The sequence below is a fragment of the Canis aureus genome, chromosome 29 (genome assembly GCF_053574225.1).
Source record: "Canis aureus isolate CA01 chromosome 29, VMU_Caureus_v.1.0, whole genome shotgun sequence".
In the NCBI taxonomy this organism is placed as follows: domain Eukaryota; kingdom Metazoa; phylum Chordata; class Mammalia; order Carnivora; family Canidae; genus Canis; species Canis aureus.
The window spans coordinates 10,962,824-11,107,002 of record NC_135639.1 but is presented as its reverse complement, the minus strand read 5'-3'; the positions used below and the strand labels follow the sequence as shown (position 1 = coordinate 11,107,002).

Genomic DNA, 144,179 nt, shown 5'->3' with positions numbered 1-144,179 from the left:
GGCTGCCGTAGCTGACCTTGGGTTACTCCAGGGCCCTGAGCCGATGCGGAGGAGAAGCTCTTCATTATGCCTCCTTCAGTGTGGTCCTTGCATCCGAGACCGGGGATGGTAAGAGTGGCTCTGAGAACTTACCATTCGAGGTCACTCCAAGACACTGGCAGCACAAGGGATACTCCAGTGGTGACAAAGCTATGAGCCTGTGAGTATAGGAAGGGTGCTGGGGCCTTAGTTGCAAATGCCCAAGGGTATAGACGTGGCCTGTTTTCCATGTGTCTCCACCTGGCTGCTTCTCTGGGTTGGCACACCACAGGGCAGGGGGCCTGTGCCTGCCCTCTGGCTAGCTGAAGTGCATCAGGCTGAGTGGCCGCAGAAATAATAACCCTTGTCTCAGGCTCGGGTTCCAGCACATCCGCTCGCTGTCGCCAGGCGGGCTGGACAGCTCCTCCAGCTCAGGGGCAATGTTGCAAAACGGGCTCCAGGTCAGAAGTTAGACCATTATGGGGATGCTCTCTCTCCATGGAGGGGCTGGAGCATGCAGCTGGGGCTTCATGCTGGCACTTGTCTGTTTTGGAAAGGGAGGAGACACATTTTTTGCCCACATAAATTATACATTAGGTTAACGACAAAGTACTTGTTTCCAGGCTTGATGGAGCGCCATGGTTCCTGCCTTTGGCGGCCCCCCCGAGACTCGAGGTGCTGTTTAAGCATTCTTAATTAGTGCTGTGCTGGGATGCAGGTCTTTATGAGCTATTCCCCCTTCCCTGGGGCAAGTCCATGTTCCATAACACTCATGATTCTCTACAGTTTTATTTTTGTGAGTTGAGGAGTGGTTCGGCGGGGTGTGGGGAAATCTCAAGGAGAAAATGTTAAGTGAACCGGGGAGCAAAGCAGTAAATAGGAGGTGGCATTTCACACAGCGGGCTCGGGGTGTGTGAGAAGACACAGCAGTGCAGGACATTGCTGGGGTCAGGCCATAGATCACTGCATCTTAGAACCATCCGAATGGGGACAGAGGGTGAGAGGTTTGCCGGTTTCTTGTCCCTTGTCCTTGCTGGTCAAAGTCAGTTCTGCAGGGCCTTAACATCTCCTGGGCTATGTTTTCTGGACCTCCAGGGGGGTTTTGGGGGACACAGAGCTTCTGTGGGTCAGATCTGGCCAGTGTGCGGGCTGGGGCAGACTTTGGGACTCCTGACGGAAGGCAGCCAAGGTGGTGGTGGCAGTAGCTGTGGCTGACAATTGTATAGGCCTGTGGAAGATGGCTCTGGGAAAGCAGGAGGTGAGGGGCTGGTGGGAGAGGGAGATGGGAAAGTCTGGAGGGGTGCATAAACACATCTTGTACTTGGAATCAGTTCTGGTACCCATCCTCTTGTCAAGCTCAAGAAAGGGATTGTGTGCTTGCTAGAATTAAAACCATGTGAATTTTGGGCACAGGGTAATGGTTGCGGTGTTTGGTGGCATTGGGATGGGGCAGGCCTTGGTGAGTCTGGGTCTAGGACATGAAAAACCCTCTTTAACTTGACCTTTTTAGTATCCCATGCCCCAGGGAGAAGGAAGCTCTTGCTAGATGGAGCTTTTTATAAAGAGCGTTCAACTCAGGGAGCAGTTGGATTAGCCAAGTAGGGATTGGTTCCTTTCTCTGGGACAAAATCCATAGAAATGGAAGCTAGAGGAAGAAGAGGGTTGATTTATTTTCCCAGTGAGCAGTGGGTCGCATTGTATTCATCAGCAATGAGTGATATACATAGCAATGTAAAATGTAGTCTTTTTTTCTTTTAAAGACTTTTTTTAGAGCAGTTTTTGATTCACAGCAAAATGAGCAGAAAGTAAAGAGATTTTCCATATACCCACCACCCCCAAATATACCCAGCCCTTCCCATTATTAACATCCTCCACTGAGTGTAAGTGTGTTGCGATGTACAGACACATCATCATCACACAAACTGACATTAAGTTTCACTCTTGGTGTTGTACACCCTATGGGTTTAGCAAATGTATAATGACATGGCTCCATCACTATAGTATCATACAGAGTATGTACCCTGCCCTAAAAATCCTCTGTGCTGTGCCTATTCAACCCTCCCCCTCCACTCACCCCTGCAACCACTGATCTTTTTACTGTCTCCTTAGTTTTGGGTTTTCCAGAATGTCACAGAGTTGGAATCATACAGCATGTAGCTCCCTCGGACTGGCTTTTTTTTTTTCCACTTAGTTATATGCACTTAACTTTCCTCTGTGTCTTTTCTTGGCTTGATTGCTCACGTCTTTTTAGTGCTGACATTCCATCATCTGGATGCACCACAGGGAGTTGGTTTATCCATCGCCCACTAAAGGGCACCATGGTTGGTTCCAAGTGAGGTTGTTTCTTCTCTTCATGCTCACAGTTTCCTTGATGTTAAATGTGGCTTTGAACAGACCATCTTTATGTTTATTTCCAGCTCCCATATGTCTTTCTCTGCAATGCCCAAGCCAAAGATGGGACCCGGGCTGACCTTGCATTGACTCCATGCCAATGGACAAATGTTGACAATGGGACAAACAACAACATGAGCATTTTCAGTGCAATCTGAACCACTTGGATGATTGTTGCCACTTTCTAAATGTAATAAGGGAGCCCCAATGCCTAGGGAGCTTCATTTCTCTAGTGGGAAGTTGTTTGTTAAAAATAAAAGTCAAACAAAAAAACAAGTGAAGGGATAAAATAACCCCAAACCAATGTATTTTGCTAGATGACACATAATCCAGAAACAATTTGAATGGATTTAAAGACTCTATGGAGATGGTTTATAGTATTTGTGATCCCTGTCACCAGCACTTGTAAAATTATAAAATTTAGCAAGGAATGGAATAGGTTTGCCTGTTTAGCAAATAATAAATCAAATAACTCCCAAACTGAGCCAACAGCCAAGAAAGAGAGGGAGCAAGGGAAACAAGGGATAATGAAATAGACTCCAGGCAAGTGCACGGCAGGGAAGTCAATAGTTTCTTGCAGGAGCCTTTGTTCTTCAATAAGAGGTAGGGGTTGGGGGCCAGCGAGCAGCAGCCACCCCATTACCCCTTGCAGGGGCTGACAATGATAAGAAAAATGGCTAGCATTCCTTACACACATGTCCTGGGCCGGGTGCTGGTTGAGCACCCAATGGGTTAACCTCCCTGAAGTTTCCAGATGATCTCCTCCCAAAGTTTCAACCTCCAGCAGCCTTGCTGTGTGCCATGCAGTGTAGCACTCCTGGGGTGTTCTCTTGCTGTGTCACCTGTCAGGTGTGTTTTCTTGGTGAAATTGTGAATGACTTGAGGGAAGAATGTGTCTTTCTCATCTGTGGTGTCCTTGGCTCCCCGCACAGGGTCAGGTCCCAAACACGTGCTCAGAATGGACTTGGTGGAGTAGCTTGCCAACTCCAATTATCTAATAACCTGACATTTATGAAGGGACATGTGCTGGGTATACTTTATAAGGCTGACCCCATCTTGGCCCCACAATAGTCCCAGGAGGTGGGCAATTTTGTCTCCACTTTCCCCATAAGGGGCTGTGGTTAGGGGGTGTGCTGCCTGCCTAAGGTCAGCCAGAAATAGGTCAAGGTGGGTGTTGGACTCCGGTGGTCCTGACTCCTCAGTTTATGCTCTTCACTGTGAGGATCCATGCTTTTGCTTGGGGAAGCCACTGAAAGGAGAGCAGAGATCTTTTTTTGCAGTTAATGAAAGACTGGTGTGTCTATGCAGGGACTGTTCCCAGGCCCCAAAATGTAACCCTACACACTCTTCCACTTTTGCTGAAAATCTATTACCTAAGATGGTTAGGAATGATCTGGAGTGGAGGTGACATCAAGGCAGAAGGACAACACCATGGCAAACAGAACTAAAAGAAAGTCACAGAGGTGCTCTGTCCTTTTGCTTTAACACAAGTGGGGCAAGAGCATCCTAAAGTGTGTGTACACGTATGTGTTTCTATACAGTGCATAGAACAGAAGTCTGTGGATTCTAGAAATAACCCAAATGATAAATGGTCTCTGTCGACACATATTGTAAGCAATGATGCCAAATTATTTGGACAAGTTTGCTAACAGATGTGATCTGTTTAGCTAAACAGATATTAATTTTCCAGCTCTTTGACCTGCTGATAAATTATATCCTGTTGGAGATACACCACAAGTTACAGTAAAAACCGATGTTGCATGTGATTGTCAAAACATAAATTCGAATGAGATGAAGATGATGTACTTTGGTTAGAAAATATCCACAATGCTTTTTGATATTACAGGTTTCAAAAACCCTAAATTTAAACGTATAATATATACTATATTATATACTATGTTATAATAAAACTATATTTTATTACACACAGTAATAAAGACATTTATTATACTTAAAAAATTACATCTTAATCCCAATGAGTTTTTCAGTATTTTTGAGCCACTTATCATTTCTGGGACAGGTTTTGGAATTTGTGACCTGCCTTTTGGAATGGTACTTTTCTCTAGTACTTCTGCAGAATCTCTTGACACCGTGTACCTGGCTTGAGATGTTATTAGTCTACAAAATAAAGTTCCCTGGGGTGGTCTAAAATGCGTGGTACTTTTGTGTGATGTCTGGTCATGATTTGAAGTTCCTAGCAATTGGAACATTGCTGCCAATCTCAGCTGACGCTTTTTTCTATGAAAAGCAGATTTGTCCACCTCAACACTGTTGACACATCAGACCAGACCATTTTGTGCTGTGTGTGACCGTCCTGTGCACTGTAGGATATTTAGCGTCATCGTTGGCCTGTACCCACTAGATGCCAGTAGCAGTCCCCCATGAGACAAATGGAGTATCTCTAAATATTGCCAGATGTCCTTGGGAGCAAAATGCATCCCTGCTAATTGAGAACCACTGAGACAATGCTTCAGAAAATCAGATGTCTGCACACCTGTACGTGTTGCTCTGGCTTTATAGACAGGGGCAGACTATTTTACATGCATTTTCTTCTTGCAGCAGCTATTAACATAAATATTCTTATTTGTAATTCTGGCAACAGCCTGGCAGGGAAGATTAATGGGGGGAAAACAGCAAAAAAAATCCTCCTGTGATATGGCGGTGCACTGAATTACATGCAATTTAGGTGCCAATGAAGGGGGCGATGATAAACAGAATAACCTTCAGTTACATGATGTGTACTTTGAGGATGCTTACTTCCTGTTTTATAGTGTCCCTCACCGTAGCTTATCCTTCTGGATCAGTTAATTGCATGTTTCTTTTTATCCTTCACTGATATCACCCAGTGTTGACTCCCTAGCATTTCATTTTTTTATTCTTGCAATCAATAAAGCTTTGCTACCCATTTGTCATTAAAAGTGTCAGTTTGTTTTTCATTCTGTATAACTGGCTGACTTCCTGCTTGGATGGTTAGAAAAATCTATTTAACTTTGATGGAGCTAAGATGATATTGCTATTGATCAGTATCTTTTGCATGGCAACTCTTGTTCAAGAAAAATAGAATTTTAACTTGTGTATGTGAGCAGTAATGTTAAGGACAGATACACTATATATTTTATTATCTGGCTGAGAATAATCTCTTCAACTAGACCCAGAACATACTTTTTGGTTTACATGATAATATGCATTCTGTGAATGTAAGATTTTTATAGTTTGAAAGAACTACTCCAACCCCTTCACTTTGTAAATGAAAAAAATATTAAGGTCAAATAAGCAAAAAAAAAAAAAAAAAAGTGATGTGCAGACCATACAGACAGTTCTGAACTGGGACTAGAACTCCTTGTGGAAGATTGCAATAAGGCCTCTAATTTGGGAGTTGGCAAACTATGACCCTCAGGGCAAATCTGGGCCACTGTCTGGTTTTATTTTATTTTATTTTATTATTTATTTTTACCGTCTGGTTTTATATTTAAAGTTTTGTTGTAGGGGTAGTGGAAAGGGAGGTGGGCGGCGGGATGGGGTGACTGGGTGACGGGCACTGACAGGGACACTTGACAGGATGAGCACTAGGTGTTATGCTATATGTTGTCAAATCGAACTCTAATAAAAAATAAAGTTTTATTGTAACACAGTCACACTTATCAGTTTTCTTATTATCTGTGGTGGCTTTCATTCTATAGTCACAGAGTTGTGGCAGAAACTGTGTGGACCAAGAGGTAAAATATATTTACCCTGTGGTTTTCACAGAAAAAATTTGCATATACCTAAACGAATTCTTCAGTCCTTTGATGTGCAATATTACAGTGCTCCCCTCGCCACCCCCCACCCCATTCCTAACTCTGGGTTCGGCCACATGACTTGTTTTGGGCCTACTTGTTCTTATGACTCCACTGTTGCAATGAAAAATGCCTGAACCTGCATGCTCAGCAAGTGGAGTAGAGTCAAGTCATCTAAGTTTTCCCAACCAAGGCCAAGCTTGATCAGCTGTCAGTGAGGCAGACCCCAGACGAGTGAGCAAGGTCAGCCAAGATCAGTAGAGCTGCCACCCAATAAGCAAAATGTCCCTATTATTCATGCAGAATAACTTGGCATATAAAATGGATACTACTCATTGAGAATTAATTAGTTAAGGACTTGGATTTTAGAGATAAGTAAACCTAGGTTTAGGTTCTGACTTGGCCACTTGTTAGCTGCAGGACCACTGCCTCTCACATCATGTTGCCTCTCACATCTCTATTTTTGCACTGGTTGTAGTAAGGGCTGGCTTTCTTGACATCCAGTGTTCTTTGCTTCTGGACAAGCAGGAAGATTGTATTTCTCTTTTTCAAGATGGGTATAGTTGTGTGTCTTGCTGTGGCCAACAGACCATGGGGGAAAATACTGTGTGTCACTCTGGGTAGAAGGATTAATTGCTGATGCCTGCTCTCCACCTGATTCTTCCCCTAATGTGGCATCTGTGCAAGATTGGGTTGATGTGGAGGTCAATGCTGAGGTACCACCTGGTGGGAAGTTTCCTTGGGGAGTCATCTGGGCTCGCAGTGGACTTTGCATGAGTGAGAACTTTTGTTGAGTTAAGTCATTGGAGTTTGGGGGTGCTTGTTATCACAGCTGAGCAAATAACTTTTTGAGAATTTTAATTATTTTCTGATTTAGAAATTACTATAAATGGAAACAGTTGTGGTGGAGAGAATGGCATCACTCTGAGTTAATCAATAGTTGTTTATTGGAGACTGACTGTGTACCAAGGAGTAATGGGGAAAACTGTGCAACTCCTGGGGTCAAATCCAGGAATTGCCACTAAATAAGCCGCATGACCTGTGGGAGTCACTTCATGCTTTTGATTCTCAATTTCTAGTAAGAGAGGGATAAACCTGTGCCCTTTTCAGTGGGGTAATATTATGATGAAGTATCTAGAGTCTGGGATGAACTACTGGGACTGTTCTCTTCTAGGCAGACAAGATGAAACACTCTGGAACTTGGGTGGTGAGACTGGGACATATACTAGCCTACTTGTGCCATGAAATCTGAATTGTGGTTGGAGAGAACCTAAGTTACTTCCACGAAAGGCTAAGAAGGTGTACAAAGACTCTAGGCAGATGTGAAGGCAATGAGGCCAGGGAAGGGGCAGTAGGGACAGTCACTGTCCCTACTACCCCTGAGGTGATACCAGTGGGCACCTCAGGAACCATGAGAGGCAGGGTAGAAGCCAAGTGCTGGTCTTGGAGTCAAAGAGGCTTGGGTTTGAATCCTGGTTCTGCTCTGACATACTTGCTATATGACCATGGGCAACTTATTTAACTTCTCTGAACTTCAGTGTTCTCATTTGTGAAACAGGGATAATAATTTTTTTAGTTGTTTTTTTTTTTAAAGATTTTATTTATTTATTCATGAGAGACACACAGAGAGAGGCAGAGACACAGGCAGAGGGAGAAGCAGGCTCCATGCAGGGAGCCCGATGTGGGACTCGATCCCGGGTCTCCAGGATCAGGCCCTAGACTGAAGGCGGCGCTAAACTGCTGAGCCACCCAATTTTCTCACTTGTGAAACAGGATTGGTGCGAAGAGAAAATGAGAGAATAGTTGTAAAGTACACATGGTAAGTAATTATTGGGTGCTGTTCTTACTTTATTGTTGGTGTTCCTCTACAAATTTGGGGGATATACAGGCATGCCCAATTCAAGTGGTATCCAGCCAGTACATACCTATCCAGTAAACACAGCTCAGGTTTCTTAAAATGGTGAGGAGGTGGGGTGCAGTGTGCCACTAGGCTGTTGCTTGGCAGATGTGATGGTGGGGCTGCTTGGCCAGTATTTAGACCTTAGGGGATAATATTTTGGAAATAGCCAAGTTATAATAAGTTCCTAACCTGATGATGCTGAACAGAACTGAGCCCTGTGGGGGCCATGAAAACCAAACAACCTAATTCAATCCTGTCTGCCTATCTCTGTAAAGGATATGTGAATGCCTAGTCATGATCTCCTGTATCCCCTCGCCCAGAGGAATTCAGTGTGCACTTGAAATCTCTCAGTGGCTGAAAAATTTTAACTTCTTTGAGAAGAGGAACAAAAAAGAATAAAAACTTCTTAATTATTCTCTCCTAGTTGCATAAAGATAAGAATCCTGCAGATTAAGTTATGTGGCAGTTTCCATTTCTAGTTGGGCAATGTTAGCAATATGGAGACCATGAAAAAGAATAATTATATTTTAGACACGATGTACATGTTCCAAGCGAATGCCTCTGGTCCCTTCTTTTAATTGTTGAGTGCCTCTGGGGTTTTAGCTTATTGGAAGGATCAGGAAGCAATATTCTAAGCGGGCCGACTTCCAGAAAGAGAGGATGAAAGTTTTTTTCCCCTTGCATTTCCCTGGCAAGTACCATGTGGGATGCACATAGATAAAACGGCGGACAGATCTGAACAAGGAGGAGCAGATGAACTGTTGAGAGCCTGCTGGCAGGCAGAACAGAGCTAAAGGCTCTGAAAATGATTCTCTACCCAAGAGCTACCAGTGGGCATTTATTTGAGGGCCCCTTTTGAGTTAACAACTACATTCTGGGCAGCAACATTATCTATCACTTGGTTAAAGATGTTGTAATTAGATTGGCTTGAAACCAACAGTTAGTATGTCCTGTTATCAGGAGGAAAAAAAGAACTGTCCATAACAAGAGAAAGACAACCCCATGAATTGAGTTTCTCAGCAGTCTTCCTTGCTATGGTTCTTGTCCATGCCCGAGAGCCTAGGTGTTAAGACTCAAAGCCTCTTAGTGATTATTAAGCTAATATGATGGGATTGTAATCACTTTGGAAATCTTTGAGTCCAGAAGTATTCCTCTCCATTGCAAAGCTGGTAATGCATTCAGAGTAGATACTAAAATACTTGCATGCTTAAAACATAAAAGCAGATGTGGCTCTGGTTGCATACTGGATTCATAAGCAGAACTCCTACTGTCGGCCTCAAAAGGACTCGTTTTCAAATCTAGGAATTCAGATAACTATCTTAAAGAATATTCCAAAAAAGTAAGTGATATTATCAAACATGCCTCACGTTTCGAAATATGACTTCCAAGGGCAACTTTTATTTTTGTCCTTTAATTTTGCGTCTCTCCTTTGTCTGCCTTTTCAGTTGTTCTGGGGCATGTGATCCATTTGACATATTTTCCTTAGTTTAATTTTTAGATGTAAGCGTTTTGCTTAGGGGACCCCAAGAATGGTCTTGGGCTATAACTTTCTTCTGTTCTGGCTTCAGAAAATTCAGAAAGTATTGAGCACTGCTGTGAAGCCTAATAATGTAATTAAATTGCTTTTAAACTTCAAGACTAAAGCAGCTAGATAAGCATGAAATCACCAGCCAGCTTCTTGCCCCTTGTAACTCAGCGGAAATGTGTGCACACAGAGTCACTGGGAATGAAAAGTAGTTGACTTTCATACTGCCCGGTTTTTACCCACCTGTGGCTGAGTATGTGTGTGTGCATGCATGTGTATGTGTGCCCACATGGCCGTGTGTGTCTGCATGTTTTCAAGCAAAGTTTTGTTCCATTAAGACAGATGTTCTCTGAATCTCTTTGTTTCCAAGTAAAACAGTTATGATTTTTACAGAAATTATCCTTGGCTTCCACATTCTATCATTCTCTACATAAGATCACAGAAAATGAATTGAAAGTAGGAAAAACCAAAGTAATTTGCAATTCTGTGCTTGATTAATTGGCTTTTGGAATTGGAGTGCGGTCCTATGGGCAGGGAAATGAGGTTTGTATTCTGAGGAGCCTCGAGACCCAAACTCGAAGCCAGTTTTTCGGAAAGACATTCAGGCACAGTCCTTGGGAGATGGGAAAGGCCATTGCTCTTATCATTCTGGCTCAGGATGGCCTCCCGGTGGTTTCCAGACCCAGGGGGCCCAGGCGCCATGTGGCATTTGGAAGAAAATCAATGCACACATTGCAGAACTATGAATGTTGGTTTAAAGTCTGTGATTAATACTTTACCTAAGAGGCTTCTAGGTGTAAGACTAAACCTAAGAAGCGAATGTGCCAGAGATATTTGCATTTCTGAAATGTGTGTGAGAAGTGGCAGGTTCTGAGTGATTGCTTTCCTAAACACCATAGATGCTTCTGTCTCAATATACTTAATCAGGTTCCAGCTCTTCCTTTGGAAGCTGTAACACTTCCTATCATGATCCCAAAGTAACCCTTGGTGAAGGGTTTCTTTCCCAAGCTTGGCTTTTGGTGGCCTTAGGAAAGCTGCCCGCTGGCCTGGTGGAAGAGACCATTTGTCATCAAACGGAAGCAGATTTCTGGGATTTCAGAGCTGGCATCATTGTCGTTGGTTCAATTTTGTGACTGTGTCTGGCTCTTCCATCTTCTGAGCCTCCTCAAAAAAAGTGCCTTATGCCATTGACCCCTTTTAAACCTTCAGATTAACCGAAGTTACGTGGGGGTTGCTAGCTTGTAACTAGGTCTCCCTTTGACGTGATTTTGAACACTCTAGAGTATCATAAACCCAGGAGTAGAATTGTTGAATTGCAGAGGAGAATTTTATTTATTTGTCCTTGTGATAATTTAGGTTTTCCCCAAGAGTTTGTATTGTAAGTTCTTTCTTTTTAAAAAGTTGTACTTTTGAGTCTTCTTTATTTGAATGTTGTTATGGTGTTCATTATTCTACCCAAATTAGTCTTTAACCTTCTTGAAGGCAGAGATAGTGCCTTTAATTTTTTTAAGTGAGTTAGGCCGCATGTGTTCTGTGGTGGGGGATTGTGTGTGTGTGGGTGGGTTGGAGGGGTGGGAAACAGCATTTATTTCTCCTTCAGGCACGATAGCACCTCTTGTACCCTGGCGCTCTTGTCCCGATATGGGGAAAATGAGGCTCCTGGCAGTTGCGTGAGGCCAAGGGCAGATGCCCAGGCCCTTCAGGTACCAGTGGCAGGCAGGGACACCAGCCATACACTGCACCATAGGAGGCCAGGTCGTAGGAAGGGCAGGTGACATGTGCCTCTAGCCCTGGTGTCCTGCTGTTCAGCCTACATGCCCCCCAACCCCCACCAGCCCCCTGCAAGGGGTAGGGGCACCCAAGTAGCTATGATGTTGGACAGACCAGTGTTCAAATAGCTTCAACAGGGACTGGCTGGCTCAACCAGAGTACACAGTCATGGTCTTCCTCAGGCTCCTCTCTAAATGATGCTGTGTATTCTTCCTTGTCAACATGCTGCGGGCTCTGGCTGGATCAGGGCTGAAGAAGGTACTTTCCAGGGGTGAGAGAATGAGGTAGATGAACAGGGGACTTGGGGACACTCCCATGTGGCCTGGGCAGCACCCAATGGGATGGGGTCGGGCCTGGAGGCCACACAGCACGGTTGCTTCTCCCTTGTTGCTGGGGAAGCCTGGCTGCATCAGCAGTGGGGAGGACAGAGGGGGGCCAGGGCGGGTCTGGCCTCTTGGCCTAGGGAAGCCTCAACGTCCACCCAACATCCATCGTACTTCATAGAGTTCTAGGTTTGTGACAGATATTCAAGAGGTAATTTTTATTTTTATTTATTTATTTATATATTTTTTAAATAATAAATTTATTTTTTAATGGTGTTCAACTGTAATTTTTAACACTGTATACATGACTTTATATGTTTGTTTAGTTTGCTTGGAGAACTGAAATCAGATGAATTTTCAATCCACTAGTTTACATAGACTGGGGGTTCTTAATGCTGACCACACATAAGGACAAATCTCCGAGTGCTTCTAGAAGAAACTGCTGGTCCTCCTGCACCTGCAGATTCTGCTTTTGTTGGTCAGGGCAGGATTCTACAGCGATTCAACAGTCCATCCTTGGATCCTGTGTGTGGTCAGGGTGAAGGCCACCCACCCGGACCATGGAGATCATTTCTGGTCCATTTTTGGAATAAGCTGGGCCAGCGGTTTTATAACGCGCTAACAATTTTTCTTCTGGAAACATTGCTGAGCATCTTGAGAGACAAGTATTTTGTTAACTGGAGTTCTTTTATAGTGATATTCTGGGTGTTACCTGAAATAGATGCTTGCCCAGGAAGTGATTTTTCAACATGTACTTTAAAAAAGCCATTTTTGGCTGACATTCTGAGCTCAGCACCAACATTTGGAAGAATAGCAGCAAGATCCTGTTGGAAAACTGTGTCTTCTGCGGTTGGGACTAAGGAGCAGGTTTGCACAAGGCTGTTACTTCAGGGCCATGAGGGTTACTGAGGAAAGACCAGTGGAGGGTAGAGTCCATATCTGCCATGTGATAGCTCTTTCTGGGCTTTTCCATTTTCTCACCTTATTGACTTAGCTTCTCCTGTCAGCTGATGCTTGTTATTTTAATGGAATTGCATCTAGAAAGTTTAGTTTTGCTTGAGGTGGTTTTTTTTTTTTTTCTGGAAAACTGGCATATTTTCTTTACATCTGTGCCCAAGGCTAGCTGTTAGGATGCCAGTCTTATCAGGTAGGTGTGTAGTGGTGGGACATGTATTAATTAGGCCACGAGTTAGGAGACTTGGCTGTGTGACTTGGGTGTTTTCCTCAACCCTCTGAGCCTTACTTTCTCTTCTGTAAAAGGGAGCCATCACCTGCCCTCCCGATGTTATGGGGCCCTCTGTAGGAGCATAAAAAATAACATGAGAATAATAATAAATGGAAGAGCAGCCCCAAGCTCTCATCTGCTATTACCTGAGAGGAAACACAGACAGAGGTTCCTGCTTCTGAGAATCATGGAAAAATATACTCTCCCCTGCCACCCACAGCACTGATTCATAAAGTCCAGGGCTGCTTCCAGAAAATCAATGGAGTCTCCAGAGATAGGAAAATAATCATATTCTTTGCTGACTAGTTGTTCACGCCTTCTGATTTGGGGACCTGGGTGCCTGCTGGAGCTCAAGCAGGAAAAACCAGCAAAGCCACCGAAAGAGGTGGTCCAGACAGAGGTGGCATGTGGATGGCTGTAGGAGGTTGGTTGATGTGTAGGTAGAGAAGATGTGTGTTTTTAAAGGTGATAATGGGTCTGGGAGGGATTGCCTCCATAGCTCCAGATGCCCCCTCACCTACTGTTCTTCCCGTGGTGGTATCTCAGTGAAAAACAAAACATGAGTTCTCCCTTTTGGCTCCTAACTCCAGCAGCTCAGGCCGTTTTCTCTGGAGTAGCCTCAGCCCAGACTGAGGCTCTGCCCAAACCTGGCTCCTGTGCCTTGGTTTCCCAAGATGCTGCCTCTGGGAGAAGGGAAATGTCTGCACCTCTAGAACCCCCTACAGCCTCGCTTGCGAATCTAGGTCCCCAACTTTCCATGAACTTGGGATAATCACAATGTTGGGGCTGGGGACATTATGATGGGGAGTGAGTGCTCAGGACTTTGACTCATGGTTCATAGGTCCACAGGATTTGAGAGTTGGAAACACTGTAGAGGTTTTCCAGCCAGTCCTTTGACTTTTAGGTGAATTCCAGATAGAAAGTGTCCAATTAGAATGAGAACAGAAGAGTTTGGGGTTCCTGGGGGTGGTCCCAAAGGTCTGAGAAGTCAGGGAAGGCTTCAGGGACTGTCATATTTGAGCTGGGTCTTAAAGGCTGAGGAGGATTCATTACAAATAAAAGAGAGTTGAGTATTTAAGGTAGGTGTAGGGAATCCTGCAGAAAGAATCAGGCTCCATGAATGTCCTCTTTCCTCCTTCTCTCTCTCCTTCCCTTGATTCATTCATTCATTCCTTCTCTCTCTCTCTCCCTTCTTCACCCTCTCTCCTTCTTTCCTTATTTCTCTCCACCCCTATCATGTCCTATTTTCCTTCCTTTGTTTTTGGGAAAGGAGTTTGGAATCATGGGGCTGCTGGAATCTGAGTGCCCTTGAGGTAGCTTTGGCTTTGGGGCATGGCCAGGGGTCATGATCAAATCACCCAATTCTCCCGAAGCTTGGGGGATCTCAGACAGGCTTGCTGAGGGGTACAGCAATCTGGCCAGAGGGTAGGGGAGGCCAAGGAGTAGAGATAGGGAGCCAGGATTTTGCTGGCTAAGAGCCACAGTGATTTTCCCTCCGATTTATTGAGGTATGATTGGTAAGACAAAATTGTATGTATTTAAGGGGTACAATATGCTGTTTTGATATACTTATACATTGTGGAATGATCATCACAATCAAGCCAGTTAATGTATCCATCCCTTCATCTAGTTACCTTTTATATTTTGGTGTGTATCATGAGAACACTTGAAATCTAGTCTCACAGCAAATTTCAAATATATAATACTTTCTTATTAACTATAGTCACCATGCTGTATATTAGGTCTCCAGAGCTCATAGTGATTTTTTTTGCAAGCTCATTTCAGAAGGAGGTAATTCTACTGTGACAACAGACTGTTTTAGATTCTGTTTCAGTTGTGTGGTTCTGAGGAAGGCTGTTACCCTGATTTCATCAGAAAGTGGGGAGCAAATTAACAGATGCTACCGATGTGTTTCTTTCTGTGACTTTTAGGATTCTGGGCACTTGGAGAGCTGAGTCCTAGCAGAGCTGGGGGAATGCATATGCACACAATGTGCTGTAGGGGATGGGGTGGTCGATCGTGGCAGGATGGTTGGGGCAAGGCTGGCATCTGCATGAGTCCTGCAGGTGCTGCCTCAACCCGGGCATACTTCTTTCCTTTACGCTGCTTGCCACCTGGGCTTCCCTATGGCATGTCACCCAGGGGCTTGAGGCGCAGGTCACTTAGTATCCTTTTGATGTGGGAACAGAGTACTGCTGCCTTGGGCTGAGTTAAAAGACTCTCGCTGAAGGTTTAAGGGATGAGGGGATTATAGCACAAGACAGAATAAAAAATAACTACAGAGGAAAAGTGGGGACACCTGTGCTCAGCCTGCCAACCCTGTATTTCTCCCTGACTCCTTATCACAGGTTCTAGGGTCTGCTAGACCTGTCACCAGGAAAAACCAAGTTAGCTCTTTCTTGGGTTCCCCTCTCCACATTTAGCAGAGGTGCTGCTGTTGACGAAGACCCACCAATGAGCTTTTCTAAACCATATGTCTCAAAATGAGTGTTGTCTCTGTCCTGGGATATGAGAATGGTCGCAGTGGTGTGTGTGCTTTTGCACATGTCTACCTTCTGATGAAACTGGGGTATTATGCTTGCACCACTGTTCAATCCTCTGGGTATGACCAATATTGAAGAGGAGCATTAGGTCTACCAGCACTCTGGGAGGTATTTTTGGAGTACTGGATAGTACCCTCAGTGTAGACATTATTAAGATTGTGACGGGATTTCCCAAGGTGTGTGTGTAAAGCACTGGCCCCTCAGATGCTCTTGGAGGTGAATGTGATGAGTCTGAGAACATGGTGCTCATGCTTTCCACCCCCTGGCGATTCACAATGCACATTGGCATTTCAAAAGCTCTGAGAATGAGTGGCTCCACTGTCTGGGAGGACTTGTCAACACTGGGCCTTAACAGATAAAAAGCCAGAGGTTTTAGGGGCTTAACATAAATAGAACAGTTCTCTGTGATCTAAGTCTGTTTTTGAGCTTACGAATGTGACTAGGAGGGTAGGAGAGGTGAATGAAGAGATGTAACCATGACTGAAATTGATCAAAATTCAGATGAAGTCTTTGTTCTTCTTCTTTTATTCTTAGGGTAAGTTTCTCATCAACATTCTTTCCTCTATCTGTAAAACTAGGTGCTTCTTGAGAAGGAAACTTATGTCATAACTTCTAAAAATCTGTAACTTTTGGAAGGGTTACTATGCATTCTTTTCTTTCAGATTTTTCTCTTTCTTACTCTCTTTTGCACACATACATTATATATTCATAAAGTAACAAAGAACATCATAAATGTAGGGAAAAGGGAAGGAAATGGTGGCTTATAAATGAGAAATTCTGCTCAAAACAAAACAAAACAAAAAAACCCCCAAAACCCAAAAAATGCAAAAGAACCAAATGCCTGACTAACATGGTCAAGTACTTTAAAAAACTGTTAAGAAGAGAGCCCAACTCTCAGAATTAAGAGGTAGAGATTACCACCCTTTACACTGACAAAGAGCAGAATGTATCATGAATTTCTGGAGGGAACAAATCAAACAACTGAATAAATTAGATGTTACTTTCACTCCACATTTGACCATGGCTTGCAGAGTCTTCAACAAACTGGTTTCCATCTTGGATACTTTTTAGTGAACTTTTTGTCCAATAGTAAACATTAACTGGGATGACTCTAGAGAATCCCCCTTCAAATGAGCTCTATGTCAATGGAACAATGCTTACCAGATATAAACCTGAGAAAAACACTGCAGGGGGCAAGGCAGATATGCTTCCTCTCCTCAAAGAGGTTACTGCCCAGGAGGGGCTGAAACAAGGGAATAAAGCACTTCAGTCCAAAGAAAATGATGGCATATGAGGCTTAAGGGAAGTAGCACTCACATTGTGATAGAGGATCAGGGTTGGCTTCCTGCATGAGGGCACTTGGAGATGAGCTTTGAAGGATGTGGAGTTTCAAGAAGTGGTGGTGATGACAGTGGTACCAGCCCAGATGGAGGACAGCATGTGCATGGGAAAGCCCAGGAAGGCATGTTAAAGGAAATGTAAACAGAGACTGACCTGTCCACTGCATAATATATTCTAGTACAAATTTTCTAAGTGGAGAAACCATGCGACATAGGATTGGGAAGGTAGATTGTATCTTTATTTTGAAGGTTCTTAAATCCTGGAAATAGAGGGAGAGTTTATACAGTAGGCAATGGACACTCGAGGAAGGCATTGAAAGGGAGTTTTGCAGCCCTGAATAACCTGGTACACCACTGATGGTTGTTCTGGCTTAACCCTTGGTTGGCCTTCTAGTCATAAGTATAACCATTCAGGGATGGCTTAGAGAGAATGGCAAGAAGACCAGTTAAGAAAAGTAGACCAGGCATCACAAAAGACTGAAACAGGGCAAGGGCAGTGGGAATAGAACAGCTATAAAAGCATGCTGGGGGAGGAGTGTCAAGGGGAAGGCTAAGCCCAGTGGCCCTTGGGTTTTGTGTCTGAGTATCTGGGAGGAGATAGGGCAGAGATCAGGAAGCTTAGACGTGCTGTTTGAAGGGAAGGCAACGAGCTGGGCTTGCATAGATCAAGTTTAAGGGCTGAGGAAACATTGGGAACAACTGTCACTGGGTTTCTAGGGAAGATCTAAGGCAGTGGGAGTGAACTAGGAGTGAACTGGGAGAGTCCAGTGAGAATGATTAGGTCCATGGTCAGACCTAAGGTAGAAACGCCTTCCTGTAAAAAGCAGGGCAGGGAGATTGAATAATAATGTGAAGGAGAGAAATGGTGCAAAGAGGTAGGAAACCAGCTAGCAGAAGAGGAGAAAATTTCCAGAAGCATGCACACGTGTGTGCACGCATATGTGTAAATTCTTCCAAATGCCGCTGAAAGACTCAGGAGGGTAATGGTGGAAAGTGGGTTTTTGAATTGAAGTTTGGGAGATCTCGGGGGCTGTCTTTGGGGAGCTCAGTTGCAGAGGGTGAGATAGGGAGAAGCCAGATTAAAAGCATTGAGGGAGAGTTGTAAGTCTCCTTTGGAAAAGTATTTTTTTCTTATCTTTCCCTTTAAAAATGTCTTCCATTTTACGATATCATTAAAAAAAAATCTGAGTAGCATATTGCAATGACAAAACCAGGCAATATAATATCCTAAATGTGAATAAGTGCACTTTAGTAGATTTGGGAGACTGTTTAATGTACTGGAGAATTATTTTTCAGGCATTCCATGCGGTCCAAATTGGGTTAATGTGCTCCTGAAAAGTAAATCAGTTACTCCTCGTTGACTAGTCAGGTTAGACCAACTGTTCCTGAAACCTTAGGACACATTAGCTGCCTAGATACTGTTTTTCATAATGTGTGTTTATTGGATCAGCACTCTATAAATCCTGAATTTTCAGGCCAAATAGCTCTTCACAGCAGCAAAAATATACCATAACTTATAAGTGGTCATTAGTTTGATAAAAGATATTGAGTGCCCTGTCTTGTGAAAGCAATTTTTGATGTAAGAGTAGCATCAGTGAACAGCCTTCAATGTCCCATGGCTCACACACCAGAAGACATTTGTGTCTTTTTTTTTTTTAAATGCAATTTATTTTTTTTTTTATTTATGTATGATACTCACAGAGAGAGAGAGAGAGAGAGGGGCAGAGACATAGGCAGAGGGAGAAGCAGGCTCCATGCACCGGGAGCCCGACGTGGGATTCGATCCCGGGTCTCCAGGATCACACCCTGGGCCAAAGGCAGGCGCTAAACCGCTGCGCCACCCAGGGATCCCGACATTTGTGTCTTGTAATTGTCGGCCTGTCAATTAGCAGCAATGCCTTCTTCAAGGAGGCATATTTTGTGGTTAACAGAGTGTACCTTTCTTTCCAGGCCATAGGAAAAAAAATCTAATTATGGGATTCTTGAGCCTCTGGTAAAAAAAAAAATGAGAGAGAGACGTATTTTTTCCCCTTCTAATTTTGTTCTGATCTCTATATAAGTGAGATCTTTGAGGTTTTATGAACGTATTTGGTATAGTGATAATATTAGGTAACCTTCATTCCTGATCCTCCTCCATTCCAGTCCTCAAGTTTATAAAGCAGCTGCAGTTTTAACTCAGAAATGCAGGGGAAAAAGTTCAAAGAGGCAGGGGAAGGTGTGAAGAAATAGGATTGAAATGGTCCCTACATTCTAGCCATTGGACCTGGCAAGGCTGGCAGTGCAGGTGAAGGATGGAAGTTTAGTCTCTAGTTCTTCACACCTCTTCCAAGTGAACCCTCTTCCCCCACCAAGAACTTGGTTCCATATGGTTTCCTCCCCTGGAGTGGATTATCTGGCATAAACTGTTGAATGCCCTCACAGCAGAAGTCCAATCATTGAATGTGTGGTCCTGTATTTATGCTTTTGAAAAAAGAAGGTGTTGTCCTCCAAAGACTGAACTCAGATAAGGGGATTTTAGTCTGTAAAGAAACCCTTTCTTGGGGGTGGGGTACAATTTAGAGGACTCTTCTCTAATGAGAATATGTCAAATCCATCTATGAATATGAGTCCTTTCCTACTTTCTAGCACTTGCTTACATTGGATGTTGGAAGGAGAGAAGAAGGATGTGTGTTTCAGAGAGAAGTTTGTCTTATTAAATGGGGTAGAGTAGAATTAAAGCCATAAAAGAAGACCCACAGTTATAATTTGCTTTCTTTGTCCTGATTTCAACAATGTTGTACAAGTTTGATTAGACTCTTCCTTGAATTCCCATTTAGTTCTTAGGAGAGAATGTCTTAGTGAGATATGTCTAGTGGTTTGCTGGTAAATGTTCAGCAACCACCTCCCCTTCCCCCCCAAAAAAGTGCTTCTGTCAATTTCTATTATGTAAATACTTCCTCTATGACTGATTTCAACCTACCACTGAGATATCACTGAATGAAGAGATGGGAAAAGCACACATTCATCTCTTAAGAGCCAGTGCAAACTGGTTCTAGTCCACTACTGGGTATATGGCTTCTATTGCAGGTCTCAATGATGGAAGGAATGTTTGCAAATATCCTAGAGAGGAATCTCATGGTCCTAGATATTCTCAAAAGATAGAAATGTAGCTTTTTTTGATAAACATGATCTAAATTGCTAAGGGTTGTTGAAAATAAAGCATAAAACATAAGGTTATCAGCATAGCTCAGATATTTTCAATTTTATGATGACCATAAAATACCAAAGAATGATATTTAATCATTAATTTAATTGGTTTAATTTTTCACAGGGTTTCACCATCTCCTTAGTCACACCTAACCATTCATATTGCCCGACCATATCTTCCTTCTGCCTTCCATGCCTTTGTACTCAATTTCCCTTTTGCTTGGAATGCCTCTCCTTTCCCTTTCCCCTTGCCACCTAGAAGCCTGTACTCATCCTTCAAGACCAGCTCAGGTGTTAACCTCTTCCTGTAATTCTAGCCTCAGTGGGCCAACTTATTCTTTTTTTCTTGGTATTCCCATCACACCTTCATCTTATTGCATTGTAATAGTTAATCTTTGTCTTTCCCACTGGCCTGTGAACTTCTTGGGGCTGGAGGTTGGGCCCTTCAAGGACCCATGATAAGTAAGGCCTGGCATGATGTCGGCTTTGTCTGCTTCTCCAGCTCGTGCCCTGATCTCCCACACTCTCATCATTCTGGGCATTTTGGACTTTTCTTATCTTATACATGCCATGCTTTCTTCAACTCTGGGCCTTGCTCCATATTGCCACCTGCACCTGGGATCAGCTTCTCCCTTGCTTTTATTCAGCTCACAGCTGCTTATCTCTAGGTCTCTGTTTTCAGGAAGGCCTTCCTACTTTCTCAGACTAAATGAGGTCTCCTGGATAGATGTTCTTGTAGCAATCTGTTCTTCTCATCACTGCATCCAACACACTGGCGGGCATTTAACGTTGGTCTTTCCTGCTAGACTTGCAACAGAGTGAGGACAAGAATCTGTCTCTTTCATCTTTTTTCTTTTTTTTTTTTTTTTCAAGCCTAACGTATCTTAGGAGCCCTGGTACTTGCTGAATGATTGATTGCTGGAAAAATATCCAGTTTGGCTACCTGAGAATAAGAAGCTAAGAAGTAACTTGAACATCCAAGGAAGATCCAAAAGTAAAAGTTAAATTAGGAAGGCAACTTTGTCAGTGGAGAATTGGTGAATCATGTCTATGAGACAAATTTATTTAATTACCTGGTGTGACTGCTTCATTTGCAATGATTATTCATTCACCGAGCTGGCTAAATTATGCTTTTATCATTCACCACCTCGTTCTATTACCCTAGAGATCAACGATGTAGATCTCTTGTGTGTTCATAAGAATGAATTAAACCGCCCTTCTAATATAACACAAGCCTTTGTGCATGGAACGTTTGTTCAGTTACTCTCTCCACCCTGGAGGCCGTTCTGGAAAAAGGAGAGCGGGCAGTTACCTTGCTTTCTTACGTATTTTCTTTGTGAGTTGAAGATTGATGTCTGGACTCCCCTCCTTTGGTTGTTCCATTTAAGTAGTAAGGAAAAGATTCAAGGCACTGAATGTAAATTCAAATATAAAATTTTGACATTCTTTCCTCTGAGAGCAGGGCTGCTCTTAGATGTTAGGAGCCCATGGGCTTTGCACATAAGGGGTGGCATTTTCTGAAGTTATGCCCTTTGCATTCTGTACCCGCCTTTGCAAGCACCTGTCTCTGCACAGATAGTGATGGTTGTGCATCTTGAACCTGGCCCCTCCAGGTCCGTAGTAGTACCACGGCTTGATTTGGAAAAGGTAGAAAGTGTCACATTATACAAACTTGGAATTAGAGGAAAGCTTAACTGTTTCTCAGCCCCAGCGCCAATCTGTGGGATGAGTCTCCTGCATTTCTGGCTCTTGACTCTCACCCATTGGAAGCTAGGCCAAACCGTCAACAGACTTTGCACCACTGAAATGCTCTAACACTTTTGTGTCTTAGCTGCCTCCAGTAGCTTATTAATTCCAGTAGTTCTTCAGAATAATACACATCTTTTCTTGGCTGTTCTCTCTGAATCAGTGAGAAGTTTTATTGATCCCCATTTGTCCTTGGGGGCCTCTGAATAAGGTCACAGGGGAGTACATTGCTTTCCCCCGTTCTTAAATTTAACTAACTACTCTGAACCCTTCCAGAACTTTACATGTACCCTTATTATAGTTCTAATGCAATGTGATTTGGCTCCCTAGGGGACATTGTCAATTTTGGGAGACATTTTTGGTTGTCACAGCTGGGGAGGCACTAATGGCACACAGTGCATAGGAGCCAGGGATGCCGCTAAATATCCTACAATACACAGGGCAGCCCCTACAACAAGAATGATCTGACCCAGAGCATCAGCAATGCTGAGGCTGAGAAAGCCAGCTCTAATGTTAGGTCATGGATGTGTCAAACCATAGTTTAGCAAGCACATGAATATGAACATAGCAGCAGAGCTGCTTCTAAGCATGTGGAGTGTCCAGTGCCTAGCACAGAGCTGAGTGCCCATGGCATCCTTGGGGATGTTTTCAGTGAGACACAATCACTGCCTTCTGGGATTCCAGAGTCACAGGTGTGACTTGATCTGTTCTTCTGATCCTACCAAGACAGCAATGTGAATCTTTTGGAACTGATGTTTTCCCAAATTTTTCAATGTTAGTTACTTCTCATGCCTATGGAAAAGGAAATAAGCTATTTTTTTTCGTGCAAAAATGAGGAAAACAAGGCAAAATAGCTTTTTTTTTCTTTTGTTAGTAAAGATGTTGAGTTTTGGGGTACCTGAGTGGTTTGGTTGGTTAAGCAGCTGACTCTTGATTTTGGCTCAGGTCATGATCTCAGGGTCCTAGGACTGAGCCCCATGTGATGTGGGGCTCTGTGCTCAGTGGGGAGTCTGCTCAGAGATTCTTTCCCTCTGTCCTTCTCTCTACTTGTGCTCTCGCTTTTAAATAAATAAATCTTTAAAAAAAATGACTGAGTTTTTACAAGTCAGTAAAACTGAATAATCTTGTTACAGAAATCTATATTTCCACTGTGCAAGCACTTTCTTTCTTTCTATTTCCAAGACTTCCAGAAGCTTTTGTTTGATAAGACACAAACACACTGTTGTTGGAGTGTTTGGGTTTCTTGTAGGGCCTTGTCTTGTCCTCTCAGAGAGATGGGGGTGGCCCATGTCTGTAGATCATGCTAGAAGAGTAAAGAGAAGAGTGTGATGCTAAGCTGTTATTCTGCTCGGGTCGATGTTAAAAAATGTTACAGAGGGACTGCAGAGTGCAGAGAATAGGAAGGTCTTACAGGGGTTTAGGTTTAAGAGTTACTCTGCATTCAAAAAAATAATTAATGTGGTGGTGTTATTTTATTGCTTTTGGAAACTTAGCTGGCAATGTGATGGTTGACAACATTTCATCACTTGCTCACCAATTGGATTAGAGATCAAATTAAATTTTCCATGTGCTAAAATGATAATGCTTCCCTGGCCAGGAAATTCTAGGTTTCCAAGAGTATCAAGTCTTATGTTCTGCATTTCCTTTGTGACAGTCAGGTATAAACATATTACTCTTATGTTGGAGATGTTGGGCTAGCTCCTATCTTTCAGGTGAGGGAAGGGGAAGGTGAGGATACGGTGACTCACCTGAGGCAATGATCCCTGGCTGGAGCCATCTCATGCTTTGTGGGATTGATGAGAAGAAATGAGAGAGTGGTTGAAGAAATATACTGTCATGAGCACTTCTATTAGTATGGTTTTCCCAGAAAAGGTAATCTGATGGGAGGTGGGGTACAAAGGAAGTCAGGGGTTTTGTGGGTTTTGTGTGATGATTAGGTCAGATTTATTATTTTTATAACAGCTTTATTGAGATATAACTCACATATTATATAATTTGACCCTTTAAAATGTACAATTCAGGGGTGCCTGAGGTGTCTCAGTTCGTTAAAATGTACAATTCAGGGGTGCCTGAGGTGTCTCAGTTCGTTAAGCATCCAACTCTCGATCTTGGCTCAGGTCGTGATCTCAGGGATCATGTGTTGAATAAATGGCTTCATCTTTGCATCCAGGGAGCACTCATCAGGCCCCTGGGGATTTTGGCCCATCAGGGTCATGAGACTGAGTCCCACTTTGGGTGCTGTAGGGAGTCTGCTTGAGGATTCTCTCTTTCCTTCTCCCTCTGCCCCTCCCCCTTGCTTGTGCTCTCTCTCTCTCTCTCTCTCTCAATAAATAAATAAATCTTAAAAAAATAAAATATACAATCCAGTGGGTTTTAGTCTGTACACAGAAGTACGCAACCATCATCATTGTCAATTTTAGAACGTTTTCATCAACCTAAAAAGAAACCCTGTATCCTTAAGTCAATATCCTGTATCCACTCAACCCCTCAACCTCTCAGCACCTGGAAACCACTCATCTAATCTACTTTCTGTCTTTATTTTGCTTATTGAGGGCAACTCATTTAAATGGAATCATATAATATGTGGCCTTTTGAGTCTGGCTTTTTTCACTTTACGCGATGTTTTCGATGTTGATCCGTATTGTGGCATGGATCAGTACTTTGCCCTTTTTTTTATAACCCCCAAATATTCTATTGTATGGATATACCATATTCTGTTTATCATTCATCACTTGTATGTGAATCACTTAGCAAAATCCCCAGGGGCCTGATGAGTGCTCCCTGGATGCAAGGATGAAGCCATTTATTCAACACATATGTATGGATGATCCAGGTGGTAGCAGTTGGGGATTTTGAAGTAAACAAAGCAAAGCTTTTACTTTTCTGGGAATGAACAGGGCGCTGTGAGATAGACAGGAGACAAATAAACATGTGATATGGCAAGTGCTATGAAGAACATAAGGCAGGGAAGGAGGACCAAACTTGACAGGGTCACGATTTTACGCATGAAAGTAGGTTCCTTTTCTGTACATTGCCCCAGCACCCCCCAGGGAAGTGGTGGCACAGCTGGGAGAGAAGCCAGGTCTCCTGTTTCCTGAGTGGTAACTCTGACACCATAAGATTTTTTTAAAAAGATTTTATTTATTTATTCATGAGAGACACAAAGAGAAAGGCAGAGACACAGGCAGAGGGAGAAGCAGGCTCCTTGTAGGGAGCCCAATGCAGGACTCGATCTCAGGACCTTGGGATCATGACCTGAGCCAGAGACAGATGCTCAACCATTGAGCCACTCAGGCATCCTCAGAATTTATTTTTTAATTTCATAGTTTTTTATTGATGGCATTTATCCCATGGTTTAACATGTTAATTATACTATAACAAACATGGGTTTATTTATTTATTTTTTTTTTTTCAAACATGGGTTTAATATTAAACTTTTCCTTATTATCCAAATTTATCACAGTCCACTTCAGTAAATATAAAAATATATGCTTAATACTTTGTGCAATACAGGTTTTTGGTCCAAACAAACTGGATCAGAAAAGGCAATAAATTCACTTTAAGAATTCTCTCTTGGGGATCCCTGGGTGGCGCAGCGGTTTAGCGCCTGCCTTTGGCCCAGGGCGCGATCCTGGAGACCCGGGATCGAATCCCACATCGGGTTCCCAGTGCATGGAGCCTGCTTCTCCCTCTGCCTGTGTCTCTGCCTCTCTCTCTCTGTGTGACTATCGTAAAAAAAAAAAAAAAAAAAAAAAGAATTCTCTCTCTCTCTTTTTTAAGATTTTCAAATGGATTTAGGCAACTTTGAATAATGGGATTTACATAATAAAATCTGAGACAAGACTAAACAAAGAACAGACAAATTTTCTAACACAAGATTAAAATTTCAAGTTCACAGATTTTTGTTATACCAAAAAAGCACAGAAACAAAATTGTATTTACACAAGTTTCATAATAAAATAATGAAAAAGGCAAGACAGGTGATCGGCAGGAGATGAAAATATAGAAATAGCATATAATTATTAAATGGAGAACGCACTAGATCTAATAAGTCCTTAGCATGGTTCATTCCATCAGGCTTCCTCTATCAGAAAATTTTAGTGCACAATACACCCAACTCACTCACTTCACACATACACCAGCACAAACTCGGAGAGCAGTCTGGGCCGTATTTCTATGCTTTAAATACAATTTCAGCTGTCCCGGAGAAGGTGCTTTCTTCTCTCATTCTCTTCTCCACATATTCTATATTCTTTTTTTGCTTTGTTTCATTTTAAAAGAGTTTTTGTTTGAGAGAGAGAGAGAGAGAGCATGAGACGCAGGGGGAGAAGCAGACTCCCTGTTGAGCAGGACCCAGAAATCATGACCTGAGCCAAAGGCAGTCGCTCAGCCGACTGAACCCCTAGACGCTCCCCCCCCTCAGCTCTATATTCTGAACTATAAATATTATACACAAAATACTCCCTGTAATTTTGCCATTTGGTGTTTTTGTAGTCATTGAATATTTCCTTTTTGTAATCAATGGGGTTTAATTTTTATCCACGGACTGTGAAGGAAGCTTGCTTATGGGGCTTCCTATGGGACTGGCCTTCCTAAGGGCCTGGGGGGTGCCTGGTGCTGCAGGAGCCCGCCTCACACCTGCGTGCACAGGAACCTAGCTGCCTACTGCCTGCACTGAGCGTGCTTACATGGCACAGACTTGCCAAGCAACACTCACCCACATGCCTCAACGGATGCTCCTTTCCCTTTAGCTCTCTTACCTTTCAAGGCCAGCAGTCTGGTTTTTAAGAATGAGAATGGGACTTCACAAAAACTATGAGGATTGATTGGCTGCAAGCAGGGAGTTTTCAAAAAAGTGATGATTTCTTCTCTATTTTAGAAACATGTGTCTGAGCTAACTATCACTAAGGGGTTGAAGCCCACTTAGGAGGAAGCCACTTTGTCACCATAGCATCCCTTTTCATGAAATTATCTCTACCTCCTGGCTGTCTAGGGCAGAGTCCCTGGGTCTTCATCTTGTACCACAGCCTTTAGGACTGGGGGGATGTGGTAGCTGACATTTGGAACCACCGACAAGACCTCCCTCCTTTTTTTTTTTTTTTTCCTAAGACCTCCCTCCTGTCAGTGGAGTCAAACTGAGGGCTCTGCTTGGTGGGTATAAAATGCAGTGGAGAGACTTTCTGCTCTTGCCTTGGAGGCCGCACACTTTCTAGAAAACAACACTCCATGGGGTAAGTTTCTGTCCAAGTAAGACCTGCTTTCTGCCTTGGGAGTAAGAGTGGAGCTCACAGAAAATGTGACTTCTTAGTCTCCGTGGGCATTTTCTTCTTATCTAACTAGTTAGGGTCCTCGAATGGGAAAGTAAGACTGTCTATTAGCAGTCTATAACTGAAGATCATGCTCTGGAAAGGGATATACCCCTAACAAAAAGAAATAAAATCAGCATACTTATAATAATTGGCATTGCCACTATTAGGCTAAAGCACTCAGGTTGATAAAAGTCTATTTACTAAAATTGTGTATTGCAACAATCTTTATTTTTAGTTTAGTTTTATTTAAATGAAAAATATGTAGGTTACCCATGAACATTGTTTTTTTTTTTTAAGATTTTATTTATTTATTCATGACAGACACAGAGAGAGAGGCAGAAGCACAGGCAGAGGGAGAAGCAGGCTCCCTGCGGGGAGCCCCGTGTGGGACTCGATCCCAGGACCTGGGATCATGACATGAGCTGAAGGCAGATGCTCAACTGCTAAGCCACCCAGGTGCCCCCCATGTACATTGTTTTTAAGAAAAATCCAAACAGTACAGATGAAAAATAAGCAATGAAAAGTAATTCTTCCTGTCGCCTCTGATTGTCAGTTCCCCTCTAAACACAAATGGAGTTCTGTGTGTATTGTTCAAAAGGTATTTGATGCATTTTCAATATTATAGCAGTTTCTGAATGAGAGCTTGTAAATAGTATGCAACCAGCCAGTCCTGGACCATCCCTGTTCTTTAGCTCAGCACTCTATCTCTGGAAGCTTCTGTCTTTTCCTCCCTACTAAGACTGTTAGCATCAAATGAGATAATTCTTACAAATTCTAGGCAGTGCTCAGTAAGTGGTGGCTATAGTAAAGATTTCTTATCATCTATCCATTAAATTAGGATATCCAGATAAAATACAGGACTCTCAGTTAAATAATGATTTCTTAAAGTATGAGTATATCCCAAATATTACATGGGACATACTTATACTAAAAATTTTTTGTCATTTATCTGCAAGTCTAACTTAATTGATTTTTCTGTATTTTTATTTGTTAACTCTGGAAACCATATACTAAATGCCAAAATCTGAGCCAGGGTATGTGGAGAAAAGCATTCTAGAATGTTGGAGTATTAGCACGAGAGGAGCACTCTGGTCCGATGCCCCCAGTTTACATGCTAGAAGGCCCATCCTCAGCACTCTGAGTTCTAAGCACCCTACCCAGATTCTTAACTACAAAAGCAGTATGAAAGTAGAAGATTCTGTTCCAGATTCTAATCTCAAGCCCAATCTATTGCCACCTACGTTCGTGCATTCTCTGCTTTTCTCTGTCCTTCCCCACCCCACATCCTTCCTTTGAAAGTCAGAAGCAAGAAAGAGTCTTCAGTCATGGCAGTGGCATTACTATGGTGAGGGAAGGGCAGTGAAGTGTGAGGAAGTCCATTAGCATGACCTGGGCGACTTGATGGGTGTTATGATGAGTTGGGTGGGCATGGGAGGATAGGAGGCAAAATATTTACCCATTGACAAATGTCTGGACACAAAGGGACATTCTTGGTCAGTCTTCCAGGGTTTATTGAACTCAGGACTGTCTCTGACAGTTAATATTTGGATCCACCTCAGTGGCATTCTCCCCTTCTTTATCTCAGATAGAATAAAATATGAATTGTTAAAGAATGTTACCCGTTGAGAGGAGGAAGAGGAAGTATTTGACAGCAGTAGATAACTCAGCTTATCCCTCTCTTAAAAGCGTATTGTGATTATGGTTTCAGGAATAATATGGACATAGGTAAACATCTTGAAATGGGAAAAATGTAAGTAAATTTCCCTTTTCTAAGAATACACTAACCTATAATTTAGATTTTGAAGTGTTCCAGGGGTCCGATTTTAATGAGAAGGCCATTCTCTTTCTTGTGCTGTCTGCCTCTATCTCACTCTTGATCTCCATTCCCTCTGCAAGGCCTTCCTTTCCTCTCCCTCACTCCACCTGAGTCATTTCTGGAGCACCTCTGGGATTTCCAAGCTTCAGTTTTCATACAGCCCAAGAGAAATTCATGTCATTGCATTGAATGTGGGATATTCTTACCAAGTGGCAGCCCAGGGAGACAGACAGTAGTAGGGAAAAATGATTTGGAGACTGTTGTCTTCCTCATTCTCTCCTGTAGAGAGGACACCAATGGTCGCCCAATGGAAGCTGTCATAATGAATATATCTATGACCAGAGGGAAAATGTTTTCTCAGCAAGTGGCTGCCCCAGTTGCCTGGGAGGTACATTGATGAAGTGGAATAAGAAGAGAGGTCTGATTTAGAGCATGAAACAGAAAGTAACGCTAAAAGACATTTCATGACACTAAGAAGTCTGAGAATGTTCAGCAAAATTAGTTTGATTTTGTAAATCATTTTGAAAGCTAACTTGTTTTTTGAGACATTTGAGGTTTTTCTTCCTACTTTCTTTAAATTATAATGATCAAATTGATCATTATAATGATAAATTATAATGATAAATTATAATGATAAATTATAATGATCTTGGAGAAATTCTTTCTATACAATGATTAATGAAATACCAAGGTCAGTTTGGGCTTTTAAAACAGCTTTGAAATTTTGGGGGTGGGTTTATTTCACTCTTTACATCAGACTTTTTTAAGAATGAATAAGAAGGAAAGAATTCCTTTTAGGAATGGTAGATGCAAAGATGATGCAAAGTGAAAAATGCAGTGAAATATAACCTGTCTTTGTGAATTCTGGAAGAAAAATATGACTGATCAGCATGGGATTGATATGTAATAAAGCTTCTAAAGGCCTTTAGGTGAGGAAGACATAAGAATCATTGGCCTGGAATATTATCATCAGTAAGTTCGGAGTTTAATGAAGTGAAACATGGTCTTCACTTGAAGTGAAACATGGCCAGTTAATTAATCTTTGTTATACTCAGTAAATTTAACTATTGCCAAGTTGTGATTTCCTTCTGCAAAAAAGCAGAACAAAGTTTGATGATCTTGCTCTCTAATTTATTCTTTTTCTTAAATATTTATTTATTTATTATTTGAGAGAGAGAGAGAGAGAAAGAGAGAGAGCGAGAGCAGGGGTCAGGGCAGAAGGAGAGGGAGGGAGAGAATCTCCAACAGGCTCCTCTGATGTGGGGCTTGATCCCGCAACCCTGAGATCATGATCTGAGCTGAGATCAAAAGACAGCTGTTTAACAAACTCAGCCACCCAGGTGCCCCCTAATTTATTTTAGATTAAAAAATAAAATCAAGTGGAGAGCATTTTTTTTGCATATTAGTTATTAGCAAAGCAGAGAAAGTGTATGCATATTAATAACAAACTTATTTATTTGTTTCCAAGTGATAACTACTAGTTATGTGGCTGCCAATATATCATTGAAAGAATAAACAAGAGTTATGTAAAGGAGTTATGAGCTACTTTTTTTTTCTTTTTAGTTATGAGCTACTTTATATGATAAGACATGAGCTACCAATTCCTTGTAAATGTGGGATACAGAGATTATGGGTTGGGCATATTTCTGTTTCATTACAGTAATTTAGGTATAGTTGCATTAGGTCCAAATGTTTTTACTTTAAAACTTGTAAAAATATCTAACTTGTATACCAACATGATTTAAATCCAGCATACATAATTTTCCTTGACTTCTTAGAAATGTTTGCTTTTTAAAATTAATCTTCAAAATACATAAAATAAAGAAGCTGATTTAAGTTAAAGAGAAGAAAAACTATTAGTGAGAGATGATGAAAAGCTGAAGAATATTTGTATGTTGTCTACCTGGATCCTTTGGCATTTGTAACAATTATTTTAAAGTTTATGTCTGACAATTTCACTTGCTAGCTTATTTCTCTATGTCTAGTGACTATTTGTCTTTTGTTCATGGATCACATTTTCTTGCTTCTTTGTGTGTATTGCATTTTAAAAAAATGTATTCTAGATATTTTGTGTAAAAAGAACAGTAGAGACCAAAGTAAATACAATTTACCCCCAGAAAAGGGCCTCCTTTGTTGTTTTGGGTTTCTAGAATGGGATGGTTGAGTCAATTTCACCTGTACTTGAGCCAAGTCTGGGCTTTTTTGCAACTTTGATTTAGTTCACCACTTGTTTTAAATATTTTGAGAGCAGGACTAGGGCATTCTCTTTTCTAGGTCTTGGGACCGTACCACTGTTGAGATTCGGAGATCTCTATGTTTACTATATAGCTGACCTGCTCACTTTCCTAGTTGTAGGAGCATTCTCTCTGTTTTATAATTCAGTCCAAGTGCTTCTAGATAGCTCACTTTCTTCTCCAGCACTACCCTAGGCATTTTGCACCTAGGGAGATTTCTTTCTGCTTTAGGGAGATTTCTCCCAGTTTCTCTTTCCTGCCCCCAGCTCTTTCTAATGGAAAACAATTTAGGTCTTGGACTGCCTTTTCTATGCTACTCTGTTCTTATTCCCACCTTTCAGGGATTGGCCCTCTTGCCTTGTGTGCCTTGAGGGAAATATATCTCAGTACTCTTCTGCCCCCAGCTTTTAGTGTACTGCCCTGAGTATACCACTCACTAAAGACCTGTGTAAAAGAATGGGTAGGTTGATGCAGACCTGCTTTGGGGCTAGGGCTCCTGGAATTCTAATCTGTCATTCTGGTTTACACATGCCTGTTAGAAGTTCATTCAAAGTTTGGCCGGTTCCCCCTTTTCCTATCCTTGTAGGATTCATTTTTCTCTTGCTGCTCAGCCAGAGAGGAGAGCAGACATGGGTTTCTTTCTTATCTGAAAGGCTGGTCATTATCTAGAGTCAAAGTTTAGTTCACTATGGGTTGATAGCTTATCCATCTAGTTTGGTTGTTAGACAAAGAGTAATGGTTTCTTACAACTTTCTACATAGCATCTAGAAGCAGAACAGCTCAATATTATCTTCAAATATACCAAATAAATTCCCACCTTGACCTCTTAGAATGTTTTGGTATCTGTGTTTAATGTTTCTTCTTTTTTTCCTATTAACATACTAGGGGATTTTGTGGAACCAGGTTAAGTCCCATCTCTTCGGTGAAGCTTCACCTAATTACTTAGGGCAGTGTCACTCTCCACTCTGAACTCCTTTAGTATCTAATGTCTGTAGAACTCCCTTGGCATTGAAAACATGTAACTGTGCATTGCAAGTTATTTTGCCAGAATATGTCCTGTTTCTCACCCAGCAAGTCCCCATTTTGAAAAGTTGGGCATATTCACAGCAGCAGAATTATTTGACTTACAGTCTCATTGATTTAGCCCTCAAATGCAAATGCACTAGCCACTACTTAGTAGAAGCCAAGAAGAGCAGTAGAAATCGAAGAGGACTGATAAAAAAAACTTGTCCTTTGAAAAAGGAAAGGAAAGCGTGAATCTGGAGAACAAAAAACTATATATTTTATCATCAGTTGTTCCTAAGAGCATGGTAAAAATTGGAACAAAGTTATTAATTTAACATGCAATCAACGGAGATTGCAGGAAACAACAAAGCAAGCGATGTGGTTCTGTGGAAAGCAAGCCAGCCTGGTCTATTTCATTTCCTTTGGAAATAATGGCCAGTCACAGAGACAAAGAGAAGAGATGAGTATAATGTATTCGGAGTTAGTAATATTCTCTCCCTTTAATTCTTTGTGAATCTAATGAAGAGGTTGTGACAGAGGTTGAGAATGAAAAGTCCCCATACTCTTAAAAAAAAAAAAGACTGACAGTTTTATAGCCATGGTAACCAGTAAACACCAGAACTGACTTTAAATCAATCAACAACTCGCTTCAGTGAGCATATCTCTAAAAGCCAACCAATCAGTGACAACCTTATGCTATGAAAGTCAGTCAATTGACAATGGGCTCACCTCAGTGAGCATACTTCTTGGACTGATGTCAATCCACTCCAGCATCTGCAACCAGCTCACATTTCTAAGGCTGACATCTTCTTACTCTTACATCTTCCCCAAACTATGGAAGATCAATAGTTAGCTTTACTCAATGAAGTCTCATGTGATTAGCATTAGTCTCCCTTACATAAGTAGGTAATAAATTCAGCATTCTAGATTCAGATTTTAAATGATGGGTCTCATCCTTTGACGTCCTTTCTCAGGTTCTACTAAAATAATGTTGAAGATCTTCACTTGGCAGCCATTCCATGGGTTCCTTGGGCCTAAGACATATTTATTGGGCCATGTGTGCTCAAATTTTGTTTGTCCTTTGCATTTGCTGCCAGGTAAGTCTGTCTTCACAATAATTTGGTTTCTAACACATTTCAGTGTTCTTTTGCTCAATTAATTTTATCCTACGATTTGTAACCAATCTCTGACTTATTTCAGTTAACTTTGGTTACTGATTTTATTTTGATATTCTATGATTTGTATCTTAGGATTTATTTAAAAAATTAATTTAAGAAAATGAGACCTTTGGTTTGTAGGCACATAATTTGTTTTAAAAAGTCAGACTTAATGGTACTGGCACAAAAATAGACACATAGGTCAATGGAAACAAATTGAGCCCAGAAATAAACCCATGAATATATGGTCAATTAATCTATGACAAAAGAATCAATAATATAGAATGGGAAAAAGACAGTTTCATCAACAAATAGTATTGGGAAAACTGGACAGCTATATGCAAAAGAAAATCGGACCACTTTCTTATACTATACACAAAAATAAACTCAAAGTGAATTACAGACCTAAATACAAGCCCTGAAACCATAAATTCCTAGAAGAAAACATAGGCAGTAATCTCTGACATTACCAATAGCAACATTTTTCTAGATATGTCTCCTTTGGTAAGGAAACAAAAGCAAAATTAAATTATTGGGACTACACAGAATACAAAGCTTTTGTACAATGAAGGAAATAAAACAAAAAGATAATCCACCAAATGGGAAAAGATATTTGAAAATGATATATCCAAAAAGGGGTTAATATAAAAAATATATAAGAAACTCATATAACTTAACACCAAAAAGACAAATAACCAAATAGAAAAATAGGCAGAAGACATGAATAGATATTTTTCTAAGGAAGACATACAGATGACCAACTGTTACATGAAAAGATGCCTAATCATCAGGGACATGCAAATCAAAACAACAATGAGTATCACCTCACATCTGTCAGAGTGACTAAAATTGAAAATAAGAAATAATGAGTGTTGGCAAGGATGTGGAGAAAAATAACCCCCATATACCACTGATTGGAATGCAAGCTGGTATAGCCACTGTAGAAAACAATATGGAGATTGCTCAAAAAATTAAAAATAGAATTATTATATGACATAGTAATTCCACTACAGACTTTTTAACCAAAGAAAATGAAAACACTAATTTGAAAAGATATATATGCCCCTATTGTTGTGTGTGTGTGCATACACACACACACACACACACACACGCACAGTAGAACATTACTCAGCCATAAAAAATAATGAAAGCTTTTCATTTGCAAGAACATAGATGGATCTAGAGGGTATAATGCTAAGTTGAAATAAGTCAGTGGGGGAAAGACAAATACCATATGATTTCACTCATATGTACAATTTAAGAAACAAAACAAACAAAGAAAAAAAGAGACACAAATAAAAAATGAGACTCTTAACTATAGAAAACAAGCTGGTAGGAGTGGGTGGGTGAAGTAGGGAAAGGGGATTAAGAGTATGCTTATTATGATGAGCAGTGAGTACTGGATAGAATTGTTGAATCATTGTACACCTGAAACTAATACAACACTGTTGTTAATTATACTGGAATAAAAAAACACTTCAGATTTAAGTATATGTATGAAATCATAGGCAGTCTTAGGTTGTATTTGCACTATTTCATAAATATTTTTGTCATTGATATGCTTCTTCCATTGATTGTGTTACTTTTGCAATTGTTTGACTATTTTTACAGTAATGTCTAATGTGTTTTTGTTACTTCCTGGATTGTCTTGTGTCCATTGAATACATAAAGATGTGCTCCACAGAGAATGGGCATGAGTCCAGGCCCAATAAGTTTCCTATCCAATCCAAGCCAACCTTGAAAACAAATGTTAGAGGTCTCTTTGATCCGTGGGCCAGTTTGTGCAATGGTGATTAAACTTTGCCTTGGAAATCCTTAAGCATCTTCATAAAGATGCTATCAATTGGTGATCACTTAGTTTATATTCCGGCATCAATAATGATAAGGTAGTTATTGTATGAGCTCTTCCTAGGCCTCTTCCTCACTAATCTATGTTGAAGTTTCACACCTCTTTTTTTTTCACACACCTCAGAGAAATGTTTTATTATTTATATTTTATTTATTTATTTTTATTTTTTTATATTTTATTTAAATTCAATTCACCAACATATAGTATAATACCCAGTGCTCATCTCTCATGTGCCCTCCATAATGCCCATCACCCAGTTACCCTAAAAGTTTCCCTCTTTTTGAGAAGAGCTGGTTTCCTACATGAAACTGCTCTGTAATCATAACTTTTGCACGTACCATGGTAAATGGCAAACATATTTCTGATTTAGAATAACAATGGTCATTTGGGGAAACTTTTGACATGTCAGTATTAATACATAAGAACTCTAGAAAAATGAAGAAATAATAATAACATTCAAAGTTTTAAGGGTCAGCTTCTTTAAAATCAATAAAGCCAAGGAGCCCACACAACAGAATGCTGAGATTATTCTCTCTCAAAGAAGCTCTAGATCGCTCTCCTATTCAGGACAGGTGGGACCCATCCTCCTGACACGTCCTGATCTCTGTGTTATCTTCAGCATTGACCTTACAGTCTTTTTCTTCCTTCTGTTCTTTCCCCTGGCCCCCTAAATGAGTTATCCTTTCCTTTAGGCTTTCTTAGGAAAAGAACATTCACATTTTATCACATTATGAAATTCCTAAACCAAAAGATTAATGTATAGAAGCTGAATTTAAACCATGGTATAGAGCTGAATTAAGGACTATAATTAAACAGTTTTTTTAAAAAAAGATTTTTATCTGTTCATGAGAGACACAGAGAGAAAGAGAGGCAGAGACATAGGCAGAGGGAGAAGCAGGCTCCCTGCAGGGAGCCTGATGCAGGACTCTATCCCAGGACCCCGGGATCATGCCCTGAGCCAAAGGCAGATGCTCAACCACTGACCCACCCAAGTGCCCCTATAATTAAACAGTTTCAAACCTTAGTGCAACAGATAGAAATTTACTACAGAATTTGAGATTTTATTAGGTACTTGCTGTTCTGGACAATCAGATCTGTATCAACCAGTTCAGTTGATTGTTAGCCTCCTCAGATGGGGAAAATGTGAAAACACGGGCCAGGAAAGACAAGGAGAGAATTTAAATAACCTGGGGGTGTTTATGTATATATGTATGTATGTAACCTTTACACTCAAAGTGGGGCTCAAATTCACAACCCTGAGATTGAGTCGCCTGTTCTTCCAGCTGAGCCAGCCCCTTGGGGTAGATAATTTAATAGCGGCTTTGGGAGGGCAAGAAAAGTAGGCAGCATATTCCATTAGGTCATGGCAAATGCCTCCAAAAGGAGATTTGACAAAAATTCAAAATTGCAAACCAAATGAGGGTGAATTAATAGGAAACTTAAAATATAGATTCCAGGACATCTTCAGGCACAGTTCTGGCTGGACCCAGTGACCCAAGTAAAGAGAGCCTTGTCCTCCCTCTTTGTAAATGGATTTAGACCCAAAATAAAGGATTTAGTCATAAATAAATTGGAATGGATAACTGCCAGTTTAAAAGATCTCCTACATATGGCTGAACATCTTAGAGAATAAACAAGCTAAAATTGAAAACAAATTTCTGGATCTCCAGGTACAATAATTGAAATAAGGACAAAAAACAGGACTGAGAGTTGATGAATAAAGATACCCGTAGGGATTTGCCAGCAGAAGGGCAATTAGAAGAACCAATGTTCCATATTAGCCAAGGAACAAAAGCTCAAACATGGTGCCACCCGAGGGAAACATTAGCGCCCACATTTCTTCTCCTTCCTCTAAACCTCCACGGGGAATTATCTAAGGATTTCAAGATCAAAATCAGCTTTCTTGTTAATACAGTTACCACTAACTGTATCTACCATTGATTCTACTGCTGTAGAACATCAAATGCCCCAGAGTGCAATGTTAAAGTCTGAAAAGCACTCATGGTGCAGAGGAGATGGTGGGTGACACTGCTGGGGCTTTAGCTGGAGCCAACGTGGTGGCACCAAACTGTTTAGCAGTCGTATTCTTCGCTGTCACGCATGCTGCTAGAAAAAAGGTCATTTTCCCTTGAGTCTGTACTTAAGTGGAAGTAAGAATGATAAATTTTATCAGATCTCAGCCCTGACTACACATCTTTTTAATATTCAGTGTGACAAAATGAGAAGCATGCATTTTTGCAGTTCTGCTGAAGTAGAATGGTTGTTTCAGGAAATGCCTGCGCATGACTGTCTGAGCTGTGAGTTAACTTAGCTGCTTTTTGGGGGGAACATCATATGTAATTAAAAGAAATAACTGGTAGAGAAGCTGTAGTATTTTGACTTGGGCATTTGGTATATATTTGCTCAAAAACAAACTAAAGGAGTTTGTTTCTTAAGGGAAAATGAACAGAATTTTCTATCAGTGACAAAATTTCAGTTTTCAAGCAAAAATTAGAATTTGGGAAAAGATGTATCTGTCACCTTGAGCTTGCCAGCTTCCCGAAACTTACAGACTTTTCTGATGGGATTGGTGGAGATATTAGTGAATGTGATTTTTTTTTTTGGTATTGTATGATTAAATGTGCTAACATTTGTAATATCTGTATTACTCAGTGAACCAATGTTTTCCAAATTACCAATACATGAAATGACAAGATCATGTATAAGTAAAATATTCATTCAACATTTAAATAGATCAATGAGTTTTAATGCAGGAGAGTATGAAAAGTTTATTGATATGGTGTCAGATTACACTGCAATTAACCTTTAAGAAACTACCACTTTTTAAGTTTGGTATATCAAAAAAGAAAGCCCACAATTATATGAAATTTTTCTTCATATACTTTAAGTTTTTTTGTATACTTTAACGTCATATACTTTAAGTTTCATATACTTTAACCTCATATACTTTGAGTTTAAGTAAGAAAAACCAGATTTTCTTCATATACGTTAACTAAAACAACATATTGCAGCAAATTGAATGAAGATGCAGATGTGAGAATACAATGGTCTTCTAACCTGCGAGTCATTAAAGAGTTTGCAAAAGTGACAACTAATACCACCTTCCTTTTTTTTAAATAAAGACTTTATTTATTTATTTATTTATTTATTTATTTATTTATTTATTTATTGAGCAGTGGGAGGGGCACAGAGTGAGGGAGAGAGAAAATCCCAAGTAGGCTCCATGCCTAGCGAGGAGCTAGATGTGGGGCTCAATCTCATGACGCTGAGCTGAAAATCAGGAGTCAGACGCTTAAGCAACTGAGCAGCCCAGGAGCCTCCTAATGCCACTCTTCTTAAATGTTTTTGTCTTGTAAAATAGTTATTTTTTTCTTGAAAGTAAATTATTTCTATTAATATGTAATGAATTCATTACTGCTATTTTAAATCAACACGTAAATATTTATAAAATTGCTCAGTTTTAATTTGTAATGCAATAAATACCAATGGATATAATTCACATAAGCATAAGGTCTTTGGGGTCCTTGATATTCCTTAAGAATTTAAAAGTTTTGAGAACCAAAAGTTTGAGACAAATTCAAAGACAAAACCAGAATGAAGTGGTATTAATCAAAGACTAAAAATCAGACTTCACAAACAAACTTAGTCTTAGGAGGCCTCAGCAACAGTGTTGAGGGTCTGGACAACCCATGGTGGTCTCTCATGCAGCTTTGGCTCAAGAAGGACCCAAATGGAGAATCTGCAAACTTTCTACTGCCAGGAAAAGATTTAGAGTTTTATATTGTTGCTGGGAAGAGGACACTACATCTAGTTTTAAATCTGTTTAATCGGTTGGTTTCAGTCATAAAGCTATGATCAACTGAATACCAAACTGAATCTAAACCAGTCTGGTCAATGATACCTTGCTCTGGTGACTACACCTCAAAGAGTCAATTAGCGACAGTCTTATACTTTAAAAGTCAGCCAAGTGGTGGTGGATTCACTGCAGTAGACACAACTCCAAGGCTGACACGAATCTTCCTCTATGGCTTTAATCAACACAAAACATTTCTGTGGCCCACAGCGACCCACTTGTGCCTTGGTAAAACCAACACCAAAAACACTGCTGCAAACCATTCTGGCACATGCTGCTAAGGCTGATGTCATCTCACAGGTTTTCAAAGTAGGCTGGGAACAGATTGATGTCCCCATTTTGCAGAGAAGACAAAAATTAAAGCTAAAGAATATAATTATTTCTATGGACTCTCTTGGCACTTGGGGTATATCAACTTAAAAAACAAAATACAATTAAACTTAAATGGCCAATTGACACAAACGGTTCTGAGACTGTTCTTCCCCCAATGATTAAGACTAGGGTGGCAGGTATTGGGGATAATGTTCATTTAGCCTTCTGAACTTTCTGGGCAGACTTGGTAACCTTGCCAGATCCAGCTTCCTTCTTGTCCGCTGCTTCGATTACACCCACAGTTAACTGTCTCATGTCACGAAGAAGGAAATGGCTCTGAGGAGGACAGTCCTTGAGAAAAGCTCTCGCCATACATAGATTTGCCAGGAATCATATTAACAATGGCAGCGTTGCCAGATCTCATTGTAAAAGCTTCAGAAGGAAAGGAGAATGTTTTGTGGACCATTTGGGTTTTTTGCGTGTGGCAGTTTTAAGTTATAAGTTTTTAAAATCAGTGCTTTTTGATGGAAATAACTTGACCAAAAATCTGTCACAGAATTTAAGACCGATTAAAAACAAGTTTAATGAGAAAAATAGCAATAAAAATCCTGAAATACACCAGTTTGGTTGTTTTTTTTTTTTTTTTTTTGATAGTTGCAATTGACTTTTTCACTGAGAAATTTCTTTTTTTTTAAAAAAGGTTTTATTTATTTGAAGGAGGGTAGAGAGAGAGCAAGCATGAGTGGGGGGAGGAGGGTCATATGGAGAGGAAGAAGCAGGCTTCTTGCTGAGCAGGGAGTCTGATACAGGGCTCCATCCCAGGACTCTAGGATCATGATCTGAGCCGAAGGCAGATGCTTAACTGACTGAGTCACCCAGGCCCCTAGAAATTTCTGATCCATTCTATTATTTCCCTTAAATTTCTGGTTTCATCATCTTTTCCCCTTGAATATCTTTCATTTCTTGCTTGCACAAATATTTCCGGCAATTAACTTTGGAATGCAGCCTCTTTATACACAGAAATTCAATATTATTTTATTTTTATTTTTCTAGTTTTTTGGATTTCATTTACCAACTTTGCTCTATAACTCTTGTCATTGTCTCTTCCCAATAGCAATAGCATGCTTATCTAAGAAAGACATTAATTACTAAAATACTTATGATCAATTCGTTATAATCTCAGGATGTTCTTTAGAAAGTAAATCAAACTCTATAAAAGAAGCAAGGAAAGGATTCTTTGTACTAACAAAAGCCATAATTCATTGTCTTCAGATTGCCTTATGAGTGTATCATTATACAAGTAGGAAGCAGAAAAATACCAAGGGTAGCCACCTGTGTTTGAGATCTGATCCTGTTCAGAGCATCCAATACAATCCTATTAAGGCTTAAAGATCATGAACTTTTACTGTCTGATAGAACTAGATGAAAAATTATGGAAAAAATTATTGCAATATTAAAAGCTACTTATTTGGTTCCATACTTTGGATAGATAGAATTCTGTTGTGATTGATTTTGGAAACAGGATGGAGGATAATACAAAATGCCTGAACATTTCATAAAACCTAGTAACTTTTAAACCCTGGAAGCATATGGTCTTTTTAAAAAAAGATTTTATTTATTTGAGAGAGAGAGCGAGCACTCATGTGCTTAAGAGAACAAGTGGGGGGGATGAGAGGCAGAGGGAGGGGGAGAAGCAGACTCCCCACTGAGCGGGAAGCCTAATGCTGGGCTCCATTCCAGACCTCTGAGATCATGACCTGAGCTGACGAACTGACTGAGCCACCAGGCGCCCTAGAAGATACGGTCTTGAACTTGTATTACAAAAACTAGTAACTGTGCATCTCAGGCAGGACTATTCAGTGGTTTCCATATGTTATAACCCTCTTTTCCTGGTTGAGAGCCTGAAGATCATATTATTGCTTGTGTTTGTGACTCAATTAAGTGTCCATCATTGGCTTCTTAATTCAACATCTTCCATATTCTTGGAGGAAGATGCCGATTCATTCTCCTGAGTGAAAAATATATAAAAAGTATAAATAATTCCACATTCTCCAGTGGAAACTGGCACTTCCTCCTTCTATGTTGATTTAATGCCAGGACAATAGAGACATTTGGGCCATAATCTGTTCTCAGGTATTCCTAATAGCTGTGGTCTTTCAATGGCCATTAAGCATTTATGGTTGTTTATTAGACTGCTGTGCCCGTTCCATTCTCTATACACATGATATATTTCCAGTTGAGGACTTAAGTCTCTAAAGTATGGGATCAATCTGGTTCCTACTGACGAAGGCTCTGATTCCTAGATCTCAGAATACAGCATTAAGTCACGTGGCCAGGGTCCAGGACTCTTGTCTTCCTCCATGTGATCCCTGCTGGCATATTCCAGTCTGGTAACTTGGTTCCGTCTTGTCCCATATGTCCATGTCTCTGATAGCTGTTTTCTTCTGGTGGTTCTATATAACGGTATTATATGCAGAAAGGTACAAGGTGCTTTTCTATGCATTGTCTAATTTTGTTAACTTGCTATGTGCCTAATTTTGAGTTTCGAGTAGGGTATTAAGAAGGAGGGATAAAAAGATGAGGACAACAGTCTCTGCTCTTAAAGAGCTGAGTTTAGGAGATACACATATAAATGGCACCCCATTCAAAGAGAACAGAACACTAATAGTAGATATAAAAACCAACGCAGGGGAGATCCCTGGGTGGCTCAGCGGTTTGGCGCCTGCCTTTGGCCTGGGGCGTGATCCTGGAGTCCCGGGATCGAGTCCCACATTGGGCTCCCTGCATGGAGCCTGCTTCTCCTTCTGCCTCTCTGTCTTTTCCTCTCTGTGTCTCTCATTAATAAACAAATATAAAAAAATCTTTAAAAAAAACCAATGCAGGTTTTTTATATATTAATTGTAATTATTATAATCAACACCCCCAGTTTCTGGGCAAGAGATGGGCTGCTTTTCTAAGATCATGGAGCTTATACAGGTCAGAGTTGGAACTTGAACCAAAGCCCCTGACTTCAGTATCCCCTTTGCTCTAACAGTGAAGTCCTCAGGTTTTCTGATCTTCTCTGTCAGGGAGAGCAACTTTCAACTCCAGATCCTGGGTGTGCCTGGTTTTCTGCTTCCAAACTGATGCTAACTGGGGGCTTCCACTTACTGCCAGAGTCTTTTGTCACCGGGCTCCGCCTTACTAGAAAGACACACCTAGATGCTGCAGGAACTTGCCAATGAATTGGCCTGGTTCTTTATTTTCCTGAAACTACAGAGCCATTTGGTTGGTTTCTACCTGGGGATTCCAGTTGCTGCTCCCATAGTGGCCTTCCCTTTCTTATTCAGGAGCTTAGATGCAGGCTATGCAATGTTTTTTTTCTTCAATACCAGGTCCAGAGTATAGCTCCAAGTAGCTCTGCATTGGGAACTCTTTAGGATCACCTTGGTGTTGATCACAAATTTGACAGAGGACAGATCTTCAAGGGCTTCCTGAATTGCCTGGAAACCCCACTCAGTGTTTCATCTGAAACAGCTCCTTCAGGGTCCAGTCTATGGTACAAGGGTCAATTTTATATTTTGGGTTGTAAGTAAAGAAAACCAAACTCAAATTGCTTAAGCATACAAGACATACATTAGCTCTCATAACCTGCAAGTCCAGGAGTGCATCTACCTTCAGGTCTGGTTGGGTCCAGAGGCTTAAATAGTTACTAGGAATTGTTCTCCCACCCCTTAGACTAGCTCTTCCACATGATGGGTGAGATGGCCATCCACAGGCTGGAGACGCACATCCTGTTGGCTTAGTGATCCCTAAAGACACAATCTTCCCCTACAGCACCAGCAGCAACATTCCAGGGAAAACCAATTGCCCCAACTTGAGTTCATGTCACCAATTGTGGTGAGGTGGGTTGGGAGGGGCTGTATCACAGTGGGTTCCACCCAGAAAGGGGCGGTGGGGCGTTAGTACTAGAAGGAGGAGGCAGTGGGGCTAGAGAGACAAAGATACAGGGGTTATCTCTGTAGCTGGCATCCACAGGGGAGCGCTCAAACACAAATCTGAGGGCCCCCGTGTGGGAGAATCATCATTCTCCTTGGTAGGGCCTGAACTCAGTTTTTGAAAAGAGCACAAGTCCCAGATTTTAGTTCACCTATTTTCTTGCCTGATCCTCCTTCCCAACGGATAGGTCTCAGGGACACGTATGGGGTAGCATATAAGATTCAGGAATAGTCTGGGGTGCCTGAAAATCCCCCAAGATTGATATGCAAACAAAATCCTAGCACCGACTGCAGATTACATTTGTAACTTTATCTCTACTATGCCTCTACCACAGCCTATTCTAGAATGACTTCACAGAATGTGAAGTAAATGAAATTTTTTTAAGGAAATAACCCAAGTGTGGTAAAACAGGCACTTCCCTTATTTTGCAAAGAAATAAGATCCTGTCATTCACTTGATCTATCCATGAGGAATTCCTTTGTATTTCATTGTGCAAGATACTGGTTTCACTTGGATTTTAAAATTTATATGCTTTCCAACATTCATTTTGTAGCGGGATGAGTACGGGGCTCACGGTTGCAATCTGCCAGCAATTTCTTCCCTCCATTGTTTGTTATTAACTTGATGCTTTTAAATAAGGAAGATCCTGCAGAAGCTGCCCCTCTGTGGTTTAATTCAACACTGACAAATAATACGGACATCATTGAGAGGGCCTGATGGCTCTCACCTGGTCAAGACCAGCATTGGAAAACACAGGTGCTGGCAGGAGATGTTTCTCTAGATTGGTTAACCTCACTGCCTAGGAGTGCAAAGTGAGATCCTGGTGCCAGTAGGATCTGGCGTTGAGTTCTATGAAACGAACAAATGCAGAAGGGTTTTGTGATGGGAAAGTCTCTGTGGTCTCCAGTGTCCTCTCTGCTGTTTCCACCTTCCCATCTGGGCGTGTCAGGATCTAATTGCATAATCCTGCCTCCAACTTCCTAATTAGGGGGTGGGAAGCCAAACTGTGGAAGGAGCCTCGGTGTCCAACGAAAGATGAATGGATAAAGAAGATGTGGTTTATGTATACAATGGAATATTACTCAGCCATTAGAAATGACAAATACCCACCATTTGCTTCAACGTGGATGGAACTGGAGGGTATTATGCTGAGTGAAGTAAGTCAGTCGGAGAAGGACAAACATTATATGTTCTCATTCATTTGGGGAATATAAATAATAGTGAAAGGGAATATAAGGGAAGGGAGAAGAAATGTGTGGGAAATATCAGAAAGGGAGACAGAACGTAAAGACTGCTAACTCTGGGAAACGAACTAGGGGTGGTAGAAGGGGAGGAGGGCGGGGGGTGGGAGTGAATGGGTGACGGGCACTGGGTGTTATTCTGTATGTTAGTAAATTGAACACCAATAAAAAATAAATTAAAAAAAAAAAAAAAGAATTCTTGGAAGTGAGGGAAATGGGAAGTAAATGCTAACTTTCAGGGGGCCAGCAGCGTAATTGGGAGTGGTGTATTCCCATGAAGAAAGTTCTGCTTAGGTCTTCAGTGTAGGCTTCCTGGTTAAATTTAAGATGTTTTCAGGGTAAGAAAGAGCTCACTGTGGTCTGAAGACTTGCTTCCACGTTAGCCCTTCAGCGCCAGCACCAACGGCAATGATAAACAAACACACCACTGTTTGCTGGAGTTCACTCTGCACCTGGCACTCTGCCGGGCATGAAGAGTTCATTATTTTTCAACCTTGCTTTGCATAGCTAATGCCAGGGGGTCTCTTCACCTTCACCCGCCTCAAAATGTCTGAAGAAAGAGGGAAAGGACAAGTTAACGTAACCAAAGAGGAATCACCTTTTACTGAGCAGCTATGCTGTCCTGGGCACTGTGCCAGTTCATGGGTCCTCCAGTCCACACAGCGACACTGAGAACTGATGTTATTATTCTCTTTTAATAGAAGAAGAAACCAAAGCTCAGCCAGCTGGAGTCACCTTGTCCAAGGTCAAACAGCTGTCCAGCTCCACGTGCAAACTCAAGCTTGTCCAGCTGCGCAGCCCTCCTTCCTTCCGTTGTTGCGCATCTCCAAGGGGTCCACGGGGCTTAGCACCACTGCGTCTATGACTAATCACAGTATTGCTGTCAGGACTATTCTTGATCAGCTGTGCAGATGCACATTCCTTTGTGCTAACAAGTAAAGGGCCAATGGCTTGTTGGTACAGTTACTCTAGCCATCATTTGGGGGGAATGTTTTTGGTGGCTAAGGAATAGCGGTGATGTGGGGCATCTCTGGACTTCCCTCTGCAGTGATTTCTCCCCCTGTTGTGACCTCCATTAAAAGGATCTCAAACATGCTGAAGGGACTCTGGAGCTTCAAAATTGAGAGGTTACGATTCAAGGCACTTGGATCAGGCACTGTCCCCATCAGGTTGTCATTGGAAGGGAGAAAAAGGATATGTGGAATGGCTTGCTGGGGAGAGGTGGCTTCCTTCCAAAGCGCTCTCTACCTTTGGACCCAGTCTGAGTAACTGGGTCAGTTTTTCCTTCCCTCATCTGTGTTTCTGCCTCAGTGCAGAGCTATCTCTGATCGCCGATTAAACACAGGGCTGTTTTCACTGTCACTGTCTTTCTCCCCGAGAAGACAGTGACTCTCCTGTCTTCTCCCAGCCCTTCCCTAAGACCTCCCTACTCCCCTCTGCTCAGGCTTGAGATGACCTCATCTTCTCACTGTTACTAGATCTGCTCCTTTTACCTATTTTCAAGTTCAAAGCACCTCTGCACAATCTTTCATGAAATCCCAAGTGAAGGAGTTGGTAGGATCCTCTGCTTGGAAACTTCTTCAGGCTGCCCACCTCACTTTGAATAGTCTCAGCTCCTTACCATAGTCCATACCTCTCCTGACCTGGCTGCTACCCCTGCAGAGCTCATCTTATTTTCCTTCCATCCTAGCCATCCTGCCCTTCTTACAAACCCTCCCATCTTGACCTTGCTCTTTCTTCTTGTGGCTTCTGCCTTCAAGATGTTTACTTCTCACATTTCACTTCTTAGCCTTAAGATAACCACCTCGAGGAGGCCGGCTTTTAATCCAAAGGAGCCCCACAATCATCTGCTGCCCTATCATATCCCCCTATTTAATTTATTAATAATACTTACGAATATTGAAACTTATTCCATTCCTGTATCTGCCTTACACCCGTGAGCAGCACACTGTAGCCAGGGCCAAGTACAATGCCTGGCCATGTGCTAAAGCTCCAATAAATATTTTCTTGAAGCAATAGTCAAAGAGGTGCCTGGAAGACAGTAGGTTTTCAGTGTATGTTGTTGGATAAATGATTACATCTCTTTCTAAAATCATAGCCCTGGATACCCAGAGGCCAGAGATTCCCTAACAAAGCGGACATAGATCAAAAGAATCTTGAGAACCACACATTTAGGACCTCTTTCTCCTTCAAGTCAGAGAGGTTCTGTGATACCAGAATCTCCTGAGTTTACTGGACCCAGCTTCTAAGTTTTGAATTATCCTGAGAGCAAGTGTGATGAGCCCAAACACTTCCAGTGAGAGGGAATTAAGAGGGGGCCCCCTTAATTTTTAGGCAACCTGACTGTCAGAGAGCTGACCTCAACAATCCATTTGCTGTCCTGGGTCAAGGGATGATGCCAGCTGATCGCTGGGACTCTGAGTCGGTAAATTTGTGTTTCCTCATCCACACTTTGGTCATTGACATATATTACTTGAGTTTCACTCTGTATCTCCATTTACTTAATTTTGCCTAAAGTGAGGTAGACATGAGTGAGTTCACTTTGAAGGCGTGGAAGCCATCTGTTAAACACAGAAGGCTTGGATTCATAAATCTTTCTGATTGCTTGACTAGAACAGGATTTCCTTTGAAAATTCGTTCCCCCCTTAAAGTCTTTTTCCCAAGTCAATGCGTTTTGAAGCCACTGTCATGCTATTATGCTGGTTAGTTGTTTCTGATCAGTTGTCCACATGGGAATTATTTAGAACATATGTTCTTATTACTGGCATAAGTGAAGGACGTTTTTAAAAAGAACCCAAGGGAATGCAAATACAAAATCTTGCATTTGGTATAAAACTTTTATTCTTGTTAAATTCATGCCAACAGGGAATAGCTCACAAGTCGATCAATGCCAGACTGAAATCTTCCCTTTAGGATTTTGTGGTCTTGGTCTTTAAAACATTTTTTTATTGATAGACCAGCACATGTCAAAAGCACCTGTTATCATCAGCACTCACACATAGCACTGGATAATTCATCAGCGCTCAGATGCTCAGTCTACTTCATTGCCCCTCCGGAGCTGATTTGGGAATTCTGGCACAAAGGAAAGAACAGAACATGAGGTGATAGAGACTCTTGGCTTCAGTTTATTTTCATTTGTGAAATTGGAGTGGCCCCATATCCACCCTTGCAACACAAGGCCAGGCTGAGATAACATACTTAAGTGCACGTTGATATAAATGGAATATGCTAACACATTGTTAATAACTTTTTTTTGAATGGGAAAACCTGGGCATTTAAAAAATATTTATTCAGGGACGCCTGGGTGGCTCAGCTGTTGAGTTTCTGCCATTGGCTCAGGGCATGATCCTGGGGTCCTGGAATAGGGTGCAACATCAGACTCCCTGGGGGAGCCTGCTTCTGTCTTTCTCTCTCTGCCTATGTGTCTGGCTCTCTCTCTGTGTCTCTCATGAATAAATAAATAAAATCTTAAAAAACAAAAAAGAAAAAGGCTTGCCAACACTAAGTGGGGCAAATTGGATTCCGGCTAGAATGGCATTAGCCAATTGCAAGGACTAAACTTTGCTTCTGGGGGGAAGGACTAGCAAGGGTTAGGATCAATATAGAGACGGCGGCACTAGAAGGGGAGCCCTTGAGAGTACTCTCACAAGTTTGCATGGATTACTGGGGACTTTGGGTAAGTGGCTTGGCCATTCTGTAAAATGTTATAAACATGTTAGTCGGTGGTCTTGGTCTCTACCCCTGAAACCAAAGACAATGCTGGTGAGAACCCACGGAATCCGTGTGCCCTTGCAAAGATCCTAGAGAGTGCGTGTTGAGCCTTAAATGACACCCAGCTCCATAGTGTCACTCCACATGCAGACCTCTCTTTTTATTGCCAAGATGTACCTTGACTCTATTTCTGTGTTTCTAGCTCTCTCCTGGGTATTCCCACCCAGAGGTAATGCTATGACCCTGCACATAGCACAATCAAACCCAGAATAACTATCTGTCATCTACCCTCCACAAAGAGCTTTTTCTCCTAAATCCTTATTTCCATCCATGGCATCACCCAGTTCAGCCAGCATCTGACTCGAAGCCCCCTGTCTGACTGTTGTTTTCCTTGCTTTTTTTCTTTTCATTTGACCATTCTCTGATTCTTCCGTCCCAGAGAGCCCTCCTATGTCACCCTAGATCTCTTTTCTTAGACTTGGACAAATAAACTGCCATCCAAATTTCTTTTCTCAGGGTAACATCACCCTCCCTAGTTTGGCATTCAAGATCCTACCTAATTGGGCTCTCTCATCGATTCAGTCTGACCTCCCACTGCTCCCTTAGTTAAAGTTCTTAACTCTAACCAGCCGAACTGGCCTCCTCCCCACTCACCGAACACACAGTGATTTCTTCTTTCTCCTCCAAGATTTCTCGCCTGCTGTCCTTTCCCCTGCAATAATTCCCACTTCTCCAGCCCTGGCCCTGCAGCTCCAAAGCCCGTCCACTCTTCAAAGTCCAGCTCAAACAGAACCAGCCAGGGAGGCTTCCTCGATGTCTTGTACTGGAAGCTTGGTCTCCCTTGCGTGGTGCCAGGGAAGCAGATGCTCTGGAGGCAGGCAGACCAGGGCTTGAACTCTGCCTCTGCTATGACAAGCTTGGGCCTATGAGCCTCAGTTTCCACCTCTCTACAACGAAGATGATAATACCTATGTAGGATTCTTATGAGATGGTGTTCACCGTTTCTAGAACAGGGCCTAGTACGTCTGTGTAGCCTGATGAGCGAGCACTTCATCCTCTCCATCCTCTGGGTATTCTTGTTTGGCAGCCTCTGCACTGGCACGTATACACCAGGCTTGAGTTTACGGTTATTCTGGAGAGGCGTCATTAAGGGGAATTCAAATTCTGGCTCTGTTGCTTGTGAGCTGTGTGGTTTGAGGTAAGTTACTTTCCCTCTCTGTGCTTTAGGTTTTTGATCTGTAAAATGGGGATCATAATAAGAGTACTGACATCACAGGGTTATGTAATGTAATGTCATATAATCACCTAATACATAGGTTTGTCAAACATTTTTTTTTTTTTGGTAAAGAGCCAGCTAGTGAATATTTTAGGCTTCATATGGATCATATGGTTTCTGTCACTACCACTCAATACTCAACACTGCCGTTGCATTGAGAAGGCAGCCAGAGACAATACATAGATGAGTGGGTGTGGCTGTGTCCCATAAAACTTTATTTACAAAAACAGGTGGTGGGCTGTGGTGTGCCAACCCCTTTGTTAATATATATGCTGCTCAGAATGGAGCCAGTACTCAATAACTGTTAGTGGTCATTATTATTGTGGAGTGTGTTACATTTGCTTTATTTGCTTGAAAGTCTTAAGAGCAAGTTTTATGGCTCATTCAACATAATCCGTGTGGTCAGCAGAATAACAGCTCCCCCCAAAGATGCCCATGTCCTAATGCCTAGTACCTGTGATTATGTTAGGTTATATATTATCCTAGTGAGTTTGAACTGCAAAAAACAAAAAGATCATGGGCTGGGTGGCTTGAACAACAAACATTTACTTCTCACAGTTCTGGAGGCCGGGAGCCCAAGATAAGGGTGCCAACGTGATCAGGTCCCACTAAGGATCTGCTTCTGGGTTGCAGACTACTGATTGCTCATTGTATCCTCACATGGTAGAGGCGTCAAGAGAGCTCTCTGGCCGCTTCATATAAGGGCACTCATCTCATTTATCAGGGCTCCACTCTATGACCCAATCAGCCCCCGAAGTCCCCACGTCCAAATGTCATCACATTGGGGGTTAGGACTTCAACACATGAATTTTGCAGGATGGGTATGGGAGGGCACATTCAGTCCATAACACAAGACAAAGGGAATTAATGTTGCAGATGGAATTAGTTTGTTGATCAGCTGACCTTAAAATTGGAGGATTTTCTTGGATTGTTTATAATCACATGGGTCCTTAGAAGAAAAAGGAAGAGGCAAAAGAGAATCAGAGAGACAGGGTCTGTTTCGTGTTTCTGGCTTTGTGGATGGAGGAGTGGGGCCATGAGCCAGGGCATGTGGGAAACTTCTATTAGCTGGAGAAGTCAAGGCAATGGATTCTCCCCAGAATCTCCAGGTAGGAGTGCACTCTGCTGACAATTTGACCTTAGCCATGGGAGACCTATGTGGGATTTCTGATAAGCAGAACCTTAAGATAATGAATCTGTGTTGTTCTAAGTCCTGCAATTGTTATAATTTGTTATAGGGGGAGTAGAAAATTGATATAATCTCCAGTGCTCCTGGTGCAGAGAGCACACCCTAACCATTTGTTGAAGGGATATACTTACTCCTGTCTCGTGTCTGGGCTAAGAAGTGCTTTGACAACAAGTACTCCTGTCATAAACACTGATAGGCTTATCAGGCATTTATCGTCAGCTGTCTATCACCGTGTCATTGCGGAACAGTAAATAATTATTGACTCCTCACAGCACTCCAGACAGAGTCTGCTCTGGGACATTCATTTTCCTTTTTTTCCCCCTCTGTTCAATTTCCATTTCATAAATTATTTTTACTAACCTCTTCCCAGGACACCATTTGAAATGTTGTTATGTAATACTTCATCTCTCCCCAGACTTAGTGATTTACCAGAAAATTACTTTTCCCTCTCCTCTCCATTTCTATGCTGCGTTTTAATTGTGCAAAAATGGAATTTGTTGATTTTTGAAGTTGCCTTGTCTATTCTGAATCCGTTTGTCTCTGCTCTTCCCTGTTGCCAAATGTGAGCACTTTTCTACCCTTCTGGAAGTTTTTCCCAACCTCTTTTCCCTGATGCCCAGAAGAGGATCACTGGTACCATCCCCTGTGTTCTTGGAGAGCAGGTGTAACGATGTTTCTTAATTTTGCTTTGGCTTAACAAAGACTAGAGTTCCCCAGGAGACAGAATCTGGTCTTACTTGGAGCTGTTTGGATATTAATGGTTCCTCCTGATTCTCACTAAATTGGCTCTTATAACAGCAAAAGGTTGGAACACCTCTTCTCTGCTATTGACTGAAATGTAGGTATCCTGAAAGGGCACTTACTCCTGGGGCTGTTGTATCAGCTGCACGACGCATGCATCTTTAGCTACAGTGAGGCACCTGCGAGTGGTTACCAAAAGGAAAAGGCTGCTCCCCGCTCCTCAAAATGTGCAGACACTAGTGAGGAATAGATTTCTACATGCAAAAGGGTTGCTCCTCTTCTCTTCCCAGATTGTAGCTATATCACATTCTTCAGCCTCTGCTGGAAGGTAAGGGCGACCACACAGCTGAAGTCTAGCCAAGGAATTAGAGTGGATATGATATGGGGGGTCTCCTTCCGGCCTGGACATGACAACCCCAGTATGCTCCCCCACGTCCTTCTCCCTTGCAGGCTGGCTGGACTGGACATGACCCCCAGGGTGACCTCAGCAGCCAGGTGCTGCAGAGGGCACAGCAGGGCTGTGTGGAGGAAGATGGTCCCGCCGTCCACTTCCCCTGCCCAGGACTTCCCCTGCCCAGGACTGTCACTCGAACAAGCCATAAAGCCCACTGCGTTGCTTTAGTATGTTAGTTGGCATTACCCTAAGGAATGTATTAGGTAAGGCATTTTGAGATGGTAAAAGTGACATGTTAAATTTTTAATAGTTTTATGTTAGTTTCCATGTTTAAGAGGAAGATAAATCTGGCACGCCAAAATCATGATTTCATGCATGTTATTTTAGGGCCTGGCTAAAGTAGGTATTTAAGTTCAGAAAGGGAGAACTTGGGGGAAAAAAAAGGTAAGACGGGTATTGTGTAGCAGAGTGTCTGGCCAACGGTGGCTGACGGAGCGGTGCCTGGGGAGACAGGGGGCTGTTGTCGCACCTGTGTCTACAGTTCCGGGGACTTGTGCCAAATTGTTTCTTCAGTTTGGGCCTTAGGTTAGTTAATACATTTGGACACTTCCAGGGGTTCAGGTGTTTATTGCTTTTTTCTTGATACTTGGTCCCTTTGCAGTGATTTTCACTTATAAATAAAAAAATGATCATAAAAGAGCAAATACCTTCTTATATTTTCCTCCTGCGGAGCTGCGGGGGTGGGATTCTGAGTTGTCAATGTCCCCTCCTCTCTTTTGGGCCTCAGGTACAGCTCTGAGTTGTGTTCTTCACTGTGACTGTTGTAGACACTGCCACTGTCCGTGTTGGAAGGGCCTGCATGCTCCCACGCCTGCCTCCCCCCTCCCCCCCCCCCATTCCTTCCCATCTAGGCACTGGCTCTCACAGATTTATATATGTGATAGATTTAGATGTATCCTTGGAAATATTTAATATTATTTTGTATATGTTTTGGTTTACCTAAATGCTACTATGTCATAAATTCTGTGCTGTTGCTCACCTTTTTTCTTCAATGCTATTTGTTTGCGATCTATTTTGGTGCCGAATGGGCATCTTATTCACTGCTGGTTTCTTCAGCATAGCGTTCCATATCACGTCTTTCTATATTTCTCTTAACCATCTCCCCAAATCGTAGGTGTTGCAGAGCTGCATGTCCTTTAGTTACATGATCTAGGGCAAGAAAGAGCCTGGGCTCTGCCTTACAGAGAAGACCAGCCTTTCTTTCAGCCAGGATAAAGTGGGGCTGGCTGTGTGCTGCCTTCACCCCTAGGTTTTCATCTCTGCCTTTTGTTTGTTTCTTGTCTCCTCTGTGTTCTCAGGGATGACCCTGGGTTGTCCAGAGTGTTCTTGTGGAGGTCTGCAATCATTTCGATGGGCTTCTGGGGGACATTAGAAGTACTCTGATTCGTTGGCCAAGACTAGTGGAGGATTTGCAGTATTCTCTAAAGGCCCGTCTATAGAGGAACATCAATACTGGCACATGCTTGATACATGCAGCTACAATACCCACCATTTAGCCCTTTAAGTATTACCTTAACTTCCCTGGCATGAAGCGGTTCCTAATTCTACTGAAGCAATAGAGGTTGAATTAGTTGGGCTGAAAGGGTTGCTTGCAGGAATACAGTTTAGAAGGTGAGACATCTTGGCCAACTGCATCATTAGATATTTAACACATGATTCCATTTATTCTTCCAATAGCTCTGTGGGCAGGTATTCTCTCCTTTTTATCAATGAATACATTACATATCTGAACGGTAGCAAAAACAAACGAGTGTGGGCATTTCAGAAGAGTTCAGGATACGTCACCTGGGATTGTCAGAGTTTGTTCCTTAAGACAAATGGATTGAATCTTAGAATGTGGTTTCTGATCGGTTGGTGGTAGTTGCATGGAAAGTTGTGTTGAATGGATTTGGAAATTGTAAACAGTTGGGTTTGGAACATCTGCTATCGGCATGTGGGAGAGACAAAGCAATGACTGTGCCACCTTTCTGCTCTGCAGTTGTAATTTTTATTTATAATCACAGCAGTGTAAGTTGGTGCTGAAAGCCCTGGACAGTGGTTAACATGATCTGAAAATGAAAATATTTCACATGAAATACTGAAAGCCTGAAAAATCATCTAGGCCCTAAAGTCTATAATTTGAAATCAAACTGTTCCATATCAAATTTCTTTAATTAAAAAATTTCTATTTGCCCAGTCTGCTTCTCTGAGCTCAGAAATAGGAAGGGCATTATTTTTGTGAGCTAGTAATTATAGGCTCTGGGTTGAAGCCCTCTGTAAATTCAGAGTCTACTTGACTGTATTTCATTTAGCCATGCCCTGGATCTGACAACAGATGCTTCTCAGCAAAATGGCAGAAATGGGGTTTTGTAGAAATGAACATAAAAGAGATAGAACAGAATTTCCAGTATTAAAATAGTAGAAGGAGTTAGAAAAGTAGAAAGCATAAAGACAAATGTTTTATTTATAATTTTATCAGCTGCCTTTATAAATATAAATTTAAATTTATAAATATAAAACATTTATGTTTATAAACATAAAACATAAATAATAGAAACCGAAAAGTAGAGAAGCAGAAACAGGAGAACTTTTGGCTTGTATTTGTGATCCTTTCCCAGGAAATCCTTATTTTCTAGATCTCGCAGAATGAGCCTCTTGCTTCAATAGTGGGCTTAAGTCAATGGGAGGTTGAAAGCCGAGGCCAATTGTTTAGAAAAGCCAAGAGTGCTGATTTTATACCGCAGGCTGGAGAAGTCAGCTCTGTGCTCTGGCTGGAGAGGAAGGTAAATCTCTGCATGCAAGATTTCACACTGATGCAGTAATTTCTGGAGCAGAAGTGTCCAGGATTGGGACTGTGGTCTTTCAGGTACCAATGATGAAGTCTCTGGGTTGATGGATAGGGTCCACTAGAGGGGGGCTGCCCACAGGCTCTGAGTGACATGCAGGGCTCTTGCCAAGAGAGAACACATTGGTAAGGACAACTATTTTATATTAATTGAATGGTTCATTTATTTAGCATTCAACAGTGAGTTATTGAGTCCTTAGGGAATGTCAGGCACTGAGCTATGTGTTGGGATTCATTAGGGAGTAAGATAGATGCATTCCTGCCCTCCTGGAGGTTACCCTTTGAATAGGGAAAAGACAAAACAAACCAAGAAAGAAATGACTGGGCCATTTTCAGTTGCAGTGGAAATGACCACAAGGGTGGGGGTGTGTGCAAAGCCGGAATGGACAGAAGCACACCTTCTGTGTGGGAGACAATGCTAGAGGAGACCATTTGAAGCTGGCAGTGGGAAGAGCAGGGAGCCAGATGAAAAACACATGGAAAATTTGCAAACCAGTTATAAGAAAAACTCGTGCATTTGGATAACTCTAGGGAATATTATGGAGGCAGCAGCAGTCTTTGGAGGCAGCAGACTGAGCTTCTAACCCATGTTGGCCATTTATTCTCTCTGTGGTCTTGGAAACATGACAGTCTCTCAGAGCCTCATTTTGTAGGGAGTCAAGAGATTAGAGGTAATGATGTAGGTTCTTAACCTAGTCCCTGGAGGTGCAGCTCTCAGCTCTGGATGCTCATTAGAACACCCAAGAAGCCTTTCAACATCCCAATGCCAGGGCTGCTATCAGGCCAATTATAGCAAAATGTTTACAGGCAGGGCCGAGGCACCGGGGATTGTAAAAGCTCTCTCCAGGTGATTCCAACATGCAGCTGGGGCTGAGAGCAGCTGGTTGAGCACTCGGCGCTCACTCTACAGCACCGAAGCACCTATACCTAGGATTTGAAAATCTGGAAGTGCTCGAATCTTCCCAAATCCTGAATTCTGCTTTATCTCTCAGTCCCTCCTGGCTTATGGTCAGTTGATCCACTGGTCAGTTGATGTACAGTGTTCACACTGAGAATTCCCAAAGAAACTTTTTAATGAAGTATAATATGCACACATACCCTTAAGTGTAGCTTGAACAAATGTCATGATGTCATGGAGTGAACACACCTGTGGAACCAGCACCCAGGCCAAGAATCAGGGCATTATTGTTCCCCTAGGAGGACTTGGCAGTAATTACCTCTACCACACCCTATCCTCAAGGCACCTCCATGTTGTAGGGTATATCAGAATTCTCCTCCCTCTTAAGGCTGAATAATATTCTGTTGAATGTACATACCACATTTTGTTTGCCCATTTATTTGTTGAGAGGCATTTTGGATACTTCCAGTTCTTGGCTATTATGAATAATGATGCTGTGAATATGGGCATGCAAATATCTTTTTTAAGATGTGGATTTCAATTCTTTTGGATATATACCCAGAAGTAGGATTGCTGGATCATAGGGTAGTTCTATTTTTAATTTTTTAAAAAATATTTTATTTATGTATTTGACACAGAGAAAGCACAAACCGGAGAAGCAGCAGGCAGAGGGAGAGGGAGAAGCAGGCTCCCTGCTCAGCAGGGAGCCCAATGTGGGGACTCTATCCCAAGACCCTGAGATCATGACCTGAGCTGACAGCAGACGCTTAACCGACTGAGCCACCCAGGTGTCCCTATTTTTAATTTTTTGAGGAACCTCCATACTGTTTTCCACAGGGGATGCAACAATTTATCTCCCCACCAACAGTGCACAAGGGCTTCTAATTTCTCCACATCTTTGTCAGCACTTATTATTTTCTGGTTCTTGATAGTAGCCATCCTAATGGGTGTGATGTATTGATTTCTTTTGAAAAGCACACATTTCTGCCTGGCTTCAGTGCCCTCAGGCTTCACCTAGATGCCTCCTGTGTTGGATGGAAGAGGAGGGCAACTGATGACCAATGCGGCGATGTCCAGAGTGGCCACCCGAATGGGTGATGGCAGAGCTGACATTCAGCCAATGGCGGGTTTTAAAAGATGAGAGAATGCACAGAAAACTCTGTTGAGTGGGTTGGAATTGACTGCGTTACATGTTTGTGCTCAAGTTTTAAAAAATCTGCCACAGGGGAGCATCGTCAGGCAGAAACAAAAATTATCAAGCTGAGAGGCTGTTAATTCTGTATTGATGGTACATTTCAAGGTTTAATGATATTTTTCAAATATTTATTGGGATCACATTTTTGTAGAATACAAGACAAGAAAGAGCTGCAGATTGGTTGGTATTGAGTGTGTCTGCCTGAGCCCCCAAAATGAGGAGTATTTAGTGAACGTATTTTTTCCCCCACTTACAAAAATGTATTAGCTTAGGCTGTCTTAACAAAATACCATAGACTAGGTGGCTTCAACAGAAGACAATTGTTTTCTCACAATTTTGGAAGCTGGGAAGTCCAAAATCAAGATGCCAGCTAATCTGGGTCCTGGTGAGAGCTCTGTTCCTGGCTTGCGGACGGCTGCCTTCTTGCTGTGCACTCACAGGGCGGAGAGTGAGCTCTGGTGTCTCTTCTTCTTCTGATGAGGCTGGTGCCCAATTGGATTAGGGCCTCACCCTTATCACCCCAGTTACCTTTTATTCCCTCCTCATGGTCCCTATCTCCAAATAGAGTTACACTAGGGGTTAGGACTTCAACATATGAATATTTTTTTTCGAGGGGAACATAATTCAGTTCATAGCAAAAGGGAATAAAGGCTTTTCATAAAGAACCTAAACATTACAGAAATAAATAATGTAGAAAGTGAAAACCCCTTGTACTTATATCCTCCATATGAAACCACTGGCTAATAGTTGGTGTATGTTCTTCCAAATATCATTTATGTGTGTGTACTAACAGTTTTTGAAAACACGCACTTAAATGCTGAACATCAATGTGGTTTTTAATGACTCTGCTTTTTACTGTGACTTCCCGGAGAGAGAACTCTGCAGTCTGCTTTTCCTGTAAGAATCAAAGACTAATGCCACAACCAGGGTCACAGGAGGCTCAGCCAGAAGAAAGCCCTGAGTGAACCCAAACATGAAAGACAGTCTGAGGAAGAGAGACTAATGCACACATCAGCTGAGATTCTGCTCTCTTGAAATTCCTAGGCTTGCTCCTCTGCTTTCAGAAATAATTGTTGAGCTGATAATACATTTTCTCATGCTGGCCTCTCTCCTGCTCAGGAGCAGGCATGTGATAGACTTGCACAACGCCCACTTGAGGGACCTGGTTCTACCCAACAAGCACTTATAAACCAAGAGCCACTCACAAAGGAGAGTTCCCATAAACACTCTGCCTCATTTTGCAGATGCACCTGCCCATGACCTGGATGTGATCCTCCCACCTGCCCTGCCTTGTTTTAATACTTTTGTCCTCTGGTTCTCCTGTCCGTGTTGATGTCCTATTCATGTATACAGGCGATTCTTGTTATTAATGGAATTCATGGTTTATAAAGTTGCTGTGAATTAGCAAATACTGAACCGTGGTTCCTAGAAGAAATATAGGGTTAGGTTCCTGTGAGCCTCAGGTCACAAGACTTTTGTCAACCAATTGATATATAACTTTGTTTTATGTGTGTTTCTTTTTAAAGACAACTATGTAATATATACTGTTGATTAAGTAACACTCAACTCACTTTACCTCATGCCTGAAGGCAGCTTTTATCTGCCACCTGTATTTTCTCTGTAAGGCACACCACCACTTTCTTGCCCTTAGAAATGCTAGATGGTGCTTCAGCACTATAATGTATGACATTTTAAACAGTGAAATCACAATAAAAAGCACAAAAATGTAAAAAAAAAAAGTGCATTAAATGGGCCGTAGTGAGAACTGCAGCAAGGGGACAGAGGGGAGCCTCATGCTAGGAGCATGCATGTCAGGTGACTCAATTTTTTTGCTGCTTTGTACATGCCTGGAATAATCACAAAAGTGATTAGAATAATCACAACAGTGCTGCAATGATTTGGGGGTTACAAGTAAATTTTAGCAAGTAGGTGAATTCACATATGGGAATCTGCAAATGAATCTTGCAATGTATGGCCAGCTTAGGAATGGGGAGACCTTTGAAGAGTAGCATGTGGAAACAAGGAATCCTAGCCTCAGAGGTGGATTCCCGGTGGTGACCTGGGAATCAGGCTGGCTCTGCCCCCAGTTAGCTGTGTGATGATGGGCAAACCCAATGTCTACTATGAGCCTTTGTCTCCTCCTTTATAAGCAGGGGTTTGACTTAAGTCTAAGATACCTTTTGCCTCTAAAGTTTGGTACTTCTGAGTTCTACTCTCAGGTAGAAGCCAAATGGGTATAATGTGGATCACTGTGTTCACCTGCTGCTTTGAGTTAAAGAAATAATCACCTTTCTGTCCATGTCAACCCTGTGGCATTGTGTTTTCTCACATCAAGATCTTGGGCTTCAAAATAAAGTGCAGAAAAGGCTTTTCATACCTTGATGTGTAAAAAAATATCCCAGCTTGCAATTGCATCAAGAGCAAAGTGACAAACAAGACTTTGTCATATGGAAAGAACATACAATTCTAGAGCCCAGGGTGCCTTTTCCAAGAGGAGGAGCAATTGAAGGTGTTTTTAGCATGAATTCAGGTTAACATAATCAATAGAGATGAGTAGCATGGTTAACTCTTCACAGTGGAATAGATGTAATTTTGCTCAGCAGGTGAAATGGTAAGAAAACCTGACAATGCTTTCAGAGGGAAGATATCCAAGAGTAGAACCACAATGCCATGTTTATTGTGAAGTGAAATGATTTTTTAGAGGAATTAATGAATACCCAGCATGTGAATATTCAGCCAATAATTTTTAATTAGAGTGGGACATGTTGTCATAACACAAGTTTATTAAATTATTAGTTGACTAAAATATTATGCAGTTGAAATTTCCACTTTTCCTTTTTATAGCTATGAGGAAAGGTGTCAGAGGGTTGGGATGGAAGGGAAGGTGACCCTTCCAGGTAGGCAGGTGAGAAAGCCACCAAGGAATATCCTGAAACTCATGCTTTCTACCATGTTTTTAATTAAGTTGGCCCAGTTCCCATTGAAAGGTGAAGAAAATCCATTAATGTGTTAAGGTGCTTTATTTTTCTTCTCAAATCAGAACCCCATTTGTCACTGCCAGATAAGAAGTGAAAAGGTCATCTTCTCACTTTGAAATTTCTGAATCATTTAATAGCTAATTTGTACTGCTAATTACTACCTTTCACTTCTGTAATTATTTTGAATTATTGTCCTCCTGCTATTATTAATGGGTAGAGCAGGGGACAATAAAATTTGGCTTCAAGTTCCAATTGGTTAGCCTGGCAACTGAGCCACTTCAAAGTGACTGGCAGAGAAAAATTTGCCATCGAACTCAGCTTTGCTGGGTTGGTGACAAAAAATCAACAGCTGAAACGTTATTTGCATTTCCCCAATCTGGAACTACTTTTCATTAATATTTTGTGTGGAGACTCTTTTTTTTTTGGCTGAGCACCAGCAATAATGAAGTTAAGCACACTTCCCCTGCTATTCTAATTGCTTTTGTAGTCCCTAGATATATCTGGGGCTTAATCAACTATCCACAGACCTTCCGGAATCAGCTCACCAGCCACGTGGCCAGAGTGCTTAGGAGAAATCCTGGTCAAAAGCTGAGAACTAATTAGATGACATCTTGGGAAGAATTTCAATGTTATGTTTCTGGAATGAAATTTCTGTGAACATAGCTCTCTTGGCCTGGATTTTAAGGCATTTTGGTGAAATTTTCTGGATTGACCTTAGACAGACAATCACGTTGGTAGGATAAAAAAGGTACCAGAAAGGTTTTCCTGTCTCAGATTTCTCCCAAGCAATAGCTAGAGAGTCTAGATTCATTCTTTAAAATCCAAGGCTCTTTTGGTTCTTTTTTTTTTTTTTAAGATTTTATTTTATTTATTCATGAGAGGGACAGAGAGAGAGAGAGAGAGAGAGAGAGAGAGAGAGAGAGAGGCAGAGGGAAAAGCAGGCTCCATGCAGGGAGCCTGATGTGGGACTCAATCCTAGGTCTCCAGGATCAGGCCTGGGCTGAAGGCGGCACTAAACCACTGGGCCACCAGGGCCGCCCGGCTCTTTTGGTTCTTAAAATGCCCTGTTTATGAGAAGATATCACCAGGAAGCCCAGCATCATAAACATTTATCAACTCCCACCTCATCAAGGCTTCCAGTTTGGATAGGGATGGGGAGGCCCCTGATGGGGAAACAGTTGGGAAACAAACTTATCTTGCTCTGTAATTTTGCCAGGGTAAACCCTTCTCATAACATTAATTTTTTTAAATTGGTGCACTTTCTACATTATATAGATTCATTGATTTTATTCAAATAGATTGAGGTGGCTACTGCTAGATGTAAGTGGAAGAAATGGTGTAGATCTGCCAGGTGGAGGTTTGAAAGTGTAGAATTTGAGAAGTACAGCTTGGACTGCCTTAGAAATGATGGCTGAAGGGTTAACATGGTACCAGGTTCGTTTGCTATGGAATAGAAGTGACAGCAGCAGAGAGCATAATATCTTCGTTTTCCAGCATTAATGATTACCATCTGTCAGCTGTGGAGAGACCTCACAGCATTGTGGAATAAGTATAGGGTTTGAGATAATAAATATAATAGCTACCATTTATTATGCTATTGCTTCTGAGTTCTTGCTGTGCTCAGTTTTGTTGTTGTTGTTTTTTTTTTACATGCATCATCTCATTCCCCTGTCTGATGGAGGTACCATGATGATTCGATCCTACAGATGAGGTACTCAACCAAATTCTACATCGTCATGTGGCTAGGAAATGGCAGGGTTCCTGGACTCAAATTTCAGACTCAAGTTTGTCTCCAGAGCCTACGTTCCTTAACATTATGCTGCTATTTTGAAGGACCCAGAAAGTTCTTTCTCTGGGTAACAGGAAAAGGAATAGTTATATTGTAAGTAATAAAAAGAAGGCTTGTGCAGATCAAAAAAAACCAACAAATGTTGAGGAATGAAGGGCCTGAATTTGTTGCTGCTGTGACTACAGGTCCAAGTATCTGACCTTGGTCTCCTCCTGCCCCCCACCCCCTGCTGGGTGCCTCTAGTGCCCCCATCGGTGACTGTTCTCCATCCCATTCTTCATCTGGCTAATCCATGGGGTTCAGTCCCACCTGCTGCCAGAGAGACCCCCACCACAAGGGCTTAGTTATAGAAGTAAGAGAAAGATAACCCCTTCCACCTGGTCTTCTAGTGTGTTATTCCCACAACATGATCTGATCCCAGGTGTGTGCATGGTGTGCTGGGAAGTCAGGTTTCGTGAGTGAAGGCCTTCAAAAACTGAACTGCTGTGTCCTATTTCTTTTAAAATATTAATCAACAGACTATTTTTTAGAGAAATGTTAGACTTCTAGAAAGTACAGAGCTGAAAGTACAGAGTTTCCATATCACCTCCCCCAACTCGGCCCTAGTCTTCCCTACTGGTAACATCTTGTGATAGCCTGGTACGTATATCAATATATTACCAATATCGACATATTATTAACTAAAGTCAGTAGTTGACATTAGGGCTCACTCTATCTTGTAGTTCTAGGGGTTTCGACAAATGTAAAATGATCCCTATAAAAATGGCTATTCCCAAATAGTACAGTCTCACTGCCTTCAAAATCCCCTGTGCTCCCCTAATTTTTCCTTCCTCCTCCCAAACCCCTGGGAACCACTGATGTTTTTACTGTCTATAGTTTTGCCTTTTCCAGAATGTCATATAGTTGGAATCATACAGTATGTCGCCTTTTCAGACTGATTTCTTAAACTTAGCAATATACATTTTGAGGTTCCTTCAGAACTTTTTGTGGCTTGACAGCTCATTTTTATCATGAAATAATATTCCATCGCATGGATATATCTCAGTTTGATTGTCCATCCACCCGTTAAAGGACGTCTTTGTTGCTTGGCATTTATGAATTAGGCTGCTACAAACATTTGAGTGCAGGTTCTTGTGTGGACCTCAGTTGCAACTCTTTTGGGTAAATACCAATGAGCAAGACAGCTGGATTGTATGGCAAGAGTATGTATAGCTTTGTAAAAACTGCCAAATTGTTTTCCAAACTGTCTGTACCACTTCGCATTCCCACCCACAATGAATGAGAGTTCCTGTTGCTCTGCATTCTTGCCAGCCTCTGTTGTGCCCAGTGTGTTGGATTTTGGTTGTTCTAATTATAATTAGCATGTAGCTGTATCTTATTACAGTTTTAATTTGCAACTCCCTGATGACACAGGATGTGGAGCATCTTTTCATATCTTTATTTGCCATCTGTATATCTTTCTTGGAGAGATGTCCAGATCTTTTGCCCATCTTTTAACTGTTTATTTTCATTTTCTTATTTTTGAATTTTAAGAGTTCTTTGCGTATCTTGGAAGCTGGCCTTTTTTAAGGTGTGTGTTTTGCAAATATCCTCCCTCTGTCTCTGGTTTGTATTTTCATTCTTTCAATGGTCCTACTTTTTCCAAGATGTCTCTCTGGGTGCAATATCTAGTAACTGCTTTCAAGAAAGCACTGGCTTTCTTTTTTCTGTCTTTTATTTATTCTTTATAGCTGTGTATCACTTTTTAATTTTTTCTTCCAAATTTTCATTTAAATTCTAGTTGGCTAACATATAGTGTAATATTGGTTTCAGGAGTAGAATTTAATGATTCATCACTTACATAACATGTGCTCATCATAACAGGTGCCTTCCTTAATGCTCACCCCCCACCCACCTCCCCTCCATCAACCCTCAGTTTGTTCTCTATTGTTAATGGTCTCTTATGGTTTGTTTCCCTTTCTCAAAAAAGCACTAACTTTAACATTCTTTTTCTCTACATCCTCCTTGGCAGAGCTGCATCTGTTTTGAGATTTCTAGTAGGTGTTGTATTTCATAAGCAATATTGTGGTCAGTTTCTTGTATGCAGAAGGAGAGTTTAGGAGTCCAAATTAACTGATCCAACACCAACTGGTTGAATGTCTGCAGTGTGTGCTGCTCCCAGGAGGGCACTGGGCGATGGTGGTGAGCAAGGCACACACAGACTCGTCATCTTGGGGAACTTAGAGTCAAGTGGGAGACAAAGTGAAGCAATTGCAGCCTGGCGTGGAGAGGAAAATGGAAAGGGAAGGTGTTCTAGGGGTGCACAGAGCATGGACTCCTGACCAAGCCCAGGGTTTCAGAAAAGGCTTTGCACAAAAGTTTCAGGCTACAGAGGTCACTAGGTTTTTGAAAACTAGGGAAGGTAATGGAATTTGCCTTAAATTTCCCTTAAATTTCTTTAAAAATTCTACTTTAGGATTCTTTAGGGCTGATCCTAAATCAGTGGTTCTCAAACATCCTACGTTTGGGAATCCTCTGGGAAGCTCTTAACAATTATCCATGCCAAAAAAAAAAAATACCCTTGCCAGGCCCCATGCCAGCCTGCTTAAATCAGTCTCTGGGGGTGGTGCCTGGGTCCCCGGCATTTGTTCAAAGCTCCTAAGACAGTCTGATGCATAGTCAGGGTTGGAAATCATTGCCCTGAAGGGAGGGGATCTTTGCCAGACACTCCACCTCTATTTTTGTGATAACCTTGTGTTTTTAAGTTCAGGCAGGCTCTGTATATGTATGTATATATACATATGCATGTAGACATATGTTTCTGGGTATACAAACCAATTGTGCTAAACAGGGTGTATTTGCATGCTAGATGAGAGTGTATCCTGCAGATGAGAATGCACCACACTTCCTTGTTTTCTTTGCTAGAGCTCATAACCAAATCTGCATTTAGAATTAGATTCACTGCAGGGCTCATGGCTGCAGCACACCTGTGTTTTGATGGCTTGCCTACCCTGGCATGGGTCTTCTGTTCTCATTTATATTTTCTCTGGTTCTGGCTTTTGTTGGTGTTATACTTTATTTTAAAATTTTTACCAAAAATTTCATTTGGTATTATATTGTGTTGTAAATCTGTTTCATATCATTTATGGAAAATGAGGTTTGATTTGAGTAAAGAAATAGAGTAAGTTTCATAGCATCATGCCAGGCTTCTGGTAATGACTTAATAAATGTTTATGATTGAGTCGATGTGAAAACATTTTTGTCGAGTTTCCAAAGTTAGGAAGGTATGAGATAGCGTGAAGCCCAGCCACCTGTCATTACACCCCCTTTGCACATGTCTTAAGGAAGCCCTGGCCCTGCCTTTGACCTATAATGACCAAAACCCACAGGTGCTGAGGAGAGGGCTAATGAGAAATCTCTTCTAACTGATGCTCCATGCCCACCATCCAGGTAGAGAGACCAGCTAGACAGTGAAATGCATATAACTGGGAGACTAAAGCTCAACTTGGCCTTTATGAGAATTTCTAATGGGAACTTTCTGCTGATGCCAGGTTCCAATGGCTGCCTCCACCAGCCTGGAGCTCTGCGGTTCCTGTAGAGGCTGACACTTTTGAATTGATTAGTGGTTTGGAATTTTGGCTTGTTCAAAGACCAGGGTGCACTGCTGTGACTGGAGTCTGGGTGGGACAGGATCACAAGGAGTAACACATGGGTCATGGGCCAGGTAACCAGAGTCTGTGCTCAGGACAGGTGGGCATATGAGGTACTTTTGAACATAAAAGAAGGGGGATTATTATCAGTGGTGCCTGGAAAACAGGCTTAAATCATGTGACCATACTGTATAGGTCATGAATGCCTCTGGAAGATACTTTTGGCTTGATGAGCCATTGTCTATATAAACCTGCCACTTTTTGGCAGGACCTCACCTACACTGCACATGTGTTTAGGGACTTTGCCTTGATGGCTGGTTTTGGAGGGGTACCTAGGTGTGTCTAGGTAAGCAAGATGTGCTCCTGCTCTTGAGGGGACAAATTGTGTATTCAGGACTTTGCAGTGGGACATGTTTCAGGATAGCACAATGACAGAGTGAAGGTATGCACAGAGGAAGATAATCAAGTTTTTTTTTTTTTTTTTTTTTTTAGTGCAATGGAATAAAATACATGTTCCAAAATTTTATTTTATTTTTATTTTTAAAGATTTTATTTATTTATTCATGAGAGAGAGAGAGAGAGAGAGAGGCAGAGACACAGGCAGAGGGAGAAGCAGGCTCCATGCAGGGAGCCCGATGTGGGACTCAATCCCGGGACTCTAAGATCATGCCTTGGGCTGAAAGCAGGTGCTAAGCCACTGAGCCACCCAGGGAACCCTGTTTCAAAATTTTAATATTTTAAAATTACACAAGTCACAAAAATACATTTTTATTGCCAAAACTTATAAAATAGTATTGAGAATGCAAATCGAAAATCTTGACTTTGCTATCCCTCTCCTTCTCCTATCTCAGACCCCTCCTGAGGGGATTGGTGCGAGGACTGCCAGTCCTTTTCTCCTGTTTTTTTTTCTTAAGGATTTTATTTATTTATTCATGAGAGACACAGAAAGAGAGAATGGCAGAGACATAGGCAGAGGGAGAAGCAGTCTCCCTATAGGGAGCCCAATGCAGGACTCAATCCCAGAACCCTGGGATCACACCCTGAGCCAAAAGCAGATAGATGCTCAACTGCTGAGCCACCCAGGTGTCCCCTTTTCTCTGGGTTTAAAGGTGGGGGACAGTGTCAGTGGTTGAGTGTGTAGACTCTAGAGTCAGGCCAACCAGGTTCAAATTCTGCCTCTGCCAGTTGCCAGTGATGGGACCTGAACTTAGAAATGTCTCAGATTTTTCCAACTGTTAAATAAATGCGGAACTAATATACTTTTCTCATAAGATTGCTGCAACTGTCTAATGAGAGAGACGAGGTAAAACTTACGAAGAGCTCAATACAATGGTGGCCGTGGCTATTGTTACAGAAAATTTCCAGACGAGTTTGTGGGACCATGAATTGGGGTGGGTTTTTTTTTTTTTTCTGTTAAACTCATCCAATGTTTATTGAACAGTGAACCGTTGCCAATACTGCTGGATCCTACAACTCACTCACGACTCATTCACTCAGATCCCTCTCCCGACCACCCGAGATGGAAGCCAGAAGCAGGACCACCCCGAAGGCCTAATGCCGGGGAGTAGCCAGGGGGCTGGGGGATGCGGGGAGGTGGGGAAGGGTGGGGAGGGGAAGGAGCAAGGCAGGTGGGGTGCAGAGCTACACTCCTGGAGGCTGCATGCGCGCACACACACAAACACACACACACACACACACACACACACAGAAGCAAAGACCAGGGGCATCAGTCGCTGCCCCTACGTGGCAGTCGCGGGGACATCAGGGAAAGAGGAGAAGAGGGCAGGATTTGAGACATGCCAAATCTGTGGAATTGAGTGATGTAGCTACCATCCAGGTGTGTGGGTGTGGGTGTGATCTGATGGCCACACTGTTGTCTTTTTTTTTTTTGAGAAAAGGAACTCAGAAGCAGGTGGGGAGTCAGCAGAAGGGAAAGGGATGGAGTCAGGGAATCTGATTTCAGACATTATAAGCTGGATATACCTGAGATGGTCAGGTGGAAAGTTCTAGAAGGCAGTTAAATATTCGGCTTTGAAGGCCAAGAGAGGGTCAGGTCTGGAAATGGGATTTTTAGCACTTTTCTAAGTAATTTACATGTAAATAGAAAATGGCATGGAAGAGTGAGATATTTCAATTTCTGTCAAAGTCATGGATTCAACAGTATTATGAAAACTCATCTTTAGGTGGAAGGCAATACACAGATGGCTTTATATGAAGCTAATCCGGGCAAACTCTCAAACGTACTCTAACAATATATGGGCAGCTAGTGACTGTGGCGCCACACGTAAGATGATGTCAAAGTGCTGTTGACTCACCTTGATCAAAGAGTGTGAATATTGATAAGTCATGTGGCTTACAGTTTTCAAGTAAGTCTATATGTTTTTGTGTTATCTTACGTTGATATTTGACTAATAAGTGGGAAGCCACTTATTATTGGAAACTGACCAGTGTAAGAATTAACACAGAATATGTGCTATTGGTTCTTATATCCAAAATATTTATATTTGAGGTTTGAGTCTCCAATTTGGGTTGGTGAAATGGACAAAATTATGATATTTTTTGCCTTACGTGTTGCTGATGGGAGTAATACCAGGCAACACCATGGTTTTAATGTTACTGCTCAATTGAGGAGTATGATTAGAGCAAGACTATATCTGTATGTATACATGCCCCTATCTCTGTTATAATGGAATATGTATTATAGATAATATTATATTATGATGTTGTAATTATAGAACTATAAGTTATAAGTTATAGTTAAATATTATATAATTATATATAATCATTACAATGTATTATATCACATATAATAATTATATAATAGATAACACAGAATAACATATGCAATATATTATATAAAAAATACATATGCCAGTTACAGCATCCTCTCTTTGGACCTTCAGATTAGGGGTTGTAACAACTCAACTGCTATGACACTATTCCTTTGGTTGTCTTAGCCACACCTCTGCAAGTAGTACCTTTGTAAATAAACCCACCTCAAATTATCCTATTTTAAGAATGCTCTTTCCTTGTGGGACATTCTCCTCCTGGCGTGATTTTGGAGCCAATTTCCTCTCTGTGGAGTTTTGCCAAGGAAAGAGAAGAGGACGGTGTCTTTGGATGAACTCAGGACCCCCACGAGGTGCTCGTCTTTTCTGGACCTTGTGATGAGTCAGATACCAGGGTTGCTTTACCAGGTTTTCACACTGCGGGGGTCTGTCTCTGGAGGGCAGGACTTTGTGGGACCAAGGATGCAGCAGTGGGCAGAAAAGCCAAGCCTGGGAGAAGCCCTGATCACCAGCTGCAGACTGGAGCCACTCCAGGCAAAGGAAGAGCCACAGGGTGTGAATTAGGGTTTGGTCATGGCAGCTGCCCAGGCATTTACTGAGTCGTTTTTTGGGTTGCGTCCTGCAGTCCCTCCCGGTGACACAGATTTGGGCCGCCTTTGTTTCTGTGTTTGATGCTGGGTAGAAAGTCTTTTTTTTGTTCTCTCATCTTCTCTCAAGAGGATTGTCTTTAATCTGGGTCGCAGTGACAGTTTTTTCCCCCCAGGACTTTTTGGACAGTAACTTCAAAGTCAAATGTAAGTCCAGCTCCTGCTCCTGGAGCTGGGAGGAGCCCCGTAGTTGTCAGTCTTTGCCTACTGGCAGAACTGCTGGGGAGCTTCTAGAAACTCCCATCTGGGTTGATCCAGTGCAGAAGTTCCAAGGCACCTAAGAACGTGATCCCCTTAGTTCCCACCACTCTGGAAATCTGCAGAAATCTTAGGTGTAGCTTTGGACTTGACATGATTTGCAAGTAGAAAAACCCCAGCTTGCATGTGGGTCCAATCCCCCCATTTTACAGATGGGGAGACTGAGAGCCAACTGATGTGAATGAGATCACATGCTTGGACTCATGTCACAGCTTGGACCGGGGACCAGGACTTCCAGCTCCAATCCGGCCTCCTGGAGGTGTCTCAGAATTGGTGACACTAGAGGTGAGACCTGGTGAGGAGGACATCAGGCACTTTCGGAGCTCAACTTAGTTCTCCTTGGCCCAATGGATGGAATCTGCTCTCGGGGTTGCACAAAGGAAGAGGGGAACGGAATTCTTCTACTCCTAGTGCAGGTGCCCTGTGCAGATGGGGTCACCTCCCTCGTAGCCACACACACCATGGAAAGCAGCAAAAGGCCGCAAAATGGGTGGAAATGGTTCTGAAACCACCTCCATTGCATTCCTCTCACCTCTTAAAATGTATGTCATTGCTGTCTGAGAATTCTCCTTTCTAGCAACTTCTCGGGCATGTTACCAAGCAAAGCAGTACCTTTGGGGAAATAAAAAACCACCTTTGAATTAAACCTTTTGACTATATATACATATATATATTTATTTATTTTTAAAAGAATAGCAGTTCACTGGCTAACACTATGTATTTGATGAGTGAATTTTATACTGTTAATGAGGTGAGTCAGAAGAGCTATTTTTAAAAAGGGGTTAGTTATGAATATGATATGCATATTTTTGGAGATAAAAAGGCCTTATTTCTATAAAAAATTGAAATGGGAAGGGACGAGGCAGAAATGCTGATAACCCCCAGGACTCCTGATGGGGACTAAATGTTACTGCCGGTGGCAGAAAATTTAATGAGTCTGAAATAAAAATAATTTCGTTGCTTCCTGGACAGAGACCAGAGAGCATGGAAGCTCCATGGGCCACTGTGAGATTTGTCATTTAGTTGTAACCGATTTCCATAAATGGGATTTAGAGCTGGATTTTATATATTAAAAATTGAGTGCCATGGATAAAGAGCAGTTCTAATTTCAATTACTTGGGCCTTTGTGGTCCGTGCGGTGAATATTTAGCGGCTGAGCACACAGTGGTTTCACAGGTGCTGTAAGTGTTCCCTCAACTTGCCCGCTGGGCCCCTGGGGACCCTTTTCCTTCTGGTTGTAAACCTTGTTTAGAATACAACTCTCCCGTCGTCCCCAAAGTTTGGTGTTTTGGGTCACCGAGGCTGTCATGTTCTGTGACTTGGTTGTGGCAAAGATACCTCTTGGCGGCCTGAGATGAGGAGGGAGATGTGGTGCTTCTGGGTGCTTCCCATTAAATAGGGTATTTTTCCAGGAATGTATATGCCCCTGTCCACTGTTTCATTATCTGAGCAAGCTTTAAAAAATAAAAACAAAAACAAAACAAAACAAACAAACAAAACCTCTCATGCAAATAGTTTTAGCATTTTTCTGATTGTAGAAATAATGCTTATTGCAAACATTATATATATTATATATTTTACCACCTGTAAAATGTATATTTAAAGAAACAGCCATGGAGGCACCTGGCTGGCTCAGGAGGTTAAGTGTCTGCCTTTGGGGGCAGGTCATGGTCCGAGGGTTCTGGGATTGAGACCTGCATGAGGCTCCCTGCTCAGCGAGGAGTCTGCTTCTCCCTCTCCCTTTGCCCCTCCCCTCTGCTCATATTCCCTTGCTCACCCTCTTGCTCTCTTTTAAATAAATAAATAAATAGATAGATAGATAGATAGATAGATAGATAGATAGATAAATAAATAAATAAAATCTTAAAAAAAGATAACCATGAACACTCCACCCAAAGATGTCTTCTGTTCATATAATATTTTGATGGAGGGGCATCCAGGAGTCGTTTTTATGCTTAAAGATATCCAACTCTACACATATATATTTAGAGATAAACATGGTGCCACACCATAAATGTACTTTTAAAACCTGCTCTTTCTATTTAACAACACGTTGTGGACATACTTTGTTAATGCTAGGATTTTTTTAAATGCCTGTGTTGTATTTCATTGTATTGATCTTCTGTAATTTATTGAATCAGCATCTTATTGGTGGACATTTGGGTGATTTTCAGTTTGTCATTATTAAAAACGGCCCTGAAATATTTATACTCATACCCTGCATCCTTATAGATGTCCTCAGGACAAGTTCCTAACAGGTGAATTTTTGGGAAATAGTAAGCGATCTTTGAAGCTTCTAAAATGTACTGGCTCATCCACTTGCCCCACAATCTTTTAAATCTTTGCGCAGGAAGGTGGGAACTCATTATTTTAATTTGGGTCCCTTAATAGTTAAAGTTTTTGTTTTCTCCTCTTGTATTTATTCTTTGTTTACAAGAAGATCAGCTCATGCAAGTTGAGACTGTCATCTGCCCATTTTCCATCTCCTGTTCCTAGGCGAGTGTTTGAGACATAGAAGCAGCTCCAATATGTTGAACGTTGAATGAATTATCTTTCCTCTCCTTGACTCATTTTCCCCCCTTAAAGGTGCTTGTCTTTTTATCATTGCTTTTGAAGAGCTTTTTATATAGATATTAGCTTTTTGTCATAAGAAGTGCAAATATTTTTCCCAGGTGGCTCTTTATGTTTTAACTTTGAGAATTTTTGTTTTACACGTGGAATTTTTTGCCCAGGGTCACTGTATCAATATTTTCTTTAGCTTTACCCTTCCTGTTCAGCTTGAGAAAGGGCTTTCTCGGTCTAGAGTGGTAAAACTGCAACCTTGATTTTTTTATTCTAGTTAGTTTTAATAATTTCATTTCAACTTTTAGGTCGTTAATTCATCTGAATGTGTTTTGATGAAATATAGGGATTTACCTTGAATTTTTTTCTTCTCCCAAATGATTTACCAGTTGTCCCAGTAATCTCATCTTTCCCCCCATGGTTGTAAGATTTTTGCAGACAGGGAGCTGGGGAGAAGGAACTAACATTTATTGGGGGACTGCAGTTTCCCAGACATGGGTTACCTGCTCTGTATAACAGTTCTGATGGAACCCTGCAAGGTGGAAGTCACCTCCAATTTGCGGACCAGCAGGTAGAGGCTTAGAGAGCCAAGAAGTTTGACCAGAGTCCGTGAACTCAGGCCCGCAGGCCCCCAACCCCTTGCTCTTTCAATGGCATTCTGCTGCCCTTTCCATCCAGCCTCTGTGTATCTCAGAGCCCAACCTGAGTTCCACCCAGTAGTGGGGTTGCAGGCATTTAATTTGCTAACGCCAGACCTTGCTAAGGCAATAAAAAATGAAATTCTTGAGTTAAGAAGTTTAGCGAAAAGTAGTATTTTGGTGGAGAAAGCAAAGGTATATTTATAGCCTCCTTTCTATTCCTAATAGCTGAGCATATTTTTCTCAGCTCCTGGACTTGGAGTTTCCAAAGAAAGGTGCAGCAGGTAGAAGCAGAGAGTATACATTTTAAGCACTTACACGGAAGGAAGGTTATAGTGTGGGAAATAAGGATAATGAATGGTATTTAAGATGTGCAAAAGGCATTCAAAGTCATAAATGTTTGGTGATTTTAGGATGGCAAGCATTATTATTTTATTGTTAAGACACAATTTGCTCTGTTAAGCTGAGGTCCGGCACTAAAAGTGATAAAGTTATTAAAGAAGGCTGCTTTGTTCAGTAGCTAGCTGGGCTTTGTGTGTAGTTTTGAGGCAACAGCAGTATTTTACCATAATGCTGTTTCTGAATCGTGAGCTAAATATGAATAATCATTTGAGCATACTTTTCATGATGCCAAGAATTTAAATTCTGCAACAGTGTTCATCACTGACAAGGCGGCACGCTAACACCTAGAACAATGTAAAACAATTGTGCATTTTTAGAAGCTTGTATTTATGCATATTGGCACATGAATCTGCATTTTTATGTTCATTTATTTTATTAGGCCACAGTTAATCTGAAACAAACTTGGACAAAATAACAAAGATTTTGTATTTTATAAAGCTAAAATATAATATGTGATATATTTTGTTTTCATAATTATAAATAAATGTTTCAAAAATAAATAAGAATAAATATGATGTAATAGATAATAGAAAACAAATGCTACATAAGTCACAAATATACTCTCTATTACATATATTCTGTAATTATTATAGATTATATGAAATATATTATCAATAATACATTTGGGAATTGAAAGATGGCACGATGTCATCTTTTTTTAAGATTTTTATTTATTCATGAGAGATAGAGAGAAAGAGAGGTAGAGACACAGGCAGAGGGAGAAGCAGGCTCCCTATGGGGAGCATGATGCAGGACCCTGGATCAGGCCTTGAGCCAAAGGCAGACAGTCAAGTGCTGAGCCACCCAGGTGTCCCATCATATTTTGTATATATTCTCTCCTGGTGCTGCTGGCTTGCTTGTACATTTTCTTCCCAGTGTCTTTTTTTTTTTTTTTTAAAGATTTATTTATTTATTTGGGGGGGAGAGAGAGACAAAGTGAGGGGGGGGGAGAGAGCAGGGGGAGGGGCAGAGGGAGAGGGAGCCAAGCCAACTCTCCACTGAGTGAGGAGCCCAATGCCAGACTCAATCCCAGGACTTGAGATCATGACCTGAGCTGAAATCAAGAGTTGGACGCTTTAAAAGACTGAACCACCCTGATGCCCCTTTATGGTGTCTTTCTAAGAGCATACACCTTCATTCTGAAGACGTTTATCATTTGTTTTCTTTGTAAATGCCTTCTATGTTCCAAAAATTGGTTGGCTATACCAAGATTCTGAAGATTTTCCTCCTATATTTTCTTCTAAAAGTTTTATGGATTACCTTTTACCTTCAGGTCTCTGATCCATTTCAAATTAATGACTGTGTATTGTGGGAGGTATATGTTAAAGTTCATTTTTTTCCATAGGGTTATCAAATTGTTCCTGTGCTATTTGTTCAAAGATTCTATTTCCCCATTAAATTACCTTGGAGCCTTTACCAAAAAAAAAAAAAAAAAAAAAAAAAAAAGAAAAAGAAAAAAAAAGTTATATGTATGTGCAGCTCCATTTCTAGAGACTGTATTTTGTCTCCTAGGTATGTCTTCTATTCTCTGAGTCTGGTACCACATCTTAATTACTGTAGCTTTATAATAAATTTTGAAATCAGGTAGGGCAAGATCTCCAAATTTAACCTTCTTTTTAAAATTGTTTTGGCTATTCTTGGTATCTCTACATAAATTTTTTTTTAATAATTAAGAGATTTTATTCTAGTAGCTATAATTACAGTGCTTGTTTGTCGAAATGAAAACTGAAAGCAAGTATACAAAACAGTTGATTACTAATCGTGTATTGAAAGCAGTAAGAGGTTCCACGACACCAAATAAACCAGTTCTGAGAACTTCCCCAAGATAAAGTTGAACAGCTCCAGCTTCTTCAGTGTTTACCAAAATACAAAAGAAGACAGTAGAGGTTGTTGTTTCGATGGCAGATCTGACCCTTGCAGGCTGAGGGAGTGAAAGCACATGTAGACAGGGGCTCCCGGGGCTTGGGGCTGAGGCCCTGGGATGACTGGCCTGCCCGCCCGCACTCCTCCTGGTGAGACCCCAGGCAGCCCAGAGGAAGCCAGAGTGCCCACACTGCCTCCAGGGAGGCTTGGGTCCCTCCAAGGGGTCCGTGAGCGGTAATGCAGCCCCCAGCCCATCTCCTGGGCGGCCGTGTAAGCACAAGTACAAGCACAAACACTAGGGGGATACAGGATGACCCGAGACAAGAGCGATCACAGGGACCCTATTGTGACCATGCAGAATGGACTGTGGCTGGTTCTGCCCCGTCTCATGTTCCCAATGGGAAATGGCCCACTGGTGGACTGGACTTTGGCCGCCCCTGCAGAACCTACACTAGGCACATATCTCCCTTCTGTGTGTTCAGGTGTTCTCCTTTTCTTGTATTTGTAACGATTTTAAAAATGCACTGAGTTTGGGTTAAAAATCAACCACCAAAATGGATCTCAACATAGACCTAATGCCCAGAGGAGGCCGTGCCAGGCTGGTCCCACACAGCGACTCCCGGGGGCCCCATGTGCCCAAATCCCTTCTCAGTATTGAACGGTGGGTTGATTCTCTTTGTACAATAGGAAAAGCTGAGTAATATTGCATAGGAGTACCAGAAACTGCCTCGTTGGGAACACAAAACTATTTACATTAAATAAAAACCCGGCTGCAGGCTGCGTCTGCACATTTACAGCGTGGTGGAGCACACTGTGACCGACCGTGGAGACAGCTTCTGGCACTCACACCACAGGAGAGCAAAGCAGGGTGGAAGGAGGGAGTGAGGGCAGGGGGCGCGGAGCGGGTTGGACAGCCAGGCCAGTCCCTCATAGAGCCCATCCCCGCTGGTGGCACAGGTGGCCTGAATGCACCAGTTCCTGTGGCGCAGGGAGTGCAGCCCCAGCTTGTCCGTGATCTCAGCCACATTCGTGGCCTTCGGGAGGTCCTGCTTGTTGGCAAGCACCAACAGGACGGCATCCCTGAGCTCATCCTCCGCCAGCATCCTCATGAGCTCCTCACGGGCCTTGTTCACACGCTCCCGGTCATTGCTGTCAACTACAAAGATGAGACCTCATGTATTCTGGAAGTAGTGGCACCACAGAGGCCGGATCTTGTCCTGGCCACCCACATCCCACACGGTGAAGCTGATATTCTTGTGCTCCACGGTCTCCACGTTGAAGCCTATGGTGGGAATGGTGGTCACCATCTCCCCCAGCTTTAGTTTGTACAGGATAGTGGTCTTCCCTGCAGCATCCAGGCCCACCATGAGAATGAGCATTTCTTTTTTTTTTTTGCCAAAAAGGCCCTTGAAGAGGTTAGGGAAGATATTTCCCGTGCTGTAGACTGGTGGGAGCAACACTGGCCAGAGAAACCCTCGGTGGCCGCAGCGAGGCTACTGCTCCGAGCCAGGCGTTGGTTTTGCTCCCACCTCTACATACATTTTTGAAGCAGCTTGTTGATTTGTATAAAAATGCAGTCTGGTATTTCTATTTTATTGTGTTCATTCTGTAGACCAGTTTGAGAGAATTGATATCTTAACAGCATGGAGACTTTAAATTCATGAACACGGTGTATTTCTCCATTTAAGACTTATTTAGTTTTTCTCACCAATATTTTTGAAATTTCAGTATATGGGTCTTGTATATCTTTGTTTAGATTTATTCCTAAGTATCTTATGTATTTGATGTCTCATACAAATGGTATTTTTAAAAATTTCATTCTCAATTGTTTTTTGCTTATATCTAAAAATAGAAATGATTTGTATATGTCAATCTTATATTCTGGGGCCTTATTATATTTATTCACTCTAATGATTTTTTTTCATTCTAATGATTTTTAAATAAATTTCTTAGAAGTTTTCTGTATATATATAGTAATTATATATATAATTATATATATGACATATATATATATATAATTATGTTGTCTATAAATTATGACAGTTTTATTTTTCCCTTTCCAATCCTTTGCCTTTTATTTTTTTATTTTGGTCTTATTGCATGGTTAGAACTTTCAGCACAAAACTGGATAGAAGTGGTAAGAGCAGGGGTGCCTGGGCGGCTATTGGTTGTATTGACTCTTGGTTTCAGCTCAGGTCATGATCTCAGGATCCTGGGATTGCCTGTGTCAGCCTCCATGCTCAGTGTGGAGTCTGCTTGAGGATTCTCTCTCCCTCTCCCCCTTCCCCTGCTTATGTGCTCTCTCTCAAATAAACACATCATTAAAAAAAAGAAGAAGAAATGGTGAGAGCAGACACCCTTACCTTGCTCCTAATCTTAGGAGGAAAGCACTTATCATTTTGTCATTAAATATGATGTCAGTTGTAGGTTTTGTAATATTCTTTATTCCACTGAGGAAGTTCTATTTGTAGTTTGCCAAGAATTTTAATCATGAATGGTTGTTCAATTTTGTCCAATTTATTTTCTGTTAGTATTGAAACAATCATATTATTTTTCATCTTTGTTTTGTAAATACAATGAATTATACTGGTTGATTTTCAAATATTGAATTAATATTGCATTCCTGGAATGTACTCTACCTTGCTGTGATACTGTCCCTTTCATTAATTGCTGAGTTTTTCCCTTCCAACATTCTGTTGAGGGATTTTGCATTTTGTTCATGAGAGATATTGGTCTGTTGTTATTTTTTCTTGTTAATGTGTATGTCGGGATTTGGTATCAGGTTTATGCTGGCTTCATAAAATGAGCTGGGAAGCATTTTCTACAATTCTGTGTTCTGAGAGAATTTGTGTAAGATGGACATTATTTTTTTCTTAAGGTTTGACCATGTCTGGGAAGAACACGAACGACTCTTGCTCATGACTAGGAATAAAGTTGCCGAATCTCCACTGGGCATTGACAATGAGACTGGTGGATCAGAGGCAGGTTATTACCTACAGTACAGCAAAAAGCAGGAGAATTCCCTGCCTCAAGGGAATGTGGTGATATGGTGCCATCAGAGGGTGGTTATGCATGTGTGAGTTGTGCTGTAGCTGAGAAACCCAGGACCTAGAGCTCAGCACCTTCTTTTAGCAACCAAATAAGCTGGTCTTCCTTTTCTGGGGAGAGAGTAGGCCCATGGTAGTTACTCTGTGGTTGCTTTGTCCTATGTTAACTGCCCATGTGAGGGGCACAGACCCTCTCAGTGTTAGGGGATGATCAGGTCTTCACGTTGGCATGCTCACCAAGGACATGCAGGGATGCAGCATGCAGGCTGCCTTTTCAGCAAAATCATCTGGGCATGAGGTTTTCTTTACAAGAAAGTTTTTGGTTATAGGCTCAACTTCTTTAATAGATATTGAGCTTTTCTGATTTTTAAATTTCTTCTTGAATCAGCTCTGGTAATTTGTGTCATTTAAGGAACTTATCTATTTCATGTAAGTTGCCAACTTTTATTAGCGAAGTATTCATGATATTTCTTTTGTATTCTTTTGATATCTGTAGGGCCTATTGTCATTTCTGAGAGTAATAACTTGTGTTTTGTTTTTAAAATTTATTAGTTTTGCAAAGAGTTTATGAAGCTTGTTGACTTTTTTCCAAGATCAAACTTTTGACTGTATTAAATTTCTCTACTTTTCTAGACTATTTTTTATTTTACTGATTTCTGCTTTTACCTTTATTCTTAGCTTGTGTTTAATAAGTTATTTTTCTAGCTTCATAGTGTAGAAACTTCAGTCTCTGCTTTTAAATCTTTTTTCTTTTTTTCTAGGATAGGCACTTAAAAAAAAGATTTTATTTATTTATTCATAAGAATACACAGAGAGGAGAGAGAGAGAGAGGCAGAGACACAAGCTGAGGGAGAAGCAGGCTCCAGGCAGGGAGACTGACATGGGACTCGATCCCGGGTCTCCAGGATCATGCCCTGGGCTGAAGGTGGCGCTAAACCTCTGAGCCACCCAGGCTGCTCTAGGATAGGCACTTAAACAATAGTTTCCCTCTAAGCCAGTATATCCCACAAATTTTGATATTTTGTGTGTTTATTACTATTAAGTTGAAACACTTTCTAATTCCCTTGTGCCTTCTTTGATTCATGGATCATACAGCAGTATATTATTTAATTTCCAAATATCTGGAGTTTTATATTTATATTAATTTTATTTATTTTTGTTAATTTCTAATTTAATTTCATTAGGGGTAGAAAACTAAGATGTTAACCTGTTGAAATTTATTGAAACTCATTTTACTCTGGAGTACATTCTCTGTGCACTTGTAAAGAATGTATATATATTTTAAGATTTTATTTATTTATTCATGAGAGACACAGAAAAAGAGGCAGAGACATAGGCAGAGAGAGAAGCAGGCTTGCTGCAGGGAGTCTGGTGCAGGACTTGATCTCAGGGTCCTGGGATCAGGACCTGAGCCAAAGGCAGATGCTCAACCACTGAGCCTGCCAGGTGCCCCCCAAAATGCATATTTTGATGTTGGTTTTGGTGTTCTAGATATCAATAAATCCGATTGGCTTATAGTATGGTTCAGACCTTGTCTGTCCTTAGTGAATTTGTATTTACTTGTTCTATCAATTACTAAGAAACATATCAAAACCTCCAACTATGATTGTGGGTTTGTCTTTTCTCTTTTGGTTCTGTCACTTTTTGCTTCATATATTTTGAAGCTCTGCTCTTTGGTGCATTCATGTTTAGGATTGCAGTTCTACTTCATGCAGTGATTCCCTTATTGTTATAAAATCTCTCTATGTCTTGGGATATTTTATTCCCTGGAGTTTGTATTGTTTGAAAATAATACAGGTACATCAGCTTTGTTTTGTTGCTGTTTGCATGGTATATTATTTTCTATCCTTATACTATCATCTTGTGTCTTTATTCTTATGTTCATAATAATTAACAATATCACTTTAAAAAATTATTTGAGACCGAGCAAGAGAGAGAGAAAGCACACAAGCAGGGGGAGTGGCAGGCAGAAGGAGAAGGAGAAGCAGACTCCTTGCTGAGCAGAGAGGCTGACATGGGGCTCGATCACGACCTGAACCAAAGGCAGCTGTTTAGCCGACTGAGCCATCCAGGTGCCCCAATAATATCACTTTTAAAACATTATTTTTATTTTTAAAGATTTTTATTTATTTATTTAAGAGAGCGAGGGAGAGAACATGAGCAGGGTGGAGGGGCAGACTCCTGGCTGAGCCCAACACAGGGATCATGACCTGAGCTGAATGCAGATGCTTAACTGACTGAGTCACCCAGATGCTCAGATAATATTGCTTTTTGTATACTCTCTGTCATTTCTGGATTTTATTCCTTAGTTACTTTTTTTCCTGCCTCTTTTGGGGAGTAACAAATATTTTTTAGTGTTCTCTCTTATTTCCTATAGTGACTTCTTGGCTATATTTTTTATTGTTTATATTATATTTTGTGGTTGCTCTGGGGCCAACAATACGCATCCTTACCTGATCTAAGCCTGGGTGCTAATATTGTTCCACTTCCTACTTCAGTTTTTACACTCTCCATTTCCTACTTCGCCTTTTCCACCCAACAAACCTAAGGACTTTAAAACACTTTAATTTCTTTTACCCACAGCCTTTCCTTTGTGCTCCAGTGGTCATACATTTCACTTTTTCATAATTATGATCCACAGCTTACAATGTTTTTATTTACTTTAAGCCATCCTTTTAGGACTTTTAAAGGGATCAAGAGAAGAGAAACACAGCCTTTTATGTTTATCCAGAAATTTGCCTTTGCTGGTATCTGCACTTCTTCCTGCACTTGACACCCATTTCTCTTCAGTCTGAAGAACACCCTCTAGCCTTCCTCCTAATGCAGGTTGCTAGCAATGAATTCCCTCAACTTGAAAAAAAAAATGGAAGTGTGTTCATTTACTCTAATGTTTGAAGGTTGTTTTCTGTGGGTATAAAATTCTCAGTTGACACTTTATTTTCTTTCAGACTTTCCAGGTTGTTTGTCATGATACTGAGTTTATGCAGGACTATTTGTCTATACTCTTCTTTTTCCCAGGCTGGTTCTCCCACATGTGCATGTTCTTTGTCTGGTTTCTCTGCATTCTCCCTGTTTGGTGTGCAATTCTTTGCCCTCCTGGCTTCCTGCTCTTCTGTGCTGATTCCTATCTTGTTACTACTCATCTATACCTGAACATCTCTTTCTTTTCCACATCTCTACTGAAGAATAGTTGGGTGTGGTAGTGGCAGTGACCCAGGAGTCAACTTCAGAAATTACTTTAGGATGATTCTCTTACGTAGACACCACACTCTGTTAAGTTTTCTGTCCAAGGGACATGTTTCTTTTCTATTTTTGACATTTAGGGGAAACTGTACTTGTGGTGGAGACCCTCAGTCATAAGCCTTCTGGGTCATGACGTGGATGGACTTTCCCGCCTTCTCCCTCTCCTTTCTCAGCCCTCTGGAAGAAGCACCCTTGGCCAAGAGGCTGGGTCACAGACAAACAGTACATCACATCCTTCTTCAGCTCTCACTTCACTGCTGTTCTGTACTGGCCTAGTAAGCATCTACAGGAATATCATTCCTTGCTTCACACAAGCCTCACCAGGCTCTTTCCATCTTGGTGTTCAATAGGTGAATCTTTCAGTAAATAACATTTTTCAGGAGGCTTGTGTCCTGCTATGGATCTAAGGTGTTATGTATTAACTCATAGAGTTCTGTTTCATTTTGGCCTATAATTTACAATATTTGATAGCTTTTATTCAAATTTTGTGTTTTGGGGTTATAGCCATTACTGTATTTCATTGACAATGAGTTTTTTGTTCTTTAAAAAATATGTATATATAATGTATATATGTAATGTATATGTATATAATGTATATGTGTATATATAATATGTATGTATATTTTGTAGGTTTCTATGTGAGTTATAAAGAACAAAAAAACCCCTTCCTTTATCATATCCAACTGAGAATCCACACACTGTTTCAAATGGCTTTCATCTAATTGGTTGATGTAGATAACTTTGATAAATAAAATGCCAGGGGAAAGGGCAAATCTGTAGAAGCTTCTGAAATGAAGAATTTAACTCTATGTAACTTTGTTATTTGGCCAGGATTATCTGTCTCTCATTCTAAAATTTGCATTGTGACAATTCTAACTATAATCAGTTCTCAATAAAAAGTGTTACTCATGCTCCATTTTATTTATTCAGAAGATATTTATTTAGCACTAACTATATGTCAAGCACTGTGCTTTGTGCTACTTCAAAAGGGCAGTATCAGGTTGGGGAATGTCTGGATAATCTTTACAAATGAAAGTAGCGACTCAAGGTGATGGTCTATAGTACCTTGTGTAGAGTTGACTCTCAGCACACATATGACAGATTAATGTATATATTTCAGTTATCAGTTTTGGGCCATGAAGGATGATATCTTCCATTGTCCTTGGGGTTCTCACTCACCATTCATAGTCTGATGCTAAGACCTTATTTTCACTTGATCATATTTTGAGTTAATTTCTGAATTTTGAACTTCTTGACACTGCCTTAAAATAATAGAAATGGCACACTCCTAGAGACTCAGGGGAATCCAATACAGCTTTAAGATTGATGACAAGGGGACAGAAAGACTTCTGAATAGATGCTAAATGACTTATGTAAATAAGTGTTTATAAGCTCTTGACAGTTTTGCATGGTGAGATGGGTAGCATAGGGACTCCTTCTCAGCCATTTCATCTTAGCTCATTTATCCTTTTGCCAGTCTTGTTTTTGCATACTTTCATTTGTTTTCATTATTTCTTCTGGATGCTTTCCATATGAGTCTTAAACTTTTTGCTCCAAACTTTGTTGATACCCCCCTGATAATAATCTGAACTCAATCAGAACCCAAGTGAAACATATACTCCACATTCAAAGGGGAGAAAAATCAGATTCTGGGGATGCAGTTGGCTCCTAAGCAAAATACTGAATCATTTCCCCAAAAGGGGAAGGTAAACAAGTCACTTAAAACCTTTAAATGGGGCAGCCCTGCTGGCTCACCAGTTTAATGCCGCCTTCAGCCCAGGGCCTGATCCTGGAGACCCAGGATCGAGTCCCACATCAGGCTCCCTGCATGGAGCCTGCTTCTCCCTCTGCCTAAGTCTCTTCCTCTCTCTCTCTCTCTCTCTCTGTGTTCTCATGAATAAATAAATAAAATCTTAAAAAAAAACCCTTTAAATGGGTAGCTCAGCTTTCCATTAAGCAGACTGTACATGTGAAGTGGGAGATAAGAGAACCTGGAGCAGTATATCTTGAGATGTGTCACTGATTTGAGTTAAATGGAGAGGTGGGATGCTGTTTACCCTCCCAGTGAAGAGGCGGTGTGGTGAATGCTTGGCTGTTTAGAACACGGAAAGGCTTATGAGTTTTTCTACACTAGGAGGTAAGGTGAATGCTTAAAATGGCAGATGTAAAGCCTAGCCAATTACAGAACCCAAAAGTGAGCAGCTCTGGTCCTCTGGTCTGTTGCATTTGGAAGAAGAGCTGACAATTAAACTGTCAGGCCAGGCAGATGACACACTGAAATTTAGAGCTGCATCAGTCAAAAATATAATATTTATAACCAACCAAATTTGAAAGAACATTGTTAGGCCTAAAATATCTGAACATGTAATCTCTCAGCACAGAGAACAGACTTGATAGGATCTCATCAGACAGCTAATGAGTATTTGAAAAATAGAATAGGAACACGAGCGTGGTCAGGAGTGATTTGAGCCTAAGTTGCAATGTGGAAAGGAGAACTTTTGGATGCTCACATAAGCCAAATGTTTTGGAGAAGCAGCAGTTGCATATATTAAGAGGATCAGTGATATTTTCTTGAAATGTAGCAAGTCACAGGGAGTCCTCTCCAAGCTACATACTGCAAGACTTCATCCAGGATTTGAAGGAGCCCTTTCCAACCAGATTTGATTTGATTTTTAAAGATTTTATTTTTTTATTTGAGAGAGATTTTGAAAGAGAGCATGAGTGGAGGTGGAGGTGGGGGGAGAGGGAGAAGCAGATGCTTCACTGAGCAGGAAGCCCGACATGGGGCTCAATCCCAGGATTCCAGGATTGTGACCTGAGCTGAAGGCAGAGAAAGCAGATGCTTAACCCACTGAGCCACCCAGGTGCCCTTCCAACTGGATTTTAAATTCCATGAGGAACATGGTAACTGGCCTTCTCTAAATGAATGCTCAGGTTTTTCCTTTTGGCCTTCTGGAGCTGCCAGACTTGATTTTCTTGTTTCTGATTTGCCCATTTTACATGACTTCATTGAGAACCTTCTTGCATTAAAATGGCAAAGATATTCAAATCCTGAACAAATGTCACTTGGGCATGCAGGGCAGGTCTTCCATAGATTATTGGTAATAACTTAAATTTCAAAATGAGTGCTGCAAGCTTAAGGGGACTTATGCTGCACTTGACCTCTGAAGAGCTCTCATTTTATGAGGTCTCCTGGTCCCTGAGATGCCTGAAGATAGCACAATTTTCATAGTTATAAAAAAAAAAAGGTTTGTACCTAAGCCTGGGGTGGATTTGAGTTTTGGATCTCAGAGGTAAATTTCAGAAAGAACTCTTTCCATCCTTTTTTCCTCTGTTCTCAGGAAGAACCCTTGCAACTTGATTCTTCAGGTAGGATGTGCTACACCAGGAAATCAGCAGTGGATATGAGTTTTGCTGGCCCTGGTCCCATGTTTTCCTACTGATTATCAAGGATGCTGAGGGCAGATGGCCAAGGAATCTGATGTTGGGACTGAAAGGGGGCTTGGAGACAAATAGTCTGAACAAGTGCTTGGGATACGAGATCATTTTGCTTCATTGTGTTTAAGATTTCATTACTGTGTTAAGCTTGGAATCACATCTGTGGCTTTACATTAGCTCAGAGAATTACTGTCATCTTGCAATGGAATAGTTTTTTTTTTTTTCTTTTTTTTTTCTTTTTTTTTTAACAAATGCCCCTAATAAATCTCTTATCAGGTACTCTAGCAATGGAAATCTTATTTGAAAAATCATCTCAATGAAATCTGGAGCTTAATATGTATTGGAATTATCTATTGATTTCACTATACACTGATAATCTTTTTCCTACTTTTCATAATAAAGCTAAATACAATTGTTTAGTTAAAAGTTCTCTTTCTTTACATTAGGTTTAAATTAAAAAAAAGTTTTCTAATATTTGCATCTACAAAAGCAGCGTTTTTCATAATTTCTTTAGCTTCCCTAGCTGCTGACAATCTGTCTCTCTGCATAGTGCTGGAAGGCTTTCAGGCCTGGTGTCTGATTTGAGGTTGACAAGGAACCTTGACCTTGGCAGCCACAACAGAGTGGGTTTATGGAAAATTCTAGATACTGTAATAGTCAGGATCTGTTTCATTTTTATTCCTATTTCCATTCCAGTGACTACAATTACTCATCTTTCTTAAAAATGAAGACATTCCCATAAAAAAATCCTAGAATATGATAATGTATAGACATAGCCTTGGCAATAAATTAAGTGGAAAATGTGAAGGCTCAGGCAAAAATTTGGCTTCTGTATTAGTCAGGGTTTTCCGGAGAAAATAGAACCAATAGGATGGATCGATCTATCATCTATCTATCTATCTATCTATCTATCTATCTATCTATCAATCATCTATCTATCTATTATCATGAAGGTTTGGCCCAAGAGATTATGGAGGCCGAGAAATTCCACAGTCTGCCATCTGTAAGCTGGAGTCCTAGGAAACCTGGTGGTATAAATCTTAGTCTGAGGGTGGGAGAAGATAAGACATCCAGTTCAACAGTGAGGCAGAAAAGGGGGGAATTCTTCCTTTTGTTCTATTCAGGCCTTCAAAGGATTCGATACCCACCCACACTGGGGAGGGCAATCTACTTTACTGAGTCCAGCCATTTAAATGCTAATCTCATCTGGAAATACTCTTATAGACCCATCCAGAAATAATGTTTACTGGGGGCCTCCCATGGCCAGTCAAGTTGGCAGATGAAATTAACCATCACAGCATCTTTTCGATAGTCTAAAATAGCATTTTTTGATTTTATTTTTTTTCTTTTATAACCTACCATCAGCCTCTGTTAGTATTGAATTTCTATTACATGGTAACTGGCAAAGCCTTGCTAGTTATATCAGGTGGATCATAATGAAGAGTTGGTCTCTCAAAAATTGGTTCTAGGTTATGTGCACCAGGCATAAAAAGAAATAAAGCACTGAATACTTATCCAGTTAATTAGGTCATTGTGGACAGCCAATGTGAATAATCTAATATGGTGCTGAGACAGAGGGCAAAGGAGTTTAAGGGTTCCTGGGATCAAAAAAGAGGCAGCCACCGCAGTGACCTCAGTGTAAAGGCACATTTCAAGTCCTCCCATATGCCTCATCCAGCAGGTTTATTTGGCTGAAGATTTAGGTCAGCCAAGTCCTGGGAAATGAGAAAAGGTTTTTGGACCAGGATGGATTCCCTTAAAGGAGCCAGGAATCCTCGATGCTGATAACTCACATTTGTTCTCTGAACATCTTATCTTGGTTTTGTAGCCTGGAAGGAATTTAACTGTCTCCTTCCTGCCCATCCTAATCTCATATCCCTTTTTTATTTGAGACCCATTGCCCTGGGCAGGTGCTCAACTTTATTTGCCCACTTGGATTCTGACTTACTTCTCCAGGAAGATTGTTGATGTGTGTGTGTGTGTATGTGTGTGTGTGTATGTGGTGTATACATGCCCCTTGTTAGGGCCATTTGTCTATTTGCTGACCTGCTAATTTAGCCCTCCTAATTTTCCTTATTTCTCAATTCCCTGTTTTTGTACCTTCCAGGCATCCTAAGATTCCAGGGGAGATAATGGGAAAGGTGAGCAGCTGTGTGAGATTATGACAGCCCTCCCATGCCAATGTCCTTTAAAGTACTTCCACTCTTGGCAAGGCAAGGATCTGAACCATCTTTCTCTTTTCTAATTGGACATACTTCCTTCTCTATCCCCAGGACTTATGTCTTAACTCATAGTCACTGGATATGTGGCCGAAGTGAGACACTCCAAGCAAAGTGTGAGTTTTAAACAGAGAAAACTTCATCCCTCCATTGCTGGAGACAAGCCACTGAGTCCCTGTCCTGTCTGATGAGGAGCAGGTGCAGAAAAAGCTGCTCTAATCAAAGCTAAATGCACACATCTTACTGAAACCTGAGTTTGCTGTGCTTTATAATACCTTAGTTTGATGGTAAATGCAAATGATAAATAGACCATTATATGCACTTCATTAAAAAGTGTGTTGTAGCTCAGTCATAACTGATGATAATGGAGTGCCAGCTGAACACTAAATGGTAATACACGATTGAACTGGAGAGTCTCCAGCTGTCTCCATGATATTCTGGATACAATAGAAAATAGATTAGATTATCCCCAGAGCATGCTAGGACTCTACACTAAGAGCTCTTTGTTGAGATATATGATAATATCCCTGGAATGGTGTGGAGAACATCTTGGTTTGATGATGTGTTAATGTTGAAATATGCATGGATGTTGATTTTTTTTGAAGAAGATGTTATTTACTTATTTATTTTAGAGAGAATGAGAGAGAGATAATGTACTCACACAAGTAGGGGGAAGAGCAGAGGAGGAGGGACAAGCAGACTACCTGCTGAGCACGGATCCCAATGCAGAGCTTCGTCGCAGGACCCTGAGATCATGACCTGAGCCAAAATCAAGAGTTGGATGCTCAACCAATTGAATCACCAAGGTGCCCTGGATGTTAATTTTGATGGTGTTTTATGAGGCATCAATGCTATGGGGTTTTACCATTTTCCTATGAACCATTCCTTGGTATAGTTAATTTCTGTTGGAGATTTTAGTGATTTGATTAGAAGTTTAGAAGATGAGATTAGATAATCATCAAAAAAGATGATACTATAGTGCCAACATTAAGGTATGGAGGATAGGGATCAGAATTATTTGAGTTTGAAAGGCAGCCCTACCACTTTTTTGTTGTGTGATATTAAACTTTAGGCTCCTCTGCTGTGAAATTGGGATAATAGTAGAACCTTCCTCCTCTAGCTGTCATGACCATGAAATTAGACAATGACTCATTCCTATAATGATTGAAATAGCCAGATGAACTGTACCTTCAGAAATGAATTCTTCTAGTCTATCTAAATATGAGGGAAGTGAATAGAGGCACTGGTCATTTAAATCTAGGGAGACTTTACAAATGGTTTTCATGTCCCAAATGATGTCCAATGTGGTTGAAGGTGATCATAACAACTTCAGACTCAGTGAGTTTTTGGACTGTAGACTCAACTGTTTTTGCTCATGCTCACATTGCCAGGACTTAGCACAGTGCTTGGCATATAGTAGCCATGAAAAATATTTGTCTCTCTGCTCTCAGTTTTGCCTTCTTCCCAACTTTCCTTTACTCTTCTTCCCAGAGTTTTCTTTCCAAATATGGATTTAAACCTGTCTTTTACTTGCATACAGAAATGAAAAGAGAGGTTCCCTCTTTTTAAAATTATTTTTTATTTTTTCTATTGGAGTTCAATTTGCCAACATATAGCATAACACCCAGTGCTCATCCCATCACGTGCCCCCCTCAGTGCCCGTCACCCAGTCACGCCCACCCCCCACCCATCTCCCTTTGCACCACCCCTTGTTCATTTCCCAGAGTTAGGTGTCTCTCATGTTCTGTCTCCCTGTCTGATATTTCCCACTCATTTTATCTCCTTTTCCCTTTATTCCCTTTCACTATTTTTTATATTCCCCAAATGAATGAGACCATATAATGTTTGTCCTTCTCTGATTGACTTATTTCACTCAGCATAATACCCTCCAGTTCTATCCACATCGAAGCAAATGGTGGGTATTTGTTGTTTCTAATGGCTGAGGAATATTCCATTGTATACATAGACCACAGCTTCTTTATCCATTCATCTTTCATTGGACACCGAGGCTCCCTCCACAGTTTGGCTATTGTGGACATTGCTGCTATAAACATTGGTGTCCCGGTGTTTCACTGCATCTGTATCTTTGGGGTAAATCCCCAGCAGTGTAATTGCTGGGTCGTAGGGAAGTTCTATTTTTAACTCTTTGAGGAACCTCCACACAGCTTTCCAGAGTGGCTGCACCAGTTCCCATTCCCACCAACAGTGCAAGAGGGTTCCCCTTTCTCCACATCCTCTTGTTAATTTTCCCCATTCTCACTGGTGTGAGGTGGTATCTCATTGTGGTTTTGATTTGTATTTCCCTGATGGCCAGTGACGCAGAGTATTTTCTCATGTGCTTGTTGGCGGTCTCTTCAATCAAAGGTTCCCTCTTTACTGGGAGCATCAACAATTTGGAGAATCTCAGTCTAGACCTGCCAGGGCCCTGCCCATTGGTGGAGCAGAAAGCAAGAAAATCAAGGACTCTAGCCAGGGTCCCAGCAGGAAATGGACAGTACAACCCAACAGGAGCAATTTGAGAAGAATTCAACCAATGGATTATATGTAAAGGTATATGGAATGGACTTAGGGAAACCAGTGAGGGATAAGATAATACTCCAGGCTGCTGTCACCATCCCTATACCTAAATAGGCAAGGAGGGGACAGTTCCTGGAACCTGGGAGCACCTCCTGATGGGAGCCATGGCCTTTGGCTGCAGAACCTGACTGGGGGAGTAGCTGAGAAATAACCTCCCTGATCAATCTCATTTTCTTTCTGCTTTAATCTCCTACTGGTGACTCCCCCTGGGACCAGGCCAACCAGAAGCCAGAGTGCCATGCAGAGGTAACACAGCCCAGAGCTGGGTGGGAAAGGGTGGATATGGGGCTGGAAGAGCCAAACACGAGATACCCAGCATCTTATGGAAGTAAGTTTGCCATCTTGAACCTCACAGAATGAACTCCTGTCAATGGAGAACAGAAAAGCATGCTGGGCAAACAAAAGCTAAGGGAATCTTCATTCTCTACATTGAGAAGAAGCTGGAACCAAGGTCCGTTGACATTAAGCCTTATTTTCTTCTCCTATGGTTTCCTGAGGTTTAGAGCTTGTTGTTGCTGTGACCACCGACACCATATTTTATCAAAACCTTTCAAAACTTACACCTGAAACTTTATATATGCCTGGCTTTTAAGTGTCTATAAATAGTTTCTTTAATTTGGGCATTCCTTACAAATCTGAGGACATTTTTAGTTATTTTTCTTCTACCTCCTATAGGTAATTTATCTTATGTAGTATTTAAAAATTACCTATAGAATGCCATGGCTCTTAGATCAGTCTCAAATGAATCTCTGGGTATACTTTTATATCTCTGGTGTTAGATTTATACTTTTCCCATTGGGTCCTTGCATATCCTCTTCTATAAAGTTTTCAGGTCACAACTGATGGGCTTTTATAGATATTCAATTCACTCAGTCAATTTCACCTTGTGTAGAGAGAATTAGTCTTCTGAGTTTTCTGACATTAGCAATACATAAAAATCCTATAACAAAGTATGCTCTCATCTCTTTGAAAATGAGTAATGAGGCATGACAATTTCTTTCTGAAGCAATAATCAAGAAAAAGAGCCCTGCATTTAATTCATTATGTGAACCCATAGAAAGAGCAAAGGAAAAATAAATATTTTCACCCATTTGAGTCAACTTCAAGCCTAAAATTATAGGTTCTTGCTACTTGGGCTTAATTGCTGTGACAAAGAAGCACAAGTTGCTGTGATCAGATCTCTCATGGAATACAAAAGCACGAATCCTTGACATTTTGAAGAGTAATATAATATAATCATCTTTGCCTTAACCTGAACTGATTTTCTTTCATAGTGCTTTTTTTTTTTAATATTAGAAATGAAGACAAACCCAAACCTCAGGAAATTTAAGTGAAAGTCCTGTTACTGAAAGATAGTCTGTAATAGGTGAGAGGAACTTAGGTCATACCATTTTGCAGTACTCAAATTTATAATAAGTAATGAATATTCTTATGAACATCAGGATTTGGTTAATTTGAAAGTTGCACACTTTCTTAATACCCCCAATTTAAATGTCAGTCTTTGTTATCAGCATCAGTATGGTGGTTGGAACTGGGTGGGTCTCAGAAACAGTCGCAGGTTGAGGAGAAGAAAGGCCCCCTTACAGGGTCATGAATAACACTCCAAGGAGGGGCAGCAAGGAGTGTGGACAGTGGTGTGGGGAGTGGAGTTAGTCTCTCCTTGCCCCCTCCAAGTCTGTCCCAAGAGAACCTGCTTTTGCATCTTGGGGTCCTCTTCTGACTCTATCCTTGTTTTTAATGTTAGAGTTTCATTCTTTTTTAAGCTTTATAAAAATTGTGAAAATAGTTCAAGCATGCAGAAAATTTCAGAAAATAAATGCATGTGCCTACCACACAACTCTCTCAAATATTATGATTTGCCATAGTTGCTTCAGGATGTTTTTCTTTTATTAAGAGAAAAAGCCTCATTGTATGCCTGGTGTGGGGTGGGTATGTGGAGAGAGTAGGGCAGGACTTCTCTCCCCTACTCCTAAGGCTTTTTACTCCTGTAAGGGGCTTTTTCCTGCTCTTGTCATTATTATTACTTTGGGGCTCAGCCTGCCCATGATCTTAACCACCCCATACCTCTTGGATGCCATCTGCCAACTCCTGGTCAATCGTGAGGCTGAGTATTATTCATTTATTTTTGGCAATTCAGGCTTTTCCCGGGTTGTCTTTTCTCCTTATTGATTTGTAAGGATAAAGAATCTTTAATCCTTCTGTGTGATAGGTGATAGATATTGATCCTTCGTCAGTGAAACAAGCTGCAAATATCTTCAGCTGTGGTTCGCCTTCTAACTTTATAGCATCTTTTCTTACCAAGACCTTTAAAGTTGCAGAGTGCTTAATTATACCAATCTTTCCTTTTATGGCTTCTTGTCTGCGTGTTCCTTCACAGGCTAGTGAGGGAAAGGCAACAAAGGTGCTGAGGCCGAGACCATGGTTGGGTCTTTCCGGGCTTGGGTCAGTGGGCTCACCTAGTGGCAGGAGCAGAGAGGTGAGCTCCATGCTGTCCTCAGAGCCCGGGCCTGCCAGGCATCAAGCTCCCAGCTCTCTGGCCACCTGCTCTGGGTCCCCAGCACCCCAGTCTGCTGGGCACGTGAGCACAGGAGTGGCTTGGGGGTCAAGCTTGTCCTTTGGGGGGTCCCTATGCTGTGCAGCCAATAAACTAACAGGCAGGCTGCACTTTTGGAAGCAATAAGAAAGTTGGATTCAAATGTCCTTGGGAAAAAGCCTTTATAAAATGCAGCCAAAGAATCTATACTGACAATATGACTTTGCAAGGCAATCCTAAGAAATCCATTTATGTAATCAGAGCATGAGCTCTCTCCTTGTCCCAAGCAGCTCCAAGCTCGATTCAGTCTGCACAGTGAATCGAGAATCCCACAGCCTCAATTTACTGCTTGCAGCCGAGGCCAAGGCCATTTTTCTCTCTTCAGAAGCATTCATATGGCCTTAATATTGCAGAGGTGAGGGGCTTTCTCTGCTCCCCCTGCCTGGTGGTGTATCTGTGTCAAAGCATAGATTTCATCTCTTATCAGCTGCATGTCCCCACAGGCCCAGCATAGGCCTGGGGTGGGCACGTCGCAGCTGGCAGCCCCGCCTCTGGTCAAGCTTCCTGTTGCATTTAAGAGGACAAGTGGCTCCTTGGTGTTTGTAAATAATATGTGGCCTTGGGAATTGGTGGGACGCTCTGTTCTGTATGTGAATGCTGCCAGCAGTGTGACCTGATCAGAGACAATTTGAGCCCGGGAATAAGGGGTGATCTCTATAGTCACACCCTGTAATTTGATTTTGGTTTTCAACAGGTAAGAGGACCCTAACATTGCTTTATTTATCTTTTTAAGAAATTATTATTAGCTGATGTATGGGTGACCTGATGGAAACAAACCTAAAAGCGGGTGCTGGTATCGAATGTAGCAGAAGGAATGGGACAACATGGGACAAATAAGGACACATCGAGGAAGGCCAAAGTAGCAAGCCAAGGAGGCATCCATTCAACTAGCATTTGTTTCTGGAACTTTCAGCTAAGTTATCTCACTGGCTTCTTAAAGGAACTGACCTTTATTGAGAGCCTTGTACCTGCCACCTACCTCCCACTTACTCTCCTCCAGCCCTCCAACAGCCCGGTGAAGGAGCAGATGTGGTTCCATTTTTAAGATAAACTTTTAGAGCAGTTGTAGATTTCTAGGAAAATCACTAAGATAGTGCAGAGAGAGCCTATGCACCCAGACCTAGTTTCTGCTATTGCTAACATCTGACATTAGTATGGTACGCTTATCACAATAAACGAATCAATAGTGATCTATTATTGGGATGCCTGGGTGCTTCAGTCGGTTAAATGCCTGCCTTCTGCTCAGTTCATGATCTCAAGGTCCTGGGACCCAGCCCTGTGTCGGCTCTGCAATTAGCAGGGAGTCTGCTTGAGATTCTCTCCCTCTTCCTCTGCCCTCCCTCTCGCTCACTGCTCACTTGCGTGCGTGCACTCTCTCTCTCTCAAACAAATACATACGCACATACATAAAATCTTTTAAAAAATATTGTTGTATTATTTATTATTATTATTTTATTATTGACCAAGGTCCATACTCTACTCAGATTTCCTTAGTTTTTTACTCAATGCCCCTTTTCTGTTCCAGGATCACATGCAAGACACCACATTACATTTAACCATCATATCCAGTTTAGGCTCTTTTTGGCTATGATAGTTTCTCAGATTCTCCTTGTTTCTGACATTAATGGATTTGAGGAGTATTGGTCATATATTTTTAGAATGTGCCCCTCAATTGCAGACGGTATGTTTGTCTGATGTTTTCCTCATGATTATAGGTTTTTGGGTGGAAGACCACCCAGGTAAAAGGCTGTTCTCATCATGTTGTATCAAGGGCACTTCCTTTTGCTGACAAAGAAACTGAGGCAGAGAGGGGGCAGTGGCCTGCCCAGGCCTCCAGGAAGGTCCAGAACCCATTTGAACCTGGCTTTGTCTGGTCCTTTTACTCCATGACCTTGTTCTCTTGCAGGGCTCGAGAGGGGCATCGAGATTCCAGGAAGGTGGTCCCCTCCCTCAAATAGCTACCTCTTCCCATGCTGAGCCCTTGCTTCTTCATCTAGCCACTATAGGTGTTTCAAGTCTGTGAAGGAGGTGGAAGGGTGGGGAGGTGTGTCCTAAGTGGGGATGGGGTGACCCGGCCAACTGAAGAACCCAGATGTCCCCTCTGCCCTTAGTGAGGGCCCACCCCACCTTCAATGGTGTTTGAGATTAAAATGTTTATTTCCTTCAGGTTTTCTTTGTTTTTTTTTTTTTTTTAAGATTTTATTTATTCATTAATGAGAGAGAGAGAGAGAGAGAGAGAGGCAGAGACACAGGCAGAGGGAGAAGCAGGCTCCAAGCAGGAAGACCAATGTGGGACTCGATCCCAGGTCTCCAGGATCATGCACTGGGCTGAAGGCTAAACCACTGAGCCACCCGGGCTGCCCTCCTTCAGGTTTTCAATTAACTTGATACACTTACAATCATAGTCTGACAGAGTTAATAGCCAAGGCAATGTCTTCCTACTACCAGTCATCTGGCAGGAGGAGTTCTGGATCAACTTTCTAGGCTGCTAGGATTCAGCTATGACTTTGAGAATCAGCTACAATGACTTCTAGTCTGTCTCTCTTCTTTCTAAGTTTCCAGTTCTTGAGAAAAACCATTAAACTGGCTTGACTTTGATAAGCTCCAAACAAGTGGCAGAGTCAAATGGCACAAACATAGCCTCTGGGGGCCCATCCTGTATACTGGGACCAGAGAGGGTTGGGGAATTGCTCTATGCTTACGTTTCTGATGTACAAATAATGGTTTTCAGAGCATCATCCCTGGACCAGCCGCATCAGTATCATCTGGAAACTTGATAGAATTACAAATTTATCTGCCCTGTTCCAGGCCTGCTATGTTTCAAACTCTGGGGGATGGGATCCAGATGTAGACATCATCGTGCTTAGCCTGTATTTGACTTTTTCATTTCGTGTCCCTGGATATTGCAAATAGAGTCTCCTTCAAGGCAGGTGCTCGGAGCCTTTGCGTTAGTAGATGTGCTGTTAGGGTGTGCTTGGTTGGCAGGAGTCCAGCCCTGCTATCTGCTCTGCTCCTTCCCATTCCCTCCTGGCAGGTAGCTGACAGTTTTTACTTGATAAGAACAAAAACTAAGCCAGAGCCCCACGGTCTACTTAAATCCTACTTGGGATGGTATGTAGGTCATATCTTTTCCAGTTATGGAAGGACCGAAACAAAGGACTTAAAATTTGTCAGGCCCCAAAGGGATTTTTCCACCCATGAATCTGAAAACTCCAGGAATTGGTTCTCATTTTAGGAGAATCTGGAGCACGGTGCTCAAATGATGTCACCAGTGCCCCTGCCTCTAATTTCCTTTTGTGCAAATTTCTCCTTCTGACAATTCCCTCCATGTGAAGATCCCCAGCAACTTCAGGCTTATATATTCGTCTGGCTTACGATCTCAAGGAAAGAAAGCTCCTAATGCTGCCTAAATCCACACTAGTCTTCTGGTCAAGCATCTCTGATTGGGTCTGTTTGGATTATGTGACCTTCCCTGGGACCATCACTGTCTCCAGGAGCTATACCCCCTATGTGGTGGATGTGGGACCTCCTGCTTGACAACTATGGAACCATGCCCACTGGAAGTGAGTTAGAACCAGTGGTGTCCTAAATGTCTACCAGCCCACACTGCTGAAGGGAAATGGAAAACCCTAATTTGTGTCATTGGCTGATTTCCACAGTGTAGTTGTTCTTACTGTGGCTGATTTCAAGTTACCAACATGGTATCACTGAAGGTGGGTTGGGAAGAAATGCACTATAGCACGGTGTTGTTATAGATCATTTTCTCTAGGCAGATACCTAGAGATCATTTTCTCTAGGCAGATGTAAACCACCTCAAAAGCAAAGATAATGAATTGCAAACTGTAGTAAAATAATTAGGAAGTGATGAGTTTGGAGGTACTGTTGCCTTTGTTTTTCCATAATTTGTTCAATTGTGAATCTACATAAGTTAGTTTTTCAATAATAGCAGTGTTTAACAACTAGCTCACAGAACTGGAAATTTAACGGTCACCTCTCTCAAGCTGGTACAAGCCAGGTCCAGCACACCACTGGTCATAACCCAAGAGAGCAGATAAAGAATGGTGTGACAACTCTACTAGCCATTTTTTCCCCTTCTTCCAGATGGGGACAATGTCAGATTTCCTCCTGGCAGGTGACTCATCAAGGTCAATGTGTATTTATAATTTAGCGCCCCCAGGTCCTTATAGATACCCTGGCCTGTAGCCAAGTGGAGCTCAGGTGTGAGAATACAGCATCAGTAGCTTTTGGGCATAAGGTACAGTTCAACATAAATTTCTCAGCAGAGAGAGACAGCATTACTTTATTTAAGTCTTAAATGCATTTCACAAAGTTTGAACTAAGCAGAAACCTAGTCTCTTGCTAGTGCCTAGCTCATCAGAATGATGAAAGTTGCCAAGATTTTCACTTATAAAAATTCACATGTGGAGGAAGGAGTATTGAACTTGTGCCTGCTAATCTTCTCATTGTTGGCAGTCTTGCTCTTCTTGAATTTACGGGGAAGGTGCAACACTTCATATCTCCTGTTTACTCCACCCCTCAAGCTTCCTCCCGCTTAGAGGGGCTGAGGCCAGAGGCCAGGAAACCAGTGGGAAGCTACTGCATTAGTCTCTGCAAAACACAACAGGGCCTGAACTTGAGCATGCCAGAGTGGATGGAGAAAGGTGCCGGATGACAGGCTGGGTCAGAGCAATGACCTAGTGACCTACCTTCTAGCCAGAAGAGAGCACAGGACACAGATTCGCATGCTTAAAAGAAGTAGATCATGTGAGTATGAATGTACTCTGTATTCCAATAAATTTAACACATTTCTTGGAAAAAGCTACTTACCAAGAAGAACTTAAATTATTTCATGATACAAGTCAGATCCTCTCCAGCCCCATCCCCTGCCTCCCATGCAGCATAAAAATTTCACTTGTACATCAGGTAATGTATAAGATTTAGAGATGCAAAAAAAAAAAAAAAAAAAAAGAATGAAGCACTATTTTACTGGGGATATTTTCAGTAGGTAAAATTAAGAGAGTTAAAGAATTAATGCATACATAGTATGTGGTATATCTCAGTAAATATAGGACCACTTGCAGATGATTTATTATCTACAAGATACCTGGTAAAGGTCAACAGTAGACATTAAATCAAAGAAAACGTGTGATCAAAGAAAACTCCTAGGGCAGCTTGCTTAAAAAAGAGTATTAATGTAACAAAGCTGTGTTATTTTCCCTTGAATTGGCTGAAAGCATCAAACCATTTCTTCTATGGAAATTGAATCACCTCTTCATCTAGAGAACAAAGTGGTCAGACAGGGACCAAACTCAGGTATAAACTCAGAAAGGGCACTGAGTGTTTCTGCCAGAAGCAACACGGCTCCAGCTAAATCATGGTCGCATGATCTCTATTAAAGAGAAGTAAAAGGACAAAAGAATAATCCTTTAGTGCCTTTGAGAAACTGTTGAAAGTCTTTCTAATGTCAATCAAAAGCCCTGCAATGTACGTCACTGTATGCCACCAGCAAACACCCTTCCAGTGCACCCTAGAACAATCTTTATAAAGTGAAACCTTCTTGGGAATATGTAAATGTACCAGCAATATCTAACATACCAATAACTGAATTTTTAAAAAATGGCAGGTACATCTTTCCTTGGATCTTATTTCTAATACGTTAATGAATTAGTGTCAATTTGTTTATGTTCAGATTTGGCTTTGGGGTTCTAGGAAATTCTGCTTCTGCAGAGACCAGGTAGGATATTAGAGCTCCTTCTTTGGTTATGCCGCAGCTATTACTGGTTGCCACTGGCTGGATACCAAGTTTTATAAGCATTTTCTATGGGAGATATCTCATATATGTGGTAACTGGGTCCCAGAGAAGTCAGGTAACCCCTGAGTCAAGAATTGATGGCTTTGGGCTTTGAACTCACATGGATCACCCTAGAATTTGTCCTCATAATTACTACCTTATATATATTATACCTTGGTTTATACTACCTTATATACTAGTAAATAATAATAATACCTAACATAAATGGTGTACTTTATAGTTTGCAGAGTGCTTTGCCAAAGACGCTCAAATTTGAGCATAATTCCGTGACTGTGGTGATTTAGAATTAATTGCTGTAGCACTCATTTTAATTGTTAACTTCACTTCATCCCTGCGGGGAGAAGGTGAAATGATTGGGCTCCAGAATGAAGGGTGTGTGTATACCCACCCTGGGATGACAGGATTTTGGTGGGGCTCTCTGTGTCTCTTCCCTTATTCCTGTAAAGCTACCTCTCTTGATATCACACCCAGCTCTTAGGCATCCAATTGCTGGCTGACTGCTCTACTGTTTTCAGCATTGCCCTGGGGCATTGGTTGCCCCACATCTGTTCCAACTTAATTAGGCCAGGGCTAGTTTTGGAGGCCAACCTTTGAGGTTTGTTCTGTCCCCTGTAGGCTCTTCTTAGCTGCTTCTTTCCTTGGTTCTCTCTGATGAAGTGGCCGGCCTGTGCTTTAGCTTGTTTTCCTTAATTAAGAGGAGCTATCATCCCTCTCTTATTTTCATAGGATCAACATCTCCTTTGTTTCCAAGATGACCCTTAGGCTCAAACTTTCCCTTCAAATAAGGTCGGTTCCTTTGAGGACTGCCCCCCCCACTCCCCATTCCTTGCCCTTGCTGCCCCCTCCGCCCAGGCAAATTCTCTGAGTCACACTCCAGGCACTGGGTGGGCAGGAGCTCCTAGTCTTCTTGGCTTCCCTCTGTCAGCATGGAGCCTCTGCTCTCTGAGTGGGCTGAGTAAGGGCAATGGGGGCCCCACTATTCTTGCCCGATGAGCCCTGAATAGTGTCCATCCTATGAGCAGGGGATTTGTGGAGGAAAGAAAGACCCTGATCTTTTGACTGAACTCAGCAGGAATTTAGCCTCTTCAGTTGGAATTGGAGAGGATGAGAAATGCTGGCAACCTGCTCCCCCTAGTGAGCTGTACCCTTGTTTAGAAGCTAAGGGGGAGGGGGAGTTCTCTTTTTGGCCACAGTGGACCAGAGTGGATGGGTTGGAGTAGGAGCTGAGATGGTGGGGGAAGAAAAAGGGTTATGGCTCAAGTACTATGGTCTTTTACAGTTCTTAGTAAGTTCCAGTAGATTTTCTTGAATAAATGTTTATTTGCTACATGCTCCTAAAACAATTTTCAGAGATTTTAAATAGTTGTCTGTTTTTAAAATAGTTTTTCACCGGTTACACTTATTTCACCAGGAAGCAGGTCTACAGAGTTCCTCACTTTGCTGTCCTGGAAGTGGGACTCCCCAGTACTACTCTTGTCATGAGCATTTTATAGATGAGAAATCTGAGGCACAGAGAGGTTAAGTGACTTGCCTAAAGTTACACAGTAAATGGCAAAGCTGGACTGCAAGACCATGCAGTCCAACTCATAAGTGGGCACTGGGCTGAAAGCAAGGAAATTTCTCCAGGAGATGGGACACCCATATCTTCAGGTGGAGGAGAGGCTTGAGAGCGAGTAATACTTGGAAACTGTACTGAAACCTTTGCCCACTCCCCCAGCACATCTGTGTGTTGAGGCCTGTGTCACATCAGGCTGACTTCCTTTGATCAGCCTGAGGCATCCTGAGGGAGGCCATGTGCATTCGTTTCTAGCAGGCTTTTCTTTTCTTTCTTTCTTTTTTTTTAATTTGAGATTTATTTATTTTTATTTATTTATTTTTTTAAATAAATTTATTTTTTATTGGTGTCCAATTTACCAACATACAGAATAACACCCAGTGCTCATCCCATCAAATGCCCCCCTCAGTGCCCGTCACCCATTCACCCCCACCCCCCGCCCTCCTCCCCTTCCACCACCCCTAGTTCGTTTCCCAGAGTTAGGAGTCCTTATGTTCTGTCTTCCTTTCTGATATTTCCCACACATTTCTTCTCCCTTCCCTTATATTCCCTTTCACTATTATTTATATTCCCCAAATGAATGAGAACATATAATGTTTGTCCTTCTCCGATTGACTTACTTTACTCAGCATAATACCCTCCAGTTCCATCCACGTTGAAGCAAATGGTGGGTATTTGTCGTTTCTAATAGCTGAGGAATATTCCATTGTATACATAAACCACATCTTCTCTACCCATTCATCTTTCGATGGACACCGAGGCTCCTTCCACAGTTTGGCTATCGTGGCCATTGCTGCTATAAACATCGGGGTGCAGGTGTCCTGGCGTTTCATTGCATCTGTATCTTTGGGGTAAATCCCCAACAGTGCAATTGCTGGGTTGTAGGGCAGATCTATTTTTAACTCTTTGAGGAACCTCCACACAGTTTCCAGAGTGGCTGCACCAGTTCCCATTCCCACCAACAGTGCCAGAGGGTTCCCCTTTCTCCACATCCTCTCCAACATTTGCTGTTTCATGTCTTAACTTTCCCCATTCTCACTGGAGTGAGGTGGTATCTCATTGTGGTTTTGATTTGTATTTCCCTGATGGCCAGTGATGCAGAGCATTTTCTCATGTGCTTGTTGGCCATGTCTATGTCTTCCTCTGTGAGATTTCTGTTCATGTCTTTTGCCCATTTCATGATTGGATTGTTTGTTTCTTTGGTGTTGAGTTTAAGAAGTTCTTTATAGATCTTGGAAACTAGCCCTTTATCTGATATGTCTAGCAGGCTTTTCTTTAACTGACATCTTTGTCTCTGCAGTCAGGGATTTGGGCTGAACAAAAGCTGGTTTGGTTCAGGTACATGCAGGCCTTCATTGACACTCCTCCTGAGATACCTCCCACTCTGGCCACTTCCTAGGGCTGGCCCCAGACTTGTCTCTGGTTACCAAAAATGTCCCATCATGTGCCCTCCTCCCTCCCTCCCTCCAGGCTCACAGCCTCCTAAGGAGAAAGCTTCAGATCCCATCACCTGAGCTATAAGTACCCTGTGAGTCCTAGTACCCCCCTGGAGATCCAAAGCTTTTCCCCAATGACATGAGGCCAGCAGTGAGAATTTCAAACCATAGCAACTGCTGGAAAAGTCTTTTGGGGTGGGTAGAACTCTGTGGCATCATCCTGCCTTTCAAATCATATATGGCCTATTTTGCAGAGCTGTTTAGATACCTAATAGCCACCTTAGCAATGTTGAGCTCTTGAACTTCAGCCCCAAACCTGTTCTACCAGGTTTCCTTCTACCCTTCACACCTCCCTCTACCACTTGCCAATCCATCGACCATCTCCTCTAAAACATGTCTCGCATCTCCTCCTTCCCTCCGCTGCTGACCCCATCCCCACCATCGTGCTTCCAGAAAACCACAGTCACCACCTAACTGGTCTCTCCACTTAATACACTTTTGCCCCTCCCCCATCCATTCTCTACCCAGCTGCTAATCATTAAAAAAAAGTGAATCAGGCACATCTCCCCTGCTTACAAGCCTTTCACAGCTTCTCATAGCCCTTAGAACAAGATCTCAACTTTTTTTTTTTAAGATTTTAAATATTTATTCATGAGAGATACACAGAGAGAGGTAGAGACACAGGCAGAGGGAGAAGCAGGCTCCATGCAGGGAGCCCAATGTGGGACTCGATCCCGAGTCTCCAGGGTCACACCCTGGGCTGAAGGCGGCACTAAACCACTGAGCCACCTGGGCTACCCAAGAGCTCAACTTCTTAATGGCTAGCAAAGCTTGTGGACTCTGGGCCCTGGCCTCCCTCCAGCCTGGGCCAGCCTACCTCTTTCCTCGCTGTGCCATCTTGCTCTCCTCTGGCCACACTGGCCTTCTTTTAGCACCTGTGCCAGTGCCAAGGCCTTTGCATGCTTTGCTCCCCCTGCTTGTGAGGTAGGCAGAGGGGCTTCCAGAGACAACCTCTTCCTAGTCCCCAAACCTGTGAGATGTTTTTTGGATGGCAACAGGTGTTATTAATGCAGATGTTATTAATAACAGGTGTTATTAAATGTTTTGTATTTAAAACAGTGGCCTCTCTCATCCAGGTGGGTGCAATATAATCACGTGAGCCCTTAATAGCAGAGAACCATGTGGAGTTGGGGGTAGAAGGGATGTAGTATGAGGTGGAGATGATCATCGTGTGCAGACCCATGCTCTGCTGCTGGCTTAAAGCTGGAAGGGGCAACAGGATGAGCTGAGAGGGGCTGTTGGCTGAGCACTAGTGAGAAGAAGGGAACTCGGCCCTCTAAGCACAAGCAAGAAAGTTCTGCCACCAACCAGAATGAGCTTAGAGGCTCATTCGCCCCCAGAGGCTTTAGATAAAGCTCAGCCAGCTGATGCCTGGATTTTGGCCTCGTGAGACCGAAGCGGAGAAGCCAGTAGACGCCTTGGATTCTGACCTACAGAACTCTGAGATGGTAACTTAGCATTGTTTTGAGCTGCTAAATGTGTGGTCATTTGAACAGCAACAATAGAAAACTCAGTTTTCTGGAATGTTCTCTTCCTATTTTCTGGAGGTAACCCCTTCTCATGCTTTAGGGCACAACCATTCTCTGATAAACTTATCTAGTGTGGGTGCACCTGTTTCATGCCCCCCTACTCCTTTTCTCCCTAACATTTTAATCACATTTGGCCTTTTGAGAGGCAGTTTGGTACAGGAGAGCTCGTGTGGTGCCACGCAGCGCCCTCCTAGGTAGGCTCTGGAGCTGCAGGGCTCAAACCCTAGCTCATCCTATTTGCTACTTGTTTGACCTTGGTTTGAGTTATTCACCTTTCTATGCCTTGGTTTTTCCCATTTGTAAAATGGGCATAACACTAGCCCAGAGGGTTGCTGTGAGGATTGCAGGAGGGAAAATCTGCAAAGCATGTCCAACAATACTTAGGACACAACAGGATCCAATCACTGTAGTTACTGTGTGTCTGATGGCCTTCTAGACCTGGGGTTGTGACAAACCTACTTAGCCTGCAGGTCAAATCCAGCCACCACATAAAGCTTTATATGCCTGTTCATTTACATACTGTCTTCATTTACATATAGCACGTCCAGGTCCAGACCTGAGTAGTTGTGACCATGTGGCCTAGAAAGCCTAAGTTCTTCTTCTCTGACCTTGAACTGAGCCGGGAGGGTTGGGGCCACGTGTCTTGTTCATCTCTGCGTTCTCCGTCCTCAGCACACTACCAGGCACACAGTGGGTGCTTAGTGCTAGGGGCAGAGTGATGACTGGGGTGGGGGGTGGGGGGTGGGGCTGGCGTGCTAATCCAGTATTCCCCAGCCAGGTGTGAAAGAACCTGAGCTGTGCAAATCTCCCCCCCCCCCCCCCCGAAACCAGCCAATCGTGGCAGGAGAGCTGGTTAGGGCCTCGCTGACGCCTAGGTGGTCTCTAGGCTTTGGCAGCAAGCACCGTCCCTACTTTCTAAATTAAAGCCGCTCTGTTGCTCCTAGTTAATAAGCTCTGTGTCCCTCGGCCGTTCATCTCCAGGATCCCTACCTGAGTTTCTGGGACGTTTCACAACGTCAAACTGGCCAAGTCCTAAATCGGTGGGAGTCCTGGAACATGAAGCTTTAATGAAACTCTGATAAGAGCTTTCAGTTGCCTGTTCAAGAGCTTTAAATCGCCCCTGTAGAGGCCCAAAGATAGCACCTGCCTTTGACCTGTGCTGCTGGAAGGGTGTCGCGTCTGAAGCTTCCCTCAGTCCCACCCCCCGCTCCGTGCAGCTGTGTTTTATGGGGCTGGTCGCCTGCCACCCAGCAGGGTCCGTTCAGGTTTCTATTCTCGTGCTCTTTCATTTTCCCCTGGAGCTTGGAGAGTTTTTAATGATCAAGTATATTCTACTCGCAGGGAAATCAGGTTAGAGACGGAGAAACCGCGGTTACTTAATTGAGTTGTTTGCCACCAGGATCTGTGGGTTCAACAACAGCCCCGTTGGTTTGAGGGGGTGGAGGCTGGCAAGGCCCCTTCTCAAGCATTCCCTCAGCTGATGCCAGAAAGGCTTCCCCTGCTTAATAATGATCTTGCATTATTCATTGTCTATTTATTTGTTAATAATGCTGATCTATAATAAGGCTTCACATCTTTCACTTCTAGAAACGTCTGCTCACACACAGATGGGTGCTGTCAAATACTGGTAACCACCCATGAGCCTCGGCTTTTCACTGAGCACACGCATTGCTTGGAAGGCAGATCACGTAGATAAATTAGGCATCACTTCCTCTGAGAAGCTGTTCCTTGTTCTCATGCCCCCCACTCCTCCGTGTGTCCTCACTATTTGCTCCTGTGTTTATTATTGTCTAGGGAGATTGCTCTTTAAAGATTCTTGGCATAACCCAGGGCGAGGTGTTTTAGAGTGTCCGCTTCTGGCCTGGCCCTGACAATAACTTGCGGTGTGACTTCAGGCATGTTGCTTTACGTCTCTGTGCTTTGGTTTCCATATATTTACAGCCTGTATGGCTGTTAGGACAAGCGAAATAATTTTTGTATACCTTTCACATACACGTGCTGTTCTTCCGTATAATTTTATGTTGAATTAAGAAACATGATCAAGTATTCAGGAGGAGCTAATTTCCAACCATTAAAAAATGGTAAAAACCATTTTTTAGCTGTGGATCATATGAAAACAGTAAAAGGGGACACCTGGGAGGGTCGGTGGTTGAGCAGCTGCCTTCAGCTCAGGGCGTGATCCCGGGGTCCTGGGATTGAGTCCCACATCAGGCTCCCAGTAGGGAGCCTGCTTATGTCTCTGCCTCTCTGTGTTTCTCAGGAATAAATAAATAAAATCTTCAACCGAACAAAACAGTACAAGGCCAGATTTGCTGCATAGTCTGTAGTTTGCTGATTCCTAGTCATGGAGATGTTGGGATTGTGTTTTTACTGTCATATGAGATTTATATATACATTTCTATATACGTAAATCTCAACATGTACATGTTTGTTGGAATTTGGTATTAGCGCTAACTTTGAAGAAATAACTGGGAATTTTTGTCATCTATTTCTGTACTGTCCAAACTTCAAGCAGATATTGCTTATAAGGTTTACTAGAACTTGCCTATTAAACATATTAAGCCTAGAGTATATTTTAGAGTATACCTTTGACTACTCTCTGTTATAGTTGCTACCAGCAATTTGTGATAACTTGAATTTAAATTACAATTAAATAAAAATTCAACTCCTCAGTTGTACTTGTTAGTTAGCAATATATCAATTACTCAATAGTGGCTTGTGGCCAGTGGCTAACCCTTGACAGTGCATGTAGAGAATAGTTCCATCTTTGCAGAAAGTTCCATTGCACAGTCTTAGAAAATTATCATTTTAATTGGGTTTCCCAGTTTTTGGCATATAATTATGGAGTATTAAAAAAATCTATTGAATCTATTTAGGTGGCGTTGTTCCTTTTTGTGTGCTTAATGTTTATTTCTATCTTCTCTCTTTGCCAGTCACAAATGCCAAGTTTCTTTTCTCTTTTTTTAAAAAGATTTTATTTGATAGCACCAGCAGGAGGTGAGGGGAGGGGCAGAGGCAGAGGGAGAAGCAGACTTGCTGCTGAGCCCAATGTGGGGCTCAATCCCAGATTCCCAGGATCATGACCTGAGCTGAAGGCAGACACTTAACTGACTGAGCCACCCAGGCAGCCTGGGAATGCCAGGTTTCTTTACTGACTTTCTCAAAGAATGTTTGGTTTTATTGACTACTTAAAACATTTAATTCATATTTTAATTTTTAATATGACTCTTTTAGAATTTGGCTTATTTGGTTCTTCTTTTAATCTAGTTTCTTGAATCAAGTGCTTTGTTTTCTTTCATTCTTTCCTGGTTTCTTTTTTTTTTTTTTTAATTAAACTTTTTTTTTTTTTTTTTTTTTTTTTTTACGATAGTCACAGAGAGAGAGAGGGGCAGAGACAGAAGCAGGCTCCATGCACCAGGGAGCCCGATGTGGGATTCGATCCCCGGTCTCCAGGATTGCGCCCTGGGCCAAAGGCAGGCGCCAAACCGCTGCGCCACCCAGGGATCCCCTCTTTCCTGGTTTCTAATAAATAGTAGGAACTAATAAGCTAGGAACATTCCTTAATTTGTCTGCATGCTATGGACTTTGATATGTAGTGTTTATACTCCCATTCATTTCTAAATAGTTTGTAATTTCAGTTCAGTCTCTTTAACCAGGAATCCTTTAAAAGGTTTGAATAGTCTAAGAATAATTTGTTTTTGTCATTAATATTGTATTTATGGTCTGGCAAAGTAGTTTGTATAAATGTCAATTTGGAGAAAAAATGTTTTCATGGTTTCTATTGGTGGCCTGTTGTCACCTAACAAATTGCCCCCATACCTTAGTAGCTTAAAACATTTGTTATCTCTGTTTCTGAGTGAGGGTCAGAAACCTAGAAAGAGCTCAGATGAGCAGTTCTATATAAGGGTCTCATGAGGTTCCAACCAGGTGTTGACAGAACTCCAGACGTCTGAAGATTTGGCTGGAGATGGAACAGGAACTTCCATGGTTCATTCACTAGGCTGTTGGCAGGAGGCCCTCTGCGCCACCCCATACACAACCTTTTCTCACCTAGTGTGAGTCCAATGCCATCACATCTACCTTATCCTGTTCATTAAAAGGAAATCTTCTATTGTATTCACTAGAAGGGAATCACTAAGTCCAACCAGTATTTAGTGGAAGGGGACCACAGAAAGGCAGGATTCTAGGGAGATGAGGGTCACTGCGACTCATCTTGGAGGCCGCCTGCCATAGCCAGGTAAACATTCAATTTTGGATATTCCTAAGGTTTGAAAAGAACTTTTATTTTGGTCTCTGTTGGGATGTGTTCCGTGTAGGTCTGTTGGCTCCAACTTGTGTTAAATCCTCAAAATTATTTCTCATTTTGCTGGCTGTATCAGTTGATTTTGGTCTAGGATGAATATTTACCTTGTGGTACCTTTGAGAAGATTGTGCATTCCAGAAATGTTAGTGAGGTGAGTTGTTAGCTAGTATTATTCAAGTGTTTTCCATTCTTCCTGAGTTTCTATACTGCCCCCACCCCCACCCCTGAACAACCACAGAATGAGGAATGGCAAATTCTCTAACTAGGATGGTGGATTTATTTCTTCCTTTAGTTCTGTCCACTTCTGCTGAATGTGTTTTGAAGCACTATTATTACATGTGTCACATTTAGAATTCTTGATGAACTGACTGCCTTATCATATGAAATGATTCTCATTTCCCTTGTAATATTCCTTGTCTGCTCTGGCTGATTCTTATGATCACCGTTTGCATGCCATATCTTTTTCCATCTTGTTATTTTCTACCTGTCTGCATTTCAAAAATTTAAATTCTGTCTCTTAAAGCATGTAGCTGGAGCTTGCTTTTTTTTTTTTTAAATCCAAACTGATGATTTTTGCCTTTTAATTGTAAAGTTTAAGATCAGTTGACTTTTAGAAACAGATATATTGAAATCTCATACTGATGATTGCTTTTTTTTTTTTCTTTAACAAATTTTGTGCATCTTTCAAAGCTAAATAGTTATACACCTTTTGAATTAGAAATTACATTTTGTTCCAGGTTCCAGGGTAATGGTTTGTTTTTCTTTCCTATAGAAGTCTGGCTGTCCAGGCCTGGTATGGTGGCTCTGTAAAGTCAGGAGGGACCTAGGCTCCATCTGGCTTTCTGCTCCACCAGCTCAGGATGTGACCTACCATCATCTCTTGAACACAAGATAGTTGCTGGAGCTCCACCCATTACACCCAGTGCAGAAGGGAAACGGCAAGGGACTAAAGAGAACAACCAACATATTAACCTCACCTAATGACTTTCATTTAAATGTCATTGCTGGGAATCCCTGGGTGGCTCAGTGGTTTAGCACCTGCCTTCGGCCCAGGGTGTGATCCTGGAGTGCTGGGATTGATTCCCATGTCGGGCTCCCGGTATGGAGCCTGCTTCTCCCTCTGCCTGTGTCTCTGCCTCTCTCTCTCTCTTTCTATCATGAATAAATAAATAAGATCTCTTTAAAAAAAAAATGTCATTGCCTAAAATGTGGCCACTGTAGCCACACAGTCAGGAAGTGAATTTTAAGGTCAGGAAATAAATGTTAAGGGCTGGGTATATGATAAGTGATTTCTTTTCCTCCTTTGCTGTTTCACCATACACTTTCATGGACCTACCTTTAAAAAAATAGAACTTCATGTATTTAAGGAATTCTGTACATTTTTTTACTTGGATGTTTTACTTCCACTGGTTTGATCTAACCTAATCAATCATGTCGAGATTTGTGTGGTCTTTCAGGTTTTTTTCTTGCTGTAGTAAAAGAAGTTTATACAACATATATTTAATCATTTTATATAGGAGTTATTAAATTTTATATAACTTTTATATAACTTGCATCGAGTTGTAATACCAAGATTATGTAGATCTCCTCCACATCTCTGGTCTATCTGCTTCTAGCCTCGAGGTCTACACTGGGAGCTGGCCAAGACCTGTCCCCAGTTGGTGGGTTTTAATTCAATCTGGTACTGTTTCTCAGAGAAATTGGCTGTAAAGATACATGCTTTGGAATATTGCTGAGATTATGATGCATTTCTATCTGTATTATTGTCTGTCAATGTCCTCTACTAACTACTTAAATTACAAAATTGGGTAGTTTCCCCTTGTAAAATTTTTCAAGTGTTTTCCATGGGTTAAAAATGGTGGGTTCTTCAAGAGAAGGTAAAATAAGGCCTGACCTTCTATGGCATGATCTCCAAGGCAAGGTATCTCGGTTCATATGCCAGCACCCATTTTTCAGTCTAGAATGTATTGGGGAAGCAGGGGGCAGAGGGGAGGCCAGCATCCTTCCTATAGGGGCCCTTTAACAGTGGCAGTGATCATAGCGATCTTGCTTGAGGGATGCCTTGGGTTGCTCTGACACCAGGAACCTCTGACATACCACGCATGGGACACCACCTGGGAGTTGGGGGTGGGGAAGGAGGTGGATTTTCTTGGTAATGGACCTCTCTCTTTAGTTCCCGAGGACTCTCCTTTGGAATATCGCTTAACCCACTGGAAACAATTTGGATTGCAAAATTTAGGAAACATCCTATTGAGGCCATACAGTGCCTGTCAGTTGGCAAACAGGCCTTCTCTGAATAAACCCAGGTGACTGGAGGAAACATATGCCATCCCTAGCAAAGGATTCTCGGGTTCTCTCTCCCTGTTCTTCCTGATAGACCCAGGTTATGTAGCCATACCCGAGGGGCTTCTCCCTCATTTCCTGGGTTGATGGCTATAATTGGATAGCCAGTGGTCTTTTATCAGTCTACCTCAGGATGGGAACTTTAAGGAATATTCCCAAGTAACTGCTGAAACTCCTTTGTTTTGGGGAAATTCCCGGTCTTCTCCAGCCTGACATGGACTGCCCAGTCCCCCTTGTTAGCAGGGAAAACATGGTGTCTGCTCATCTGAGCTGACGAGGCTTAGAACCTGGAACCCTCTTTCTTCTGCCTTCTAGCAGCACCCCTCCTCTTCCGCCTCCCCCTCTGTTTCTCCATGACCTTGGATGCAGCCTGCATAACTGACTTCTATACCATCCTTGGTGTCTTCAGCACCACTGGCTCCTCCTCCTCCCCTTGCTATCCAGGAGCAAGAAGAGCACCCCCTGGACTTAACACTGCCCACTCTGGATTTCCCTATCAGTGTCTGAAGTAAAAATTAACCATGGGGAACAAACTGACTTTTAAAGTGGATCCAGGTGGAACATAGTTCATATTTAAACTAGTTTAGTTTGTTGCTTTAAGTTAGACCAGTCTTTAAAGTTATCAGCATTAAATGTGAAACTTATTCTACCAAGATCTACTGCAGGTCAAATAAGCCCATATTCTCTCTGTTGCAATTTGTTAGTAAAAAGATGACTCAAATGATGGTTGTCTGTCTCTAAGTTTTCCTGGGTAATTGTTAAGGTTGTTTCCAAAGTCTTTGGTAACCTGAAACTTTTTCTTGGATGATAAATGGGATCGAATTCACTGGACAGAAGTCTTTCAGAAGTAGGATGAAGAGCTAATGCATTGATTACTGAACAAAGATTTGTGCTTTTGGCTTCTTATTGCAGAGAAACTAAGGATATTTGAGTCTGATGGAAAACCTGCTTTGTGCTTTGCCATCTAAAGAATTCTGGTGTAGAAGTTCACATTGGTTACCTAGCTTTCACTAGAGACTAAGTTTTCTAAGAGTTAAAATTCTGCTAAATGTTATTAAGACTGATTAAAAATAAGGGAAGCAACACTATGTGTAAGAAAGATCTAAGGAGGGACGCCTGGGTGGCCCAGTGATTGGGCAGTTGCCTTTGGCTCAGGTCACGATCCCAGGATCTGGGATCCAGTGTCGCATCAGGCTCCTACGAGGAGCCTGCTTCTTCCTGTGCCTGTGTCTCTGCCTCTCTTTCTCTGTGTCTCTCATGAATAAATAAATCTTAAAAAAAAAAAAAAAAGGGGGGGGAATACATCTTTGTTGAAGGTAAAAGAAGGTAATTTTGTCCTAAATAAGACTGGCTGTTTGGAGAGAAAGGACTTGGGATAAAATCTGAATGCAAAGGAAAGTTGTAGAAGGTTTGTTGTAGGGAAATCTTTGGAAAGGAATTTTATGTGGTTAGAACAGACTAAGATTAAAGTGAAGGGATTCTAAAAGTATGTTGGTATAAGATTGAAATCCTGCTTTTCTCTGTTACAGACAAAGTTTTCTTGAATTATTGGTCTACTTTTGATAAGAAAATGTAAACAAAGTTTTTTTTCCCCCCCTCTTTTGTTTGCCCAGAACACTACTTTCTGTTTTGTCTTTATCAGGTCTCTGATCACTTAGCTTCATTAATATGGAGTTCTTTTTTTTTTTTTAAGATTTATTTATTTATGAGAGACACAGAGAGGCAGAGATATTGGCATAGGGAGAAGCAGACTCCCCATGGGAACCTCGATGTGGGATTTGATCCCAGGACTCTAGGATCACGACCTGAGCCAAAGGCAGATGCTCAACCACTGAGCCACCCAGGTGCCCCAGCACTGAGAAGTTCTCTTTTTTGAGAAGTTCTAACTGAATTTTGCTAACAACTGTATAACCCTACATATTTGCCTGTGGAATCTCTTATTGTCACTTTGGTTAAATAAAAATGAATTTTATAATAATCTGTAATCCTATTCAGGCATGTGCTATAACTTTGAGGTGTTTTTTGTTTTGTCTTGTCTTGTTTTAAACAAACCTCCCAAGATTTCAGTCGTAAATGAAGTCTCTGACTCATTAGGTCTTTTTATAGGGTATGTTAAGTTAGTCTGGAAGCATTATTAAATAATAAGCCTTAGTTGTATTGCTTGGGTAAACACTATAACTACTCTAGAGATGATTTGCAATTCCTAAAGTTTTAATATTTTCTAATATAAGGTTATCACTTGATCTTTTGATGATTGAAAAGTTATGTGTCACAGAAATAACTGAATTTCCTTGTCAATTGTTTCATAACGACCCCTCCTATCAGCTTGTTAACAGGGTCCATGGTCCATTTCTGAGTTCTTGTCATTTATAATTGCTCTTATTCTCTAGCAAAATGAATTTCATCTTCAAGGAGATTCATATAAAGGACTTTAGAACAAATACAGGTATTTGATATCTTGAAGATCAAAAGAAAAATGGGTAAAAATTTCCAGAACTAACTAAAGCTGCATTCAAACTGAACAAGAATAGTAATTTGGGATTAAGTGAATTGGGAAAAATGAGTTGTGTCTTGTTTTGTTTGTGACTCTAGTTTGAAACCTTTCTGGTTCCTTAATGTTTGTTCTTCCAGATTAAGGAAATTTTCTCTTAAGATAAAGTACTTTCTCTTAAGATAAAGAACTGTGATAAAGTATTCATTTGTGAACAAATTGAAGCATTTAACTTTTCTCTCTACCTGAACCCTCTGAAATTCAAAAGGTCTCAGTAAGTATTCTTTCTTCCATGGCAAGCAGAGTCCTTTGCATAAGTTCAATAAGAATCGGTTCTGCTTGTAACAGGACACCATTAGAAACTGGTTATTTTACCAAGGCTTGACTGCAACTCCTATTTGAGAGAGAGAGATGTGTAGACTCAGATGTGACCAACAGCTTTAAAGAAGTTAGGTTGACTTTATGAAACCTGGAGCCATAAAGCGACTTGGAACTGTTGGGCTGATATTACTTAGAGTTCTCAGCAACCTCACCAGGGGAGTAAAGAATGTCACTTCCTGGCAGGTGCAGGAACCTCAGGATATATTGGGGGGTGACGGAAGAGGAATCCACCCCACCCACATCTATAGGTATTGTAGGCATGTCTGCTGGCAAGCATTTGGCTTGGCCTCTGGCCTGGAGAATTTATTCAAAGTTCAATCTAAATTGCTTATAAAAAGTTCCAGCAAAGATGATTTGAAAAGATCTGTATGGTCAACTGCTCTTCTTGCTGAACTATAAGAATAGCAGTTGTAATAATTAGGCCTAATGTAAATAGGCCAAGTTTGTTAAAACTGCACTTGTTTCACAAATTAGTCCTGATTTGGCTGTCTCCGATTTAAAATGAGGGTTATAGAGAGAAAATGTTTCAATAACACATCTTTGTAGATAATTTTAATACTACTATAAACTAGACTAGATCCTGAATTCCAGTTTCCTCAAATATTTGGCTATTGCTCTCCAACTAAGGTTTCCAGTCTTATTCCATTCTCTTGACTTAGTCATTAAAAACTAAAACTGCCTTTTTCCCTAAAGCCCTAAACAACTGATGCTGGGCAACAGGGAAATTGCCCCAAGAAGTTTACCTCAATAGCTCATGTTAGATAGTTGTCTTGTTTCTTACTCTGTAGGTATAATAACAGGACCCCATGGGCATAGAATTAAACAACTGGAAAATTGGGTCGATTCCCCAATGACCGTATAATTCAACTAGAACCTTGACCAATTCTGTGTAGCTGGGCTGATGAAGATTTTCCTTAAAAATCAGGGCATACCACACCCCATAGGGTTAACTATGGACTTGTGGAGATAATGGATGACTCCACTTTCTTCCTATTTGGATTTAATGATGCACTTGGGTATGCCCTTATCCCTTGAGACAAGTCTTCTCCCACTTGCCAGTGATTTCCTCCTTAATTAGTGTACTCTTAAGGCTAGACTTCAAACACAGAGGGCTTCTTGAAGTTTTTATCCCTAAAGCATATTTATTCCAGAAGCTACCTCTGAGTGCAAAACTGTGAATAGGGGTTTTAGTCAAGCATACAAGGACTACCTTTAATTAAGCCTGACATGCAGTCACCCACAAATATAAAGGTGGCCCTCCAAAACTGAATAGCCCTTGATAATCCTGACTGCAGTTCAAGGAGACCTAGTCTTAGATGGCTGACTCTAATGGGACCCATGGCTATGTGGCTCTAACTTGTGTCCATAACTTTCCTCAGGCTGGATAGGCTGCTGTACTCTGGGCTTTGCCTAGATGCATGGACACATTATTAAAACCATTACCAACCAGCCAATCATCCATACTTGGAACAATGGTGGACACATGTTGTGTTACATTGGTATTAGCATCCATCTTTGTTCCCTCTTTGAGACTGAAGATGTTTGGCCCATGAAGGCTCTTAGTAAGAACATGGTCAAAGCCCTAAATGACACGCAAAATAGCATTTCTTTATTAAATACTGAAGTAACACAAATATAGAAAGCAATTTTACAAAATAGAATGGCAGTAGATGTTTTAACTACTGTACACGGTGAAATGTGTACTATCATAAAAATGTGTATACCTTCCAGACTATCACAAAAATATTTCTGGGTTTCTGACCTGAATACTCAAAATCGGTGCTTTAAATAATCGCTCTTTCCTTCAGTGATTGCTTTCCCTTTCTGGACTAGAAGAAAGTCATGGTTAACTATTGAAGGCCTTTTATTCAGGCTTCTTTGTCATAATAATATTAACCTTACTTTGTTGTCATTTCTGGGGTCTCCCTGCCTGGTGCCCAGACCTCTTCACCGCCATAACTTCCTGCTGACAGATGATTCTTTCCACTCAAGGGGGTTCATATATGTTGTCTGTGTTGGGTTCAGCTGCCTCTGCCTTTTGTAACTAACTCCCTTATACGTTCCCCAACTGACCAATGGTGACCCACAGGTAGGGACATCTCTATACCCTTATTCAGCAGGAGGAAGTTACAGAAGGTGACACCTTCTACCCTCAGCAACCTTAAAGATTTAACGATCCTAACTGTTGGGGGGGGGGGGGGGGAGAAGAATGACATGGGAAACCAAGGCAGAGGGAAGTGTAGATAGGATTTAAATGTCCTTATAACCAGCAGCCCATTGACAAATATTTGAGGCAGGCAGAGTATAATGCTCCTCCAGGAAGTTCCCAACTGTCTCAATGTTAATGCCTCACTAGATGGAAAAACAACCTTGGTTTGACAACAGCAAGGCCTTCTCCTTCAGCATATGAAAATCCTTTTGGAACTTCTCTTATCTTTCCTTCCCCTGACCTCAAAGATATAATCAGTTGCTCCTCACAATCCTGGGACAGCAGCTCCTTCTGCCAATAGGTTCTGTCCTCAATCTATAATAAAACCACCATTTTGCACCAAGAATTCTTTTTCGGCCAGTGGCTCCAGACCCCACCCACCTCACCTACATTTCAAAACTATATCTGGTGTGTTGTAATATTTTAACTAGTGTTCAAAGCAGAAGAGCATTAAGTGTAAGTGTGGTGTGAAGTTAATATTCTTTTAAATTAGAACAAAATCACATGGGACCCAGAGTATGAACTTCCCTCTTCCTTAGTTTTACTCAGGCTGTATTTGCTAAAACCTGCTCTCAGATCCCTCTGCTAATAAGGGTGACTGCCGTCTGTTTTTCTTCTTTATAAACAAAAGTTCTGTGTGAGAGTGCTGCTGTAGACCTTGTTGGAAGTGGATGGGCAAAGTGAATGCTGGTGGCACTGGAGGCTCCTTTCCTATAAGTTGGAAGGGTTCTGCTCCCCACTCTGGCTGAGTTCTTAGTTCTGGGCTTACAATATGGCAGCCAGCTTATGCTTGGCTTTTAGATCTAGAAGGGAATGATAAGTCCAGTTTATTTTAAAATCTTTCTCTTAATATGAACAACAACCACCCCTTCCCCCAACAACTAAAATGTCACCAACAAATGAAGTTGAAATGGCTCAGAGGAAATGGACCTACTTCAGTAGAAGATTGTGTGAGTCACTGACTTAGGGACTCTCAGCTCCAAATTCAGACCTTTTACCTTCCCTGTAAAGATGGATCTGGATCCTTTAAGTTTTTTTTTTTTTTTTTTCTTCTTTGAGCCAGCCAACACTGACAGAGACTGTCCACAGTGGCTGCTGGAGAGCCTTTGCAGGAGGAAAGGATTTTGCCCCCTGGATCTGGTGAGCTTGCTTGGCATGCACAGCTTTCTCCAGCATCCACAGAGCTCCTGCAGCGTTGGCAGCTTCTGCAGCTCAGCTCAGTAGCACACAGCAGCAGGGGGGCTTCCCTGGTGTCCCCCTTGGGAGGTTTTGTAGCAGAGGGGCTTGGACTCTGCCACTAGTCTGCAGCCAGCAGCTTCCCCAGCACCTGGTGCTGACACAGGGGTGCCTCTGGCGAGAACAGGTTTTCCCAGCACCCTAGCAGCCACCCCCCGCCCCGTGTCTCCCCTGCCACCATTCAGCTACAGCTCTGCCCTTCCTGACAAGGTTGGATCTCAGCCCTTGGGGGAGCTGGGGAGAATGCTTCTGTCTCCTCTCCAGGGGTTGTGGCTCCTCCTTACATCTGCTATGCCCGTTTTCTTAATAAATTTATTTTATTTTTTATTTTTTAAAATATTTTATTGCTGTTCAATTTGTCAACATCTAGAATAACACCCAGAACTCATCCCGTCAAGTGCCCCCCTCAGTGCCCGCCACCCAGTCACCCCCACCCCCCACCCACCTCCCCTTCCACCACCCCCTAGTTCGTTTCCCAGAATTAGGAGTCTCTCATGTTCTGTCTCCCTTTCTGATATTTCCCACTCATTTTTTCTCCTTTCCCCTTTGTTCCCTTGCACTATTTTTTTATATTCCCCAAATGAATGAGACCATATAATGTTTGTCCTTCTCCGATTGACTTACTTCACTCAGCATAATACCCTCCAGTTCCATCCACGTTGAAGCAAATGGTGGGTATTTGTCATTTCTAATGGCTGAGGAATATTCCATTGTATACATAAACCACATCTTCTCTATCCATTCATCTTTTGATGGACACCGAGGCTCCTTCCACAGTTTGGCTATCGTGGCCATTGCTGCTAGAAACATCGGGGTGCAGGTGTCCCGGCGTTTCATTGCATCTGTATCTTTGGGGTAAATCCCCAACAGTTCAATTGCTGGGTCGTAGGGCAGATCTATTTTTAACTCTTTGAGGAATCTCCACACAGTTTTCCAGAGTGGCTGCACCAGTTCCCATTCCCACCAACAGTGCCAGAGGGTTCCCCTTTCTCCGCATCCTCTCCAACATTTGTGGTTTCCTGCCTTATTAATTTCCCCCATTCTCACTGGTGTGAGGTGGTATCTCATTGTGGTTTTGATTTGTATTTCCTTGATGGCCAGTGATGTGGAGCATTTTTTCATGTGCATGTTGGCCATGTCTACGGCTTCCTCTGTGAGATTTCTCTTCATGTCTTTTGCCCATTTCATAATTGGATTGTTTGTTTCTTTGGTGTTGAGTTTAATAAGTTCTTTATAGATCTTGGAAACTCTTTATCTGATAGGTCATTTGCAAATATCTTCTCCCATTCTGTAGGTTGTCTTTTAGTTTTGTTGACTGTATCCTTTGCTGTGCAAAAGCTTCTTATCTTGATGAAGTCCCAACAGTTCATTTTTGCTTTTGTTTCTTTTGCCTTCGTGGATGTATCTTGCAAGAAGTTACTGTGGCCGAGTTCAAAAAGGGTGTTGCCTCCTCTAGGATTTTGATGGAATCCTGTCTCACATTTAGATCTTTCATCCATTTTGAGTTTATCTTTGTGTCTGGTGCAAGAGAGTGGTCTAGTTTCATTCTTCTGCATGTGGATGTCCAATTTTCCCAGCACCATTTATTGAAGAGACTGTCTTTTTTTCCAGTGGATAGTCTTTCCTCCTTTGTTGAATACTGGCACAAAAACAGACACATAGATCAATGGAACAGAATAGAGAATCCAGAAGTGCCCGTTTTCTTTAAGCTGCCTTTCGCTTCTTATTGGCTGGTCCCTTGGAAATCCAATTGCTTTTATTGTTACCATTTATTTATTTAGATTTTATTTATTTATTCATGAGAGACCTAGAGAGAAGCAGAGACACAGGCAGAGGGTGTAGCAGGCTCCATGCAGGGAGCCCGACGGGGGACTTGATCCCGGGTCTACAGGATCAGGCCCTGGGCTGAAGGCAGTGCTAAACTGCTGAGCCACCCGGGCTGCCCCATATTGTTACCTTTTAACATTAACCTTTTATTGTTGAAATTACTGTATGATTTCCTCTTCCCTGATTCTACTGCTTTGGAAATCTTCCTAGTTAGATGATTAATCCCTGATCATTGTGCAACAGATTTCTGGGAAGTTGAAAAGGGAAGAAAACAATGACAAGAGCATGGAATGGGAGGGAAACAAAGAACCGGGCCTCTTTCTTTCTCAAAGTCACTGTTTCTGATTTCGGGTCATTTGTCACAGGATGTTGTTAGTCACTTTTATTGAATTCTGATCTGCAGTTGAAACCAAACAAGGGACCAGTGAAAGATCTGTCCCTGGATTCCACCCTCCGCTCTCTGCTTACCTCTCCTGAGCTGTCCTCGTCGCTCCCAAATTTCTGTCTCTAGCTCTGATTATTCTCCTAGGTCTCCCAGCCCCACATCATGAGCCTCCTATTGGCAGTTGCAAAGTAGACTATAAAACTGTGATCTCCGTTCAAGTCCCTACTCTGCCACTCCTGAAGGTGACCTTGGCCTCTGTTCTCCCACCTGTAAAAAAAGGGATGCTGGGCTTCTCTCCTGGAGCTTCCTTGATGATTGCATGGGCTAATATGCACAAAGGGCGGAGAATGTAGTTGGCCCATGGTGAGCTTTGAATAAATGAGTGCTTTATTGCTGGACATTTTTCTTCTAAAATTTGCAATCATCATATTTACTCTGCTTGAATCTGAACTGTGTTGATTAATGACCCCAGTCATCTGGGTCTAAAAATACAGTGTCTGCTTTCTTCCTGTCTCTGTCCTCCCTATCCAATCTGTCTCCAAACCAGAACATTCCTTCTTTTCAGGATCTCTTAAACACCTCCTTCCTCCTAGCCCCTTTGTCACTGCTTTGGCTTACGCATGATCTACTTTAGTAGAGTTCTATCATTCTCCCCCCCCTCCACCCATCCTGTATTTCATGTCCCCACCCCTGCATTTTGTACAGTATAGGAACATTACTCCTTCTAAATCCTGACTAAATCCTCCTAAATTCCTTTGCTCAGCCATCTGCTTTCTTGCAGTTGTCTCCAGGACACTACCCAGACTCCAGCATGGTGTGAAGTGTCCTTCATTCTCTTGTGTTGACTTGTAGCTCTAGTCCCTTTTCCACCAAAGTTTCACTCCAGGTAAAGCTCTTTGTTCTGTTCTCCATATCATTGTACTTTTTGTTTTCCTTATTCCCTTTCTCTCCAATGAAGCTTGAAAACCTCTCTCCAGTTCCTGCCCTTTCCTATTCCTGCCCATCCTGTCATATCCAACCATACCCACCTCCCTTCTGACAACCTTGGAGGAAAAGGATCATTTATCCCGTATGCCGCTTTCTGTGGGTATCTTTTTCCACAGCTTCCTTATTTTCCCAAGTTTCACTGAGCATTCAGCAAAGATTTTACAGACCTCTGGCAGCAGAGACAGCTTTTCAATTTTGTTGTCATTCTGCAGTGCCTCACCCATTCTAGGTGTGCTGTACAAATTAGGTTGAATTAAAATTTCCTCTGTATCACATTGAATTTTAACCATTGATTGAAAGTCATTCCCCTCAGTATATATTAATTAGGTAATTTTACCTGCTGTCCTTCAAGCAATACCCATTACTACAAGTTGTGGAAGAAAATGAAATGTGAAACTGGGAAAATTGTACCTGTTTTTGTTTTCCCTTTACAAGTTAGGGAAAGGTAGCCAACATTGGAAGCATTTTAGTCTGAATCGCAGCACACCTGGGCACTAGAAGGCAGAACTTGGAAATCCCTGGTGTTAGGTACAGATTTTTAAAAAGTAATAAAAAAGGAGGGATCCTTAATTGCAGAAAACCTATTTAAAGTTATGAGGTAAAATGAAATGGTGCCAAAGAATTTTGGACTTGTGGTAGCAGAATCCTTTACATTCCTAATGAGACAGTAGGGAAGTTGTGTCTAGAGGGCTTTACATTTGCATCCAATAAACCATTGACTTGAGGGCGTTCTACATCTAGAAAGTTCCCATTTGTAAACATGAACATAATCACTGGCAAATGAGAAGCATCTTGAGCAATATTCCTGTAGACAGGAGGAAAGGACCCTGGGTTCCTGCTGGCTGTGAACACAGTGCAATGAAAAGTATTCTTAGTCATTATTTCAAAACAGATAAAGCCTGGGGTAAATCCCACCTCTATCAGGCCCTTGGATTTACTCTTAGGCTGGCAGACCGTGTGGATCTTCAACTTCCTAAAGGGACAGAAAGGTACCTGTGGTGATTTTGATTAATGAAATAACACCAGGTAATTTCCAAATTGAGTTTCATTAGAGGCTTAAAATTTTCATAGGGAAGTCTAGACTTGAGTGATTATTTTGCAAATCTAAATTACTTACTTTTTGTTTTAAATGGCTTCTGTGCTCAGTACGTACCAATGATGATGCTGACAACTGAGTTTAGAAAAGTTTTAAAATTACACAGATATTTGATAAAAAGTGGGGCACTCCAGAGGCCTCTGAGTGGCTCAGTCATTATGCCTCTGACTCTTGATTTCAGCTCAGGTCTTCATCTCAGGGTCATGAGTTCAAGCCCTGTGTTGGGCTCCATGCTGGGTGCAGAGCCTACTTAAAAAACTTTTTTAAAAGTGGGGCACTCCAGTGGAAATCCCAGCATGTAGCATTTGTTTACTGGACTAGGGCCATGCTCCAGGCAGCTGGAGCATCTACCACCATGATGAGCCCCCTTCACTTTCACCAGAGGAAGAGACCCAGATTCTTTCATGTATTACCATTGAACTTTATACCTGTGGGTATTGGAATTATGAATGGCATGGCAAGACTTATAAAAGTCTTACTAAAAACCTGATGACCAAGGAGAAGATATCTCTAGCAGGCATTTGAATTTTTTTCAAGTATGGATACGTTGATCATAGTCATGAAATTCAAGCATACACGTTGTCAAAGATGGCTTTTGGAATAGGACTTAGGCTCATTAAATAGATAAAACAAGTAAAATATACACCGAAAACACCTAAAGCACTCATAAAATGCAATCTTATTGCTAGGGATATTCAAGGAAAGGCTCCTGCAGGATATGTTTGGTTCTAGGACTCTGGTGCTCAGCCCTGTCCTGTAACCTTTTCATCCCTTAGCTATGTAGGGTGAAGCTATTATTTTATAACAACTCATTATTTTATCTGCCCATTTGATACAGAGCTGAGCACTAGAGATAGAGGACTAAAAGGAGTTCTTCCCAGAAGAATATGGTTATGGGGACCAGTCACTAGAGTACAGTGAACTAAACACTAAAGAGGAGACATGTACCAAGAGCCATGGAGTATAGAGAAGGGAGGTGAATCAGAGAGGGGCTCCCAAAGGAGATGACACTTACGGAGGCGATGTTAAGTCAGTGACGGCCTGAGGACTTCTATGAAATTAGCTTAAAATTAAGTAAAAGCTACAGAGATTTATAGAATCACCTGGAAAGACTTTAGAGGTTATTTCTTTATTTTACAAATGGGGAAAGTAACTCATAGCCACTTATCCAAGGTCACATAACCACTCCCTCTTAGATCTCTACTGAGACTTTTCTCTCTCAATTCTATGCTTAGGAATCCAATAAAATGACATCTGTTCTCTCAACAGCTCTATTTCACTACCAAATATTTTCTTTGTAGAAGAAAATAACTAAATTCAGTAAGCATTATGGACAGAAAACAAATGTAGTCTTGGGTTGTATATTAGTTTTCTCTTGTTGCTGTAACAAATTACCACGGACTGGGTAATAACATAAATCTATTCTCCCATGGTTCTGGAGTGCAGAAATCAAGGTATCTGTGGGGCCATGCTCCCTCTTAAACTCTACACTCTTCATTTTTCTAGCTTTTCTGTGACTCTAGGCATTCCTTGGCTATATTGCTCTAATCACTTCTACCATCTTCACCTTACCTCTTCTGTGTGTAGAATACCCTCTGCCTCTCACTTATAAATACTCTGGTGATGGCACTTAGGCCGCTCACATGATCTGGGATAAACTCATCTCAAAGTTCTTAATTCCTTAATTTCATCAACCTCTGTGAAGACCCTTATTCCAACTACATTAACACTCCCAGGTTCTGGGCTTTAGGATGTGAATATATCTTTGTGAGTCCTTCTTCATATCTCATAGGGTGCCTTAGTGGTTGTGTGTGGGGGAGTAGTGTGAGAACAATGCAGGTGCTAGTTCTACTCTCTTTTCCTCAAGCCTAGACATCAGCATGATTTATACATTCACTTCTGAGCCCCACAAACTTGAAGAACAAGGAGAACCTGGGGATCATTCAGAAGTAAATAGGATGGTAAAGGGCCTTTCCAGGAAAGGACAATGGGACATTTAGTAGGGAGAAGTGAAGGCTCAAGGCAGCAGGATGGGGCACATGAGTGGAAATACTGAATGCAGGTTGAGGGATGACCTCTGTGAGTGAGGCTGGAAAGTGGCCCGTGGCCTTTGTGTTTTTGCCGAAGTGGCCTTGTGAGGTAGAGTCCAGAGGAGAAGTTGGAGGAATGGACTTTGAGATTCCCTTTGGTCTCTGGTTCCTGTGATTCCAGAGGGTTTTCATCCATTAGGGAGCTCAGCTCATCACCTTAGTTTCAGGACAGGGACTGCATGCTGGCAACTTTTGGATGCAAAGGTATTTTCACCTGTTCTGGGAGAGTTATGGAGCCATCACAAATTGAGAAGAGAAAAGCAACAGTATTCAACATATTTTTTGCAAAAGTCTGTGACCATTTAAATAGGTGTATTCACTGAAGAAAGGACTCCAACATGAAAGCATTAAATACATGAGGAAGTGCTTCTGTACTAAGAACTGCCTATGGCCAAAAATGATTTTTCTAGCATCACTGGAGAAGTTTTAAAAGAATGCTCTCCTGAGAGCATAAACACTTTCAAATAACTATAGAATAATTTACTGAAAACCTATAACTAGACATAAAAATACAACTATATAAAACTATATGTAACTATATATATGTGTGCACATACTTTTTGCTCTAAAGATCCTCAATGTAGGTCTTTTATACTGAAAGCTGCACAGATGTTTCTGCGCATCTATCTTCTCCAAATAGAATGACTCATTCGCCATATGCCTGGCACTTGGTAGGTCATGGTGTCCCCTGTAGCAATAATTTGGAACCATTTCTGTGTTGTCATTCTGGCCACAGATTGGAGGACAATGGGGAAGTAAGAGGTCTTGGATCTTGGCTAAGAGACTGTTTCTGAGTGCCCCTGGTCTTGGTCTAGAGGCCAATTTCCTGTCCCCAGCTGACTGCATATTTGTGTGGTTGTATTGGGTGAGATTGGAATTTTAGCTGTGGAGAGATGAACAGAGAGAGGAGCAGCTGTCAGCAGTGGGTAGACGGTCTCCTAGGATTACCTGGGTGTCCAGCAGTGTTCCAGCAGCATTACTATATCTGCACAAGAGTCACCCACCCCTGGAAAAGGTGTAATCTCTGAGCCCAAGGAGTCCAACTCATTTATTTGCTGAACTTCTTAGTGAAGGATTGCCCACTTTCAGGTAAGTAAATAAAGTCTAAATGTACAGCCTGAGCTTTTCCTAAGTGTACTCAGCCTTTCCTGAGCACACCTTCAAGTGAGAGAACACTACCATCACCCCAGAGATTGTTTTGGTCTCCTCCAGTTCCTGGACACCAAGAGTGATCAGTTTTTTGACTTTCTGACAGAGTATATTAGAACAATCTTACCTGTTTTTGTACATTATATAGATGGAATCATGCCCTAGGCACTCTTGGTTGTCTGGCTTTTCTGCCCGTGTATGCTGTGACATTCAACTGTGTTCTAGTGGCTGTTTGCACATTCTCCTGCAGAAGAGGAATCCAGTGGTGAGTATACCACAATTTATCCTTTCTATTATTGATGGAGTGGTCAATTTCTCTGTTGATGGCCAAGTACTGTTCGTTCTACTCTTTGGGTTGTCTCCGGTTTGGGGGATATTACAAAAACTATAAACATTCTTGCACATGGTGAATATCTATACACCTATCTGTTGGCTACATACTGAAGAGAGAACTTGCTGCCATGGTGTAGGACTATGGTCACCTTTAGTAGACATGGGGGCCTTACATTCATGGGGGCAACAGGGAGACCCCTCAGCAACACTAAATGTAAAGGATGTGAGGACAAAAAGTAAGTTTGATGAACTAACTGCATTCTTTTCCTTTCTTCTTGCACAGAGCTTTCCATCCTTTCTGCTGCTCTGATTTTTGGGCACTTACACACTGTGTCAGGGGCTGGACATGCAGTCATCTTGTTCAATCTTCATGATAATCCTAGGACTCTGGTACTACTTCAAATTTCTATTTTACAGATGAGAAAGCTGAGGCTGCTAATGACAGAGCCAGATTCAAATTTGACTATTAACTCATGTATATGCTACTTTAAAAAACCCCATGAGTTTAATTCCTTAAGACAGTCCAGGGGGAATAAGCCAGTGGGTTGTCATCTGTATACTTTCCTCCCTCCATTCTTAGACGTGTTTATGTAAAGATGAAATAGGATTAGATCAGTAATTAAGGCACATGTCAATTTTTAAAGAGAATTAAAACCATGACGTGAGCCCATTGGGACTTTTCTATCAGTCTATTTTCTTTCCAGCCACCATCCAGTTTTCTACACACACTTTAGGATGATGGACATTTAATTATCACACCAATTTTATTGCTCAACAGTGCATGGGTGAAAGGGAGCCTTCACCTGCCCTTTGCACCTTTTAGCAAATTTGCCTTATGGTGTTTTGAGCTGGGAAGTGAAAAGATAATTACCTATCTAATAGAGTTTATAAGAATGAGTGCAAATATTTCAATGGCCTGTTTATGAAACAGGCCACTGAGATTTCAGGAGTCAGGGAAAAGTCACACTTTCCTTAATGCAATTAAAGTAGAATTATGCTTTAAGCTTGTTTTCTGTTAAAAGTTTATAAAATTTAACAGGTTGTAGTATCCTGCAATGTATCATACTGCATAGTAGCACCCAGATATTACTTACAAATGGAATGTATGTAATTTAAAAAGGTGGCCGGGGTTTATAGGAGAATCTTATGATAGTATAGTCCAGTTAATGGACTGCCTGGGTATGGTATAACCCAATCAGAAGAATGTCTCATTTGGCAGATGTGATCTAATTCCCTGGCCAAGAAACAGTTGTGGGCCTGCTGTATACAAAGCCCTATACTGGGAGCCCTGGAGTCTAGAAAGTGAAGAAGAAACAATCTCTTCCTTTAGGAGCTCATATTGTCTTTAGAAAGATAGGTGTGCAAACAACTAGAAGTAATATGAGGTACAAGAGTGTTGTACTAATGGAATCCTAAGGATGTTAGAATTTCTGCCCTTCCAGCACCCCTTTCCAGGGGAAAATGCCCCACTTGCATGGGTAGGGTTTTCTAGCAACAGATCTTGAGAAAAGAGTGTGACTGCAGGTAGTTCATTTTGGAAGGTGATCCTAGGACCCTGCAAGGAAGTAGGAAGAGAGACCTGGAAGGCAGCCAGTAAAGGGTGTTATTAAGCAAATAAATGATTCTTCTGGGCAGGTCTGGGACAGTGTGATAAACAGCCTGCATCATTATCCCAACAGAGCTCTAGAGCTGGGCTAGTTACTATTAGTCATTGGTTGAAAGTTTTGATGGGGTACCAGTTCCCCAGCACATCTGACCTTCTCTATGAGGCAGCCAGAGAAAGCTCTCAGGACAGTGCTTTAGGTGCTGGCAATAGGGCACCATTGGATTGGTGTGCAAAGGAATGGTGGGAGGAAGGGAAATGAGCAGGGTGTCCCCAGCAGATGGGCTTGTCTTAGGACACCACTCAGTGGTGTACCTAACCTAGGAAGAGGCAACATTGGTGGGGTGAGAAAATGGGCTTCTCTGGGAATGTGAATAAGTGGCAGAGACCTGTTGAGGTGGCACTAGACATTAGTCTTCCAGAAGGGTGGGAGCTAGAGTAGGGACCACAAAAAAGATAGAAGGCTAGGAGAAGGTGGAATGTGGGCAGAGAGAAGAGCTTTGCTGAGAATGTCAGTCTATGGAGGGAAGCAAGTGATGGAGGAGAGAGAAATAGAAGGGATGTCGGGAGAGTCCAGGAGATCTTGGGGAGCCAGCAGCCTTGAATCCCCAGTTGATAGTTTGAGTCTTCATGTGGCTTGGCTGCCCTTTATTTCTTGTCCTAAGAAGCTGTGAGACTGAAAACAGTGTCCCCTGGTGCACATCTCCTTTACCTAAGCTACCTGGGGAGGGTTTCTGTTTTTTGTAGCTGGTCAATCTCTAACTAGAACCATAGTGCCAATGCTGCCAGCACAAGGAGTGGACTGGAAATGATGTTTGTCAGTGTCTGACATCTTGTAAGTAGTCAATAAATGTTGTCATAATTTGATATCCTTATCTAAGAATTATGGTCTAAGAGTAGCTAGCTATTCCAGGAGGATGTAGAATGAATAGGATACTGTTGTTACTCAAATGAGAGCCTGAACTATTAGTGTGACTGAGAAGGAGGGAATGAGTTTGTTTTAGGATTACTGGATTGGGAGGAACAGAAAACCCAATTCAAATTAACTTAAAATATAGAGAGATCTAGGTAATCTAAGTGGAGTCCAGTGGGAAGCCTTCAGGCAAGGCTTGATCTATCAACAGTGTCACCTGGCTCCCTTTTCATATTTCCAATCTTCTTCAGGTGGGTTTCCTCCTAGACTGGCTGCCCATGAGGTCACAGGATGATCACTGGCAGTAACCAGTGGATAAGTGTTCTCTTATCCATCTAACAGGAGAGAAAGCATTCATTTCAGTAGTTCCCATGGAACACTGAGAATATTCCTTTCCCTGGTGCTTTCATCAAACATCTCACATTTCATTGGTCTGAACTGGATCTTGTGCTCACTGTTTATACTCCCTCCTGGGGCTGGTGGTGGCCAAATCCACCTAACTGAACAGCATGATTGGGAAATTCAGGGTCCTGTTGGGAAGGGGAAAGTGAGGAAGGGGAGGGTGGTGGGATCACAAACCATTCCAGGAGTTAAGACACATTTCCGAAGGATCCTCATGAGTATGACATGGGAACAGATTGGCTGGGAGGGAAGTGAGAGAGAGGTGGAAGACAAAATGCAAGTTTCCAGCATGGGCATCTGGTAAACAGATAGGTTATTGACTGATGATAAAAACAGGACAGGTTTTGTGGAGAGCAAGTAGGGAACAGGCTACTTTGTTTAACTTTAAATGTATTGATTTCTAGTTATCAATTGATCACTCTCCTTGGTCACAAAATATCAGATTAATTTTAATCAATGGAATGGACATACAAACTACCCTGAAGAAGTGCTTTGTATCACTTTTGAAGTAGAAATCATAAATATATGAAGAGATGAGGTGTTCATGTGCTTTCTATTTCAAGCTTTCAAGGGCTTGCAATTTTAGAGCGAGTGTCCATTGGCACCTTAGCGTGGTGTTCCTCAGGGGCTTTTTGGCTTGCTCCTGTCAGGATTGTGCACACATTCTCTGAAAGGCTCAGGCTTTACAGAGATAGCAGGAACAGAATAGGTCCTCTGGGCGGATCTGTCCCCACAGTGAGCATTCCCTCTATGCCAATGGAGCTTTGGTATGGGGCTTTTGAAAACTGAGTGCTTAATGTGTTCTCATAAATCCTTATGTGGCACCTGAATGGTTTGAAAAACAGATTCTGCTTTGTAAAGGACCAGAGAATATATTTTTTTCAGTAGGTTGAAGTCCAAGGACATTGGACTCAAGTCATGCAGGGCAAAGAGCCCTGAACTAGGAATCTGAAGTCCTGACTGTAGCCCTGGTTTTACCACTGACCAGCTTACTGGTTTGGGCAAGACAGACGAGCTCTCTATGCCCCACTTTTACTGCAACACAGCAGCAACGAACTGGATTTCTACCGTATTCTATCTCTCAAGTGTGAAGGTCTATAATTCTAGTGCTTTTCTTAGACATAAAAAACTCACCTAGGAGAAGGTGAGTGATAAGTAAATGGGAGATATGGGCTGTTTGACACATATACCACCAAAAAAGAATGAAAGGGCAATATGGAAAGACATAGCCCTTATGTTCTTGGTAAGTTAATAGCACAGCAAAATTACCATGTCTGTATCTATCTAGACATAAATAGATTCATCAGCCAGCTGCTAATGGGTCTGAAACAAATTTTCAAAATTGCGTACCTGAGAAGCATGTTATTTCTGAGGACACAGAAAGGTGCTCATTACGAAACAGTGATGGAGGAATTATTACTAGTATGAAGTCCATCTCAGAGACCACACTTTTTTTTTTAAGATTTTATTTATTTATTCATGAGAGACACAGAGAGAGTGAGAATGAGAGAGAGAGAGAGGCAGAGACATAGGCAGAGGGAGAAGTGGGCTCCATGCAGGGAGCCCCACGGGGGACTCGATCCTGGGACTCCAGGATCATGCCCTGGGCCAAAGGCAGAGCTAAACCACTGAGCCACCCGGGCTGCCCAGAGACCACACTTTGATGCAATGTGCTTACAAGGCTCTTGTTAAATCACTCAGATTTCAGGTGTTATGTAGAAAACAGTCTCTTAAGTTGTTTCTTCCTCCCTGTTTTTTTATTATAATATGGCTCCTGAATGGCTAATCTTCCCTGGGGAGAGTCTCTCATTACATACCCAACTTGAATGTTATGCAGATGGGTATAAGATAGTTAATGGAAAAAACATAGGTTGCCACACCCTTGGGCGTGATTAATCGAATAACACTAAAGACATTGTTGAGTTCATGAGTTCATGAGGTTATGTATAATTTGGATGTTCATTCTTGCCAACAACAAAAGATCTAGAAAGTAGAACTCTTCTCAGGCGGTATAGCTGGTTGAGATCAGAAGCATGCATTCTGCAAAGCTCACATTCGCAGTAGTTCTAGACATCCTTGCAGTTGTTAGGTGAAATGAGGATGCTAAAAACTAGAGAAAATTCAGTTCATGATGACTTTGTACTTGAAGCCTAAACTCTGAGCAACTGAAGTCAAGACAGCGCATTCCTGACAGCTATCATGAAAAGCCCAGTCTGAGGAAGAAACCATTGGAGCATTGACCAGACTGATGATGTAGATCTTTTTCTTTCACTCATTCACTCATTTATCCAATTTGATGCATTCAGACGTACTAGGTTTGAGTTTTCCCTACCACGTTCAGAGGGAGATGACACATAGCTATAAAACAGCTACTACCCTTTGGTGACGGCATGTCCAATGGCACAATGGCGTCCAAGCTTCTTGAGAGTTTATCCTAGGCTAAGCCATGTGATTTCCATTTCTCAAAAAAGGGGCAGAAACTTACAGAGTCCTAATTGCTTGTCCCAAATCACACAATTAGAAAGCTGGCAAAGCCAGGTATTTTTTTAAAAAGGCTTTTTGTAACATTCTTTAGCAAGATTTTTATTCATGAGAGACAGAGACAGCAGACTCCCTGCGGGGAGCCTGATGCAGAACTCAATCCCAGGACTCCAGAATGACGCCCTGAGCTGAAGGTAGATGCTCAACCACTGAGCCACCCAGGCGTCCCTGTAACATTTTATTATAGAAAATTCCAATTCTCACAAAAGGAGAGAAATAACCCACGTTATTTATATAACCCATATATTGATACTAATGTGGTGTCACTCAGCTACAGCAATGATTAGGTTATCTTGTTTTATTTATACCTACCATTGGATTATTTTGGTAGCAAATACCATTTCATATATAAATATTTCAATGTGTCTCTAGAAGATAAGGGCTTCAAAAATCCCTCTAATCCTATCTCCCCCCATTAACAGTAATTTCTTATCAGCAAAGGTCTAGCATATGGAGTCCCCATTGTCTCATACTTTAAACTTTTGTTTAAATCAATCTCTAACAGGGTCACATATTGCAGTAAATTGATGTCTCTTGTCTACTTTAATTCATGGTTTTCTCTTTTATAAATTGTTGAAGAAACCTATAGAATTTCACTTGTGTATTTCTCTTATTTTCTTCCCACAGGGAGCCACTTTCAAGAATTATTTAGTCTAAGATCTTTTCATGCCTTACATATACACATATACAAAATATGTGTATTTTATGTGTAAATGTGTATGCCTTGACAATCTCTGTGTGTTGGAGGATACAGATCCATATAATTCTTTTTAAAAATTTTTTAAAATTTTATTACTATTATTTTTTTTACATTTAAAAAAATTTAAATTCAATTTGCCAATGTATAGTGTAACACCCAGTGCTCATCCCATCGAGTTCCCATCTAATCCTTCTAGGTGCTCTATGGTAATTCCATGGGGTGAGGTCCTATGCTACAGTGTATTCCAGTGAGGCACATTTGAAAAATTTTTTTTTTTAATATCTCTAACTCTGGCTATGGAGCATAGTGGGCAGGCTCAAAATCTTTCTGTTCTGTTGTCATGGAAGTAATAGAAATAATAACTGTTAGAATTTGTAGAGGGCTTGATTTCTTTACTAAATAATTCTATACTAAATATTTTCATAACCCTTTTCTTGTAGAACTTTGTAACTTAATTAAAAATATTTCTCTTACTCATTGGAAAGTAGGTTTGGTATAGGAATGAAAATTCTATTTTGGAATTATTATTACTCCAATCTATTTTAAAGCATTTGTCTGCCCAGCTTCCAGGGGCAATATTAGCAAGAGTACTATTGGTGGGGCCCTCTTGTGAGAAAACTGTATTGTCACCCAGGAGCATGGAGGGCAATGGGTCAGGCAGTGAGAAGTATGAGCCAGAATCAAGGGGACAGAGGCAAAGGTTGGTCATTTTGGTAAGAGTCAAGGAAGGAAATAGCTCGCCCTTGGTGATTATAAAGACGCAGGAAAGTTTATCATTTCAGAAGCCCAAACTGGGAAACTGAGGCCGGCCCTGCCTCTCTTCTACTCTTACTGTAGAACTGTACCCCCATTGTTATCCCCATAACCCAGAGTCTCTGATGCTATCACCAAGATCCTGACAGTACCTGCCATGTGCTAAGAAGAACAAGAGAAGTCAGTCTAAATTACTGAAAACTCTGAATGGCATCCTACTAATATAATAATGTAATAGATTGAACCAGATGAGATGGTAATATGTCTATTTTTGACCTACAAAAATGCCAAATTTGGGGGCATCTGGGTGGCTCAGTGTGTTGAGCATCTGCCTTTGGCTCTGGTCATGATCCCAGGTCTTGATCTCAGGGTTGGGAGTTCAAGCCTGGAGTTGGGCTCTATGTTGGGTGTGGAGCCTACTTAAAAAGTTAAAAAAAAAAAAAAATCTGTATTGCCCTTTAAAGAAATTACCATGGTATCATTATATTGTACACCCAAAGCTAAAAAAGTCTCCCACTGCATATTAACTATACTGGAATTAAAATAAGATTTAAAAAAAAAAAGAAACTGCCATAGACAAAAATCATTTAAATCAAACTCCCCCAACAGTTGATGGGAATATAAGAGCATTTTAAAAAAATTCTTTTGAATAGACAAAATTCTTGAAAATGATGGAAGTATGCTAAGTGGAGTAGTATTCAGACTTTTTTAGAGACATGATTAAAAATGTTTCAGATGATGATAATGTTGAGGCCTGAAATTGCAGAAGAGGTGAGAGGCAGTTGATGTGAAAATGGGACTTGTGTATCAGAACACATTTATGTCTTAATGACGTCTCACAGGTAGTGTGAGAAAATCTACCAGCCTATTGTACTTTTTTTTTTTCTTTTCTTTCAGGTTCTGGTTTCCAAGAGCTGTTTTTATCCTTCTATAGACCCTTTAAGTCTATCTTATGTATATGGAGTAGCCTCAATCCCCTGACTTCGTCTCTTTCCCTTTCGACCTATTGTCTATGCTACAGTCAGAATGACTTTAAAATACAGTTCTGATCACACTACTCCCTGGTGATGAGGCTTATCCATACCCACACAATAAGGCCTAAAGCCTTAATATCTGAATCCAGGCTTTTCATCCTTTGCAGTAGAGAGGTATGAAAGAGCCTGGTCTCCAGAGCCAGACGGCCTGTAGTGTACGCGTGAAGAGCTGAGGAAAGTGCTGCACACAAGGAACACTTAGCTATGAGGATGATCTGGCTCTGGCATATTTCCCATCTCCTTTCCATCCTCAACCCCTCATGTCATCTGTCTTTCTAAGCACTCTCTAGACACTGAGTATTTATTACTCACCCCTCACGACAACCCACAGAACTGAGTTTTTAAAATCAACTCCTATTTATAGTGAGCTCTGGGGCTCATATTGTATTGGGATCAGTTGGTACCCTTTTAAAAATGCTGATGCCTCATCCCACACCTATTGATTGTGGTGTAATTGGTTTGGAGAGGGACTCAGGCATTGGTTTTTATTTTTTTAAGCCTCTGATTGATGCTAATATGTGGGTAGAGATGCAGCATTCTGGGTTACTTTAGAGAACTGGCCCAGTTCTTTTTCCCTCTGTTGGACTTCTGGGAAGAGAAGTTCTAAAGTCTTGTTCTGAACATGACCTGTATTATCCTCCACTTGATATTTTGTAGGTCAAATCCTTAATGTAGGAAATGAGTCTGAGTTTTCATTTTCCTCTGGGTCTTTGGAGGGAGGCATGGGTAACAAAAAATGTAGTTTCTTACCATGTCCTTCAAGAAAAAGTCTGGCTATTTTTCTTTCCTGAGAATTTCAGGGTCTCTGAGAAAGATAGTTGAACTTATGAAAAGCAGCAGTTCAGGAGAAGGAGAGATTGGACTTGTCCCTTGGGAACAGAAGACTGTGTTGTGTGGGTGCTCTACCCTGGAGTTACTGTCCTTCATCTCCAGCCACGTGAGAGCCGATGGTGTCCTGTGGTTCTAAGCTTTGGGAAGGTTGCTGACATAAGAGCCTTGTGCTCAGGGGGGGGGCCTTGTGAAATTAAGATGCCAATTCTGCTTGGAAAATGCAGTTAAGATACTCTGTATATCCAAAATAAGATTCCCCAAGTCAACAAATTGTTTTTCTTTCAACTGTAAGATTTATTATTTTATAAAAAAAGTTGAAACAGGGACATGCAATGATGATTACTTACTGTATCTGAAAGAGAAATTACATTGTTTTCAAGTTTATATCAAGAGAAGTTGATTCTCTTTGTGTGTGTGAAACCGTTAGGGATTATAGTTTTGGCATGGTAAAGAATATTTTCTTACTGTGTTGACTATTCACGTTAAAAAATTACCATAAACTATGAATAAACATTAACGGAGATGTTAGAATGTTATCCTTTCAAATCCTCAGGGTGTATTTGTGGAAAGCTGATTATTTTAACCCACCTTAATAAGTTCTAATTCTTCTAATAAAACAAAGGTGTTGAGAAAGAGTGGCTCGAGACAAGTTTTAAATAAATGAATCAGCTTTCTGTGAATGTTTTAATAGATAGTTTTGTGGGGTTCAAATTTTAATAGTGTTCTAGTGCCACTATGGATTTCTTTTCCCTCATTAAGACACTTTGATTTTTATAAAGCTTATTGGAGAGGTTTGTAGAGCGGAGAGACACACAACTTATATTGATGTGTCTATATAGGTAGAGGCATTAAAAGTGGCTACCAGGTGTAGAGATAGCTGAATTTTGGGTGCCCAGCCATCTGCATTATCAGCTATGCAATTTAGGCCTGGGTGGACACATTTGATCTGAAAGGTTCTCCATGACCTATTTTGTAGTGATTGTTTTGTTTTGTTTAATCTTTTTTTTAGCGAAGTTGACAATTATTCTTAGGTGGGTAGCAATCACTTTTTTTTAAATAATAAATTTATTTTTTTATTGGTGTTCAATTTGCCAACATACAGGATAACACCCAGTGCTCATCCCGTCAAGTGCCCCCCTCAGTGCCCGTCACCCATTCACCCCCCCCCCCCCACCGCCTTCCTCCCCTTCCACCACCCCCAGTTCATTTCCCAGAGTTAGGAGTCTTTATGTTCTGTCTCCCTTTCTGATATTTTCCTACCCATTTCTTCTCCCTTCCCTTCTATCCCCTTTCACTATTATTTATATTCCCCAAATGAATGAGAACATATAATGTTTGTCCTTCTCCGATCGACTCATTTCACTCAGCATAATACCATATGCCTCTTGTGTTTCAGTGAGTTAGTATTTTACCACCATCAGATTGGGGTCAGTTTTATTTCAACTTAATGGCAAAAGCAGAGTGGTTGGTTACCTGAATCCCCCTGAAAGACATAAGACACTCAAGGAAGAACAGTTTGGCAAATATATTCTTCACATGCCATAAACAGGGATCCAAAAAAGTATATCTCCCTCCTGCCCAGTGACTAATGTGCTTGCCAGCAAAGATTGTCTCAGGATTGGGCTCTTGTATTTCTATCATAAATTATACTTCTCTTGGTAACCTTTTTCATACCAGACTTCTTTTTTTTTTTTTAAAGGCCAAACACCTAATCGAGGCACTCTTTCCACATTAATTACCTTAAGATGGTAGTTACAATAGCATCTAGAATTTCCTTCTAGAATTTTCCAATCTTTAATCAGTAGGGTAGAAATAAGTGTTTAATGATATTTTTAATAGAAAACTTGGTTCCTAACCATTAGCTTTTTGAGAGTTTCTTTGATTTCTCCATGCTTCACAGAGTTTCTGGGGTCTTTTAGGCACCTAACAGGTGTTTGTTAAATGAACAAATCTTTTGCCTGGCTTAAATCACAGGAAAAAAATAACTTTAAAAAAATTTTTATTACTTGACAGAGAGAACACAAGTAGGCAGAGTGACAGGCAGTGGAGTGGGAGAAGCTGGCTCCTCGCTGAGCAGAGAGCCCAATGGGCTCCATCCCAGGATCCTGGGATCATGACCCAAGCCAAAGGCAGATGTTTAACTGAGTCACCCAGGTGCCCAAAAAATAACTTTTTAAAAGCAAAAAATAGAAGTGGGATAGAAGTGTTATAAATATGGGGATTTTCTTTTATCTGCAGCATGATACAATCTGTGATAGAAAATGTGAGGCAGGTCCTATATGATTCCTTGCTCCTTCTTCCCACCCTGTTTTTTCAAAGTCATGCCCTTTAAATTCTTTGGTAAAGAAGGGAATTGTAACCATTAGTTAGAAGTTGACCTATTCATCCCCTTTAGAAGTGCTCCTGTGAAATACAGACATGTGATTAGTTCACTGGTTCAGATTTAGCATGTGTCAGATCATGTTCCCTAGACAGAAAGAGCCTAAGAATGTGGCAGTTGCCTAGGGTTTGTTGTGTTCCTGTGAGAGGTATTGTGCTCTGTAATGGGATTGTGGGAACCACAGGGAGGAGAAGGGAGGTTACTTTCTGCCTTTCAATGGCAAATTTTTAGACCTCTCCATTTTTTTAAAAGATTTTATTTATTTATTCATGAGAGACACAGAGAGAGGGGCAGAGACATAGGCAGAGGGAGAAGCAGGTTCCCTGCTGGGACCCTGATGTGGGGCTCGATTCCAGGACTCCAGGATCATGACCTGAGCCAAAGACAAATGCTCAACCACTGAGCCACCCATGTTCCCCAACCTCTACTTTTTAGAACAAGCAAAATTCCTTATAAGGACTATCTAAACTATTTTAACCCTAGAACTTTGTATTAGTTGTCTAACCTATCTGGATTGAAATTTCTTAGTTTCTATGAGAGATATGTTTATATGGCTACATTAAATATTGTCAAAATTAATGCTTAAGTAGTTTAGAAATATGAATTTTTGTAAAAAAGACACGAACTCATTACATTTAAAACTCAGAAAAATATACAGATGCAAGGTAAAAAATTCTTGCCACCTAGAGATAACCAGCTTTTAAAAATATTTGAACATATGTATACACAGAGTGACAGATGAGCAAAAATGGCTTGGGAAAAATTGGATTATAGTACATTTGCTTTTCATTAACAGACTATTAAATTACAATTGTTTGAATTTAATTGAAGAAAAATAAGTGAAATAAAATGAAAGGATTGCTGGATTTTAGAAAGATGTCTCTGTGCCGCTGTTGGCGAGATTCTTATTGCTCTCCATTGTATCCTGCAATACCTTGTCTAAAGCAGTGACCTTACAGATGTTTGTTGAAAGAGTGTATGAATATGTTTCTGTATTGTTTTTGAGAATTGATTTTTTTCTCAAGACAATAATTCAGCCTTGCGTGGCTTTGAACTCAAGGTTGATTTTGTGTTTGTTCATGGTTTATTATTTCTTTTGTAAACAGTTATGGAGACCTTATTTCTCAGGCACCATGCAAAGGACTGGAATGCATGTTAACATGTCCCCTCCATCCTCGTGTGATTTATTCCTAGATCCCCAAACTCCTGCTAGACCTGCCTCTGCCCCTCTTCTACCTCAGCTGTGGTTGCCCGGCCCCGCAGTCTGGTACTCTGGCCACGCTGACTTCCAGTCTTCTTAAATCCTTCTCCCTTGAGGCTTTCAAGTAGGTTACTCTTTTCTTGGCATGCTCTTCCTTATCTTCTTGCTGAGAGTGAGGCTTAACTATTTGCATCAGCACGACTGGGTGCCTAAGTATTTGGTTAGGCATTATTCTGAGTGTGTCTGTGACACTTGAATCAGTAGACAGAGTAAAGCAGGACTGCCCTCCCCAATGTAGGTGAGTGTCCTCCAATTCATTGAGAGACTGAATAGAACAAAGATCAAATAAGGTAACATTCACTCGCTCTATCTTCTTGTTGGGACATTGATCTTTTTCTACCTTTGAACCTGGATGTGAACTTATGCCATTGGTTCTCCCAGGTCCCCAGCTTGTCAACTGCAGATCTTGGGACTTCTCAGCCTCCATCACTGCATGAACCAATTGCTTATAATAAATTTCTTTGTCTATGTCCATAGATCTATAGTTAGATACATAAATTTATATATAGATATATATATTGCATATGTATTTTCTTCTTCTCTGGAGAATCCAAATATACCCAGCTTCTCTCAATCCCTCCTTTAACTTAAACATTTTTTCCTGAGGGAAGCCTTCTAGAACAAACCAAATCTCTTTGTGTACACCTTGTACTTTTTGTGTATAGGGTTTTCACAATGTATAATTGCACAATTGTTTATGCGGTCATTCCATTGTCTTTCTCCCTAACTACATGCCATGTGGGCAGGATGCCAGGGTCCTCACATTGTAGTCCCAATGCTCAGTGAGGCTTGGCCATGAGGTAGCTACTCAAATGTTTTATTTTCTAAAACACATGAGAGTTAGATAAAACGTGGTTCTTATCCTCCAAGAACTTATACTCTGCTGAGATCAATGAATTAATTATTGTAGCAGATGTGAAAAGTGCTAGAAGAGATGTGTATTTGTAGATATTGTGGATTGGGTAATTTGGGTGTTTGAAGGATAGCTAGGGAGGTGCTGGATAATGAAGTGTTTGTGTGGAAGTGGAGGTAGCAGTTGTGTTGGGGGGAGACATGGGATGAGATCATGCAGAGCAAAAGCACTCTGGCCAGAGCCACTGTGTGAAAATGCTCAAAAGCACTGAATATGTCAGGGGTCTGCAGGTCATTCAGCACTGCTGCAGCCAAAGTCAGGGAGTTCAAAGGGATGAAGGTAAAGAGGATCATGGGGCAGAATATGATAGACTTTAAATGCTCCTGGAAATTTATGCTTCATAATAAAAATGTTTCCAAATGGAAAAGAATCCTTGCATTTAGGAAAAAAAAATATGCATAGCATAAGAAATTTATTTATAGGTTACAACAGGTCACTTCATTTGTCTCACTAAAAATTAAATTAATTTCTTATAATGTCAAGTTTTATTTTGGTATTTATATGAAGCCATGGAAGTAACACTTGTTATAAAAATTAAAACCATAATTAAACCTGTGGGTGATGGATTTAAAATTAAATGTAGGGAACTTAATAGAGAGCTAACCTGGATGCCTAGATAAAAAAGGAAAGGAGAAGGTAAAGATCTCTAATTTTTTTCATGTAGGACTTTTAAGAAAAAAGTTTCCCTTTTGTGTCAAATTAGACTCTTTCTGGTGATAATTTAGAGGATTCTATTCTTGGAAAAATGGAATAGTTGGATTAGAGATTCATAAGAGGAAACTTGTTGTAGGGAGGGACATTACCTAAGAAAATGATGACATGTAGTGTGTGCTTGCAGCTTATTACTTCTAACAGGTGGACTGTTAAGCTATACTTGTTCTGTTTATGGAGAAAGTTTCTTGAAAGTACTAAATTGCTCCCCTGTTAGAGTTTCTGACACTAACATTCTCTTAGGAAATAGATTTTCAACCTGTCTTTGCCAATAACTAAGGTAGTAAAACCAGGGAACATAATCAATTTCTGGGCCCCACACTCAGACTTTGGGTTCAGAAGATCTATCATGGAGCCCAGGAATCAATTTTTAAAAAAAGATTTATCTATTTATTAGAGCGGGGAACAGGGTGGGGGTGGGGGGTGGAGAGAGAGAGAGAGAAAGGGAGAGGGAGAGAGGAAATTCCCAGCAGACTTCTTGCTGAGTGTGGTGCCTGATGCCGAGATCAATCCCAGGACCCTGAGACCATGACCCAAGCTGAAATCAAGTCAGACGCTCAACAACTGAGCCACCCAGGTACCCCCAGGAATCAATTTGTTAAAAGCTCCTGACTGGGGGCTTGATGCCTTAATCTTAAACTATAGGATAGGAGAAAAAGTCTCAGTGCCATGCAGGACAGAAGTCTGTGCAATGCTGGGAGCCAAGAAATGGGGTATGAGAAGTTCCATTGACCTGCCTGTGGAAGGAACAAGAAATTAGGGGCTATGTATGGAGTGATAGAAGGAAAATAATCTACTATGAGAATGTGGACGCTGACCAGAACATTAGGACTCCCGTGAAAAATGATGTCACTTAAAGATAAGCTCCCCATGTAAAAAATGAAAAGCTCACATGAGAAAGCACCATGAAGGAGGAAAATTATCACCCTGGGAATTTACATCATAAGAACTAGAGATAGTAGCACAATAAGATATCAAGAAGACAAAAGAAGAGCTAGAAAACAAGGCACGAACAGGACAGGAGGATAAGTGAATAGACAAATTTGAAAAGGAACTGAATAGAAAGGATAGAAACCATTACAGGTAGAAAAAGTCCCTTAAATGAGGAGTCTAAGTATAGATTAGACACAACTACAAGAGATTGGCTTACCTGGGAGAAAGATCTGAGAATATTATCCAAGATGTAGCACAGAGAGGAAAAGAAAATATGAAAGAGAAATTAGAAGACATAAAAGCAGAGATTGAAGGAGTATATGGAGTCTCCAGTAGGAAAAGAAAATGTCATACATAGGGAAATGGCCGAACATGAATATCCAATAGAAATCCTAGATGCTGCCAGAGATAACACATAGATTATCCACAAGGACTGACTATAAGCTGTGATGGTAGGATTCTCATCAGAAATAAGATGCCAGAAGACCACAGAATGATGGCTTCCTAATGGTGAACATGACACTCAATTAGAATTTTATACCCAAACTATTCAGGAGAGATGATTGAAAAAAAGACACATATAAACCTACAGAGCCTGAGAGTTTGTCTCTTGCAGACCCGGTGGATAGGGATGCCTGACAGATGTTTCCCTCTTGCTGAAGCACAACACAGAAGGAAAGAAAAGGATGCAAGAAAAACTTGATGGGGATTTTGTTAAGAATGTTAGCACTTCTAAATAGAAGTTGACTTAGGAAAGACCAATTTAAATGGGTTTTAAAACCAAGTGAATTCAAGAGCAGGCTATGGTAACAAATACAGGAAAGAAAAAAGAGCCTTGGTAGTTAGGAATTATTCCAACCTTGTATTAATGTAAGCAGGATTCTTATTAACTTATTAACTTTAGATCTGTCTAAATGTTTATGGAAAATATGAGTAGCCACAAAGAGAATAAAAATGGGAAGCATGACTTCTAAACCAGTATGTTTAAAGAGACAAAACTCAATAGAAGACCAAAAAAAAGTAGCAAAGAAAAATCAAGGTAAGTAAACACAAAATAAGATTGTAGAAACGTTATGTTATTATTCACAACAATTGTAAAATTCTTGATTCAAAGACAGCCTCAAAAGTCATGAAGTTAAAAAGAATACAGCTTAAGAGATATATCAAAAATACAATGACCATTTCAATGAAAATAAATGAAATGCATCTTTATGTATCATGGATAAATTTAGAATAAATGTTCAGTAAAAAAAATATGTACAGCACTATATGTATATTTTAAAACTCAAAACCTAAAATAATATATGTTAGGGACATACACATTTATACTAAAAATCTAAAAATACATATGAGAAGGGAACATACCATCTTCAAGATAATAGTTGTCTTGGGAGAGAAGCAGAAACTATGGAGGGATGTAAAGCATACTTGAAACGTATCTACTGTAAATGTACTGATTTTTCATGTAAAAAAAAAAATCCCGAGAAAAACCTGGAAAAAGGGACAAAGTGTAAGTGATCAGTGCTGGGAAGTTGGCTGATTACATATACTGCACTTCTGTATGTTTGAAATGACCAGGGATATTTCAAAGCTCTAGAGTGATTCTTTTGTGCTACTAGTTTGGGAATGAGTAGGACCAATGACCCTGTGTCCTTTTCCAGTTCAAATCTTGTTCAAGTCCACATGTTATTTGAAAAGTGCCTTGTTGGTGCTTATGTAGACCCAACTGTCTGTTCCTGGAGAAGCTAATAAGGATAGGGCCACAGAACTGCTGAAGACTTAAAGGGAGCAATTTAATCGTGGGCTGTCATGTTGAATTGGTGGCTTCTGCTTGAGCCATCTGTTCCAGTCATAGTGCGTTGAATCCCATCCTGCGTGCTTGGCAGGGTCTCCTTCCCATCATTATCCTTCAAAGAGCTCCAGATTGGAATTTTAAAAAATTTCAAATTGGATGTGAGGGAGAAATCGGTGGGTGAAAGGCTCTAGATGACATGTTTTCACCCCTGGCATTTTGCATGGGGGAAGAGTAGGGGGTGTGTAAAAGTATATAATTAGATGGCACTTCAAAATTTTGTCCAATAGAGCTCTGTGGGCAATTCCCCACCTCCCCCAACCAGAATTATCTCCATTTCTTGCCAATGTGTTCTTTTCAGTTACTCTTAATATCCAATCCAGAATTAGAAATGGAGAAAATAATTGGGTCGGCTCATTTTTGCTTTGCCAATGCAGGTGTTTCCCAACAACATGTTTTTCATGGTGCTGCCCAGTTCTTAATAGCAAGCCTAAGCACTGTGCAATTATTGTGAAAGGAGATGATAAAGCAGTGCCTGTTTTTGTTCAGAGAGGGTGCTTTCATCACAGCTGTTGTACGTAACATCGTTGGGGAGCTGATGGATTTCCATATCTGCTTTGAAGGCCTTTGACAAACTCCCCTGCACATCAGGAGTGAGAAGGATCTGGATGTTTGAGATAAGCAGAGCTTCAGGTTGCCTTATTTTTGAAGTCTTGCTCTAGCCAGATATGGCCATACTCCTAGAAAGTAGTATGACCCTAATCTTAAGTATTTCAAGACAGCCTTGATTTGACAGGATCTGTCCGATGGTTCTTTTAGTACTCGACAGATGATGGTCGTTTTAAGTATAATTCTTTCCAAAATGGAATCAACCACCTTCAGTGATAGACCTATCATTTTGTGTTCTGGTGATCTATCTGCCTCTCCCATTATATTGATAACAGAGATTGTGTCTTGTTTGTCCCTATTTTCCTAGGACCCTAGCACATTACTTGGTACATAATCGGTATTAGTAGATATTTTTGAGTGGACGAATTAAGCCTTAATTTTAGACACTCATGAAAGGGAGGTGGTTAGGATGCCCTGATCTATTATGGGTTACCATGGTTACATAGTTAGTGCTGGCAAATAACTTCAGAAAATATACAAATTTTACTAATCACAGTAAGAATTTGAGTGTTTTTGAGCTACTAAGATAAGGTTTTAGAGGCCATGCAGGGTATAGAGGAGACCTCTTCCCTCTCCCACAGGGAAGATAAGACTTAAATAAAAACAAGAGTAATGAAGTGATGCTAATTGGGAATGTTGACAAGAATGCTTCAAAAGGCTAGAAGGTGATAGGAGTATTGGGCTAGTTCAAAATAAGTTGGTATCATCTCTTTAGGTACTGCAAGTTGGAGTTTCAGGTGGACAAGAAGTGGCATTCCTTTTTCCCCATTTACATTGTAAAAATATTTTATTGTGAATATGAACACTTTTATATGACCACAAGGCAATGATTATCTCAAAAATTTAAGATGGCACACAAAAATATTATCTAGTATAACATCCATATTTCTAGTTGCCCAATAATGTCCTTTATAGCTGACTTTCCCCCCCATATATTATATTTATTTATTATGTTTCTATAGTTTCCTTTAATCTAGAACAGTTCCCTTAGTGTTCATGACAGGATACTTGGGAAGTCCTGACCTGGGTGTCTTGTAGAATATCCATAAACTGGATTGGTCTATGTGTTTCCTTATGATCTAATAAAATTAAACATTTTTCCTAAGACCTCCATGCAGGTGATATGTCCTTCCTATTGCATCACATCAAGAGGCACAAGCCAGAATTTTGTCCCAGTGGTAGTAATGGCAAATTCTCTCACTTAGTTCTAGTATGCCTCTCTAGATTACTGCATTGTAAGAATTCCCTAATGAATTCATAATCTGCGGGGTAGTGCTTTGAGACTATCTGAATATCTTGTCCTCGATGAGCTTTACCTGATAAATTTTACAAAAGGATGTTAGCGTTCACAGATGATCCTAATTGCCTAAATCAATTATTACATCAGTGGTGGAAAAACAGTGATTTTCTAATTCTTCCTTTTACATTTCCCAGTTGACATTGTTCAATAAAGATCTCTCTCACTAATTTTTTAAGTAGTAGTTTGGATTAATGGGTTTGTTTTTAAAAACCATGTCATTATTCTTTTTACTCAATTTGTTTCAAATTTGGCCAATGGAACCCTTAGAACTGATTCTAGTGTTCTTTAGATATGCCTTCATTCTTTAGGCATTTCCTGGTTATTTTTTGCCCAGCAGGATGGTCTAGGCTCATCTTATACTCTCCCTGTCCCAGATATGGAATCAGCTATTTCTCCAAGGAGCCCTGGCTCCTTTTTTTTTTTTTTTTTTTGAGAATAATATTTAGAACAAGAACTGGACACCAGGTATGCTTATTGCTGCTAAGGTGTATTTGATTCTAGACCCTTTCAGTGGACAGAGCTAGGGGAAAAATGTTTATTTTAACTCATGAGCTTGTATTGATACCTCTACTTCAAGTAGACTACCATAGAGGGCTTTTTCACTGTCACTCAATATTTCCCTTCTCCTTTTGATAACTGGTCTTATCGCAAGTCACTATTTATGAATTTGTTCTATCTTTTTTAAAAAAGATTTTATTTCGTTGAGAGATAGAAAGAGAGAGAGAGAGTGTGCACGAGAGAGCGCATGAGAAGGGGGATGGGCAGAGGGAGAAACTGACTTCCCACTGAGCAGGAAGCCTGATGCAGGGCTCTATCCAGGGACTCCAGGATCTTGACCTGAGCCCAAGGCAGATGTCCAACTGACCCAGGCACCCCATAGTTTCAGGATTATTATGCTAATATCACTGCCTTTGACAAACTACCAACTAAAGTTCAAGACTTTGGGGCAATTCTTTTTGTTCTTAAAATGTATCCTAAATCTGTGCAAAGGATTGTGCTATAAAAAAATTGAATTAATTCCTTATCTTTTCTATATGGCATTGTTATCAACTTGATACACAGTTATATTAATGTGTGTCTGTGTTCAGTTTTATAATTTGTTTTTCATTCTGTTTAATATTAGTTTTGAAAAAGAAAAACAGCTATATAATTCAAAAGTCAAAACTACACAAAAGGTATAGTTAGAAGTCTCCTTGCCATCTTTATTCTTTCTAGAACTCTATTCCTGCTCTCCCCCTAGATAACTTTTATTAGATTTTGAGCAATCCTTGTGTTTGTGAAAAATGAAGTAAAATGCATACATGTGTTCATGTATGTGTGCATTATTTTCCTTTACTGTTATGCAAAAATGATGCTAAGTAATTATTTTGAACTTCACATTTTTCTTTTTTAAGATTTTATTTATTTATTCATGAGAGACACAGAGAGAGAGGCAGGTTCCATGCAGGGACTCCATCCTGGGTCTCCAGGATCACGCCCTGGGCTGAAGGCGGCACTAAACTGCTGAGCCACTGGGGCAGCCCAAACTTCACATTTTTCATTTAATAATACATTCTGGAAGTTATTCCATATCATTTTGTAGAGATCTTCCTCATTTTTTTTTCAAGGGCTAATATTACTGGTATGTATATGTACCATAGTTTATGAAACCAGTGTTCTGTGAATAAGCATTTGAACTGTTTCCAATATTTTGCTATGTCAAACAACACAGCAGTAAATAAGTTGTGTGTATGCAGTTTCTCACTTGGAGAGGTGGCTACTCAGTGTAAATTCTAGAAGTGAGATTTCTGGTAAAAAAGTTACTCACTTGACTTCTGAGTCAATTTGAAATAGAGAAATCAAGCAGTTTTAAATGAAAATGTCAGCTCCATCATTCTTAGAGCAGTTGAAAAGCCATGGCTTTGGTCCTTTCTATTGCAAATCCCCAAGTTGGCAGACTTAATCATCTAGTCCAGCTCATTCTGGAAAACTGTGGATTGGTCCCTGTGGGCAAAGTTTCTACTGCTAAGCCTACAGCTTTGCCCAGAGGAGACCAAAGCACTTAACACACTGCAGGAAGGCGATGCTAAGGGAAAGCAAAGAAGCAGAACCACAACACCCAAGTCTTTATTCCAACCTCACCCATCAATGAAGCACCTCCTCCTCCCATAGATAGGGAAGGTGAAGATCAGAGAGAGGAAGACGGTGTTACTCTGACAGATTTCCTTCTATGTGGAAACAGGGAGAGAGAGAGCGAGAAAGAGGAAAGTCTTCCTTCTTTCCCAATACCCTCTAGCATCAGAGTCCTTTTGGTGGACTCTGGTAGAGTGAATGAATGCTAGGAACATCTGAAGGATGGATAAAAATGAGTAAAACCTAGGAAGCATAGAGACTGCTATTCACATACTCAGTTGAATGGCCTAAGAAGCTCTGTGCCAATTTCCCTCTGTTTGCCCAGGTGGTATAATTAAAATGTAAAATTCTCTGCCATAATGGCACCTGTAGGGTGGGGATGGGACATCTTCATGGACACCACCATGCTGGAGGTTTAGTTCTTTGCTTGCATGTCATGTGCTACCATGATCTCAGGGAGGATTTATCATGGTACCCATGGGTTCTAACTGAAAATTTCCTGCATAGGTGGGTGGGAGGTGGGTAGGAGGGGAGCACTATTCCTTCTTGTCTATAGAGTGTTGCTGAGGCATTTTGGATGCTGGTGTGGGGGAGGGGGTGATGGTGGTGGCATTTGGGGTTTAAATTCTCCAGAGGCTGTTTGGCAAATAGC

At 41.3% G+C, this 144,179-nt stretch overlaps 1 pseudogene; it reads right to left on the bottom strand.

Annotated features, from left to right (window-relative positions):
• Nucleotides 1-75,131: 75,131 nt before the first annotated feature.
• Nucleotides 75,132-130,873, bottom strand: LOC144300839 (ADP-ribosylation factor 1 pseudogene; annotated as a pseudogene).
• Nucleotides 130,874-144,179: the final 13,306 nt, after the last annotated feature.